This window comes from Natator depressus, chromosome 3, assembly GCF_965152275.1.
Source record: "Natator depressus isolate rNatDep1 chromosome 3, rNatDep2.hap1, whole genome shotgun sequence".
Lineage (NCBI taxonomy): Eukaryota > Metazoa > Chordata > Testudines > Cheloniidae > Natator > Natator depressus.
In genome coordinates, this window is record NC_134236.1 from 64,571,034 (window position 1) to 64,715,212 (window position 144,179).

Below are 144,179 nucleotides of genomic sequence, written 5' to 3' on the forward strand. Positions count from 1 at the left end.
TTGAGAGTCTTTTACATGTTCTACACAAACCCTCAGCATCAAAGACAACTCAGGGGATCATACTATTTACCTAACGTGATCTTGGTACCTTTCAGATGTTACCCCGTCTCTCTGGTGCTGCATAAGGCAACACAAAGGGAGAATCCCCGGCCCTATCAAAGGCAATAAAAAAACCTCAATTACGTCTCTGTGGCCAGCATTTCACCTGAAGTGTCTTATTAGAATTAAGACTAAGATTGAGGGCTGTCAGTTTATTGACTGATTTGTCAGGTGATACAAACACAAAATTAAACTTTTGATGATTTCTGATCCTGACTTCCTTGTGAGTTTTGCTTGATTAAGAAGCATAGAATTTGGCTGACAGAAAAACAGTTGTTATTCTGGGACAAAGGTGACAGCTATCTCAGAGGTGAATTTGCAATAATAAATGAAAAATTTCCAAAATGAAATGCACATACATATCCATACCCCACCCCCATCATTACTATCCCCTCTCTTCCCCACATACCCACACCTTTTTAATGGGGAAAAATAACACCTTTAAAATTTGCAAAATCATCTTTGCAGTGAACATTTTTGCAAAGCAAAGACTGATCATTTCACACCATTTTAATTACTGTACGTAGGATGAACTAAAGAGTTAAAGAAGAAAGAGGATATTTTACTAGGGATAAAGAGAAAGCAAAGTATTTATAGGAATACTTATAGAGAAAAAAGTGAATCCTCGTTACTCATGGGAAAGGGGTAAAGAGGACTACTGCATACACTGTTTCTTAGGGTATTTACCAGCATATGTACTCCTGTATGTCTAAATACTAGGGTTGAAGAACTGTATCCCCAAAGGGTTTGTCCACTCATCTCGGAACATCCACCAATATGAACAGAAAGTGGAAATGCAACTGTTTCCTCATATGTTGAAGCATGACATGGCTAAGGCCTGGTAAACACTGCGGGGGGAGGGGGCGAGCTAAGTTGATCTAAGTTATGCAACTTCAGCTACGAAAATAGCGTGCTGAAGTCAACGTACTTAGAGCTACTTACGGCAGTATCTTCACTGCGATAGGTCGACTGCAGGCACTCCCTACGCTTCTCACTCTGGTGGAGTACCAGAGTTGACAGGAGAGCACTTGGCGGTCGATTTATTGCGTCTTCACTAGACGCGATATATCGATCTCCACTGGATCGATCACTCCGGAGGTAAGTATAAACATGCCCTAAGTAGCATGCCCTCTAATCAAATCTTGTAAACCCAGGTGTAAGTTAAAGAGGACTTTGACAGTAGAAGGTAATAAACATCACATTTTTCCATATTCCTCTAGCACCATCAATTCCAGTAAGAGATCCATTATTCCATCTATTTAATGGTAAGAATGCAAGATGGTATTCAGAGGCACAAGCATATGTTAAATATCTGTTATGCCACAAAGACTGTGGATGAGCTGAAGCTAGCACAGAATCCATTCCAATGGATTATCTGGAAAAAAAACCTAAGCCACCCTTATACAATGGGCAGTTTTATTAGTTACTAGTAGGGCTGTTGATTAATCATAGTTAACTCACGCGATTAACTCAAAAAAATTAATCGCGATTAATCATAGTTTTAATCACACTGTTAAACCATAGAATAGCAATTGAAATTTATTAAATATTTTTGGATATTTTTCTACGTTTTCAAATATATTGATTTCAATTACACCACAGAATACAAAGTGTATAGTGCTCACTTTATATTATTTTTATTACAAATATTTGCACTGTAAAAATGATAAACAGAAATAGTATTTTTCAATTCACCTCATGCAAGTACTATAGTGCACCCTCTTTATCGTGAAAGTGCAATTTACAAATATAGATTTTTTTTTGTTATATAACTGCACAACAAAACAATATAAAACTTTAGAGCCTACAAGTCCACTCAGTCCCACTTCTTATTCAGCCAATTGCTAAGACAAACAAGTTTGTTTTCATTTACAGGAGATAATCTGCCTGCTCCTTATTTACAATGTCACGTGAAAGCGAGAACAGGCGTTCGCGTGGCAATTTTGTAGCTGGCATTGCAAGGTATTTATGTGCCAGATATGCTAAACATTCACATGCCCCTTCATGCTTCAGCCACCATTCCAGAGGACATGCTTCCATGCTGATGACACTCTTTAAAAAATAATGCATTAATTAAATTTGTGACTGAGCTCCTTGGGGGAGAATTGTGTGTCCTGCTCTGTTTTACCCGCATTCTGCCATATATTTCATATTATAGCAGTCTTGGATGATGACCCAGCACGTTGTTCGTTTTAAGAACACCTTCACCACGGATTTGAGAAAACACAAAGAAGGTACCAATGTGAGATTTCTAAAGATAGCTCCAACACTCAACCCAAGATTTAAAAAATCTGAAGTGCCTTCCAAAATCAGAGAGGGACGAGGTATGGCGCATGCTGCCATAAATATAAAGGGAAGGGTAGCCACCTTTCTGTATACAGTGCTATAAGATCCCTCCTGGCCAGAGGCAAAATCCTTTCACCTGTAAAGGGTGTGATGGGGCAAGGCCAGATGGCTATAGAAAAGTAGTGGGAGATATTAGCTCCAGGCTAAACAAATCCCTGGTACCAGGATAAGTGAAATGGCAGCTGCTCCAGGTCAATTAAGACACCTAGGGCCAATTAAGAACTTTCCAGAAGGCAGGGAGAATGCTAGGTTGATTGGGACACCTGAAGCCAAGCAGGGGTGGCTGAAACTAGTTAAAAGCCTCCCAGTTAGTCAGGTGGGTGTGCATGTCAGGAGCTGTGGGAGGAAGTTGTGCTGTTGGAGAGACTGAGTAGTACACACCATATCAGGCACAAGGAAGGAGGCCCTGAGGTAAGGGTGAAGTGGAGCTTGAGGAAGCCAGGGCTGCTGTTGGGGAAGTAGCCCAGGGAATTGTACATGTCATGTTTCTAAAAGGTCAGCTACCATAGCTGATACTATTAGGGTCTGTGGGCTGGAGCCCAGAGTAGAGGGTGGGCCCAGGCTCCCCCCCCACCTTTGCCCCTGATTAATCACTGAGACTGGGAGACAACAGAGACTGTGCAAGGAAGGATAACTTCTCCTCACCTCCCTTGCTGGCTTATGATAAAAATGGCTCAGTAGACTGTGACCCTTGTCTCTAAAGGGAGAAGGGTAACGTGGAAGGTCACAGTGAGCCTCTGAGGGTAGCGAAATCTGCCAGGAAATGCGGGACCCACAGAGGCAAGGACAGAGCTTTGTCACAAGGGTTAAGAAGCTAAGGTAATCCCACTGGCACCTGACCCAAAATGGCCAATGAGGGGACAAGATTCTTTCAAATCTGGAGGGGTGGGGGACAAAGGGTTTGGTCAGTCTGTGTGCTGCTTTTGCCAGGAACAGATCAGGAATGCAAGCTTTGCAACTCCTGTAAAGTTAGTAAGTAATCTAGCTAGAAAATGCATTCGATTTTCTTTTGTTTAATGGCTTGTAAAATAAGCTGCGCTGGAGGGAATGTATATTTCTGTTTTTGTGGTTTTTTGTAACTTAAGGTTTTGCCTAGAGGGATTCTCTATGTTTTGAATATGATTACCCTGTAAGGTATTTACCATCCTGATTTTACAGAGGTGATTCTATTACCTTTTCTTTAATTAAAATTCTTCTTTTAAGAACCTGATTGATTTTTCATTGTTCTTAAGATCCAAGGGTTTGGGTCTGTGTTCACCTGTACCAATTGGTGAGGATTATCATCAAGCCTTCCCCAGGAAAGGGGGTGTAGGGCTTGGGGTGGATATTTTGGGGGAAGGCATCTCCAAGTGGTCTCTTTCCCTGTTCTTTGTTTAAAACGCTTGGTGGTGGCAGCATACTGTTCAAGAACAAGGCAAAGTTTGTACCTTGGGGAAGTTTTTAACCTAATCTGGTAAGAATAAGCTTAGAGGGTCTTTCATGCAGGTCCCCATATCTGTACCCTAGAGTGGGGAAGGAACCTTGACACATGCTTTCAGAAGTCTTAAAAGAGCAATACTCCATTGCAGAAACTACAGAACCTGAACCACCAAAGAAGAAAATCAACCTTCTGCTGGTGGCATCTGACTCAGATGATGAAAATGAACATGCGTCGGTCCACAGTGCTTTGGATTGTTATCGATCAAAACCCATCATCAGCATGGATGTATATCGTCTGTAATGGTGGGTGAAGCATGAAGGGATATATGAATCTGTGGCACATCTGGCATGTAAATATCTTGTGACGCTGGCTACAACAGTGCCACGTGAACACCTGTTCTCGCTTTCAGGTGACATTGTTTACATTTGCAGGAGATAATGATGCCTGCTTCTTGTTTACAAACTTGTTTGTCTGAGTGATTTGCTGAACAAGAAGTAGGACTGAGTGGACTCATAGGCTCTAAAGTTTTCCATTGTTTTATTTTTGAATGCATTTATTTTTTGTACATAATTCTTCAGTTGTAAGTTAAACTTTCTAGACACAGATTGCAATACAGTACTTGTATTAGGTGAATTGAAAAATACTATTTCTTGTTTTTACCATGCAAATATTTATAATAAAAAAGAAATATAAAGTGAGCACTGTACACTTTGTATTCCGTGTTATAACTGAAATCAATATATTTGAAAATGTAGAAAATATCAAAAAATATTTAAATAAATGGCATTCTATTATTGTTTAACAGCGCGATTAATCGCGATTAATTTTTTTAATTGCTTGACAGCCCTAGTTACAAGGTAGTAAGCAGAGAAAATTAAAAAACAGGAGAAATGAGACACACGGTCACTCAAATTTGGTTAGAGACGTTTCTGACAGTGTTCATATTTTCTCATTAGCAGATGGCTTAAACACTGGTAAGGGAATATTACACTCAGCATGACATCACAGCAGTGTAGTTCAAGAGTTTAAAGATTGGCTTGCTCTAGCTTCAGGACTGGTGACTGGAGGGGAATAAAATAAAATGTTGGTCACACATGATTGGCAAGATAGAAAAACAGTTCTGAAAAAAAGCTTCATTAAAAAAAAAGATATGTCCTGGAAGGCTAGGGCTGAATGATTTGAGCAACTCAGGATATTTCTTGGCCAACATACAGGTGACAGATGTCTTCTGAATGGGTCAGCCAAACACAACAGAGGATAAGCTATTTGTGCATGAAGGAAAAAGGAAAAGAAGAAAAGAAAAGAAAAGAAAGAAGAAAATTATAGCTAGGCCCATCATCCACTCTGTGCCTTTCCCATGTTACTCTACTTAGAGGTGGGGCTTATCCTTTCTTACAGTCTTATACCAATGTTTGTCAGAAACAACATTAAGATGGAATCTGACAAGAAATTTTCCCTTGATTTCTTACTTAAACAACATATTTATACTGCTGCACAAATCAATGGTGCAGGTGTCCTGTTCTTCAGAACTTGTGCAACACAACAGATCATTTAGACCAAGCATACAGAAGACTTTGCTTATATCCTTCAAGACAACTATAAGGAACCCAGTTATTCTGGCTTTACTTAGTAGAATTCCTTCATTTGTTCACTGATGAACTAAAATATGTCTGGTGAGGACTCTAGATAATGTACAGATTTGATTACAAAAATCTGGCTCATTACTTTTGCTTATTCCTACTGTTGATACTAGCTGCACTAGAAGACAAAACACTTCGTGTGCTTGCTCTTTCCCTTCCATCTCTGGAGGACTCTGATAGCAGCATGCTGTACAGCCTGACACACACTTTGGGAAGTGCTTCCTCCTCTTTCCTGTTTAATTTTGGCAATACAATATATTCTACAGGTCACTGACGTTAAGGACAATTTACTCACTGATTCTTGTGTTTAGTGTAGTCCTCTCAGTCAAAACTAACAGACAAGCACCAGTCCACCCAGAGAGACTTGTAGGGCAAAGTGATGAATCAGAGGGAAAAAGAATTGCTGCCATGGTGGCTGGCTGGCTGGCAGGCAGGCAGAGAAGCCAAATCTCATTCTGGGAGAAGGAGCTGAGCCTCCAGCCCTACAGGAGGGCGGGGGGGGGAGGAGTTGATTCGGAGCATGTCTCAGCTGAGAGAAGCCTGAGAGGAAGGTAAGGTAACTAGGACAGAATTTCCCTGTGGCTCCAAGGAGGCTCATCTCCTGTCTCAGACACCCCCTTGTAGTTGCAAGCTGGAGATGTCCATAAAAGGAATTTTCCATGCTGTCTCTGCTCCTCCCCTCCTTTTTCATCGTCCATATTTCTTAGTCTCTCCTAACTGTTTTTTTTCTTCCCTCCTTCTTATGAAGAGGAGCTGGACAATAAAGAAGAGGTTGGAGAAAAGACAGAATTAGAGCCAACATCTGAGCTATGAATATCATTACATATTTCCAGTTCAGAGGGCAGAGATATCTAGAAAGGAAGTGGTGCTTATACACTAGCCTTGACTGACAGACCTTTTGCCTTCTTGAATCTGAGTAGGTGGGGTCATAATGTTGTAGAGCAGATGACAGAAGAAGGACAGACAATAAAGAACAGATGGCCAACTAGAAGCAAGTGCCAGAATATTGTTTGGAGTTAAAGAGCCTGCTCCTCCTCCTACATCAGACAGTGTAAGTGTTAATATCTCTAATACTAAATTTAGTTTTATTGTTAATGCCCAGCAGCAATTACAGCTGATGTAGGTAATTATGTATATGTAAAGCTCAGCACTTTGTTTTCTGAGATAACTGTTCTAACTCACACCGGGAACTTTAAAATAAAATGTTCTTGCTTTTCAGTTTAACAATTTAAAGTTAGTTGTAAGTGGAAAAAAAAATCAGCTCTTAAGAGAGCTGTTGTGTTTCCTCCAGAGTCTGAGAGGAGCATAGTTCCCTTTTAAAAATTATTCTTCATCTCTTCGGAGCTCTGAAATAGGCACCCTCACCATCTCTCTGCTCCACAATGAGACATGCACAGATTGGCATTGCAACAGCAGGATGAAAACAGGCGGTACGTGGAAATGTAGGTCATCCCCACCTCCACATGACATTACAGGCTAAAAGGACATTTGTTGGGGTATCTGAAATCCAGCCCTAATCATTTCAATTGAATTGCCTTCTCATAGATGAAGTAAATCTGGGATGAGTTAAAGCACAAAACGATAAGAGTGAGAGTATCATTCTGACATAAGGATTTGGTATTGAAATTTGATAGTACTGCTGCTAATTGACATGTGTCAAAGAAAATAATCTGCATGATATTAAAACATCATATGTCAGGAATTGACATGCCTTCAAGTGCAGAGATCTGTGGAACAGTATAAAGGTTCTCTTTCCCAAATGCTCAGTATCAAACATTTCTGTTACTCCTGAAAAGTCAAAAGCTAGTGACTGTCCTCTGCTGAAAATGAAATATATATATCAGTTGCATACTCATTTGGCTGCAGACCAGTAAAAAATTACTTGGAATGGGGAATGTACAGGTCATCTAACATATGTAATGTAATAACTGGGTTGATAAGAGCAAGCACTGATTTTTCAGATTCTAGAAAGAAGTCCTTGGGAAAGAATGCTGCTCGCTCTGTCACAGTAGGATATCTTGCTCACAGCTAATGGTTTATCTAGTCAAGGTTCTTCTTACGAAGCCTCCAGGCTCCTTACATCTATTCTCATGATGAAAAGAAGGCTTGATAAACCTGATTCTGATCTCATTTACACAGGTATAGCTCTATAGACTCTAGCAGTTATTCTTGATTAACACTAGTGAATCTGAGATCAGAATCAGGCCCAACTAAACTAAACTGTGTATTGAAATTCTGTTTTATCCACTTGGATAAAATGACCGGGAAATTCTATTCACAACTGAATGAGTCTTGGAGAGAAAATTATGACAAAATAATCAAGGTAACTTCAGTGCACCACAGCCCTAAGTGAAGAAACTTAATTGATAGTGCAAAATCTGATATGACATTAATGAAAGGCAGGAAATGACAAGTGTGCTCTACCAAATACAGAGTTTATCCACTGCAGAAGAACTTGATTGTTTTAGATGCAAGAGCACACTAATGTTTAAGGATTTCATGGAAGGATTGAAGGTGTTTTTTTTTAATGTTGGGTTTCATAAGTTATTGTCATCTTCCACAAAATGTTTTTCCAAGAGAAAAAAAAGTTCTCCCTTAAGTTAGAAGCAGCATGAGTTATGCAAAGAATAAGGATCCCTGCTTGGAAGTAATTCCTGCTCTATTTATAAGAATACCAGTGAATAAGGTAAGGTCTGAAAAAATATTCAGCGGCCTCAAACTTGCATTTTCAATGACCAAAAGGAATTCAAACCTCAATTTTTCAATTCTGTTCCAAATCTAGAAACAATGGCTCAGATGTTAAGCAGACAGCTGTCCGGGGCATCTGGGAGAGTCTGAGGGGGGAAGTGGATTAAATTTGGATCACTAGCTATGTACCCTAAAGGGCTTTATACCCACCGAGAATGGGCAGAGGAGGCCTGTGCTCGACACTGTGCCCACATGTCCTTTCCTCCATTCAACGTGCTCCCTCGATACCATGGGAAGCTGGCATCGGAGACAGCTCTGACACCTTTGTGCTAGGATGATTCTCATTTCCTTTTCACCTCTTGGGAAACACAGGGGCCAAAGTCAGAGGACAGAATCTGGCCCAGTGTTTTGAGTGGTTTCTAAATGCCTCAATTCTCCCAACCTTGCAGTTGATATTGCAGCTCTGAAATTGCTGGGAAGTCCAGCAAATATAATGCTGAAAGTCAGTACAAGACAATGGGCTAGATTCTGCTATTAAAGTTAATGGGATTACTTTGGATTTATGCCAGTGTAACAGGTAACAGAATTTGTCCCTACAATCAAATGTTCCACTCGAACCTGCAGAAGTCAGCTCCAGTTCTAACCTGCAGAAATAGCAGGGAAATGAGTATCAGGAGGTTAATATTGTTGAAATGGATTTGCCCTTTAAACAGCATGTTTGTTCTTATATATTTTGTGAATTATGAGCATCTTGGAAGTCTTCACAAAATAAAAACATTTCAACTTGTTAATTAACTCTGGATGTGTGACCTCTGCATACATTCTCGATCAGAATATCAATCTTAAAACATTAAAAAAACAAGCTGACTTTCTTATGAACTTGGTATAAGTGGAATTTATTACCAGGTCACCAGTGGAATGTATTTGCACAACTCATTTATCCTCTCCTAGGGGTAGCATGGCTAGACGTTGAAGCGTTATCTATTGTGCTTCTAAAATTACTTCCAGGATATTTTACCCTAGAAGGGGCAGACCTTAGTATTCTACAGAAAAACACTTATGTTTAACTTTGACTATTGGTAGTTTACTGTAAGGGTTATCGATATATAGACATTTCCATGGTAAAAGATATAGGTCGTGGAGATAATGACAGTGCACCTTTTGGTCTTACTTTGGTGAACACTTATTCACACAAGTAGTCCATTTACTCCAATGGTCTGAGGAAGGGTTACACAATTGGACTTTATGGAGTATTTTGCATATTCAATATGCTGTCTGAACACTCAGTAATTATACCTCACAGCACTCCTCTGTGGTAGGTAACTATTTCGCTCCTGGAGGAACTGATACACAGAGATTAAGTAACTTGCCCCAGATGATGCAGTAAGTAGATGGCACAGGTTAGAATTCAACTATTGTTTGCTTTCAGCCTGTGCTCAGTCCATTAGGTCATGTTATCTAGAGTGATAGTAATGGTGATTATATCTATCTGGAAGACGTGTCGGTATAATAATGGGAAACTTTCAGACATAGAGGAGTATTGCTTGCCATCTTGCCATATCGGCCTTTCCACCATTTAGGTTCAGTTGCTGACAACCTAGCTGAAGAAAGGACCTAGTGTCCACCTAATCCCTCAACCTTAATATCACTCTAGACTTTTCTTGTGTTGCCTGCCCACCATAAGACTCTCCAAACCCACCCTCCGGTGCTGGTTGCCCTTTGGAAGGGGCATCTCTGTTTCCTGCTCACTTGCCTGCATTGATCATTCTCAGTTCTCAAATGCATCTCAGAATCCTTTTTTCCTGACTTCAGCAGTGCTTCAAAGGAGGCACCACAAGAGCCATCATGACAGATTCTGAAGCACATCACATCACTCTATAGGACACAGCGAACATAGTTGAACCTGAATGTATGTAAAGTCTACATAAGGATTAACATATCTTCTCCATTGACTCTTTACCCAGTGGAGACGGTTAGGTATTGGATATCAATTTCTTGCACAAGACAGATCTGTTTCATGTAACCCAACTAACTGCATGAAAAATACCTTGTAAATATTTGTACATGTTTCTGCAAAAGACTAGGGAAATATATATTTCAGTTAAAGTAGATCAGAGAGTTTTTCCTATGCAGCTGTAGTGTTAAGGGGATAAGTCTCTAGCTTAGAAGATCAGAAAAAAATATTTATCGCATTTCATTGTACAGTACCTACCATATTATGAATTCACAGTCATGGCTCTTGGAGACCATCAATTACTACATAACACAAACATTACATCTAAACAATCCTGGTAGGACTTGTTGTTTAGGCCCCACAGTTCCCTCATAACATTAAGGCAGCTACTGATATCCTTACTTACTGTTAGTACCACCTTCCCCTACACGTTAGTCCCAGTGGATTCAATTATTCATGGAGTAAGGTGTTATTCAACACAGTAAGGGTGACAGAATCTGACCCCTAAAGCACAGTTCTGTGTTTGTTCTGAAATTCTAAGATTTCTAAAAAATATAATTATCTGATTAGTGGTAAGAAGAGGTGTATAATTTTCCAGTCCCGCTCACTTTACCTTCTTTTATTAAGCTAAATTGCTTGTGTGGTAAGGACATTAAAAATTAAGAAAGAGTGAGAAAGGATTTTGTGGTTCCCTGAGACAACCTGTTGATAAAAAGCTACAAATTGCAGTTTCATTATATGAGAAATGAATTACCATATGTGCTGACAGAGCACAGGCAGGAGTTACTGGGGTCTAACTACATAAAGTGAGAGAGCTTTTGTCTGGACTAATTGAAGTGAATTAGATTACAAGATATCTGTCTGTGGAATGTCTACAGCCAGAATTGCTAACAGAAATACTATTTAGAGAATAGCAGTTGTGTGGTACATACCACTGGCAAAGACATGAGATCCCTAGGGTGCTAGTTTGTGACGGCTGATTTTTAAAAAGATACACCTTATTTTGTTTCAGTGTGCATGTTGTCCAAGAATGTAGTGAATGAACAGTATACAAAAAACAAAAAAAAACAAAAAACAAGAAAACTGAGAGCTAAAATGTTTGTCTCCAGGCCCACAAAAAACCTGGGCCAAATTCTACTCTCTATCAGACTGACTTCATTGAATTTCGTGCAGTTTTTACATGCATCACCAACATCAGAATTTGCTCCCTTTAATAGCATCTACACCTGTCAAGATTCCTTCCCCACTCTGAACTCTAGGGTACAGATGTGGGGACCTGCATGAAAACCTCCTAAGCTTATCTTTACCAGCTTAGGTTAAAACTTCCCCAAGGTACAAATTAATTTTACCCTTTGCCCTTGGATTTCCACTGCCACCATCAAACTTTATCTGGGTTCCTGAAAAAACAGAGTTTGGACACGTCTTTCCCCCCAAAATCCTCCCAACCCTTGCACCCCACTTCCTGGGGAAGGTTTGGTAAAAATCCTCACCAATTTGCATAGGTGACCACAGACCCAAACCCTTCGATCTTAGAACAATGAAAAAGCATTCAGTTTTCTTACAAGAAGACTTTTAATAAAAATAGAAGTAATTAGAAATAAGAAATCCCCCCTGTAAAATCAGGATGGTAGATACCTTACAGGGTAATTAGATTCAAAACATAGAGAACCCCTCTAGGCAAAATCTTAAGTTACAAAAAAGACACACAGACAGGAATATTCATTCTATTCAGCACAGCTATTTTCTCAGCCATTTAAAGAAATCATAATCCAACACATACCTAGCTAGATTACTTACTAAGTTCTAAGACTCCATTCCTGTTCTGTCTCCGGCAAAAGCATCACACAGACAGACACAGACCCTTTGTTTTTCTCCCTCCTCCCAGCTTTTGAAAGTATCTTGTTTCCTCATTGGTCATTTTGGTCAGGTGCCAGCGAGGTTACCTTTAGCTTCTTACCCCTTTACAGGTGAGAGGATTTTTCCTCTGGCCAGGAGGGATTTTAAAGGGGTTCACCTTTCCCTTTATATTTATGACAACACCGCATAACAAAAGTGAACCCAAGAAGAATCTTTGCCAGTGGGGATGCTCAAATAGTGTAGCTTACAGTAAGTTTTAATAATAAAATTTTATAAAATCTTTTTAAAAGCCCAATATGAATAGGAATATTCTTTCTTAAAATTCAATACAAAAAGTATTTTGGGATTTAATCTCCACTTGCAGTCCGCATTGTGCTAGTGCACAAGAACTAAAGGGACGTTAAACAAATCAGACTAAATATATACCCAAACTTCATTTTTAATAGTGTTATTAGTATACTAATACCTTGCTGAATCTGGCCTATATTGTATCTAAGCACATGCCTAACTTTCAGCGCAGGAGTAGTCTTCAATTTAGGCACATGCTTAAATATCTTGCCAACCTGGCACCAGACTCTCCCTCACTCGTGATTTTCAGGTGGGTTTAAGAATGGTATTTGGGCAATCCCTACTCTGATGAAAAGTGCCTGGAGAACATTCCTGGCCTGGAACAGTTCTCAGGTTACTGGTGGGTGCTTCCTGGGCACTGCAAAACTCATTGGGCACCCCCACCTGCATGAACAGGTGTCTCAGATATACCAAATTAAGCTGAATAATCTGACTGCATTTGAATGGGATGGCACTCCTGGCTCCCACTCCCCAAGTCCTTTCAGTATAGTCCTATATTCCCTCACCCTGGGAGGGGTTAAGGCTAACGGTACTGACCACGAAATGGCTCACCTTCGAGCTTGCCAAAGCTATCCTGCCCAGCTGCTATACTGGAGTCTGTTGTCTTCTTCCAGGATCAGTGTGTGACCTTCTTGAGGGCAGCTGCCCTAAAGCTTTCTAGAGTCCCTCTTGGGAACAGTAGCGTTGCTCTCTGCTCTCTCCCACAACTGCCCAGCAACTGTCTGGACTGGAATTTCCTGTTTTTAAACTCTTGTTACATCCAACATGACTGACAGGGCCAGAGAGGTGGGCCCAGCCCTGCCCAGAGCAGCTCTTTCAGTCCTTTATCTCCGGTGCGGAATCTATATACCCTGTCACATGATCATTCAGAGATAATACATTATATTTTCAGGTCTCATCTGAAAGACACTTACCCAGTAACCTGCCTGGTACTCAGGCACTCCATTACTATGATGATGAGAACAGTATAAGACCTTTTAGAGTAAAGAATAGAATTAAGTACTCAAACTACCTTGGAAGCATAAAAGTGTCCCCCCCTCACTGAGATTTGAAGGAAGCCCATCAAGAAGGGGAGAAATTCTGGTTCCACTTAAATCAAATGGGAGTTTTAAGACTGACTTTAATGGGGCTGGGATTTCACCTTAGATTTTTCAGACCTGAAGCTTAAGGCTTGTCTATATGGAGACTTAGTGCAAACCAAACCGGGATGTGAATCTATAGAACACCAAGTAGCCCCGTAAACCTTGCTGCTGTGCACTAACAGTTCTGTAGTGAACCTTGATCTTCTACTTACAGCGTGTCAAAGCACATCTGGAAACCTTTTACTGCAGGGTCCACACAGCCACTTAGGCTACATCTACACTACATGCCAGTGGTGGTCGCAGCATGGAGTGTACATGTAGCTACATGCCGCAGTGAAAAGCCTGCTGCATCTGCAATGCGGTGTGTAGCTACAGGTGTCAGTGAAAGGCACTGGCAGAAGGGAGGCTTCTGCTCCTCCCCTCCCCCGCCCCACTGCAGGAGTCTTTCCTTGTGGATGGGAAGGTTCCGATAGCAGGGAGCAGCCAGAGCCTTTCCCTGCGACCAGTCTTTTCCTGCCTCAGGGAAAGGCTCCAGTAACGGGGAGACAGTGGGACACTACACTGCTAAAAATTGCAGGCGGGGAGGCAAGACTTGGGCAAGTAGAGAGCTGCATAGGGTAAACACTTGCAGATATATCCACACACTTCAGGAGCGTCTTTACTCACCTAAGTCATTCCCACCCCCTGCAATTTATACCCATGTTAGGGAGGCTACACGTATATGTACTTTACACACCACCAAAAGAAGCATGCAATGTAGATACACCCTCATGATGGTTGCATGCAGTGCATGCCTTAGCGTGCAGAAGCTTGTGTGCTGTGGATTCACACCCTGGCTTGCTGCACACTAAGTCTCCATGTAAATAAGTTTCATTATCCAAGCTGAATAAAGTACAAAAATTAAATAGCAAGTTTACCTGGAAATGGAGCAAAGTAAATTAAAAGTGGAAAGTTTAACAGATCTAAGCTACGTTATTTGTATCACAGGTAAGTTAAAGAATTTTTTTAATGGAATTTTTACCTTGACAGTGCCTTTTTCAGGATACTTAGCTCTGAGCACGTGGCAGTTGAATAACTGTGTTGATACTAGCCCTTTTATGCAAGGCTAATATTTGAGGGTTTTTTATTTTTTCATAAACCAGAAATTAATTACCCAGAGATAGGATAACATTACTAGTAACAAATGAAATACAGTTATTGCTGTGCTCATTCAGCAGAGTTGGTTTTGGAATGTTAATTTCAGCTAAAGCTTGAATAAATGTATTTTATCTATTTTTGGACTTGTTGTGCTACCAGCCAATTTTAAACCATGGTTTAGCCTAAACCATGCTTATGGAATCTTAGAACACTCCTCACTTGTGGGACAGGTTCACACATAATCAATCTATTCAGGGTCAGTGAGCTTAGAGCAGAATAGCTGTTTCATAAAACATTGGACTCTTAACAGAAATCTCAGTTGATGCTTCCTAGTAATTGTTATCAAAAGCTGAAATCAGTTGGGAAAAATAAATGATAAAATAAGATTAATCACTTATTTTTCACTATGATTCCTCACTGTCAGCCCAGGTGCAGTGGCTGTGACTAAGTTTAAGTGAGGCAGAATGGCTGGGTCAAAGGCCAAGATGCATTACTACCAGTCCAGTCCACAGCCAACATGCCTCCTCCCTACTGCAAGCAGGCATCTGCTTTCCAACTTCTTCCCCACTCTCTCTCAGGTGGGTGGCAGTGATGGAAGTTGGGGCTGCTGGGATGCAAAAGGATAGTGCTCACTGTTAGGTGAAGGACTCATGACTAAACTTTTCTTCCATGCTCACTGATCCTGGATCAGGGCTTAGAATCTCATGATGCTAGTAACATTTATTAACAGAACACAAAAAGTTTGTTAAGAAAGGGAAAAAAACAAAACAACAAACCTCTCAATCCTAGCTTTTGAATCCCAGTATTCCCCACACTGAAATCAAGTCTGAGGGCAGTGTACATCTTATAAGCCAGCAAAAAAGATATAACTGAGTAGCTGCAGGGCCAGCCTTAGGGGCGGGCGACCACCAGGGTGCCATGGTCAGGGGGGTGCTATGGTCAAGAGGCAAGCAGCGGGGCCTGGGGTGCAAGGCCATGAAAGGGAGCTTGGGGCAATGCGGTGGGAGGCAGCAGGGACCAGGGGCAACGGGGGGGAGGTGAGGCAGCGAGGGCCAGGAGCACCAAAATACAAGTTTGTCCAGGTCACCATTTTCCTTAAGGCCAGCCCTGAGAAGGTGAAGGGAATAGTAATGATCCCTAGTTCTTATTCCACAGGCCATATATGGACAGATAATAGGAGTTATGTATTTTTATTACTGTTGAGGTTTTTACCCACGAAAGCTTATGCTCAAATATATCTGTTAGTCTTTAAGGTGCCACCGGACTCCTTGTTGTTTCAGTGTCTAGAGACTATCTTGAGAGTAAGGGTGGTTTTCTGGTTATGGTTCAGGTACTGAACTGGGACTCTGGAAATTAAGGTTCATTTCCCAGCTCTGCCATGGATTTCTTGTGTGACCTTGGGCAACTCTTTCTCTCTCTGTCCCTCAGTTCCCCATATTGTAAAAAATGGAAATACTTAATTTTTCCCAACCTAATTGCTTTGTCTCATTTAGACTGTAGACTCTTTGGGACGGGGACTCTCTCTTACAATAAGTTTGTAGACAGCTTGGCCCAGTGGGGTTCTGATCATAGCCATGGGGCGCTGTTTTATAAATAAATAATCATTCATACTTAATGGACCACAAAGAAGCGCTAAGAAATGGCATAAAATGGAGAATGAAAAGCCTTCACCAGAGAAGAAAGTAGTCTAGAAGACATAAATAGATTGTGCTCCCTATTATATACTGCACATTAATTCCCTCAAAAAACTAGTGATAGAGAGACTTGGGTTCTGAAAACTCCAACACAGCATTGACAGTTAGACTGCCAGGAATAGCTCTTGTTATACAGGAATGTGTGCAAGTAGTAGGAATGTTCCATTGTCATTATTCTATTGTTTTCATTAACATTTATACTGTGGTAACACCCAGAGAGCCCAATCAGAATTGCGCCCTTTTGTAGCAGCTTCATGGCTATTTGGAAACTCCACAATTGTCTCTATGCTGCATGCCATAGCTATTTGGAACTTCATAGTGGCCATGGGGGTAGAACTCCCACTCTCCAGCTCCAAAAGCACTACTGCTTGAGCTAAAGATTTTATGTCAGATGTCAGCAGTATAGGGCCTATGTCACACAGTCTAGCCATTCTTATTCTAGCCAAAAGAGAGTGATTTGGTATAGATATTAAAGTTCAATAGAGTGTACACACACAAGCCCTACCTGAATGGTAGGGTGACTGTCAAATAATTGCAGCTGAGCTGTGAACAAGAGATGGAAAATGGCAGAAAAGTAATAACGGACCTTTATTAATTGCGGTAATTTGGGAAAGCTGGTCACCGCAGGGCGGGAATGACTGTTAAAATGTACCATATATATACACCTGAATTCAGCATCAGAATTGTGATGGAAACCTAATATTGCAGGATCCGCAATTTCCGCAGTATCGCAAATTAAGTAGGGCCTTACCCCTATGTATACACACACACACACACATCCCTGCCTAGAGAGAGTTATTCCTCAGAATGCGACAGTGATTTTTCCTCATTAATTTTAATAAATATAGATCCTCCTACGGCTCTTGAAATGAAACCATGAAGTACTGCAAGGGATTTTGCACAGCATATCAACACCTTTTCAAATGAAAAATAAGCATAAGTGTTTCATCCTCTACTGATTCAATATTTCTTTACTTCCAGCACTGTAAATCTCTTAAAGCACTTCTTTTGAGCCCAATCCCCTAACCTGTTTCTTATTTTGAACTGTTGGCCCAAATCCTGAAAATCTGCAGTCCCCACCGCATTTCAGTGGGAGTAGTTGGTACTCAGCACCTCTCAGGATTTTGCCCCTTGTCTGAATAGTCAAGTTTTTTATTATAGGCCACTTCACTCTTACTAACAGCCTGCGGTATGATTTAAATATTTCTGCAGAACTGAAATCCGGAGGATATTGCATCTGAAGTACATAGAATTACATCTGATTCAAGTTACACTTGTCTTTGTGCATAATTATTTTGGGTCATCCACAGAGATACAACTTTCTAACTTAGATATTTGAAAGAAGAGAGTCTGTCTCACTTATAAAGATGAAATTACTACCATTGGATTTTTCACATCCCAAATTCAAAGCTTGCAACTTTATCTCATGAATATGGAAACTTCATCATTGTTAAAAATGCAGGACCAGATTATGTGCCCACCTGGGTAGTGCAAAGGGTTTGAATTTTGGCCACAGCTGCCTGGTTGAGAATCCCTTGCTAGGGAGAAGGTCGACTGTTAGAGCCAACTCCTGTGCCAGATGCCCTCACCCACCCCAGCAAAATTCATAGAGTTTAGGGCCAGAAGGGACCACCAGGTCATCTAGTCTGACATTTTGAATATCACAGCCCACTGTCACCAACTAGCACCTGCACATTAAACCCAACAACCAAAATTAGACCAAAGCATTACTGCCCCCAAGAGACTAGACTATTATGTGCCACAGGCAAAGAATAGGAGGGACCGAGGTAAATAATGTTTAAGAGGAGGAAGGGGCATCGCTGGGGGGTGGGAAAGGGCACAACTCCACCAATTCACAGCTTACGTATGGCACTTTGGTGACCATATCCAACTGCTGTAATCAAAGAAAGCTGCTCTAACCTGACTCAAGGAAGCTTGAAAATCCAGGAATCATAATCAGCAGCCCTAGGGCCCCCCACCCCGTTCTGTACAAGATGGATCATGACACAGGACAGAATCTGTCCCACAGTGCCACTGTTTATTTCTGCTCACCATATACTGGACTTTGTTTCCCAGTGCTCCACGTTCTGACGAAGAACCACAAAAATGTGTTCCACAGAACACCCCAGGGATTAGAAGGGCTGTGCCTACCGCCCTATCCCTTCAGGGGTGCAGTATGCACTTCCCTTCAAAGCTGGCCTGTGCTGGAGCACCCATGGAAAAAAATTAGCAGGTACTTAGCACCCACCAACAGCCAAGCTCCCCTTCTTCCCCCCCACTTCTGCCCACCAGTGGCCCCTGCCAATCAACTCCTCCCCCTCCCTCCCTGCACTCCACGGAACAGGAGGAGCTGGGAGGGAGAGGAGGAGATGGGATGGGGCGCGCTCATGGAAAGGAGGCGGGAAGAGGTGGAGCCTGGGGCTGAGTGGGGGAAGCCAGCGCCTGTGCACTGTGTAGTCCCTATGTTTAGGAGAGTAGGGTGAGCGCCATTGTGATGGGGTAGGGCAGAAGGGAGGCTATTTTCACCATCCAGCATCCCACTCAGGGGCCCTCAACAACCCCACTGAATGCTTATACAAATTCCAATGATATATTTCTCTTTTCCTTTTTGTAGTTATGTTCCCTCTGAACACCTATCACCCAAGCAATATATACGATAATGAGCTATTTTAAATCTCTTTTAACATCCCAGTTTTATTCCTGTTCATGGGACTGGAAAGTGACTATTAAAAATGCCATCATCTTATTCAACAGATTTGCTTCCAGTGTGTATTTAAAAACAGAGCCAAATTATTTGTTCCAAATATTTTATATGACAAATTCAGCCCTTTTCCCCATTCATGAATAGTTTGCAGACCTATCTTGATTCGGTATTTAGTATTCACAAGCATTCACTAAATAGTTATGCCAATAAATTGCAGCCTAGGTAGTGTCATGAATTGTTCACTTTGACTATTTAGTACACAGCTATTCGTGGTTTCTGATTGGCCCCCGCTGTCACATGGTTTGTTTCTCCTCCCTGTTTGAATGACTGCAACTTTGCAAAGAAGAGAACAAATACTAAAAAGGATGAATTGCCAATAATGAATAGCAAATCCCCCTGTTCATGGATGAATACCCTTGGCCTTTTGTGAATATGGCTATTTGCAGAAAGACCAGCCATTCCCCAAACATCTGGGTGAACAAGAATCTATTATCATGAATGTTTGCAGATAGGAAATAATAAGGGGCATGAATGTGGTGGAACCAGATTACTGACTGGAACTGGCATGAATGTTTGAACACAGTTAGCCATATTTGCCCAGCTCTGCTTCAGTTATATCTGTTTAACATCTGTGGTAGATTTGTTTGTTTGTTTTCACACCTGCAAGGCCAAGACAACGGAGGGGGGGGGGAAATAGGACAGTATTTTGGCTGAAGCATCATTAATCAAAAATTGTTACCTAACCTCCAAATTATGCCTTCAGTTACACTCATACAACCCTAGTAGAGAGTCTCAGTTATACTTGTGCTATCTAACTGAACTCAGTGTGGTTGCACAGGTGAGCAGGGTATTGCCTGCAGAATCTTTATTACCGGTGATGATGAGTGAAAAGGAAAGCCAGCTTGACTTTCAGATCCCAGAGGGAGTTTGCAGGACTGAAGGAAAAAAACCCTCCCCCTCCCACACACACACTTTTAGCTTTTAAACTGTGTAAGTCTGAGCTAGAAATAACTGAGGTACAATGAAGATGGAACTCCAGGATGCTATTTGCACAGAATTTACAGAATACAACTACACTTTAATGCACAGATTTCATTTTAAAGTAAAGGACACAAAGTAGGTCACTGTAATTCTTCTGTCCACTATGCAGATAGAAATTCAATTTGTAACTGCAATGCAGCCACTACTACAGCCTGTGGGTGGGACCTTCTGCATCTCCTCCTACTGGAGGTTTTGAGCCAGTGGCACAGAGCCACTGACACAATCCATCATTTCTCTAGGCAGCCCAACCACCTCTTTGTGCACTGCTCCAGATCATGCATGATATTGATTGTCAAGTCCCTCTGTATGTCAGTCAGTAGCCTAGTCCCTCAGCGCCGCAAGAACACAATGGAGCCCTATGGCCCCTTTATACCAGACACACCTGTCTAAATGGGCTAAAGGACAATCATATGTTCCCTATCCTGGAGCATATCCCCTGTGCAGGAGGCATTTCTGCCACCTTCCCATCAAAAAGTGCACCGGGATCTGTGGCAGACCATAGGTAGAGTAGAGGCTGGAGGGATCATGGCCAGGGCAGAATTGCACACTGTGATTCTTCACCACAACAAAGCCCCACAGGGGCCACCAAAGCAGGGGTGAAACTTTAGGGTATTGCCAAGCATGCGCCCGGGGCCACGCTGGCGCCCATATCCTTTGTACAAGGGGAGAACAAGACACTTCCCTTTCATCTCTGCACTGGCACCTACACCATGATAGAGATTAACATGACTTAATATTTCTATTGTCTTTCTGGGCTTGCATGCCCTGTGAAACGGTCACAGTGCAGAATTGACTTGAAAGCATTTTCTCATTCTGATTTTGGATAGGATTTTTTTGAAAACCTTCAAATCATACAACCGTAGAACTGGAAGGGCTCCTGAGAGGTGATCTAGTCCAGTCCCCTGCACTCATGGCAGGACTAAGTATTATCTAGATCATCCCTGACAGGTGTTTGTCTGACCTGCTCTTTAAAATCTCCAGTGATTCCACAACCTCCCTAGGCAATTTATTCCAGTGCTTAACCAGCCTGACAGTTAGAAAGTTTTTCCTAATGTCCAACCTAAACCTCCCTTGCTGCAATTTAAGCCCATTGCTTCTTGTCCTATCCTCAGAGGTTAAGGAGAAAAATTTTCCCTCCCTCCTCCTTGTAACAACTTTTTACGTACTTGAAAATTGTTATCATGTCCTGTCTCAGTCTTCTCTTTTCCAGACTAAACAAACCCACGTTTCTTTTTCAATCGACCTTCATAGATCATGTTTTCTAAACCTTTAATCATGTTTGTTGCTCTTCTCTGGACTTTCTTCAATTTTTCCACCTCTTTCCTGAAATGCAGCGCCCAGAACTGTACACAATACTCCAGTTGAGGTCTAATCAATGTGGAGTAGAGCGAAAAAATTACTTGTGTTTTGCTTACAAACACTCCTGCTAATACATCCCAGAATGATGATTTCTTTTTTGCAACAGCATTACATTGTTGACTCATATTTAGCTTGTGATCCACTATGACCCCCAGATCCCTTTCCTTAGTACTCCTTCCTAGGCAGTCATTTCACATTTTATATGTGTGCAGCTGATTGTTCCTTCTTAGGTGGAGTACTTTGCATTTATCCTTATTGCATTTCATCCTATTTACTTCAGACCATTTCTCCCGTTTGCCCAGATCATTTTGAATTTTAATCCTATTCTCCAAAGCACTTGCAACCCCTCCCAACTTGGTCTTATCCTCAAACTTTGCAAGTGTACTCTTTACGACATTGTCTAAATCAGTCATAAAGATATTGAACAGAGCCAGATCTAAAAGTGATCCCTGTGGGATCCCACTTGATATGCCCTTCCAATTTAACAGTGAACCACTAATAATTACTCTCTGGGAATGGTTTGTGTTTTCTCTCTCTCTCTCTCTCTCACACACACACACACACACACACTCGCTCGCTCTCTGAATGTGCAACACATACAAAATGCTCTTTGGAGTGAATTAACCCTCTCCCGTCTCTCTTTTTGTGTCTTTTTCTGTGATCTACAACATGCTGGCAATTCATTCAGTTTCATTGTCAGGGTTCCCAAATACCTACCTTTACATATTTTTCTCATTCACATTGGAATTTTTAGAATTTAATGGACACAGTGGAAGAAACAAAACACAAAAAAAAACACAACACAGTGGAAGAAACAAAACAGAAAAAAGTCGTCGGAGGTTTAAAAGCTCACATGGAATTATCTGATTTAAGTTCTTCTGTACAATACGAGTACAAGTTCTGTACATATTACTTTTGGTATTCAAATATATTTACTGGCAAAGTATCTAGTATCTCCCACACCTAACAATGTTGCTGAACTCAAAGATTGTTAAAATATTCCTCTCCATTTTTTCTCTTTATGATACATATTCATTCAGGATTCTCTAGCTAGAAGAGAGAGAATTAAATAATGGATAAAAATGCTCTCGTGTTAGGAAACAGATGCCAGGCTAGTATGCATTTACTTGTTAATTTTCCTAATACAAAAAAACCCTGCCATACCTTCTGAAACTATGCTAAATATGGAGAGAAGTCTACAGCTGGATTTTAAATTGTGTGATCAGCACTGATACCTGAAAACAGAATGTAACATACCTTAGGGCCATAAGAATTTTCATGAGTAAGGAATAAAGATGATTAAGAACTTTAGGAGTTGGCTCTGCTTGAATAGGATAATTGTTTACGTATACTATTACAAAGTATGGTAAGCTGCATATTTGTCCCTTCTGTATTACGTTAATTTTGGTTACCTTTGATGACTGACAGTTGAGTTCAAAGCAATCATGCATTCAGATGAGTTAAGGCACTTTTTAAAGAGTATCATGTCCTTGTTTATAGCCTCTGTTAACTCACGAGCCCTATTAGTCCCTTTTATTCTCCCTTCTTTATATCCGGCTGTGACATACCGGGGCACAATCCAGACTACTGAGGGGCTGTGTCACCCCTACCCTGCAATCCTGGGTCCCTCAGAATGCCTTGCTGTAGTAGCTCCCAGCTAGGCCGCTCACAAACAGCCCAACAGAATGCAAGTCAGACCCTGGCTCTCACTAGCTTTGGCTATACTACTACTACAGCAAGGCATAGTAAGGCACCCAAAATTGCAGGGCAGGGATGACACAGTCATCCACTAGTCTGGACTGTGCCTTGGTATGTCACAGTGGAGCAGCAAGCCAGGGTTTATGCACAGGGTTCATCCTCATTCTTTTGAAGGAGGTTTACGCTTTGAGCCCTGGTATAGCAATTTTAAGTGAGCCTTAAGTGTGGTGGCTGGAAACAGTCAAAGAGGTTACAGTTTGGTGTTTTCTCTTTGCTTATTTCGGCTAAGGGAAATAGAAACAGGAAACAGAGTAACAGCCGTGTTAGTCTGTATTCGCAAAAAGAAAAGGAGTACTTGTGGCACCTTAGAGACTAACCAATTTATTTGAGCATGAGCTTTCGTGAGCTACAGCTCACTTCATCCGATGAAGTGAGCTGTAGCTCACGAAAGCTTATGCTCAAATAAATTGGTTAGTCTCTAAGGTGCCACAAGTCCTCCTTTTCTTTTTGAGAAACAGGAAAGTATAAATATGAGTGCCAGAGAAACAAATGCAAAGCTAGAACTGCCCAGAATGGAGAAAGAAGAAAGAGAAAAAGAACATGAACACCAAAAGTTGCAAGCAGAGATGAGAATCAAAGATCGGGAAGCTGCCCACCTATGAGCTATGGAGCTGAAGGGGGAAAAAACAGCTGCCCTCCAATGAGCCCTGGAAGTTGAGAAGTAGAAAGAGGAAAGAGAGAAGCAGCTACCCAGAAATGAGCCATGAAGCTGAAAGAGGCCCTAGAAAAGGAGAAGCAGAGGAAGTATAATTTGCATACGATGGCAAAACATGGACAGATCCCAGAGTCAGCAATCTCTCCCTCCATTTAAGGAACCCTCATCTTGGACAAACTGTGCCCTGCTCACAAGGAAAGACTTCACTGAAGAATACCTCACCACTTTTGAAAGGCTATAAGAGGTTCATAATATTCCTGAAGACAAGAAAGTCCCCATATTGATTGCAAAACACTCTGGTAAAGCTTTAAATGTATTTAATGAAATCCAGACCGAGGAAGCTTTGAAATATTCTGAATTTTAAAAAGCCGTTTTGCAAAGGTTTCAAATCACTCCTGAAGTGTATAGGTTGAAATTTAGAAATTTCAAGAAAAGTGCTGGCATAGCAAATATGCCTATAAAATGTGTGACCTAATGAGAAAATATGTAAAGGGGAAGGAGCCTGAGGATTTTAACCAACTTTTTGATCTCTTGCTCAAGAACATTTCCTAAGAGGTTAGAAGTATTTTATGGGATAAATCTTTAGATTTTGTGAAAGCAACGGCCACCCTAGCTGATTCCTTTGTGCAAGCCCAAATGTCTAATGAGTAGAGGCCACAAAAGAAGGGATTCAAAACCAGTGTAGAGGGGGCAATCCAATTTTACCCCACAGAAGGAGGGCAGTTGGGAGCCCAGGCACTCATCCCCCCCAAAGAATCATTCCCCTCCTGGAAATCCCCATTACAAACTTCCTGTGCAGGAAGAGGGTCCAAAAAGGTGCTTCCAATGTAACTCCACCCAGCACCTGAGAAATCAATGTCCTAAGCTCAAAGAAATAAGCCCTTTCCAACCCATATTAATGCAGCTGTCCTTAATGCAGAAGCTCCAGAGATACCTCCAGGTTAGCTGATGAGTTTTGTGAGGGCTGACCTTCAGGGGGTCAATGTGGAATTTATTAAAGTTGCTGGAGTAAATAACAAGGAGTATGTACAGTAGAGACACACTGGAGCCCAGATCTCTCTGGTCAAGGGAAGTGTGGTCCCAAAGACTGACATGTTACCTAACGAAGAAGCGGCACTTCTGTCAGTGGGAGGACATAAGATCCCTGTAGCTTTTGCCAAGGTGTATGTGGAATGGGATAGTTTAGAAGGTGACTTGACAGTAGGGGTGCTGGATAGTATCCCCATTGAAATGTTTACTGGGAATGATAGTTTGCATATGACTAAAGCTATTAAAGTGGTAACCTGTAGCAAAAGGGAATATTGTGCTGGGATCCTAGAGGGGAGTGGTAAAGTCCCAGAAATTGCTGAGAGTAAAGTCTCTATAACTCTTCTGCAGCAGAATAAAATTGTGTTTCCAGGTGTGGGAGGGGCTCAGGCTAGGTCCTCAATGGCAGAGAAAAGCAACATGTCCTTGGGGCCAGGGGGAAAGAGAGGACCGTTGTGACCGAAGAAGCTGTCCCAGATATCAACTGACAGCATTCTGAAGAGGAAAAAAAGATAGATCCCACTCTAGGAAGCATAACAGGGTGTGTCCTAGAGGGAGCCGGAGGAAGGGAAAATGGGAAGAAGTTTTTCGAAGAAGATGGGAGATTGTATAGGGAGGCTCCTATGGGGGGAAAAATGCCCTGGGCACCCCTATGAGCAGTTAGTTGTGCTTACCCAGCACTGGGGAATTAATATTGCTAGCACACGACTGTCCTTTTGCTGGTCACTTGGGGCCACAGAGAGCCTATGAGAGGTTAAAGAAAAATGTCTACTGGCCAGGAATACAGAATGATGTGAGGAACTATTACAGGTTTGTAAATGTTGAGAGAGAGAGAGAGAGAGAGAGAGAGAGATCTGCAGGACCCCATAAAGTTCCCCTAAACCCCTTGCCTGTAACATAAGAGGCATTTCAGATGGTAGCAATGGACATTGTAGCTCCTATGCCACATCCTATCCGAAGGGGGAAGAAATATATCTTGATGGTGGTGGATTTTGTCACTAACTATCCTGAAGCAGTAGCTCTGACTAACATTGAGGCAGAATCTGTGGCAAGATCCCTTTTTACTATCTTTAGCCAAGTGAGTTTCCCTGAAGATAATTTATCCGACCATAGGTCAAATTTCATGTCTCAGCTACTCAGTGAGTTATGGAAGTTCTGTGGGGTGAAACAAATAAATGCTACCCCATATCTTCCAGAGACAAATGCTTGGTGGAAAGATTCAATGGGAACCTAAAATCTGTGCTGAGAATGTATGCAAATAAGATGGTTCAAGACTGGCATGAGTTGCTGCCCTATTTGCTCTTTGCTTACATGGACGTACCCCAAGAATGAACCAGGTTCTCCCCATTTGATCTCCTACCCACAAGGAAAGTGAGGGGACTCCTAGATCTCAGACACTCCTGGGAAGGGACACTAAGGCAGAGGGAGAGACAGTAACTAAATATGTAAAAAAAAGGTTCAGAAAAGAGTTAAAAGACATGATGGGTATTGTTTAAGCTAACCTCAAAAGAGTCAGTCCAAACAAAAGGTGCCGTATGCTATACATACTTGTAAATGCTCTTTTGAAATAGAAAACTTGGTGTTGGTATTACACCTTGTGAAAAAAAATTCAGAATTCTTGGGAAGGACCGTTAGAGGTAAATGAAGCCTCATGGTAATGCTGTCCTGCAGCTCGTACATGTGAACAGACTTAAAACCTATCATAGTAGGGAAGCCATTGTAAATATGGTCTTCTGTAAAGGGGAAAACTTAGGCACACCACCTCATTGATTTAACAGCTGAATGCCAAACTGACTCATCTCTGGAAAGCATTGATATCTGCAGTGTGTTAACACTAGATGAAAGGGCAGGGGTGTTATCAGTATTGCAAAAATACAAAGAGGTGTTTTCTAACAAGCCAGGGAAAACACACTTGCTGACTCATCAGATTATTACAGAAGGCCCACAGCCACCTCTCAGCAAATCCTGGCAAGGTGCAGGAACAAATTTGAACATAAATGCAAAGTATGTTAGACCTGGGAGTAATTAAAGAGTCTGACAGGTCTTGGGCATCACCTGTGGTCTTGGTACCTAAGAAAGGGAACACTGCAAGGTTTTTTGTTGATTATAGAAAACTCAGTGCTTTCAAAGTACACATATGTATCCCATGCCTAGAACTGATGATATGTTGGACATTTTAAAGAGAGCTAAATATCTCAGCTTTTTTTAATTTAACAATAGGTTATTGGCAAATTCCTTTATGTAAGGATGTTCAGAAAAAAAGTCTGCTTTCATCACTGATTTAGGTCTCTAAGTTCAAAATGTTACCATTTTGGTTAATGGATGCAGGAGCCACTTTTCAGAGGTTGGTCAACCAAGTGTTAAATGGTTTGCAGAACTTTGCAAAGCCATATGTTCATAATATAATGGTGTTTAGCAACACGTGGGCTGATCACAAAACACACTTCAAAATTGTGATGTTATAGCTCAATGAGGAATACCTAACCATAAAAGCCTCTCAGTGTAAATTGGAGCAGCTTGTTTGGGACACTGGGTAGGAGCAGGTCATATAGCCCCTGATCCCTTGAAAGTTGAAGTAATTGTAAATTGGCCTGTACCCCAAACTAAAAAACAGGTCCAATCTTTCACAGGTCTGGTAAACTATTATATAAGGTCTAAAGAAAAAAGAAAAGAAGTACTTGTGGCACCTTAGAGACTAACCAGTTTATTTGAACATGAGCTTTCGTGAGCTACAGCTCACTTCATCGGATGCATAGCACATCGGATATGCTATGCATCCGATGAAATGAGCTGTAGCTCACGAAAGCTCATGCTCAAATAAACTGGTTAGTCTCTAAGGTGCCACAAGTACTTCTTTTCTTTTTTCTTTTTACGAATACAGACTAACACGGCTGTTACTCTGAAACCTATATAAGGTCTGTGTGTGAGTTCAGTGATGTAGTTGCAATCACCCATCTATGTAAAAAGATTACGCCTAACAAAATTGCATGGGCAAAGACATATCAAACCCTCTTGACAAGGTAAAGAAAAGTTTGAAAAGCCTGTTCTAGCCAGTCCAGATTTTGACAAAATGTTTGAACTGCATACAGATGAATCAGATACTGGATTAGGGGCTGTGCTGATACAAAAAGGGGAAAACAACAAGAACACATCATTGCTTTCCTTAGCAAGAAATTAACACCCACTGAACAGAATTATTCTGCCATAGAAAAAGAATGTTTTGCTATAAGGGCAGTCAAGCAATTAAGGCCTTATCTTTTTAATAGAAAGTTCAGGGTATTGACCAATCAAAAATAAAGGCTCAAATTCCAAGCTTCTGCTCTGGAGTCTTATACTCCAGGAATTTGACATGGAAATTGTGCATATGAAAGGAAAAGAAGGCACAGTGGCAGGTGCCCTGTTCAAGAAAGAGGACCCGGACCTACTGCCTCCAGGTCAGCCAGTGGCTAACCTTATTGTACCTTTGTAAGGGGGGAGGTGTGACAGAATATACCTGTGTTCAACTATTGCAATAATGTTTGTACAAACTATGCCTTGTGAGGTATCATTTAAAAACTCATAGCTTGGTGATCAGTAATATCATGGGAAAATGCACATAGCAACATTATATGTAAAGTTATGAACATAAACTGAAATCGTGACTGAAGTACGGTTCCCAGATAAGTCTAGGGAATGGCTAAATCAGTTCCTCAGAGACAAAGGGCACACTGATGCCTGAGTCAGGTGTCCACAAGGCTGATGGACCATTACCTGCTAAATGGCCATTCTTTGGCAAGGAAGGGGGCAGGGACAAAAATCTACTTTTGAGGGCTTGTCAACACTTACAGCGCTGCAGCAGTGCTGCTATAGCGCTTACTGCAGACTTTACGTAAGTCAACAGGAGAGCTTCTCCCATTAGTATAAATAATCCCCTCCCCAAGAGGCTGTAGCTATGTCAATGGGAGAAGCCCTCCTGTCGACATAGCACTGTCTACACTGGGAGTTCAGTCAGTATAATTATGTTGCTCAGGGGTGTGCATTTTCCACAGTCCTGGGCGACATCGTTATATTGAAATCAGTTTGTAGTGCAGACCAAGTCTTAGCAAACAAACAGCATGGAGTTTTCTTTCTTCACTAGGCTGCCTGTCACGTTGCTCCCAACTGCAAATACTTCTCAAAAGTGGGAAGCAGGATGATAAAAAGAAGGGGCAGACACCAAGACACCCCTCCTCTCTGTCCCTGACTGTCTCTGGCATCGCACCTAAGACAACAAAGGAAAATAGTCATTGGATTCTAGGGGCAGTAATCTGCTGGAGCACGTGGTGAGAAACTTTGCTTGAATCGAATATAGTCTGTTAATTTATACAATAGTAAGCATTTTATCTTCATTTATTGTGTAACCATTTCTAACTTTTAAGCCTCATTACTTGTACACACTTAAAATCTACCCCTTTGTAGTTAATAAACTTGTTTTACTGTTTTGTCTGATCCAGTGTGTTTAAATTGGAGTGTTTGGGTAACTATTTAAAATAATAAACTGACATCATACTCCCTTAAAGAAATAATGGACTTAATATATTGTACTGTCCTAGAGAGGGCTGGGCAGTACAGGACATACATTTCTGGGGGAAGATACGGGACTGGGGATGTGATGGGGCCACACCCTGCAGTATAAACAAGTCTGGTGAGAGCTAAGATGTAGCTGGCAGGCTTCATTTACAGACACTCAGGCTTGCATTTTGAAAGGCTGCTTGTGAGCAGCCCAGGTGGGAGCTCCGACTGCAAGGAATTGCTGCGAACAGCTGCAGCTGCGAACAGAAGAGAAGCAAACAGAGGTAGTTTGCCTGGGAATCGCCCGAGACGAGCTAAGGTGAGTGTTACACTGGGGGGCTGTGTTGTGAGCGTTGCATTAGGGGAGCTGTGTTGTGAGCTGGTGGGTGAATATCTGAGTGTCTGACTGCTGTGACCATTTGTTTGACTGATGCTAGTTGCAGGGACTGTTTGACCATGTGTTTGTTTGTTTGAAAGGTGTCCTGCTTGCCTGGAGCTAGAATTCAGGATGTGACAGAGTGTCTGCTGAGACTGATCAAGCCCTCGGACCGCTACCCCTTCCTACTTCTCCACATGGGCACCAATGATACTGCCAAGAATGACCTTGAGCAGGTCACTGCAAACTATGTGGCTCTGGGAAGAAGGATAAAGGAGTTTGAGGCACAGGTCCTGTTCTCATCCATCCTCACTGTTGAAGGAAAAGGCCATCGAATTGTGGAAGTAAATACATGGTTACGCAGGCGGTGTCAGAGAGAGGGCTTTGGATTCTTTGACCATGGGATGTTGTTCCAAGAAGAAGGATTGCTAGGAAGAGAAGGGATCCACCTAACGAAGAAAGGGAAGAGCATCTTCGCAGGCAGGCTTGCTAACCTAGTGAGGAGGGATTTAAACTAGGTTCACCGGAGGATGCAGATCAAGCCCTGAGGTAAGTGGGGAAGTGGGATACCAGAAGGAAACACAAGGAGGAGGGTGCAACAGGGCAGGCCTCCTGATTCATACTGAGAAAGTGGGCCAATTGGCTAGTTATCTTAGGTGCCTGCACATGAATGCAAGAAGCCTTGGAAACAAGCAGGAAGAACTGGAAGTCCTGGCACAGTCAAGGAACTATGATATGATTGAAATAACAGAGACTTGGTGGGATAACTCACATGATTAGAGCACTGTCATGGATGGGTATAAACTGTTCAGGAAGGTCAGGTGGGGGAGAAAAGGTGGAAGAGTTGCACTGTATGTAAGGGAGCAGTATGATTGCTCAGAGCTCCAGTATGAAACTAGAGAAAAGCCTGTTGAGTGTCTTTGGGTAAAGTTTAGAGGCAAGAGCAACAAGGGTGATGTCATATTGGGTGTCTGCTATAGACCACCAGACCAGGAAGATGAGGTAAACAAGGCTTTCTTCAGGCAACTAACAGAAGTTTCCAGATCACAGGCCCTGGTTCTTATGGGGGACTTCAGTCACCCTGACATCTGCTCGGAGAGCAATACAGCAGTGCACAGACAATCCAGGAAGTTTTTGGACAGTGTTACGGACAACTTCCCAGTGCAAGTGCTGAAGGAACCAACTAGGGGCCGTGCTCCTCTTGACCTGCTGCTCACAAACAGGGAAGAATTGGTAGGAGAAGTAGAAGTGGGTGGCAACCTGGGCAGCAGTAACCATGAGATGGTCGAATTCAGGATCCTGACAAAAGGAAAAAAGGAGAGCAGCAGAATACAGACCCTGGACTTCAGAAAAGCAGACTTTGACTCCCTCAGGCATAGGCACCGACTTCCCCTCTGCCCGGTGGGTGCTCGACCCCCACCCCTGTTCCTGTACCGCCCTCGCCCTGCCCCACCCCTTCTCCAAAAGTCCCTGCCCCTTCCCACCCCATTCCCTGCCACTTCTCCACCTCCTCCCCAGAGTGTGCCACTTCCCTGCTCCCTCCTGGAAAGTCCTAAGTGCCGCCAAACAGCTGTTAGGTGGTGGGGGGGGCATGAAGCGCTGGGAGGGCAATGAAAATGATTAGGGGCCTGGGGCACATGACTTATGAGGAGAGGCTGAGGGAACTGGGGTTATTTAGTCTGCAGAAGAGAAGAGTGAGGGGGGATTTGATAGCAGCCTTCAACTACCTGAAGGGGGTTCCAAAGAGGATGGAGCATGGCTGTTCTCAGTGGTGGCAGATGACAGAACAAGGAGCAATGGTCTCAAGTTGCAGCGCGGGGAGGTCTAGGTCAGATATTAGGAAACACTATTTCACTAGGAGGGTGGTGAAGCACTGGAATGGGTTACCTACGGAAGTGGTGGAATCTCCATCCTTAGAGGTTTTTAAGGCCCGGCTTGACAAAGCCCTGGCTAGGATGATTTAGTTGGTGTTGGCCCTGCTTTGAGCAGGGGGTTGGACTAGATTATGTCCTGAGGTCTCTTCCAACCCTAATCGTCTATGATTCTATTGTAAGACACCCAAGGTTGCAAGGTAAGGTGACAGCCCCCCACTAGTCTGGATTGTGCCCCTGTATGTCACACCCGTACCACTGCATTCTGCTTCTATGTTTTTATAGAGAGTAAAAACAGGAAAATGAAAAGTCTCAGAGGAACCAGTCTAAGGAATACAGCCACTTTTTGTAAATATTTATTTTTCTCATCTTGAGGCCTCAGGGTATGTTTGATTTACAGTATTGAAAGAGCAATCAGTCTATCCAGTAGCAAACTATTTTTCTGAACAAACAACTTCATGGATTAGAACCCTAAAAAGTATTCACATTGCATCACACCCTGTAGTAGTCAGAGACACTCCTCATTAACTAGTTCGGATAGTTTTTCATGTCATTTGAGGAATCTATGCTATTTTGTGAAATTTTCTCAGCAGCTACTTGTAAACAGATTTATTCAGAAAAAAAGCAATTGCAGTGAATTGTGAGAGAAGCTCTTGGAGGAAAAGCTGGGGACATATATTGTACTGCAAAAGTTGTGTGTTGATTCATTTTTATGCGAAACATACTTCTGCATATAGAAATGCAAACACAAAAAGCTGTTGAGCCACGTAAACATTTGGTTTGCACAGTGATTACACATGCAAATCCCTTTCTGAAGTACAAAGGGGATGCTCACACACTATAGGTACATGTGAAAACATTGGCGGTGCATGTTTGGAAGCATATTTGAAAATTTGATCCTGAGAGTCTTCAGCATATCTTCAATGCTGTAATGCCAAGAAGGAGGAGAAGCAGTGTCCGCAAATGTACAAAAGTATATGGCTGAGAACTGCAGAGCCGTCTGGAGGATCTAGCCACACAACCCAGTAATTAATAGGAGCTGTGTGGCTAAATTCCCCTAGTCAACTTTGAAAAACTCAACCATATGTTATTGAATGTGGGTATATTTCCATCTGAAGGGGGAGTGGCAAAGTGTAACTGTGGTAAAGGGCAACGTGTAGGGGCATGATGTTGAATTAACTGAATTTATTCTGACTGTATTATAAAGAAAAAGAGAAGAGAGATGAGAAACATGATCTGAAGAGGGACAGTCCATTGATGGAATTTTGGGTTGTGCTCTCCTGTATCTCAATGATACCAGCAAGTACTAAAACTAAGTAGTTAAGGCCCAGATCTCCCATGTGGCCAGATCTTTTTGCCGGTTTAGTTTCCTTTTGCCTAATAGGGTCTTATCCAGTTACTTTCACTTGTTCAGGCTCTTAAAACTGCACTGCAGGGAGACTCTACAGGAGCATATGGTTCCACCCAAACAGATCCCTTTGCAGGGTCAGGCCAAACAGAAAACAACAATATTGTTGGGTGCTTTATAACACTTTGTTAACATCACCTAAAGCTCTGGGAAATTTGCAATAAAATTTGAATATTGAAAATTTAGAACTTTTCACAATTTGGTCTAATTTTGGAAAAATATTCCAAAGGATGGAGGGCTTTGTACATCTTTCTCCTTCATGTGGGGTTTTTAAAAAATTCATAGACACAAGTGAAGAAACGGGACATTTCATAGTGACTGAGCCTGAAGGCAACTGGTATAGAAGATTCCCTGCCTGGCATAATCCCTTTGTAGCAAACTCCACCCATATGTCCCCACATTGGGGGCAGGATGCAGTGTGACCAAAACTGCTCTAACTTGAGCAAGGGACTAACCCAGCTCTCAGCGGCCCAGAGATTGGGGGAGTGGCAATGATAATTTAAAGCCACCTTTGTCCCAATCCTTCACCTCTGGAGCTCTGAATGGAGCTGAGGATCTGAACCAAATTCTCCATCCTCATTTTGATGTGACAGTAGTCACTGAACTAACATTTCACAAAAAGCTATCATATCTTGAGCCCCGGCATTGCAAATATTTTTTCATACAATTACACTTTTTTGGTACTTTCACACACCATTAATAAGACATTTTTATTACCCTTCTAACATATAATATTAACTTTAATGATATTACCACAGCATGGGTGTTACCACAGATGTTACCATACCATGGAAACAAAATTGAACTAGCAAATCACAAAAAACCATCAACTTGCAATACCCATCATTGTGCTCCCTGTGGCCATATAGTTTACAGCTGATGATGGTCTGATGATCTGGATATAAATTATTCTCTGTTTGACACTGCTGTGGTTAATTTACAGTGAAACAGTCAATTTACAAGATTAGACAAAGCAGAGTCAACAGGCTGCAGTTAACAGCTGCTGAACTACCTCTGTATCTCTGAAAGCTCTGACACATTATTGTCTGAGATATTACTACACACCTGATGTGAAATTCCTTACTTCCAAAAGCCAGTGGAAGTACTCCCTGAGTGAGCAAGCTGAGGCACTGGTCCATCTTAGGGCCTCACATTGCTCATCCCTTAAGGTAAGTCTATGGCTTTAGTACAAATTCCAGAAAAGGCCAATGGGTCTTGGAAGGAAATTGAATAGTGTTGCTGCCACCATTGCAATGTTATTCTGTGATCTTCTTGCTTTTCCTTTATCTTGCTTTTCTTAACAGAAACGGCCATTTTTCATGCTTTTTCACTGACTCCCACCCTTCTATGTAGCTGCTTTCTTAGGTGTTTCCCCTTTCCTCCATACAACCAGAAAAATGTAAATTTCTCCCTGCCTTCAATTGTCTCTGTATTGTGATCAGTGGAGCTAGAGTCAGAGTACCCATATTCTCTGGCAGGACTGTGATTGATGGCACACCAGCGGAACAGAGAGTGCAGGGAGTTAGGCTGGAAGCAACATGGACAGAGTGAGTAGTGCCGGGTGTAATCAACTTCTACTTGTTCCCCGTAAGCTCCAGTCAGCATCACTCTGAACAAAACAAGGTGGTAGCATCTGAGCTGAGAGTTGTCTGCAGTGCAGCAGCTGATAGCATGAGCCATGGATCTTTGTTTGAAGCCCCCAGAGGCCTAGATTTTGCTGACACAAACCTAGCCTAGCCCACCTAGATCTGGTGGATGGATGGTCACCCAGTGGTGCTGGAACAATTTATGTAGGGGGGTGCTAAGAGCCATTGAACCAAACTGTAAACCCTGTATATAATGGAAACTACTTCAAGCCAGCACCCCCAGCACCCCTAGTTCCATCACCTATGGAAGTGGCTGTTCCACAGAGGTGAGCTCATATTAGACAGGTGCTTAGATACAGGGCATGCAGCAGAATCTTCAAGAGAAAGGATGAAAGCCCAAGGAGACACAACACCCTCAGAAGTACATGCTGTGAGACAACAGCAAAGGAGAGCAGGTGGACAGGGTTCCATACTCATAGTAAAAAGAAAAGGAGTACTTGTGGCACCTTAGACAAATTTATTTGAGCATAAGCTTTTGTGAGCTACAGCTCACTTCATCGGATGCATGCAGTGGAAAATACAGTAGGGAGATTTATATACATAGAGAACATGAAACAATGGGTGTTACCATACACACTGTAACGAGAGTGATCACTTAAGGTGAGCTGTTACCAGCAGGAGAGCGGGGGCGGGGGGGGACTTTTGTAGTGATAATCAAGGTGAGCCATTTCCAACAGTTGAGAAAAACATCTGAGGAACAGTGGGGGGTGGGGGAGGGGGAATAAACATGGGGAAATAGTTTTACTTTGTGTAATGACCCATCCACTCCCAGTCTCTATTTAAGCCTAAGTTAATTGTATCCAGTTTGCAAATTAATTCCAATTCAGCAGTCTCTCATTGGAGTCTGTTTTTGAAGTTTTCCAGACATTAGAGAGACACTGGGAGGAGTGGATTCAACGAGTCATGAGGAGCAGTGGCGCCCAGGTCATATGAGGTGACTACATAAAAGGGATAAGAGATCCAATGGAACAGGAGGCACTTAGGATCCAGTAGACAACACCCAGAGAGGGCCCACAAAGATTATCACAGAATGGAGAAATCAGCCATAGCACAACGCCACAGGATGGGAGGAGACTTCACAGAGAATAGCTTGCTACACTGAGAGACAGGTGACAGGGACACAGAGACAGGTTACTCCTACTGTGGTGGTCCATTTAAAAGACCAAACTATCTCAAAGACTACGTAACCAGCTATGGTAAAGGTAAGACTCCAACTCAGCTATGTGCTAGCAGACCCCTGGCAAAAGGAAGATGGTATGGGGTTCTGGGAATTAATTTTTTGGTTTTAATGTTTATACTGAAATGTTTGTAAAATAGGGAAGATTTATCATGATCAGTGGCACTAGAGTCAGAGACCCCATTTCCCAGAGGAACTGTTATAGATGGGACACCAGTGAAACCTGGGATGATGGGGGAATTAGGCTGGAAGCAAAACAGCCACATGGACAGAGCAGTGCACAGGGTTTAATAAAGTTCCACTTGTTCAACTTAAACTTTCTTTCAGCTTCATTCTTTGCTAACACACTCTGCATATTTTAACTCTTTGGTTCCTTTGCCTCAGCAAAACAAAGGTAACTTTTAAGCAATATTTAAGTTTACCCTCACATGCTTATTTCCCAGTGCTTGCATACCCTTCTTCTATATGCTTCTGCTAACCATAGTGTGACAAGGGACACTCATTTATTGAGCGACTCCTTATGGATGTGCATGGTATTGCAGTCTGTTTCCTGCACCTGAAGCCTTGACAGTTTGTCTACCTCACTTAGTGGGTCTTCAGTGGCTCAGCCCCCCAGGTCACACAGTCAAAGTGAACCCCTTGCACGGTAGACAAGAGTCCAACAAATAAATGGTCTCTCTGCTCTGGGCCCTTTAAATTCAATCCCTCAATTGGGATTCCAAATGAGCCCTGTCCTCCTTTTTGGCATTTACACTCTTGGCTGTTGGGTGAACCCAGGCCCACCCACTACTCGGGGTTCCAGTCCAGGGACCTTATATACTCCAATCATGTACCCCTCAATTAAATTTGTTGCTACTGCTTCTCTGAGCCTCTTCTCATCCAGCCTGTTTATCTTCATGCTTAGCTCAGGGCCAAAGTCCTCAGGTCCCTCTCTCCCTACGAACCCAGCTATGCAACCGCAGCCAGAGAGAAACCCTGGCTAGTCCTCAGACTCCTTTGGCCAAAGAGGAACATGCTTCCCCGCTCCTCTGGCCTCAGCCAGGGACTGCCCTGTTAGGACCTGCAGCAACTTTTATCTGAGCCTGCTGGGCTCTAACTGGCTGTTACCATCTCTTCAAGGACCAGATCTCTGTAATTTCCAAGATGGCTGCCCCATTGAGGCCTCTCTAGGCAGTCCTGGAGGATTCACCTTCATTGGCATGGGGATCTGGGAAACTGCAATGTGGGAATTCCTCCCACCTTGCAGCTTCCTGGGGTAGGGTGTAGTAAGATCACAGGGTCTCCTGTAGGGAGCTGCAAAGGCCAGGTACACCCTGTCACGTGTAGGAACCTAGGAGTTGCCAAACTGGATCAACCCTGAGGTTCACCTCGTCCAATTTCCTGTCTCCAACAACTGTGGTCAGCACCTCATTCTGAGTGCTTCAGATCTTGTGACACAAATATTCAAATCAAGACAGGTATGTATTTTACCGTCTTTTTTCCCTTCCTGTTTTGACACGTTACTTCCTAAAATGATGGCTGATAAAAAAAATTGAACAAAAATCCCCACATTCCCACTGTCAAAATTGAAGTTTTCTGTGGGACGAGATTGATTTCCATTTACATTTCCATCAGGAAAATCTTAATGAAATAGATATTAATATTGATCAGAATAAAACTAAGTCTTTATGATCTGCCTTGGTGCCTCCTGGGAGTTCTAATTCCAGGTCTTTCATGCCCCCATTCACCCTGATGGGCCCATCTCTCTGAAGCCAAGCTACATATCCCATGATGCACAGCATTCTCTCCCTGTGTCTATGAACAAAAGGATTCATTTTTGACTATACAATTTCATTATTTTATTTACTTAGATACTAATATGGCCCTTATCACCCTAGTATCTGAGCGCTTCACAATCATTAATGGATCTTAACCTAGAGCAACACCATTGTGAAGTAGGGAAATGTTGCCCCCATTTTGCAGATGGGGAACTGAGGCACAGGACAGATTAACAGGAAGTCTGTGGTTGCGCCAGGAGGAATTGCACCCATATCTTTTATCCTTAAGACCCAGCCTACTTACCCTTCCTATGAATACTACAATGCCTATAACTAGAACCCTGATTTTCTGAACTCAAATAGTTACTTCCAGCAATGCCTGTCAGTAGTTGGATATTTTCCAGGAACCTTTTCACCATTTTTTTTAGGGGGGGAAAAAGACTGGACATATGCTAATATGCACAAAGAATTCACTTGAATTCTTTGAAGACTGTCATTTTGTTCTATTTTCCACACTAAGAAAACAAACCACGCAGGATTTTAAATATTGTTACAAGCAGTAAAAGCAAAACATGTCTGAAGATCCAGAAATGCCGGAAAACATGTCAAGTCCAGCAGCACTGGGCTCAAACGGTGGAAAACTTTAGCAATATAATTAGTTGCCCTTTAAACTGCTCAAATCTTTCGGTTTAGAGCAAATTTCAATGAGGCCTTATCTCTTAATTTTTTGACAAAAAAAGTTACCTAGAAACAGTGGTTAGAATTTTCAGACCAAGATTAGAAGCTTTGCAACATGTGAGAACAACTAAATATAGTTCCAATACTGCTTTGGCAAAACATTAACCAGGGAAACTAGATAGGGCATTTCTGAAAATTAAGCACAGATTGTTGGGTGATGCACAGCACAATCCTATATTGCTAAACAATGTACTCAGATCAGTAACAGTTGATGTTTTAACGATACAAGTGATATAGTTACTGGAGATACATGGTGCTGAAACAGCTTAGTTGGTGGTCCTTGTTTTTTCAGGCTATAGCTTTAATACAGTCAAACTGAAAAAATTCTAGTGATTTATTGTTGGGCTAGATTTCACTCTCTGGGCAAAACGCCATGAATTCAGGATGCAGGCTGAACTAAACATATCTTTTTCAAACCGAAAGGCACATCTGACTGCTAGTGTTTACACGCTATCTGTTAGACTTATTACTGGTCATACTCCTCCAATTTAATTTGTCTATCAAAAAGTTACAAGGAATGTATCCTGCCTTCAACCAACCCCTTACTGGCACTGAAAATCAGAACTTTGTGAGACGAAGCAGCAAACAAGTCTATGCTCATGGGATCAGGTTTAAAACAACATGTCTAGTTAGCATGTCACATCCCATCCACCTTGATCTCCCATGTGAACTACTCTCTTGGAATTTCACAACTTGCTCTTGAGGTATTCTCCCAAAGCAGACACAGACTTGACACACTATAAAGAGTTGCTTCCATAGATCTTGCTTTCAGAGCACAATAATGAGCCAACTGCAGCTCTTCATTCTTTCCTAAAGTTAGGCAAAAGTCAGCAACTTCCTTTGTGTGCGTGTGTGTCCCCATCAGAGTGAGAAAAGAGTACAAGAGGAAGATGTAAGTTCAGAAATGAACATCAGTTTACACTGCGAGTCTGTGAGTAAGAAAGAAACTGAAACTAATCTCCGTCAATAAGGAACAAATTAATAATCTTCAGAGCCAAAAAATCAAGTATCCTTGCATGCAAGAGTATTTCCTTGTTGCCCTCTCAATAATATCCATGGCAAGATTAGATAAAACAGCTAACCACATAACAAACAACTATTCATAGGCTATACCTCCTATGGCTGAGGAGGACTTTAATCTCTGGCCCCTAATAGCCACAAAGTTAGTTACGCAATCTGAGGTGTTTTGCCACTATCTTTCTTCAAGTATGGAACATGCTGCCTATGAGCTCTTCCAACCCTATGTCAGCCTAGAAGCAACAGAAGCAGGACTCAAACTCCCTTACCTATCTCTGCGGGGTATATATATTGGTATTTTAAGAGCACAGAGTACCTATATTTGTTTTTACACTGTGTGCTTTGCTGGAGGGAAGCAGTGGTCAGTTTATTAGTAATATTACATGGGAGTACAGTGTTTAACTTTTCCATTTTATTGAATGAAATACTGGCACTTTTACGCTCCTAATGGAGACTTCTCTCAGCACAAATGGAATTAAAACTCAAACTATGACTGTGCTGCTTAGGTCTCTTGAAAAAGTTAGGTTTGTCCTAAATGGTGAGCACGTCTAACCATGTCTGTGCAACCTATGTCTTGGGTTGCTTCCATCAATAGCTTTTCTCTAAAACTATAAAGAAAAAATCCTGTAATTTTACAAACTTGTAAGGGTACTGACAAGCATTTAAATATTGTAAATCTCATTTTCTGTACCCATGTGCCAATATTTAATTATCAAAGTAAATTCCACTGTTTGAGTAAGTTTGCAACACCAGAGATCAGAAGGTTTGAGAGTCAAAACATTACTGTGGAAATGTGGAGTAACAAGCCAGAATTTCTATTAATTCTCTGAACTTCACAAGACATGGAGGTAAACACAGGAATGACTGACTCTTATTTGTATACAAGATGCACAGTAGCCACAAATAGCTACGGTATGAAGCAGTTTAGGATACAATCTGATATTGCTGAGCCTAGTTTGTAACTGAACAACCAGTTTCTGACATGACACTTGCAGACAACAGAAAATCTTATGATGCACTTGCAGCAGAACCTAATACAAGAGATCTCTGAACACAAATACATGAAAAGATTTAAAATCTCTCTCTTCAACAGCACTGAGTTCACCAAGGAGCAAAAGCTGATAAATGATTTATCTGAACACAACAGTATTTTATCCCATATTATGCTATAAGATTTTACAAAGTAGTAAAATTCCACAGGAATGTCCATCTGAAGGCTAATCTTCATTCAAGAGAACCTTGCTTTGTAAAATAAATAAATAAAATAAATAGATAGAGTAGTGACATATGGTCTGAAAAACCTTCCCCTCCTCAGATATGCAAATCCCAAAAGTTAAGGAAAGATGAGATCCACATATAAAGTATATGTTGGGTCCCCGGTGGTGTGCCATGTCATTTTTAGTCAGGAATACAATTCTACTCTTGTATGCAAAATAACATCCTCTGTGAGGCATGATCTCACACCATGGGCACAGCCAGTTATGGGGCATGCAATGCATACACTGCAAACACAGATGGCACACCACCCTGTTTCCCCCTAACCTCTGTGTACTGGGGTGTATGTGTGCGCATGTGTGTGTCTTCACCTTGTGATTTCTTGGGGACAGGGGCTGTTCCTTCTTCTGTCTGCAAAGTGTCTAGCACATAATAGGTGGGTATCACAGGAACTGCCATACTGGATCAGACCAGATGTTTCAGAGGCAAGCACAAAGAGAAGAACAAAAGCAACCACCACTATACCCTCAACTCAGTGTGATAGGTAGGCATGGGATAGCCTGTCTCAGGAAAAGCTCTCTTCTAACCACTAATACCTAGAAACGAGCTTATGCTCTGAAGCATAAACCAATAAATGATAAAAAAGACATGAATTTCACAGCCATTATTACCCATAATGATCTGCTTATGCACAGAGTTGCCTGAGTTTGATTTATTATATTTGTAATTTTCAAACACATTTCTGAATTACCACGTCAAGTGTTTTGAAGATGGTTTAGAGAGACAGCCAACAGTTTTTCTGTCAAGTCTTGTGCAGAATTTAACTGCTAGACAAATAAATGCTTTTGCTGTGTCAAAGAGGAAAGATTTGATGGAGAGTCCAGCTGCTTTGTTCCCCTTGTCAAAAGTGTCACTTTTCCATTGTTACCAAATATCCATGGTATTCTCATCATGGATTCCAACTCTTGTGCAAACAACTTTTTAAGATATATTTTTCCTCACTCGCTGCCTTTTTTGTTTCAGACAATCTTTAATGGTATATCACTTTTACCTCACTTTAGCTGGAAAAGTGAGGAGAGGGAGTTAAAAATGCACTCAGTCACAAACATACCCAGACAGTTTCCCTTTCACCCCCTGTGTATTTAATCTTCAGTTTAAACACAACAGAGCATACCAAGACTATACAACAGTAGGAGACTTCTGCACTGCTTCTCTTTTCTCCCTAGCTTACCTCTGGAGTGCCCCCTGAATCCCAGATATATAGCTACCCAGTTACTGAACCAATTGTCTCATTAGCCCCCAGCAATTACCACCCACCTGTCAGTAAACCAACAGAAACTGGTTAATTGCTTCCAATTAATCCTGCAGATTGCAGCCTTCTCTCTGCTACAGCAACTTCAGTGACCAGGTGCTACAGCTAGCACTCTGTCACAGACTACATTGTGCAGCTGTATTATGATGCAGTCTTTAATCACTTGAACATGTACTTCCCACCCCCCATGGAGCCCTTCCTCCTCCACCCACCCAGTCCTGGCCTCATCCAGTGCACAGAATGGTGGTTGCTTACTTAGTAAGCAGCTATTCAATATTTTGTGTTATCCTCCTTGTTCAGTGGGTGGCCCAGACCTTAGCTACTGCACACTATTCAAACCCTGCACTGAAGACAGAATTGTTCATTTCTTCTTGGCCTTCTGTGGTGCTTATCACTACAGTGTCTGGGTGCTTCACAAACATCCATGACTTTATCTTCATAACACCCCTCGGAGATGACAGGGTGGTACTATCCTCATTTCACAGCTGGAGAGCATTAAGATAAAAAGTTATACCTAATTTTGGGCACCCGACTTGACAAACGCAGGGCCTGATTTTTTAAAGAGTATTAGGATTATATAGCACAGTATATATACAAGCACAGCTCCTATTGACTTCAGTTGCAGCTGTGAGTGCTCAGCATTTCTGTAAATCAGATACCAGGATATCCAGCTAGGCAACCAGAAAATGAGGGAAATGTCGTGAGTGATCACCTGTGAAATGTATGGTTGAAAGCAACTTAACTAACATCCCATAGGAACAATGTGGCCCAGGCAGGGATAGAGTCCAATTGTCGGGCAGCATTCAACTGCCTTAACCGTGAGACTGCCTCGTCTGTTTTTGCCATCCCCTGCCTCATTCACTACACACCTTCCAGTTTCTGCAACAATGAGGCAGGACTCCTACAGACAAGTCTCCTTTACTAAACAACCCTAATTCATCCATAGATGGGAGTCTTAATTCCGTCATTTCAGTGCTTGATTTTCCAACCCTAATAATGCTCTTCTAATGGATGGGAGGAGAGAGGGAGAGATTTCCTATGAGTTTAAAAAGCAAACTGAAAAAAACAGAAATTCTATCAGGTGGCTTGATATTGACACTCACATGGCTAATCAGAAGGGGTGTATCCCTTAGATCTACCATGGAGACCCCCAGCCACTTGATCTAAAAGAGTAACTGACAGCTATACTAGGCTGTCATCTTCTGTGTGCATCAGCACTAGAAGGGGATGGGATACTTTCCCAGACACTTGCTGACAGCAGAGAATGGTGAGATTCAGGAATCCTGGGTTCCATTCTAGGTTCCAAAGGGGAGTATACTCTAGAAGGTACAGAGTCTTCTGACTGATTTCCCTCCCCCACCCACCCAATTGTGACCTCTTCTGCCGTGTCCCCTCTAATCTGTCCCTGTCCCAATCCTGTCTCTTCCCCACACCATGCTCTTCATCTCAGTCTGACTCTCCTTACCCAGCCAGTCCTAGTTTCCCTCTCAGAGCTCACTGTGCAAGTTCCAATTGTCCTACACTACCAGTCTGTCCTCCTTCCAATGCTGAGTCTCAATTTGTTTGCCCAGCCAGTCCCAGTTACTCCTTGCTCATTCAATCTGTCTCTCCCTCACTGTCTCCCAGTCTGGGTCCCTCTCCCTGGGCTCCTCATCCAATCTCAGTCTTCCTCCCTTCTTTCTTTCTGTTGCCACCTTCCCAGGCTTCTTGTCCCAGTCTCAGGAATAGTAAAGGGCACATCCTTCACACAGAGGCCATTCCCCTTGCCAAATTTCACGTCCCTGCTCCAAAGCACTTTGACTCTAGACATTTTCAAAGAAGAGGTTGACAGAATTTTTTAACATGGGCAAAACAATGTATTTTTCCCAAGTCTTGTTCTTGGAAACGGTTTAACCATTTTATCTGGGAAAACAAAAGCCATAGGCAGACATTCAGTATGGAAAATTTAAACCCAAATGGTTAAAATTTTGCAAAGTTATAAGCAACTAGGAATTGGATCTTACAAAGGCAAGTGTCAGGAAACTTTAATAATAGGCAGCACTATCAGCTCTGTCTATAACTGTCAAAATGCAGCAATCTTTTAGGGTATTTGTTGTTGAGTGCAGTCTTCTGTACATTTACTTTCCTCGTGCACGTCTGAGAATTTTCAAATACATTCATATTCAAGGTGACAGGAAAATTTACTGAGCCCAGTCCACTTCTGCACATAACTAAATGTTAAAGAGAGAATTAGAAAATTAAGAAAACTACCAATCAGCCATCAGCGCTGACATTTTGACAGACACACATTTTGGTTTAGCACTAAAGACTCAACAAACTCTACATTCTAAATCAGACAACTATTTTTTCCAAGCCATGCCATTCATTACTTGCAAGCCTCTCCCAAATTATCTAATGCACTTAACAGAAAGAGAAATTCCATGGGCTTACTGATGTATTTCAGGATCTGTATTTAAACCAGCAATGTAGAAAGCAGATACTTTGGAAGGTGACTCTTGAGTTGGAAAAGGAAAACTGCCGGATGCTACAAGGAGAACAAAATAATAATAATCACAAGCATGTCACTACCAACCTCTATTTTCCTTTTCTTTCTTTGGCTTAACAGTCTTACTTGCTATTTCCCCAGTTTATCTATAAAGTATACTATAATGTCAAGGAGGGGTTGTTAGTCATAATCAAGTTGGGGGCAGCCAGGACAGAATATCATATTGCCTGCTTCATAATGGCTTGCTCTCTGTTGGATTTCTATAACCCAGATGTCAGGCATGCATTCTGTCCTGACTACAGTTTAGCCATGGTGTGAGCCAAATCATTCTGTGGCCATTTTTAGCAGTCTGGTTTATTGCAAGGACTCATCACATAGGTGTCTATTAGCATTTCTTCCTATTTATGTAACTGTCTGTCACATGGGAGGGCATGCCATATTAGAGTCCAGATACCTTATTTGTTACCATATAATGAAGAGGACTTAGCCAGCACATGTGGAACCCTGTCATAAATGCCCCAAGTGCAACCATCTTAGCTTCCAGTTGACTGATAATATCATTTCTGAATTGGAAACTGGAATAAAAGACCCACGGCATGGGCACAGCTTACCTACATCAGCTGACTCGGGCTTATGGGGCTAAAAATTGCTGTGTAGACGTTCAGGCTTGGGCTGGAGCCCGGGCTTCAGGACCCCATGAGGGAAGAGGGTCCCAGAGACCTAGGCTCCAGCCTGAGCATCTACACAGCAGTTAAACAGCCCAAGCCCCAGGAACCTGAGTCAGCTGACAAGAACCAACCATGGGAGTTTAATGGCTGTATAGACACATGCTTGGAGACCTAAATTTGGAAGTCTTACCAGCATGGAGCACTTCCAGCTAAAGAACACTCCAAGAGAGAGGAGGAGAGATAAACAAGGGGCCTGTGAGGATCACATATAACCCAGTCTGATCATTCCCTAGCTAGTAAGCAATATTGTTTTTTAAAACCCATGGAAAAACACTTGAATTTGTTTGACATTATGTCTGCATATCTTTCCTAATGCATGGCATTCGGCAGGCATATTTCTGAAATACTTTCGTTTTAAAAGTCCATTCATGCACTCTAATGCTAAATTGGCCCTAAAGGGAAAATGTGCTTTACTATTATGAACCTACATTTTCAGAGTGACTAGTAATTTGGGAAGTCTCAGTTTTTGGGTGCCCAACTTGAGACAATGTAAATGAGTCCGTTTTTAGAAAAGACCCACCATTTTAAAAATCAGGATAATTTATGATGCCCCAAGTTGGGTATCAAACACTGATACCTTACAATCACTAGTCACTTTTGAAAATGTAGGGCATTAATATTAATTCTTCGTATTATAGTAGCACCAGAGGCCCAAGCCAGGGTCAAAACCCTCAGTGTTCTAAGTGCCAAACAAACACAAAGGACGAATTCCTGGTCCTAGGAGCTTACACTCTAAAAAGAAAATTAACAAAGGGGGGGAGGGGGGAGCAGCCTTAACGTATATGCAAAGTGGTCAGGGTGACGAGAGGCACGTGTTGGTTCCTTTTTTTTTTTGGTGTCCTAGCACAAACAAGATGAAACCAGTGAACCTTGAAACCCAAACATCATTTGGACGTTCAAATGAGCTCTCTCAAGCTCTTATCTCCACTTTTAGGTTTCACAGGTTCACAGATTTTTTTTTTTAAATCTTCGAAGCATTTTACAAATATTACCTCATTAATCCTTGTGAGGTAGGCACAGTAAGTATTACCCCCATTTTATAGAGGAGAAAGCTGAAGCAAAAAGGACAACTTTGCAAGGTAACACAATGCACCCGTGCAAAAGACAAAGCAAAAAGGACAACTTTGCAAGGTAACACAATGCACCCGTGCAAAAGACAAAACAATACATTTGATATAGGAGAAAGGGACCTTAATTCCCCTTCCCAACTCTGCATGTTCCTGTTCTTCTCCCTCCCCTAAGAGGACAGGAAGCCTCAGGATTCCTGCCTACTTGCTCCCAGGTGCTGGTCTCATGTATATGCAAGAAGGTAGACCGGGAGACTGAAAAGAGGAGGTGAAGTCAGATACAGGGCATGGATGCCCCAACACTATAATGAGGCAAAAGAGCCTCCCTGTGGATGGTTCTTGCTTCTGGCAGTTTATATGAGTTCTACAAAGATCTCAGGAGATCCAGGGGCCTGGGGCTAAACCTGCTTGAACTTTGGGAGGGTCAAAGAGTCGATCATAACCCCTCCATTGCCAGAGAAGTGAAGAAGAAACCAAGAACTCAGAGTATTCTCTCCCAGGAGGGAATGACAGCCTTAGGGAGAACATCACCTTCACAGTGATTTTGCTTTAGATGGTGAGGGAACAGACTGGTCAGTAGTATGCAATATAATACAACATATGCAAGACACCACATAAGCAATATTGTAGTGCAACCTTTTTTTGTGCACTACACAAATCTTTTTCTAAGGCATTTCAGAGTCCCACTTTGCAGAGAATGCTGTTAAGGAGTATAAAAAATGGCGTTGGAGCATTTGTCTCCAGGGATTTTGCTGAAAGAGTTTTAAGGTGGAATTTCCAAAGAGACAGCCATGAGGAAATTCCAGACTCCTACATTTATATTTTGGGGGAGGAACAGAGGAGGATGATAGTGTTTTAACACACCACTTCATTTAACCCACCCCTAGTTTAGTGTACAAGATAACTATGATAAACAGTCAGCAAGCAGCTGTATCAGCAGCAGATCTAGACACTAACACTGGGCCAGGTCCATTAATTCTGCCAAAACATAGTACAATAAGTAGGGTCAGACTTCAGCAGTAATGACCAAGGAATTTCCAAGAGAACCTGCTGGGATTGGTTTATTTTCAACATTTGCAAACCAAATCTGCAGGATTCAGGTCACAAGCTGCATTGCAAACTGAAGAGTTCCGTGATTGTGCAGCCCTGCTGTAAATGTTCAGCAAAATTTCCTTCTTAGGCTGGGAGCCCATTACGACAAGCTGCTGTACTGTACTGGTGTACAGCAGCTTGTCGTAATGGGTTCCCAGCCTAAGAAGGAAATTTTAATTTTCTTTTGCCATACTCTTGCCAAGAGTAGATTAAAGCAAATATTACAAATATTTCTGCTCAGGCTGTTTCCCAGCCAAGAGAAATTATAGTGTTTTCACCCAGTCCACACACAAAAACATCTTTTCACAAACATGTCAGATGAAAAGGGTTGGTTTTTTTCCCCCCTAGGTCTAATATGTATAAAAAAACCCTCTACATATTTAAACTTATCAAGAGGAAGAGACTTGATCACTCTGACATAGGCCATTCACCTAAATGAGCTTGAGAGTGTGTGTCTACTGTGCAGAATACATGTTAAGCAACCTGGCATGGTATTGGCATAATAAATGACATCACCCTGAAGGAGTTATAAAGATGTGACTCTTACATAGCACTTTTTATACAAAGACCTCAATGCATTTTACATTATCCATCATTACAATTATTTTACAGATGGGAAAACTGAAGCATGGAAGGGTGAAGTGACTTCTCCAAGGTCATACACAAGTCTCTTATGTCCCAGTTCTTTGCCCTAGCCACTGGACCACACTGCCACCCTATAATAATTCTATCAAAATAAGAGATGCTCTGGATTTACACGAGTGTAAAGGAAACCAATAACACACCTTACATTAACAGGCCTACATTCTCAGTTATTACCATTGCGTCCGAGGAGCTGAATGTTTTCTCTAATTGTCCCATTGGAGGAATTCCATAATGATACCCTTTATTTTATTCGTCTGCTTTTTTTTTTGATCTTCGAGAAACTGTCGTTAATGTTTCATATTTTTGAATTCCCTGTTTATAACTCTAATTTCTCAGAACGTGAAGCAACAATATCCTTCTTATAGCAACTACTCATGAATTATGACTGCTACAAATTAGCAGAAATTTTCAGCATGTTGGGAGGTACACATTTCCCAGGTGACATCTGGAATGAATCCATCTAAATCAGAATACCCTCCCAAATGGAGGATGTTTAATAGATCTATAACGTTTTTGACGACCATAAATCTCTCCCTCAAGAAACAACAAATATAGTGCTTTAGAGCAAGCAGGTATAGATACTTTTAAGATATATACTTTTTGGAAGCAGGGTTAAAATACTAATATGAATATAAATAATTGCACCTCTAGCAATGGTTATCGTTCGGCATCTGTTTAATAGGTTTTTATAATGAAATACATTCATTTTACTGCACAATGATATTATAACACTTCTCTGTGGCCCTTCTGAGACAATTTCCCCACAGGGCTTGCTTCCTATGGATCAGGCTGCAGGACCCGCCCATGATCCCCGCTGATCTGCAGAAGAGCTGAACCATCCATGCAGAAGTATCCGATTCTTTTGTGCCAAGCTTGGAGCTCCAGTATGGTTCCCCCTATCATTCCCTGTGAATATACTCAAATGGAACTCGTTGCCTCCCACAGGCCCCTTTAACCCTGTGATTCCTGCAACTTCATGTTACTGCATGCCTGTCACTCATAATTGCTCCCTTCTAGAAGGCTATACTATGAGTGTGAGAATGTCATCACAGCACCAGCCAATCTGCATTCCCACCATTGCCAGGTTATACACAGAACTACAATTTCCAAATAAGAATTCATGTTCTGTTTCATGCTGATGCAGAATGAAAACAAGTTTCAAAAACTCAAACATTTTTACAAAACAGAATTCTTGTTCTCCAGCCAGCCCTACTCAGCAACTCACAAATCTACTTCTCTACCTCTTACTCTTGTATCCTAACTCACATACCCACTTTTCATACTCCTTTCCAGAGTATATACCAGCTTTGTGTTGAGCTTAATACAATGTAATTTTAGCGCCCTCGTGGCGAAGATGGAGTATGCTCTGCAGGCAGCTCCGGCCAGGAGACGGCGCGCGCAGGAATGTAGCAGGAAAAATCCCTTCCACCCCAGGGGCACCTGTTCCAAACCCCACAGAGTGAACACACACCCCCACAGGAAAAGTACAATGGATATAACAAAGGGAGATATTTATTTACAGAGGGATGAGAGGAGAAAAACAACAAGGGCAAATGTAGGGGGAGCAGTAGAACAGGGTTGCATCCAAACCAAGGCCCCACGGGCCCAGTGGTAGCACAGTCTGAAAGGGCAGACACTGAGCAATGTATCTGCACACAGAGTTCAGGAGGCCTGAGCAAAGTTCCAGTCCAGTGCTGAGTCTTGGGTGCTCCTGGTCGGCTTCGGCGGCAGTGAACTTTCCCCAAAAACCCCTCCGGTGCCCTCTTCTGCTGCCCTCTGCAAAGCTACACAAAGCAACAACCTCCCCACTTAACTAACTTGCAGCCTCCCTCCTTATTCCCAGTGTAGAGTCCCAAGCCTCAGTACTCACAGCCCCTTCTAGCTCTGGGCAGCAGTGACACTGGGTCCAGCTCCGGCCTGTCCTTCTCGGGCAATTCCTCCCTGGCACCGTGCTCCTCCTGGCTCCCGTCCTGGGGTGTCCCCGATCGGCCGCCCTGTCCTTCCCAAGCTTCAGGCAGGTTCTCTCTCCTTCACTTTGTCCAGGGCCTCCCTGCTGCAGCCCTTCTCTCCCCGGTCTCCAGAGCCACACCCCCAAGTTTCCCTCCTCTCTCTTACTGCTCCCCCTCCCCAGTAGGAAAAAGATTTAAAGGGGCCATGCTCTCTAAACCACAAGGGGTTACACTCTCCTCCACCCCCAAAATTAATAATCCTTGATGTCCCCATCAAGATGAGCAACTCTACACCATGGATCCCCAGCAGGACACCCAGGGCCCCCATTCATCAGGAGCATTCCCATTATCCGTTCCACAGGACCCCGAGGGGTGGAATAGGTTTCCCATGAGGCAATTCGCCCCTCGTGGCACCGTAGAGATCTGTAGGTCACTGGGTTCCCCTAAACAATCATACATCAGCACACACCTGGGCTTCCCTTCCCTAGAGTAACGTCTAGGCTGGCTGAGGTGACACCACCAACCATGGAGGCAAGATGATGGGTCCTTGAGGCACGAATTTGAGGGCATCTGGGTTTAAAGTGGCTGTTTGCAGTACAGCTTTCTCTTCCTGCACCAAACCTTCCTCATCATGTTCTTGGGAAGTCACCACAGCATCAGAGGGGCCTCGGAAGTGCTCAGTGTGGGTTCTTCCCCTTCATCATCTCTTTGTGCGACAACTAGAGGATCCATTAGGGTTGGGGCATTCCAAACTGGATGATTGCCAAACCCCATTTCATCCTCACGCTCCGAGGAGCTGTGCATTTGCAGAGGACAGGTATATTTCTGTCGTTGGGACTGTGTCTGACTCGCGGAGCCAAGAGGCTCAGAATCTGTGGAAACATCCTTATGGGGAAACAATATTTGTCCTATAGCTAACAGATGATTCCGGTGGAGAGTTATGGTGGGGCCATGACTGCCCTCAGGACAGATACAATACACTGTTAGATCCCCAAGTTTCTTCTCTATAATGTATGGGTGTGACTCCCAACAATCTGCAATTTTGTGTTTTTCCTGTAGTCCGAGATTTCAGGCCAAAACTGGGTCACCAACCTGAATCTCCTGTTGCCTCACTTGCTGATCACATCGGGTTTTATTCTTTTGATTCTGGTGACCAGCTGCTTGCTTTGCTATCCTATATGCCTCCTCCAGTTGATCTCTTAGGCGAGTCACATACCCCAAGTATGTTTCTGGGAGTGCCCCATCTGAAGACACTCCAAAACAGAGATCAACCAGCAACCGGGCTTCTCAACCGAACATTAGCATGTATGGTGTGAACCCAGTTGCATCGTGCCAAGTGGTTATACGCATGTACCAAATGCTCCATGTGCTGGCTCCAGTATTTTTTCCGCTGAGGCTCCAGAGTTCCCAGCATGTTCAGTAGTGTGCAGTTGAATCGTTCTGGCAGCGGATCCCCTAGTGGATGATAAAGGGTGGTGTGTGATTTCTTGATCCCCATGATCTTACCAAGTTCTTTTATTAACCGACTTTCAAAATCCCGTCCCTGATCAGAGTGTAGTCTGGCGGGCAACCCACAGTGCACAAAGAACTTTTCCCACAGGATTTTGGCAACCGTGGAAGCTTTTTGATCTTTGGTGGGATAAGCCTGGGCATAACGAGTAAAATGGTCAGTGACCACCAAGATATATGCAGTACCCCCGCGGTCAGGCTCGAATGATAAAAAGTCCATAAAGACAAGCTCCACTGGTGCAGAACTTGTGATGTTGACAAGAGGGGCCGCCTGCTTAGGTGGAGTCTTTCGTTGGATACATCTGGTGCAGGTGCGAACATGGTGGACGATGTCACGCCCCATCTGGGGCCAATAGAATCTTGCCTTAACTAGGGCCTCCAATTGCTTGACTCCTAAATGCCCCATTCGATCGTGGCAGGCCTCTAACATGCCTCGCCAGTACTTCTGTGGTACCCCAAGCAATTGGTGCTGAGGCCTCTGGGGATGCTTCTGCCCTCGATAAAGTCGTCCATCTGGAACCAATAGGCGGTCCCATTCTTTCAGCAAAAGGGCCTCCTCTGGGTGACTCAGTCAAATAGCCTTGGGGTCCTTTCCCCTTTCCAATGCATAAAGGATATCCTTCATCCGTGGATCAACTCGCTGGGCGTGCTCCACCTCTCAATCCTTTAGTCTGGGCAGCTGAGGGTCCTATATTCTAGTAAAACTTGAGTAGACTATGGGTATGGCTTCTGGTGGTGCACCCAGACAGTCAATTGTTCGTTCTCCATTGGCTGTGGCTTTTTCCTCCACAATGGATACCTGTTGGCATAAAGCTCTCAGTTCAGGAGTCCCCACATTTATCTAATCATTGGGTGATAAATCCTTAGAGTGAGGCCACCGAGACAAGGCATCTGCATCCATGTTTGTTCAACTGGGTCAATACTGCAGCATGAAATCATAGGCAGAAAGTACCGCTAACCACCGGTGCCCTGCTACGGATAATTTTGCTGTTGTCTTGATGTATGTCAAAGGATTATCGGTTTTTACAGTGAACTTGGCCCCATAGAGGTAGTCACGGAACCTTTCTGTGATGGCTCATTTCAATGCCAGGAACTCCACTTGATGAGCAGGGTAGTTTTTCTCAGGTGGTATGAGACCTCGACTTGCAAATGCTACTGGTTGGAGTTTGCCCTCACGCTCTTGATAAAGGGCAGCGCCTAAACCGGTGTAGCTTGCATCAACATGAAGTTCATATGGCTGGGTGGGATCAGCGTACACCAAAACTGGTGCTTGAGTGAGCTGTTGAATGATTTTACGGAACGCTTCTTCACACTCAGCAGTCCAACACTTTCCAAAAAGTGCACCCACATTAAAGTATTGATGCTGAGGTGGGTTCCCATTCTTATTTGTGGAGGGGTATCCCTTGGTGAGCTCTGTGAGTGAACGTACGATGTGCGAAAAATTCTTTATGAACCTGCGGTAATAGCCACAGAATCCCAGACACAACTGTAATTCCTTGAGAGTCGTGGGCCTCGGCCAGGTGGTTACCGCCTTCACCTTCTCTGGGTCTGTAGCTATACCATCTGCAGACACTATGTGTCCCACATACCGCACGGATGTCTGGCAGAAGATGCACTTGTCTAAGGATAACTTGAGGCCAGCCCGTTCCAAACGATCCAGGACTTTGCACAGCTGAGTCTCATGTTCTTCTAAAGTGCACCCAAACACTACAATATCATCCAAGTACACCAGACACTCTAACAGGTGCATGTCCCCTACCACCTGCTCCATGAGTCGTTGAAACGTGGCTGGGGCTCCAGATACTCCCTGCGGCATCCGATTAAATTGGTAAAACCCTAAGGGACAGATGAAAGCGGTCTTCTCCTGGTCCTCTGATGCCATGGGCACTTGATAATATCCACTGCGGAGGTCAAGGACAGAGAACCAGCAGCTACCACTCAGGCTATCCAAGGATTCATCCACCCGGGGCATTGTGTATTAGTCAGGGATCGTTCGCCGGTTCAGAGTGCGATAGTCAATGCACATGCGGACCTTTCCACTTTTCTTTCATACTACAACAATCGGCAACGCGTAGGGGCTCCTGGATTCCTCAATGATACTGGCTTGAACCAGTTCCTGTAGGTGCTGCCTCACATCTTCAATATCAGCGGGGGCTAATCGTCTTGACCTCTCCCGAAAAGGCCAACCATCCTGCATTTGGATATGGTGCTCCACATCATCTGCACACCCAACATCCCACTCGTGCATAGAGAAAACAGCCTTTTTCTTGGCTAACTTCTCACACAGGCAGTCCTTCCACTCAGCAGGAATGGGGGAATCCCCAAACTGGAAACTATCCCTCCCAAAAGGTCTAGCTTTGGTCTCCTCTTGGGATGGAGGACCCCTTGCTCGCTGGTATGCTGCTTTACATAAAGCGTGCATTGGCAGCTTCTGCAGATAGTTGTTCCCTGCCATTTCACGGCATTTCCACGCCAATCTTTGGAACAGATTTGCATTTGTCCCTAGGATTAAAGGTGCATACTCTCTTCCCTTTGGATCTGGACAGACCAGTGCCAATGTTTCTATTTCCTGGTTTACCCCCGCAACGTTCTTTGGAAACTGGACATTTAACACGATATATCCCAGATAGGGGCAGGAGTCACAGCAAATTCCCCAGACGGTCAGTCCAGACAGGGGATGCAAGGGTAAATGCTGCAGGTGTTCTCGGTAGTAAGATTCATAGAGTATGGTGACTTGTGATCCACTGTCCAGCAATGCCTCACACAGTCGTCCTTCTATACAAACAGGTACTATAGCCTGAGGGCCTACCAGCCCATCTGGGTAACCCATTTGTGTTTTTTTCTGGGGAGCCTTGGGATTTCAGGGTCTTGGGTTGCTCCTTCCCCAAGCCCCACTGGCGTTTCCCTGAAGCTCCCTAATGGTTTGCTGCAATCTGAGATACCCTTGCATGATCTGTCTTGTTTTGGCAGTCCAAGGCATAGTGACCATCTTTCCCACAGTTGTAACAGAAAGCTTCTCGCCGGCTATCAGCCCTCCTGCTACTCTCCCCTGTTGAGGATGGCACAGTAGGTCTCTGAGCCTTCATCATGGCCACTTCTTGGGACAAATCTCTCACTGCCACTGACGGGGCCTCTACCATCTCTCCAAGCACTGTGGTGGTGTGACTCCCTGCCTTTTTTGGCTGCACCACTGCATCCATTTGCAACAATCGCTCCTCCTCTTCACGTATCTCTCGAATGAGCTTGTGGAACGGGGCTGGGTTTGGGGCCCACTCCCTCAGCTGCAGTCACCACAACATCAACCCATCTTGTCAGGTACCCCAAAGGATCTGGTCCAACCTAGCAGAATCATTGCGCTTGGTGGGGATGCCCTCCTTCCGCAATACCTGTTGTAGCAAATCCTCCAGTCTCCTGATGAAATCCGACAATCGTTCGTGGGGCTCCTGATAGGTATGGCAGAAACGATAATACAGGTCTTCACTGCTATCAGTAGCATCGTAGACACTCTCAAGAGCGGTTAAATAGTCTTGCACTGTGGCAGCTGGTTGGGAGTCTTTCAGGGCTCGGACAATTCGCATGGCAGGTCCCCTCAGACTTTCAAGCACATGTTTCCGCTTCTCAGCATCAGAGCATTCCCACTCTTGGACAAGTGGCACCGTAAAATTCCACCAGGTCTCGTAATCATCCTCCCCCGAGGGTACAGGTGACACCTCCGAGAAAGAACGTAGCCGCTTCTATGGAGCACTTTCACATGCCGGCTTCAATGCATCTTTTAAAGCGTTTCCAGCCCTTTGGCCCATCCCCGCCAGGCTGGCTGCTGCGGGTGTTGGAGCCCCTCCTAATGCCAAAATTAATTCCTCTCTTGTCCGCTTCTCACCCACCATCAGAGCTTGCAATTTCTGCGCTAAAGAATCCACCTCAAGTGACACAGGCACACTAGTAGGGGACTGCTTTGCCCCCAGAATTGTCCAGGGGATACCTCCTACTTGCACCTCTTTGGGCACTTTATCAAGATCTGCTTCCTTGGAGTGAGTACATAGTGCTACCATGCCCTTCACTTCGCGCTTGTAAATACGGGTGTGGACCTTCACTCTCCCCAGTATTTCAGCTGCATCTAGGCTCTCTTCAATTTCATTTGGTTCCATCTCTTCTGGGAACCCCGCCACCAGCACAGCTTTGGTTACTGGGACTCGTGCCCCTTGGCACAGGTCTTCTAGTAATCCCCTCTCCATGTTTTTTTTTTTTAAACTAGGATGAAAGTCACTCAGGAGTCTCTTTGGTCTGTGAAGGAGAGCCCAGGGTGCGCAGCGTAGGTATATGTGTGTGCACGTGTTTGTACTGCAAAGTCCCCGTACGGGCCACCAAGTGTAACTTTAGCGCCCTCGTGGCCAAGATGGAGTCTGCTCTGCAGGCAGCTCTGGCCAAGAGACAGCACGCGCAGGAATGCAGCAGGAAAAATCCCTTACACCCTAAGGGCACCTGTTCCAAACCCCACAGAGCGAACACACACACGCACAGGAAAAGTACAATGGATATAACAAAGGGAGATATTTATTTACAGAGGGATGAGAGGAGAAAAACAACAAGGGCAAATGTAGGGGGAGCAGTAGAACAGGGTTGCATCCAAACCAAGGCCCCATGGGCCCAGTGGTAGCACAGTCTGAAAGGGCAGACACCGAGCAATCTGTCTGCACGCAGAGTTCAGGAGGCCTGAGCAAAGTTCCAGTCCAGTGCTGAGTCTTGGGTGCTCCCGGTCGGTTTCGGCGGCAGTGAACTTTCCCCCCAACCACCCCTCCGGTGCCCTCTTCTGCTGCCCTCTGCAAAGCCACACAGAGCGACAACCTCCCCACTTAACTAACTAGCAGCCTCCCTCCTTATTCCAAGTGCAGAGTCCCAAGCCCCAGTACTCGCAGCCCCATGCAGCTCTGGGCAGCAGTGATACTGGGTCCAGCTCCGGCCTGTCCTTCTCGGGCAATTCCTCCCTGGCTCCGTGCTCCTCCTGGCTCCCGTCCTGGGGTGTCCCCGATCCGACGCCCTGTCCTTCCCAGGCTTCAGGAAGGTTCTCTCTCCTTCCCTTTGTCCAGGGCCTCCCTGCTGCAGCCCTTCTCTCCCTGGGGCTCCAGAGCCACACCCCCGAGTTTCCCTTCTTTCTCTCACTGCTCCCCCTCCCCAATAGGAAAAATATTTAAAGGGGCCATGCTCTCTAAACCCCAAGGGGTTACAACAGCACTGGAGTGAAGATCCTCAGTTTTTTTAAATAAATATTTTCTTTTGTTTGGGTTGTTGTAGATGCAAGTTCCTTAGGCTCAGAATGATTTGTGCAATATCTACTGCCAAATCAGTGTGTATCATGGGAATCTATTATGCTGTTTTGTCATAGAAAGCTCAGGGACATTTCCTCCCTGCAGAATCAGTGCTGTCACAAGGCGTCCATTAGAGCTTTATTGGTTTTGTTTTGGCAGATGCTTTCTTGATATACATTTTGATAGTCTGTGTTTTATTTTTCTGTGAAGCCCATTATATTGTTTTAGATTTAGATAGATTTGTTTAGATTGTAAAAGACGGAAGACATCTTCTCAATATGCACATCCACCCATGCCAGCTGAGGGATGATAAATGAGACTTGATTTTTTATTTCTCAGCTTCTGTAAATCCAGCAGAATCAGACACCACATTCTTTGATTGTCAGGACTCAGATGAAGAGGTTAAACCTAACATAGTTAATCATCATGCGTGCTAAACTCATGGTTACAAACAACAACAGATCCCCCTTATCTCAACCTGATGCTGTTGGAGGTGTTCCTGTCTTGTTTACTTTGGTCAAGAATGACGTGGAATTAATATCAAAAATCAAATAAAAGTCTTTGCTACGTGGCTCATGGATACGGTAGCTATATTTGCTCCTAGGCTTATCAAAAGATGACAATAGGAGGGTCCCAATATATATGCAAACTGAAAAACAGAATAATCACAAAAAACAAGACCAGTCTATAAACACTGATTTGCAGTAAGTGTGCTGACAGCGCTGGACATGAGAGATTCCTCCCTGAAATGGAACACTATATGTGAGTTTGAAATGCATCTTTTATTGTCACACTGGCACTAAAACTAAGTTTCACCGTAACAAGGAAAAAAACCCTGTTATACTGGTCTAAGACTTGGTTTGAGTTTTGGGAGGCAGTTTGGCCAGCTCCTCCTACAGCTGAACTGGTTCACCAATCCCAAGAGATGATGGCTGTCACATACATTCCAAGCACAATACACGTACATTTTTGGTACAAAAAAAAGCTTATTTTGCCATTAGAAAAAACAAAACAACACCTTTTATGTTCACTGGTGTCTGTAATATTTTCATGTCAGGTTGGATCTATAAAGGTTAAATTTCTGCAAATTGGAGTGAAAAGCATTGGATTTATCCAAGGCTCTGTGCTCTGAAGCATTTGACATTTGTGAAATAAAGTGAATGTGACACCCTGAACACTTATTTGGCAGGTGCTGAGAGTTCCACAATAACTGGAAACTTGGTAATAAACACAAAACTTATATAAACATAATCAGACAGCTCAGTCTCTTTCTTCCTCTGTGACTGGTGGCATTCATAGAAGCGGTATCTTCTTTACTTTGAAAATTGCCAGATTAGTTCATGCTTTGTGTCATTTTTCCGAGACAGAAAGATGGGATTGTATGATGTGGTGGAAGGGGATTTTTCACATCTATGGCTTGAATTTACTTTTCTAGCCATCCTTACTTCTTTTAATTGAATCTTGAGACCACACTATGTTTGGAGCACTTCATTTTCCTGCAGTATAAGGCATTCCTCATAATACTCTTATTTTTGTAATGTCTATTGCACATTGGTAAGAAATAGCTGTGAGAACTCATGCCTTTTACACAATGTGAAGAAAAGACCCAGCTGACTTTAGCCTTTGCACAAGTAAAAAATGATCCCTACAAAATATTAGTGGTCCTCACTTGTCTAAAGAATCTACACAAAGTGACTTTTGCACCTTTTATCACCATCTTTCCTGCTGCCTTTAGAAATCTAGATAAAATGGATATGATAGATGATTTGCAATTCTTTTTCAAACTCCCAGTTGGGCAAGATCCATGCACAACCCTAACCTGCCACCACATTGAGCAAACCCACCCCCACCCCACTGTATTTTATGAAAGCACCTGTCAACATTTTACTCTCAGGATTATTCTCAGCCCTTTCACAGGAGAACTAGCACAACCTCAATCTCTCTTCCTGCTGAAAGACAACTAACTTCCCCATGCTGTTTTCTGGAGACCTAGTCAATCACAATTTCCTCCCTCTTCCACACAAACTTTCCCCAGTTTAGCATTTCCCAAATCTCTGGTTCACATTGGCAGCACTGCCTGATCCACATCCCACTCCCATCCTAGATCATCCTCATCACAGGGAAACAGCTTTGACTTCTCTTGTTAGCTAAACTTTGTCCATCCTCTTCATGGAAACAGATGTCTTCCTGATGTGCCACTTGTTTGAGGTAGTTGCCCGTTCCCCTTTATTAGAGCTTTAGCTTTAACTGTGAATCCAGACAATGGAAATATTAAGAAATACTAAGGGTTTCATATTTGGGATGACTAAGTGACTTTTGACTGACTTAATGTTGTTTTCCCTCTAATGTATGACACACAACAACTTGTTTATTCGTGATTTTATAAGACAAATTTTAGGGATCTCTTCTGGGATAAATTGTGTCATTGTCATTTTATGATATGTAGCTTCCCAGAGCTGTCAATAACTTTTAACAAGATATTTGTAAGCTTACTGATATGCAGTTAGCAACAATGGAGTGGGTATTTGAAAAAAGATCTTTTAATATCTGTATACTAAAACTTTTTGAAAAGAACATAGGCCATAACTGCTTCTGATCATTACATTTATGGCATTATTTAAAAGATAATAATGATATATATATAAAGATAAATAAAATGAGACAAACAATTCCACACACACCCTTACATCAATTAGTCTTTATGAACTTAGGCCCCAATCCTTCAAAGTACTTAAGCACATGCTTAACTTTAACCATGAGTAGTCTCACTGAAGTCAAAGGGAATAAATGTTTGTTTAAAAGTTGAGCAAAAGTGCTTTGCTGGATCAAGACTTCTACTTGCTTGCATTTCTACAATAATCTTTCCTATTATTTGAAGGATTTAGAAAATTTCCCACGATCTGAGACAGAACTGTGAAAATAACATAACTCAGACAAATCCTAAAGGAAGTTCAGCACTCAATTGATTCTTTAAACCAGCAATAGTAAATAGACTTGCATTAGAAGGAACAACATTAATTTTGACAGAAGGGAAGCTTCCTCATAATACACTCGAATTACAATTAGCAGAAAGTGAGATATCATAAACCATAAATGAAGAAGCAGACACCAGATATGGTTTCTAATACTGGAATTACTTGTTTACAATATCAAATTTATCTTTATCCTGAAACTTGCAGTTCTTCCTTATACTTAGAAAGGGAAATTTCACAAGAACTGTGGTAAGTTCAGCTACTGTCGGTGACAAATGCAGTTTTTAACACCATTCACTGTACTTCTTCATGAGTCAGTGATGAGTGTTAACTGTCTACAAGTTTCTCTCATGACGAAGACAGAACTGACTTTCTTATCCTCATTCACTCCCATCTATCTGGCTTGCATTATGCTTCTTCCAAGGCATGCACAAGGTTTCCAAAGATAAATAGGTTACATAGTGTAACCCTTCAGCCAGGTATTGTCAGCAGCAACATAAAGCTGGGTTCAAATAGTGAGGTGTCCCTCTTAAAACTAACAAACACCACCAGTTCAAGACTCTACCCAGAATTTCTAGGATCACCAAGTACTTTCTCTGAGCTCCATTAATAGGCAATACTTACCCATGTGCAAGCACTAAAAGTGTCTATTAAACAAGGAACACTCAATTGGAGGAAAATGGAACAAACAGCATCAATCTGTGACAACACAGCAACAATCTAGATATACGGATGATAAATAAACCCTCCTCCACAGTAACTTTGGCAGGAGTCTGTTAACTCTGTTTGCCATCTACCAGTGTGAACATCTGTAAATGCACAACCTTACCTTACCAAATGCACCCTGTCATGCCCAGACACAGCATTGCAGGGGACTTTGCCTCTTGTGCTCCCTCTGGTGGTCACTTCCTTGACCATGATGACCATTCCCAGTCAGTCCCTTCTCTGGACTGCCTTACTGGGTCCTCTGTGGCTCAGACCTCTGGCCAAGTCACATAACAGTTCAGTTCCCTTCAGGGGTTCATCTTTAAACAAAAAGGTCCTTCGCTGCTCCTGGGCTCAATTCTAAACAATAAGTCCTTCACTCCTCTTGGACTTCTACCTCATTCCCTGTTACTCATAGACCCTGGCTCAGGGCTCCTCTCTCTGCTCTAGGGGCCCACAACAGGAGTTAACCCTCCTCCTGTAGCTCTGCTTCCTGGCCATAGCCTGTCCCAAGACCACAGGTCTTCCTCCAGTCTCTTCCCATGAGACAGGAACTCTCCCTAGCTCTTCTTTCCTGCATCTCCCCCTCCAACTGAGTGCTCTCAGCTCCTTATACAGCCTAGCTCCTAGTCCTCTAGCCAGAAGGCAATCAGTTAATCACCTTCCAGGTACGAAGCATAATAATTAGGCTCTCTCCTGTGCCTTACAGATGATGGGGATTAAGCCCCATCACAACATCCAACAGGCAAATATTTTTTCACCATATTACTTCCCCCTTCCTCATCCACTAAACCCCACCCACTGTTTGGCATCAGTGAGCAACATAGTCCTAGAGTCCTGAGGTACCTTCTGGCAGTCCCTTGGGAAGTGCTACCTGGTCCTGTCCTGAGGATCCATCATCTAACCCACCTATAGTATTTCAACTTATTTAGTGAATGAGTAGGACAGGCCCCTCCAGAGTTCACCCAGTTCTGCTACTGTGCTTTATAGCTTCAATGAGAAACCTTTCTGCATTTCATTCCATCAAGGAGCCACATCTGCATCCTCTCCCAAAGAATACTCCCAACAGCATAGGATCCTAAGTGGAGTAAAAAAACAGTACTATTCAAAACCCCTGCCAAGAGGGAGCCTCTTCTTGCTACAAGGTACAAACCCTTCTCCTCTTTGTCCCCCTTCTAGTTCAATTCCACTACCCAATTCTGAAATTGTGTACAGTTATGGTGACTTCCAAAGTGTCACCAGATGAATTCTGGGTAGAAAGCACATGGAAATGAAGCTCTTTATAGCCATAGTTCCCCTGTTCACCAACAGATGGGAGCAGAGAACAATTTACCCTCAGGAACATCTATCTATGTGGAATACTGGGCTATTCAGATAAAACAGCTCTGTGGCTGTTCTTCCCCTGATCACCAACAGATGGGAGCAGAAAGCTCCTTACCCTCTAGAGCTTCCAAGGCACAGGGATCACCTTTTAACAAAATCCCTCCAATCTTTTGCAATAAACAAAGGCATCAGATGCCAGTTGTACAAACACAGCTATGACCATCCAAATTAAAAAACTCATCAAAATACAGGAAAGGTATGCAAGCAAGCAAAATTTCCAAAGAAACAGACAGCATGTTCATTTATTCAACAAATATTTCCTTAAAGAAAATAAGACGCTGACAAATGAAATATGTGGGCTGTTGATGCATGTAATAGGAAAATTGCTTAGTTACAAGGAAAAAAGCATTTCTTGAAGTACTCAGGTCTACAGATCTTACATTGGGTCTATCACTGTGATGATGACTGATATATCAGTATAAAAACCTAAGATGAACAGAATTGTAACTTTAGGGACAGAAGGAGACTTATGAGCTACTACACCAGCATGGGGTTAAGTCCTGCTCATGGAAAAGCCCAACCAGTGAAAAGCTGAAGTATACTTTATTTTTATTGTGGTCTGGCAGGGTTGGCCTCTGCAGCACCCCATTGTGGTCCATCTCTCTCAGCACACCCCACTGGGGCACTGAGAGTGAACAGTAGTCCCAAAGGAACCTAAAATCTTTCTGCCCTGCTCTCAAGTAGAGTGCTGACCCTTCAGACTTTCTCCCTGGAGAGCTGGTTCTGATCCTCAGGGTTTTATCCCTGGAGTCTTTTCCTCAGTCTGGCTCTCCGTCAACTGGATCCTAATTCCTAGGTGTACCTCCAGGCCGTTTGTCTGGGTTTTGCCTCCTCCTGTCCCGCCACCCTCCCTTTAAGGCCTGTCACAGGAGACAACCTCAATCCTAGTGCTTTTCTTCCCAACTGAGCTCTCCCAGCCCCTTATGCAAATAACCTGACTCCCTCGCAGGTAAGTCTGATAATTGACCCAAGACATCTCATCCCCAGACAGTCTGGATAGGTGGGGTTCGGGGTGCCATCACAAGCAAGGCTGAGTACAACTCCCCTTAAAGGGCTAGCCAAGCTATGACATATAGATTAATTATTGTAATAGAATAGGGATAAATGTTTTGGTTTATACAAAGACAAGGTGAGTTAGGTAATATCTTTTACTGGACCAACTTTTGTGAAATAGACAAGCTTTCAAGCTTACACAAAGCTCTTCTTCAGGTCTGGGAATACAATATCCTGCTTCAGATCTAAGAAACCTCAAGTTCTTATATCGTTACTGCAATTATATCTCCATTTTGACAGAGAGGACCAGATTTGTGGACCTGTCAACTAGAAGATAGATCATTTTCTGGTGAGTAAAGACATTTTAATAGTCAGCAGCATATGTAGGCCTACAGATCCTATAATGGAATTTTGTTAGTAGTGTCCCAAACAGAGATGGAGATTATGAATGGATTACACTTCAAAAAAAATAAAATCATTTTGTGAAGCAGTGCAATTATGAACAATTTGCTGTCTTACCAATGTATCTAGAAGATAGAACTATAGAAGTAATACTTGGCATTTTTCATCCTTAGTTGTCAAAGCACTTTACCAGGAGGATAAGTGTGATTTTCCTCATTTTAAAGAGAGGGAAACTGAGGCAGAGTGAAATGCTCTTTTCCATAGCAGGTCAATGAAAGAGGCAGAGGTAGAACCTAGATTGCCTGAACTGAATACAATCCTCTCTCTCTACTGGACCATGCAATCTCTCTCAGTCCATGAGGCTGTCATTTCTCTGAGTAAGTGAGCTCTGAAATAAGATGGTGAAGATAGATGTCCAGTTTACCGGATTTAGAAATACTGATGATCCTAGAGGGCAACCAAAATGTGCCACCATCATCATATGAAAGATCTTTCAAAAACAAATCATAGAACTATTTCTTGGAAGAAAGACTATGAATAAAACTGAGTTTATTTTGTGAATAATGAACATGTGGTTTGAGCCCAGTATCAGTTTGCATAAGTTGAACAGAAATGTTTCCCTTGCCACAGTCCTTAGTTTCAAGGTGTGTCTTGGTGAGGGCCACCAGGAATGTGACCTGATAAACAGTAGAGTGAAACTTTGGGGGAAAACCGGAGTGGATGTTATAAAAGGACTTTTAACCACAACCTGCACACCCCGTACTTAAATTCCTGAGTCAATATTTGTCTAGATTATATAAATATTTCTGCAAGCAGCCACCATGAACACCTTGACTGTGTCATAGAAGTGGCACAACCTAAGGTTGTCAAAATAGTCAAGGGTACTCCTGCAGCTTCACAAAAATGTGACAGATGTATTAATTTGTGTCAGTTTGGCAAGATCTGCATCACTTTGGAATTAGGCATGCAAGAAGTTGAGTAGAGAGGAGCTATAGGCGTTTTCTTGGCTATAGAGTAAGTAGTCACAAAAACTTTAAGATTTGATACAGTTGAACTGGCAACTTCTGTTGTTACTCCTGGAACCCATTTGAATAGGAGGAAAATTGTCCGTGGGCTCTCTGTAAACAAAGCCAAACACATCCACAGATATTGTCACTGGGGACTGCCACTGGGAAGATCTCTGCAGAGGAGATGGAAGGGTCGGTAGCTCACTGAGAGGTCAGGAGGGCTTGGGCCGTTGCGGGAGATTGAAGGCCTTGTCTCCTGAAGGACCTAGGAGGCATTTCGTGGTTTTTTAGGGAGGTGAATTAGATGTTTTTAACTCGGGGGATGTGGGAGGGTTTGTCACTGGGCACTTTCCTCTCTAGGTAGGGAGTGACCACATAAGTTCAATTACTCAAACTCACAAGGATCACTGTTTGTGTGTGTGACTGCACATTCAAATCAAGAGCTGCAGGGACTGTATCTGTATGCGGCAGAGTACACCAGACTCTTTAGGGTAGAAAATTTGGAAAATTTGGAATGCATTAATGGGGATGCAACTGAAAGGCTGCCCTTTCCAATGCAATCTCAAAATTAGGACAATAAGTCCCAAGCACAGGCTAGGGTCCCAAGCTCTGATCTCTCACTAGACTACAGAGCCAGTTCCCACAAAGTCACTCTTGAGAACTGAAAATAATAATCCCAGCCACTGGTAACAATTCTTTAAGCTTCTGCTAACACAAGCTCCTAAAATCTCTCCCACAGGATCTCACTTGGCACTGCACCAACATTTCTGGCAACTATACAGACCCTCTGAAGGTTTTTATTTTTTAGCATAACAATGATATTATAATAATAATTCACTAGCTGCGGAAAGGTTCAGCTTATGCTTGCTGATGGAACCATTTTTTTGTTCCTCTTACAGTGAGTTATCTAGATGAATATCAGTTTCATTTGTGCTCATGGTGTTGGGTGCTCCTATATTTGGAGATGCCCACACTTCCTGTACGTAGGTTAGAAGGAGCACTGTCGTCTCTGAAGCTGAGATATCACAACAAAGGAATAAACCCCAGCTACTTGTCACTGGAAATCCTCACTAATTCTTTGAAATGATCTTGTCAATGTTTAATGTACATGCAAAGCCACTGATAGCATCAGTTTTGAGGATTGCTTTTTTTTTCCCTTCAGGCTATTATTATTTTCTTAACCAAATAGTTTGAGCTTTTGGCCTCAGGCATCTTAACAAGGGAAACCTGTGCCAAAAAAAAAACAAACAAACCAGCTCAACGGTAAACGAGGAGGTGTCAGGGCAGTAAGGTAGAGACTTGTGTCATTCTGCATTGCTTCCCTCATGAGAGAGACAGAAGCACATGCTTTCTCCTGGCCAGCTAGACCACAATATATTATTTCCTCGGGTAATACTTTTATTTTCTCTTTCAGCTTCATTATGAAATCCTTGAGTTCTTTAATAATTGTTAGGTTGGACCTCAGGCTAAAAAGAGTAAGAGAGTAACACAGACTACATTTGAACTCAAAGCTTATTTATCCAGTCAGCTTTAATATATGATGTGCAGAATCAGGCTTGCTATTTTAAGCATTATTTTCATTTTGGTACAGGGCACTGAGTTACCATTTGAACTTAATCTGAACTTCTAAGATCATTTTACTATAGATGTACTAAAAGAATAGCTCAGGCATCAACTGATGATTACTGATCTCATACAAACCAAAAGCAGGGCCTAACCCTGTGCCCACTGAAATCAGTGGCAAAACTTGTAAAATACTTCTATGAGAGCAGGAGCAGTGTCATAAGTTCGATTTGGACCTGATCCAAAGAATCGAAGGACTCCCTCAGTGGGCTTTGTACCAGGCCGCAGGATTGCTCATTAGTGAGCTTTATAGGTAGTGAAAACCCTGCTGTGCGTCTCCTTACTCCCAAGAAATCACTGTAGCATGTCTTCACAGAATCATGGCCTTGATATAGATTTCTGTGAGACCACATTATTAATTATTATTATTACTACTACCACTAGTAGTAAGCACAAAACATGGACTTGATAATGCACAAGACACAGCTATCAATACAGTCTCTGTCCTGGGGAGTTTGTAATGTAGAAGGCAAAAATAAAAAGACTAGATGCAATAAGAAATCCCAAAGAAAGTTACCTTAGGTGATTTTCTTAGCTATCCCTCGATGTGTTGTTTGTCATTTTTAAAGGCATGTTTACCCATGAGACAAGGTTGGCTACGAATAACTTAAAGCAAAGGTTTTACCCTGTCGTTACTTCATCTCAAGATGACATTTTTCTCCTAACGGTGACATAAGATTGGCCCTAGGGGTCAGCTTTAAGAATTTTAATTTCCTGGCTTTTGTTGGTTTGCATCACACTTTACATATTTCTTAGTCCGTCAGTATTTTAAAAACAAAGTAGGAATAAGCAGACTTTCTGAGAGGTCTTCGATAAGCACTCTAACAATGTGAGTACAACAAAATACATATAGACATTTTTCTAAGTACATTTTACATGTGTATTAATGCTGAAAAATCTGAACGTTTAACTTATGTAGTTTCTAATATGTAAAATGCCTTACTATAAAAAGACAAGACAATTTTATATATCTTTTAAAAAGATCGGTACCCAATTTACAAAGTTATTTGCTTTGTCATGGTAACACTGGCATATATTTAACATAATAACACTATTACTGTTATTAAACCGAAGCAAAAAGCAGAGTTTTTTTAGTTAAATTTTTTTAAAAATAGTTACAGATCTTTCAGCAGTGAATAAATACAAGATACACATTAAAATATAATTTAAAAATGATATTTTGCCTATGGGTTCACATGCACAGCTTCTGTTGACTTCTAGGAGAGATGTCTTCACATATCCAAGGACAGAATTCAGAGACATTTAAGTACACAGAGGACAGTGATTTACATACAGTTGCTGTATCTTATTACATATCCGTATAACCTTCACTACATTTTCACCTCAAACACAGCAGAAACTGCACAGCCACTTATCACTTTCAAATAGCCTTCTCTGCAGGATCAGGGAGGCTAAATCTTCGATCCTACAATGAGGTCAGAGTAGGCAGACCTTTATTTCCGCTTGATCCTGGTGAAGGACTTGGACCTAAGGCTACTCACCAGCTGTTATGCAATAGACAATTGCTTCAAAATTTTGTTTCATAGTCTTTGTTCCACTTCTAATATAAATCACATACACAGACAATTAATTTATCTATTAGTAAATGTTCCCACTTTATATGTAATGCAATATATAGTAAGATTTTTTTTAATTAACCCTCTTTTACTCAATGATGAAATTATGCCAGAAAAATTACTCTGTTGACTTAGCTGCCCACATGATGCTTCATATTCCACTCCAAATTAACTTTATATACTGGAAAAAATGTAACTTTAAAAATGTATTTTAGCAATGTCTCTTCCTCTCATCCTACAACTCATCTGTCTCCCAGCTGTGCATTTCCACCTCCTCACCATTTTTAGCATTTGTTACTTTAGCTTTAAATCAAAAACATGCCCCCTTTGTTTGCTAGTATCTCCCCAGCATTCCGTCTCCTATCCATACAAGCCACTCAAACCTTCATTGTCAGAATTTAAAAAGGAAGAGAAACACTGAGATCCCCCCTCTCCTGAACAATATGATTGTCCTCTGAGCTGCTTATTCTCAAATTTGTTTGATTTCACAGTCAACACAAATTAGAAAACTACAACTCTGCAGGCTGAATGACACCTATGCAGTCTTAGATTCTCCACTGTGTCCAAACAGAGAGTGCTCATATTGCTTAGTCAAGCTGTACATAGGTTGCCCTTTTAATCTTTTCTCATAAATCAGTTCTTCAGACCACCTAATAATTTTTGTTGCTCTTCCCAGTAAGTCTACAGCTCTCTGGTACTAACACAGGGAAAGAAATTGCTCTGTGATGTGTTATCTCTGCAAATATACTCTAAAATTGCACGAGTCATTTTGATGCAAATCCTATTACAAACTCATACCTAAAAACTCAGGCATCCCAGCTCACTATTTGCCCTATTTTCTCCCTCTCATTGAACATGCAAAGGGCATCATGGGACTTGAGGCAGGAGGTCCTGCAATATGGCATTGTGGGTTTCCGTATTCACTGAGTCACTGATCTGCTTTTCAGATTTTCTCAGTATGGAAGTAAAAAAAAATTTTTTAACCTTCTTATTCATAACTTCCAACCCCACTAACTCACCCTGGGTTCTGACTGTCAGGTTGGGTTCTTTCCATTTCACACATCACTAGTAATAAGGGTTCTGCAACCTGAATGACACCTATGCAGTCTTAGCCCTGGTCTACACTACGAGTTTAGGTCGAATTTAGCAGCATTAGATCGATTTAACCCTGCACCCATCCACACAACAGACACTTTTGTCAACTTAAAGGGCTCTTAAAATAGATTTCTGTACTCCTCCCCGATGAGGGGATTAGTACTGAAATCAACCTCGCTGGGTTGAATTTGGGGTAGTGTGGACGCAATTTGATGGTATTGGCCTCCAGGAGCTATCCCAGAGTGCTCCATTGTGACTGCTCTGGACACCACTTTCAACTCAGATGCACTAGCCAGGTACACAGGAAAAGCCCCGGGAACTTTTGAATTTCATTTCCTGTGTGGCCAGCGTGGCGAGCTCATCAGCACAGGTGACCATGCAGTCCCAGAATCGCAAAAGAGCTCCAGCATGGACCGAATGGGAAGTACTGGATCTGATCGCTATATGGGGAGAGGAATCCATGCTATCAAAACTCCGTTCCAAAAAACGAAATACCAATATATTTGAAAAAAATGTCCCAGGGCATGATGGACAGAGGCTAAAACAGGGACCCGCAGCAGTGCCACATAGAAATTAAGGAGCTTAGGCAAGCCTACCAAAAAACCAAAGAGGCAAACGGCCGCTCCGGGTCAGAGCCCCAGACATGTCGCTTCTATGATGAGCTGCATGCAATTCTAGGGGGAGCCCCTACCACTACCCCACCCCTGTCCATGGACACCTGCAAGTGGGGAGTCTCACGCAACAGGGATGAGGATTTTGGGGATGAGGAGGAGGAGGATAGTGCACAACAGGCAAATGGAGAAACTGTTCTCCCCAACAGCCAGGAACGGTTTATTACCCTGGAGCCATTGCCCTCCCAAGCCTGCCCTCCCAAGCCCTCCCAAGCCTGCCCTCCCAAGGCAGGCTCCCGGACCACGAAGCCGGAAAAGGGACCTCTGGTAAGTGTACCTTTGTAAATATAATACATGGTTTAAAAGCAAGAGTGTTTAATGATTAATTTGCCCTGAGGAGTTCGGATGCATTCACAGCCAGTACAGCTACTGGAAAAGTCTATTAACGTGTCTGGGGATGGAGCAGAAATCCTCCAGGGACATTATTAAGGGACATTCAGAGGTGGCCGTTCCTGCTGGGCTGTTTGCCTATAGCTGAAAAGAAACCATCCCTGCTTTTAGCCACGTGGTGGGTGGGAGTTCACACTGAGCTGTTTGCGTTTGGCTGGCTGCGATCTTACCTGATACTGGTCACACAGTGGGAGGAGGGGTGAAATGATTATCCCAGAGAATTGGGTGTGTGGGGGGGTTAGTTGGGCTTGTGCTGCACGTTAACCCAAAAACCGCAGCCCCTCCTTTTAAATGGCCAACCAAATGGGTGCTTGGTATGGGAAAGGAGGGTGCTGTTGTTTGAAACCATTCCCACATGTTATGAAGGTTGAAGAAGCTGAAAGACTGTGGCTTACCATGGCTGCCTGCAAGCCGAATTCTGTTGCCCAGCCCTGCATGTGTGATCTCTCACAGCAAACCAGCAGACCCTCAATATAAGAGGCAAAATGCGACCTTGTACCGAAAGCACATGTGCTATGTAATGTTAACAGCTTGGCTCACCGTGAAAGAGAGTCTAACCATTGTTCTCTAAAATGTGCCTTTTTAAATACTACTCTCCCTTTCTTTCCTCCCACAGCTGCAAATGTTTCAACACTCCCCCTATCACCACCATCCCAGAGGCTAGCGCAGATAAGAAGGTGGAAAAAAATGCACTCGCAATTAAATGTTCTCTGAGCTCATGCAGTCCTCCCGCACTGAAAGAGCTCAGCAGAATGCATGGAGGCAAACAATGGCAGAGTCCAGGAAAGCAGAAAATGAACGTGAGGACAGGAGGGATGAGCAAGATGAGAGGTTGCAGGAGCAAGAGGAGAGGTGGCAACAGCATGATGAGAGGAGGCAGAATGCAATGCTGAGGCTACTGGGGGAATCAAACTGATATGCTCTGGCATCTGGTGGAGCTGCAGGAAAGGCAGCAGGAGCACAGACTATCACTGCAGCCCCAGTGTAACCATCCGCCCTCCTCTCCAAGTTCCATATCCTCCTCACCCAGATGCACAAGAACGTGGACGGGGCTGGGGGGGGGGGCCTCCGGGCACCCAGCCACTCCACCCCAGAGGACTGCACAAGCAACAGAATGCTGGCATTCAATAAGTTTTGAAGTGCAGTGTGGCCTTGTTCTTCCCTGCTCCCTTCATCCACCACCCCACCCGGTGCTTCCCTCCTTCCCTACCCCTCCTGGGCTACCTTGACAGTTATCCCCCTTTTTGTGTGATCAATTAATAAAGAATGCATAATTTTGAAACAACGACTTTATTGCCTCTGCAAGTGGTGATCGAAGCGGGGAGGGCGGCTGGCTTACAGGGAAGTAGAGTGGACCAAGGGGGCAGGTTTTCATCAAGGAGAAACAAGGAGAACTGTCACACCATAGCCTGGCCAGTCATGAAACTGGTTTTCAAAGCTTCTCAAATGTGCAGCGTGTCCTGCTGTGCTCTTCTAATCGCCCTGGTGTGTGGCTGCGCATAATCAGCGGCCAGACGATTTGCTTTAACCTCCAACCCCACCATAAACATCTCCCCCTTACTCTCACAGATATTGTGGAGCATACAGCAAGCAGCAATAACAATGGAAATATTGGTTTCGCCGAGGTCTAACCGAGTCAGTAAATTGCGCCAGCGCACTTTTAAATGTCCAAATGTACATTCTACCACCATTCTGCACTTGCTCAGCCTATAGTTGAACAGCTCCTTACTACTGTCCAGGGTGCCTGTGTATGGCTTCATGAGCCCTGGCATTAAGGGGTAGGCTGGGTCCCCAAGGATAACTATAGGCATTTCAACATCCCCAGCAGTTATTTTCTGGTCTGGGAGTAAGTCTCTTCCTACAGCTGTTCAAACAGACCAGAGTTCCTGAAGGTGCGAGCATAATGTACCTTTCCTGGCCATCCCACGTTGATGTTGGTGAAACATCTCTTGTGATCCACCAGTGCTTGCCGCACCATTGAAAAGTACCCCTTGCTCTTTTGTGTACTGGCTACCTTGGTGATCTGGTCGCAAGATAGGGATATGCGTTCCATCTAGCTCCCCATCACAGTTAGGGAATCCCATTGCAGCAAAGCCATCCACTAGGACCTGCACATTTCCCAGAGTCACTACCCTTGATAGCAGCAGCTCAGTGATTGCGTTGGCTACTTGGATCACAGCAGCCCCCACAGTAGATTTGCCCACTCCAAATTGATTCCCAACTGACTGGTAGCTGTCTGGCGTTGCAAGCTTCCAGAGGACTACTGTCACTCACTTGTGAACTGTGAGGGCTGCTCTCATCTTGGTATTCTTGTGCTTCAGGGCAGGGGAAAGCAAGTCACAAAGTTCCATGAAAGTGCCCTTATACATGCGAAAGTTTCACAGCCACTGGGAATCATCCCAGACCCGCAACAGTATGCAGCCCCACCAGTCTGTGCTTGTTTCCCGGGCCCAGAATCAGCATTCCACGGCATGAGCCTGCCCCATTGCCACCAGGATGTGCAAATTGCCACGGCCCGTACTTTGAGAGAAGTCTGTGTCCATGTCCTCATCACTCTTGTCACCGCACTGCCATTGCCTCCTCGCCTGCTTTTGCAGGTTCTGGTTCTGCATATATTGCAGGATAAATGCGCAAGGTGTTTACAATGATCATAACTGCCACGGTGATCTGAGCGGGCTCCATGCTTGCTGTGGTATGGCATCTGCAGGAGAGCAGAGTTGCAGCAGAAGCGGTGGCTGACGACAGATGCCACAGAATAGATATTTATAGAGAACAACAAGAGGACCTGCGAGGTGGATTCATGAGAGCAGGAGAGCAGAGTTGCAGCGGAAGCGATGGATGATGACAGTTAGCAGTCCTACTGCACTGTCTGCTAAAAGCAGTATGGCGTCCGCACGGAAAAAAGGCGCAAAACAATTGTCTGCCATTGCTTTCACAGAAGGAGGGGTGACTGATGACATGTACCCAAAACCATCTGCAACAATGTTTTTGACCCATCAGGCATTGGGAAGTTAACCCAGAATTCCAATGGGCAGCGGAGACTGCGGGAACTGTGGGATAGCTACCCACAGTGCACCGCTCCATAAGTTGATGCTAGCCACGGTAGTGAGGACACATTCCACAGACTTAATGCACGTAGTGTGGACATATGCAATCGACTGTATAAAATTGATTTATAAAAATCAACTTCTAAAATATCAATCTAATTTCATAGTGTAGACATACCCTTAGATTCTCCATTATGTCCAAACAGAGAGTGGCAGCCAGAGAGAGCCAGCTGCAGTCCCCTGGTTCTTGGCATTCCAGCCCTAGTGAAAGTTAGAGCATCAAGAATCCTACTCTTACTTTTGTCACTGGTGAGAAAGGTGGGTGAGGTAATATTTTTTATTGGACCACTTTCTGTTAGTGAGAGAGACAAGCTTCTGTCACTGGTGTAAGCTCCAGGATCAGTAGTAGAGGAACTTGGCTCTACCTCCCCCTGGTATTCCTCCAGCCTGCACTTGGCACACCGTCCCTTCCCCCTTACACCAGGATGTGGCTGCAGCTGGATTAGAAGGTGTCGAAGAGGGGAGAAGGCCAGTACGAGCAGGGTTTTCCTCATCTACAGGGCCTGTTGATGTAAAGAACTGCTATGCCTGCTGTAAAGGAGAGGCTGAGCAAGGCAAGAGCTACTCTAATAATAACTGATGAATCCTTGGCTGTTGAATCTTTGGTTGTTGAAGCCCCGAGATGTGTTGTCTTGTCTTATAAAAATTTACTATAAAAGAAAAAGGAGAAGGGAGCACATTGACCTCTTTTTACTTTACATTATTTTAAAGCTTCATCTGCAACATTGGTGCTTTAAACCAAAGTAGAGTAAATGGAGTTCAATGTGCTCCCTTAATTTCTATAGTAAATTTTAGTGTTGTTGAAAGATCCCAATTGACTTCCAAGTCAAGAGACCAAAAATAAGTCTTGCAATATGGAGTCAGAAGTTATATCAAAGGGGAAAGGGATAAAATACGGAATTGATAAAATGTAAAACTAATTTTCCCACCTTTCATCTGTTATTTGGCAACTGAACCCTTATTACTAGTGATGTGTGAAATGGAAAGAACCCAGCCTGACAGTCAGAACCCAGGGTAAGTTTGTTGAGCTGGAAGTTATGAATAAGAAGGTTAAAAAATATTTTTTTTTTTACTTCCATACTGAGAAAATCTGAAAAGCGGATCAGTGACTCAGTGAATATGGAAACCCACAATGCCATATTGCAGGACCTTCTGCCTCAAGTCCCATGATGCCCTTTGCATGTTCAACAAGAGGGAGAAAATAGGGACAGTGGTGAGCTGAGATCCCTGAGTTCTTTAGGTATGAGTTTGTAATAGGATTTGCATCAAAATGACTAGTGCAATTTTAAGGTACGTTTGCAGAGATAACATGTCACAGAGCAGTTTCTCTTCCTGTGTTAGTACCAGAGAGCTGTAGACTTACTGGAAAGAGCAACAAAAATTAGAACTCCCTCACAGTATGTTCTATTTGATTGCAGAATACTATCCCAGGAGAATCAATTCAAGTGACATCACTCAGGTCATTTAAAATTAGGCTGGATAAAAAGCATTAGAACAAAATGCTTGAACTGGCGTGGAGGATGAACAGATGACCTACTAGGTCTACTCTAGCTCTAATTTCTAGGATTCTGTGACCCATCCCATCTATCTGTTCCACCACACCACAAATGTTTACTACAACCCGATCTCTCACCTAGTATAGCTATCATTCGTCTATCACAGAGGTTCTCAAAATTTTCCATAGTAGGCAAGTCTTACCAGAGCGATGTTACGTAACACCTCCTCCTCCCCAAATCATACTCTGGTGCTCAAGCTGATAATGTCCCTCTAGCAGCTGTAGTAATTCCTTGAATGTACATAAAATCTTAATCTGTGTGCCTGGTGGAGAAGGAAATACTGGGGGCAAGACACAGGGAGTTGGGAAGAGTGGACTTGTTACACTGACGGACTTGTCTCTCCCTCCCACTACCAAACCAATTTTGTTTCAACCTGCCACTCTCTCATCCTAATCCATTTTCCAACCCCACAACCCACTCATGGCCCCTTTAACTTATCCAGATCCCTCTTCCTAGTCATACTCTTCCAAGCTTCCTTCCTCTCCTAGCTCTGTGCGGCTGTATGCAGGCCTTGGTCCCTCCTTCAACCAGCACTACATTCCCTGCCTCAGTTCCACAGCTACTTACATCCCTTGATGGCTGTCAGCCTGGATTCCTAAAGTACCTCCTTGGACTGGGTACAAGGCCTGGATCCCAGATATTTTCCCTCCAGCACTTGGTGGCTCCCTCTGACTGGTGTCCCTGGACCCTGCAGCTGACTGCAGTTAGGCCTACAAGTGCCAAGTCAGAAGGAAAAGGATCTTTTTATAGAACAGTGGTCTCTAGTCTTCCTTCTGTTGGCATCCAGCCTGCAGTGGAATCAAGGGGGTGGAGACAGCTGCTCAGCTGTGCACAGACTACATGCAAAGGCAGAGTGGATCACTATTCAACTGTGAATCATATTTTGGAAACTGCTGATTTATCACTGAAAGATCCTCTGTCTAGATGCTCTGTTGTTGGTACCTTTGTGACTGATACTGTAAGCTTACTGACCAAGTCTCCCAGGATGTCAGGAGGACCTCCATGTACAACCAAAACACTCCTGATTTAACAATGTTATCTGCCACATAAAAATAACAAAAAGCTTCCATTTATGTTAAAATAAAAAAATCAACTGCATTATCCACAATCATATGTGTTAGCCACTTACATGCATCAGTATAGGCCACAGAGCCAGGGAGGAACCCAAGTGATGGTCCAACCACTTTTGGTGGGCCAAACCTGAGTGGAACTGCAACCCAGGTCACAACACAATTCATTCATATTTGACCCAGTCATCACCACAAATCTCCCTGACATTAATTTGAAAACGTTGGTCAGTATGCCCATAAAGCTGTGCAGGCATTAGAGCTACGCATGCCTTTCTGAATGTGGTGAAAAACTTGCTGCTGACACATAGAAATGGGCACGAAGATAAAGAGGACCTGCCATTCTTGTGGAAGAGAGCAATCAAATGATCAGCCTGAATAGCAAGATAACATATGGCACTCTTAATGACTCAACGTATTTTGCAGTGCACTGCCGAAAATTCATAGATTCAGAGAGTTTAAGCCCAGAAGGAACTACAAGATCATTAAAACCATTACATTTCACCCAGTCACCCATGTATGAACCTAGTAATTTGTGTCTGGCTGTAGTATAATTTCCAGAAAGGCATCCAGTCTTGATTTAAAGACAACAGAAATGGAGAACCCACCTCTTCCCTTGGTGGTTTGTTCCAATGGTTAATCTCCCTCACCATTGAAAATATGTGCCTAATTTCTAACATGAATTTGTTTAGCATCTGGTTCCAATCATTATGCCTTTGTCCACTAGATAAGAGCCCTTTAGTACCTGGTATTTTCTCCCCATGAAGGTACTTATACACTGTAATCAAGTCACATCTCTATCTTCATTTTGAGAAGCTGAACAAACTGAGCTCTTTAAGTCTCTTACTGTAAGGCATTTTCTCCAGCCCCCAAATCATTTTAGTGGCTCTTCTCTGCACCCCTCCAATTTTTCAACATCCTTTTTTAAAATGAAAACACCAGAACTGTTCACAGTATTCCAGTATCAGTCTCAGCAATGCAGTATAAAAGAGGTAGCTTCACCTCCTTAGTGCTACTTACTACTCCCTGTTTATACATCTGTGATGGGGTATCCACCCCACACAAGGCCTGAAGGGGGTAGATTAGGCCAATTAACCTATAGGCTGCACCTGGAGGAAAGCCAGGACATGCAAAGACCTAATTGGCTGATGAAGTCCAGCTCGGGGAGGAGCTAGGCTGGGTTTATAAAGCCTGGAAGCTGAGACTAGAGAGGGGCTGCAGGCAAGTAGTCTGCAGTAACTTCCTAGGAGAAGGGAGGTGTATTTGAGGCCACAGGTTTCTGTAGTTACTTCCTGAGAGGTCAGAGTTTGAGCTTCTACACGCAGGGGGTGGGACCGGAAGCTGTAGGAAGGACTCCATGGAAGAAGCAACAGAGTGGGAGGAAAAGCAGACCACATTTGTCAGATATAGAGTCCCTGGATTGGAACTGGGAATAGTGGGTGGACCTGGCTTCCACCACTGGTCACTGGGGAAGTAGCACCATCAGGCAGTGCCTGAAAAGACTGCCTGAGACCATTTGTGTGGAAGGATTTTACTACCTGGGGAGTGACCTGGCTGTAGGGCAGAGTCACAGAGAAGAGGCAGCAGCTCCTAGAGTGGGAGAGGGGCTGCAGATGCCCTAAGAGACACTGTGGTGCAGAGTTCTAGCTCAGGAAGGGGTGTTGACCTGGTTGAGCTAATCCCCAGAACTGCCAGGAGGTGGCACTGTCCAGGGGTGAGTACAGCCCCTGGCATAACATCCAAGCATCACATTAGCCTTTTTTGCTACAGAGCTACACTGGGAACTCATGTTCAATTGCTTGTCCACTCTGATCCCTACATCCTTTCAGAGTCACTGCTTTCCAAGGCACAGTCCCCCATTCTGTAGATATGACCTGCATTGCTTCCTTAGATAGATAACTCTGCATTTGGCTGACTTAAACTACATTTTGTTCAAATGGGCTCAGCTTACTAAGTGATACAGCTTGTTCTGAATGACTGCCCCGTCTTCATCATTATTTACCACTCTACCAAACTTGGTCATCTACAGATTTTAGCAGCAGCAATTTTGTACTTGCTTCCAGATCATTGATGAAAATGTGCCATTATTTTACAAAGATATTTTGTAACAACAAACAGATACCTATACAGCACAACACTGGGACTGGTGTCAGGTAATTTAAGGTGTCCCTTAAATTAAAAGGTAGGGTAATTTCAAACCCTGCTAATCATGAGGAATATGGGCAAGGACAGTCATTTTCTATTTTGCTGGTAAACCAGATGGAAGCCTTTAAGTTGGATACCACAAATATGATTAAAATAATTTTGAGATCTTAGTAAAGTGTGAGAGACTGAATTTATGGACTGATGTGAATTCGTTCACTCAGACTGTTCAAATCAACCACCTTTGCCAATTTTATTTCTGGTTGCTTCTCTTTTCAGAAAAAAATATCCATATTTCCATTAAGCTTAAATCCACTCTTCAGGGAACATCTTTCTATAAACCATTTTCAGTTTCTTCTATTAATCCCAGGAAAACATTAAGCCATTGGTCTTTTCTTTTCACATAGATTTTAATAAGTATGAACTGACTTTTAGTAGACAGAGTCCCAGATTAAAACTCTTGAACTCAACACTCTCTAACTTCATTGATATTTGGAATCTGAACCAGAGTTGTGGCTAGTAGTTATCTTGTTAATGAATAAAGCCAAAAACTCCATATTTGAAATTTGGGTGGGGAAAGGTATTCAAAATCCAAAATTTAGCACATGTTTTAAGAGACTAAATATTTCTTTAAATTGACAATGCTTTGTGTTCTTTGCAAATATTCCCTACACCTACGGTCTCTCTAACAAGCAACTAAGTAACTTTAAGTTGTTGTAATTGCAAAACTCAAATATTGTTCATCTGTTCTCCAGGGAAAGTCTGTGTCTTTATAAAACATTTTCAGTTTTCCATATATACTATAGAAAATGCAAATTATTCAAGTATGATGGGAAAAAGTGCAAGCAGTGCAAAACAATGCCCTCTCCAAAGGTACAGGGAGCACTCTTATAAGACTGTAATCGGGTTGTCTAGGCACAGCCCCATTGTGGCCTATCAGGGCAGGACTCTGCTGCCTTAGATCCCTGACAGTTGAAGCATTGCCCCTCACTGAACTGTCCTACCCTGTCCAATAGAAAAATGAAAACCGTGAACTAAAAATCAGGATCATCCAAGGACTTGTCAGCAGGACTCTACCCTCCTGCTCCAGGCTTGTCTCCATGTTGTCCCTCTTCCTGGACCTAGTCATCCCATCCACCAAACGGCTCGTCCAGATAGCAAGCTGCCTTAGGCTCTTGGCTGGAACAAGACTTCCCTCATAAAGGGTGTAGCAAAGCTCGACTTTCCTTCCTGGTCAGTCCTCAGTTAGTCCAAGTCTCTTCCTTTTAATTCCCCTCTTCATGCCTGACATTGGCTGCTAGTGTAGCAGGGCAGGTTACTGGGTCCACAGGCTCTCCTTAACCCTCTTGCTGCCAGTGTGCCTATCTGCTTCATTACAAAGACACAATTTCCTTGTCTGTTGAAATAACATATTAAAATTAGAATGGGTAATAATTTAAAAATTCTAAATTTCCACAAAAATTTGTCACCAGTGATGTTCATTTTTTCCCAACCAGCTTTCATTAAGAGCTTTGGGAGTTTATAGACGCAATAGCAGCGTAATCTAAAGTTTTGTCTCATTTATTGCCCTCTCTGTTTTTCACACTGCAAAGTATTCTGGCCATGTAACATACATTATTTGTGCTTTTTCCTGAGGGTGAGAATGCTGAGCACTCATTATTATTCATGTCAATGAGAGAAGCAGATGCTCAGCACTTCTTAGACACAGGACGTTACTTTGTAAAGAAGGAATTCTTAGGGATAAAATGAGCACTGGAGTATATAGTATATGAACACATTTAAAAGCTATGGACTTGACCCTGCAGTCCTTACCCAGACAAAAAGTCCACTTCAGCCCCAGTGCCTCTGAAACAAACATTCAACAGTTGCAAAATTTCTGCAAGAAAGGAAGCAAAAGCAGCCCCTTTTCATTCATTTTTTTAACCTACGTTAATGAACACTGAACCCATTTTTCCTTTAAAAAAAAAAGTCAGTCCTATGCTACTGCCACGTTTGCATTGGCAGCATCACAGGGCGCAAATAGTGTCAAAATCCAATACGTTTCCTTAGAACACATAGCTCCACGCTGACCAGTTGGGCAAGTTGAGCTACATTTTTTCCCAAGGTTTTGGCCGCCAAACACTGGAGCACAAACCTGTTCTGGAGCTAAATGACAAGCAATGCATACACACAGTGACAAAGTTCCTCCTCTTGGTGGGTCCTGTGCTTACTGGCAGATTTGCTTGCCTCAGAGATTCACGGCAGCCCTGAGTTTGGCCACTTTTGCTAGTGGCTCAAACCTGCCATTCGCTCAGCTAACCTCATCACTGGCCAGCATGGGGAAAAGGAAGGAGAACAATCCCCACTGTCTCTGCTGGTCCACCTAATGGGTCAGGGGGCAGGCCAGGGACCGTCCCCTCTGGTGGGACCCACAGTCCAGGTCAACTCCTCCTGTATCCAACAGGGAGTTGGGGGAATGGAGGGAATTCGGGCCTGCCCTCTACTCCACGCTCCAGCCCAGGGCCCTGTGGATCACAGCTTCTCTATAGTGTTTTGTGTAACACCTGTGTGACAGCTACAACTCCCTGGGATACTTCCCCATGACCTCCTCCCAACACCTTCTGTATCCTCACCACAGGATCTTCCTCCTGATGCCAGATAGCGTTTGTACTCCTCAGTCCTCCAACAGCACGCCCTCTCACTCTCAGCTCCTTGCACACACTGCACTGACTGAAATGAGGTCCGGAAATGGACAGGACTACTCCGGTGCCTCTCCCTTCGAGGGAGAGCACTGGTGCTTAATCAACTAGTCCTGTCCATGCTCTGGTACCGGCTCAACACCCTGGTCCCGGCCCCGGGTTTCCTGGCCAACCTCTGGATATCGGTTCTGGAGTTCTTCTGGTCAGGACTGCACTGGGTCTCTGCAGGGGTTCTCCATCTACCCCTGGAGGAGGGAGGGCAGGGCCTGAAATGTCTGCACACTCAGGTCCATGTCTTCCACCTCCAGGCCCTGCAGAGGCTCCTTTATGGTGCAGGTAGTCCGGCGTGGAGCATACTGGCGCACGCCTTCCTTCGCTGCTTCCGAGGGCTCGATACGACCAGCAGCTCCTTTATCTCCAGCCGAGAGGTCTTCCAAGAGACCTCTCTGGGCTGCCAGTCTTCTACCAGGACCTCCTCCGGACCTGGAAACTGTTTTCAAAGACCAGGTCCGGGGCGGCCCGCGAGGGGGCAAATCTCCTCGCGGAGCCCCTGCTACACAACCCCCAGCTCTGCGTGCAGGTGGCGGAGTCCTGCTCGGTGCGCCAGAGGTTGGTCCAGGCAGAAGTCACAAGTGTCGGAGACCTCCTGGACTATGACCGGGGAGATTGGCTGGATCCCCTGACGCTCGCTCAGCGCATGGGGCTCTCCAGACCTCGTACTCTCCTGCGCGTACTTCAGGAAGTGAAGGCCGCTTTGCTGCCCGCTGCTTGGGTTTATCTCGACCGGGTCCTGCACAAGGGCGCGCCCCGCCCACCCTCTACCCCAGGCCCGCCAGACCTTTTCATTGGGCCCCTGCCCCGTGGACGCAACCGACCCCCTCAGCCCTTCACTGTGAGCTGGCTGAATGAGATGCAGCCAGTCTGCTTCCAAACTGCGCCAAGGAAACATCTATTCACGCTCGTGCTCCACACCCTTCACACCCTCACCCTCGTGTCCTGCCCTGATACAAAATGGCGGGACCTCCTGCCACCTTTGGAGGGTGAGGAGCCCCGGTGGGCCAGCCTATATTCCTCCTTGGTCCCAAGGCCCGCCAGGGATATCAGTTGGCGGCTCCTTCACGGAGCCGGGAGCACGGACGTGTTCTTGGCGCGGTTCACCTCCATCCCAGACACCTGCCCCTTTTGCAGCATGAGGGAAACCCTGGCACACATATATCTGGAGTGTGCCAGGCTGCAGCCCCTATTCCGGCTCCTCACAAATATTTTATTATGTTTTTGGTTCCACTTTTCCCCTCACCTTCTTATTTATGCACTCCCTATCCGTGGCCCCACAAAGTCACGGGATCTCCTGGTCAACCTCCTCCTGGCCCTGGCTAAAATGGCCATCTGTAAAACCAGAGTGAGGAGGTTGGCCGATGGAGTCTCCTGTGGCTGTGGGGCCTATTTCCAATCCTCGGTCCGTTCACGTATCCGGGCAGAGTTCCTCTGGGCAGCATCCACTGACTCCCTTGAAGCCTTTGAGGAGCAGTGGGCGCTGTCCGGGGTTCTCTGCTCGGTGTCCCCATCCAGTTCCCTTTGTTTGACCCTTTGACCACACTCCTGTCCCTGTTATTTCATTATTGTCCCCCGGATTTATTTGGTATCCAGGTCCTGTGGATCCCCCTCTTAGGCTGGGGGGATCCTTTAGCAGTGGATGGGCTTCGCCCGCCCACTTCCCGGATCCCAATAGGATCACTCTCCTGTAGCCCTCTGGCCTGGAGGGAGAAGGAGAGAGACGGCTGCTGCTCCTGCTCCTGCTGCTAGGCCCTGGGCTCTCGCTGCTGCTGTTGCTGTTCCAGTTGCTCCCCTGGCTAGGCCAGACACCACCCCTTCTCTCCTACCTGGTTGCTGGCCAGCTGCTGGACCCCCCCCACACCATCGGGTGCTGCTACTGCTCCAAATACAGCCCCTTGGGGGGGGGACTGCTGGCCCACTCCCCAGAGTGGGGGAGTGAGGGACCCCAGCCCTAGCCGTTGCTGCTGTAGACACCATCACCATCATCACCACCACCACCTGTGAGGGGTCCTTCCTACCTGGCCACCGGACTGCCGCCTGGAGCTGCTGCTGTGTGTGCTGCTGAGGAGCTGCTGGATCCCCAAGGAGGAGAAGAAGAGGACCATCTACCAGTGGGGGAGCGCCTAAAGACTTTGCAGACCACCGTGGGGGGGGCCATCATGGACTGAGTAACTTTCGAACTGTGCTCTTGTGGTGGGGGTCTTCACTGTGTTTGTGGGGACACGGGGGGTGTGGCGTGGAGCCTGCCCCCTGATCCATCTGTCCCCTCCCAACCCCCACCACCACCGCTGTCCCCTCCACTACCCCCACTGGCTGTTTACCATCTGCCTCAGCTCCTGCCTCTGGACTCAGCTGCTTGCTTGGCTTGCCATGCCCTGTTTCCACCATTTGGGCCAGAAGCAGCAGCCAGCTCACACTGACCCTTCTGTGCAAGTGCACGTGGGCACACGTGCCCTCCCTTGGACTGTCCACCCTACAGCTTTAGCCCTTGCTACCTGCCTCATTTGCCCCTTGCAGCCTTTTGACCCCCCTTTGCCCCAGCCCCCTTTACTAGTTTCAGTTTGTTTGCTTGCCCCACCCTTTTCCCCCTGCAGCCTTTGTTTGTCTGCCCGGCCCCAGCCTCTGAAGCTAGCCCCTTGGTTTCTCTGCCCCATTCCCAACCAGCTTGTCTCCCTCCCACTGCGGTTCCCGCCTTCCCTGATTAACCCCTTGCTCAGTGCATCCATGCCCCCTCCCATGCACTTGTGCCCCTCCCCATTTTAGTTTGACCCCTTTTCACTGCACCCCCCCATGTTGTTGTATTCCACCCTCTCCCTGTGCAGCTAGAGGAGCCGGACTTCCAACCCGTGTCAGTGACCAGCCCCTAGCCCTTGATTGCCCCCTGTCCAACCATCCCTTTTGGCCCCCTCCTCCCCTGCCTGTAGCCTAGCGGGGAGGAGTGGTCGACCTGCTTCCCCTTTCCCCTCCTCTTTCTGGTGTCTCCCCCTCCCTGCCTGCTCATTATGGCGGAGGACAAGGTGGGGCCCCTCCAGAAGACCCTGCCGCCCCGTTGCCCCCCCACCCCGAGCCTCTACTGCCGCTGCCGCAGCTGAACCACCTGCTACTGCCCCTCCTGGGGCATCTCCACTGCTGCCACGTCCCGTGCCCCTTCCGACGCTGGGGAAGCCCCCAAGCCGGCGGGAAGGGCCAGGGTAAGAAGAAGGGGAAGGGCCCCGCTAAAAGGACCAAGCCCTTCATGGCAGGGGCTGCCCCCACTGCCGCGGCCCCACCACCGGCCACGGCCTCCCTCCCCGCTGTTCCCTCCACCAGCTCTGCGGGTGCCCCTCCCCCAGCCCCCAGGGCGTACTCCCAGGTGGCGGCAGCCCCCCCCCACCTGCCGCTACGTCATCTCTCCCACCACCGCCGCCTCTACCATCTATAGCGGCCGGGGCCCCTTCCCCACCTTGACCAGGAAGCATGGCATCCGTTGCCTCCTGGTGCCCACCTCGCCCCATGTGGAGACCTACGTGTGGGTGTTGGCGAGGGTGGTGGGGCCCATGGCCATCGTGGCGGCCTCCAAAACGTATGGCAAGGTCGTCTTCTTCTTAGCATTGGAGGCCGCCCCACAGGAGGCGGTGGAGAAGGGCCTGGCGTGGGGGGGGGGGGTGTTCGTCCCCCTAGAGCCTCTATAGGACCTGGGCGGCTGACTAGTCCTGACCTCTGTCCCTCCCTTTCTTCCCAATGCCACCCTGTTACCCGCCCTCTCTACCCTGGGGAAACCCATCTCCGTTGTGAGCCCTCTCCCATTGGGCTGCAAAGACCCTGCCCTCCATCACGTCCTCTCGTTCCGCCGGCAGGTGCAGCTTCAACTACCGCCAGCGGCGCGTGGCAGAGAGGCGCTCGAGGGGTCATTCCTGGTCTTCTACCAGGGGGCCCATTACCGGGTGCATTATTTTACGGGGGAGGCCCAGTGCTACCTCTGCCCGGTGATGGGGCACATCCGGAGGGACTGCCCCTTGGCCTGGCAAGGAGGGGCATCCAGGACCCCCGAGCCCCGGCAGGGCACCCACCCCATCATCACCGGTGCCCCTAGCTTCCCGGACCCCGAAGCCACCCCTCCTCCTTCCCAGTCTACCACTGCTCCTGCTCGGGCCCAAGGGGCACCTCCCCCACTATGCCCAGATGAGCGGGAGAGCCCACCCCCGCTGCCTGCAATCTGGCAGGGTCTGTGGAGGAGGGTGAGGCAGGGACACCGCTGGGCATGGGAGAGGGCCCGCCCAGGGAGAATTTTCCCTCCCTCATGCTGCCCCACCATTACCCCCCCCAAGTCCCTGAGCCATCGCCTCTGCCCCCTGACACAATCCCTGCTAGCCAGCCCCCGGATGATGCCATGATGCATGATTTAATTGGGGATTGGTCCTGCTTTGAGCAGGGGGTTGGACTAGATGACCTCCTGAGGTCCCTTCCAACCCTGATATTCTATGATTCTATGGAGGGCTGGGCCCTAGTACAAGGGAAGCGGGGCAAGCGGAAGGCTTGAGCTCTGCTTCTCCCATCTGATGTGGAGGTCCCCCTGAAGACCAGGCAGGGGGGCACCAATGCCGAGCCTTCCGCTTTGCCCACAGTTGTATTCCATCCACCAGTGCCGGCTGGGGAAAATGTGGCAGCACCAGAAGCCAGTATCTCCTCTCCACAGGAATCCCTCCCCTCCAAGGCCCCCGAGGGAGCCCCTTCTGCCCTGGTACCATCTGAAGCCTCTATGAGCCCTGAGGCAACCGTCGTGTCAGGTGCCAGCGGGGAGAACCCCGGGGTGGTGGAAAGCGATCTCCCCTCCATATACGAGGAGATCGAGGCCCTAGGTCTGACCCCGGTCACCCAGGGGAGGACGACCCTGGTAAGTATCTGATACTGGTAAGTATCCGAGTGTGTGTGTGTGTGTGTTCGCTTGCTGAGGAAGTATCCGAGCGTGTGTTTGCTGGGAGGGCAGGGAGAGAGCCTGAGTGAGTGTCTGATTGGCTGCTAGTCTGCAGGGGGCGGGCATTAGGGTGTCTGTGTGTTTGCGTCAGGGAAGCCTGGCTGTTTAAAAATAGCCAGAGCCTCGCGAACCAGCTGAGCAGCGGGGACAGCAGAGCAGCTCACAGCAGGAGTTTGCCTGGGACTGGTAAGTATCCGAGTGTGTGTGTGTGTGTGTGTGTTCCCAGCGCAGCTCCCAGACTGCTGCGCTGGGCATCACAAAATGGGGAAGAGATGGCCACCCCTCTGTGGAGATAGAGGTGGTTAGGGACTATTTAGAAAAGCTGGACGTGCACAAGTCCATGGGGCCGGACGAGTTGCATCCGAGAGTGCTGAAGGAATTGGCGGCTGTGATTGCAGAGCCCTTGGCCATTATCTTTGAAAACTCGTGGCGAACGGGGGAAGTCCCGGATGACTGGAAAAAGGCTAATGTAGTGCCAATCTTTAAAAAAGGGAAGAAGGAGGATCCTGGGAACTACAGGCCAGTCAGCCTCACCTCAGTCCCTGGAAAAATCATGGAGCAGGTCCTCAAAGAATCAATCCTGAAGCACTTACATGAGAGGAAAGTGATCAGGAACAGTCAGCATGGATTCACCAAGGGAAGGTCATGCCTGACTAATCTAATCGCCTTTTATGATGAGATTACTGGTTCTGTGGATGAAGGGAAAGCAGTGGATGTATTGTTTCTTGACTTTAGCAAAGCTTTTGACACGGTCTCCCACAGTATTCTTGTCAGCAAGATAAGGAAGTATGGGCTGGATGAATGCACTATAAGGTGGGTAGAAAGCTGGCTAGATTGTCGGGCTCAACGGGTAGTGATCAATGGCTCCATGTCTAGTTGGCAGCCGGTGTCAAGTGGAGTGCCCCAGGGGTTGGTCCTGGGGCCGGTTTTGTTCAATATCTTCATAAATGATCTGGAGGATGGTGTGGATTGCACTCTCAGCAAATTTGCGGATGATACTAAACTGGGAGGAGTGGTAGATACGCTGGAGGGGAGGGATCGGATACAGAAGGACCTAGACAAATTGGAGGATTGGGCCAAAAGAAATCTGATGAGGTTCAATAAGGATAAGTGCAGGGTCCTACACTTAGGACAGAAGAATCCAATGCACCGCTACAGACTAGCGACTGAATGGCTAGGCAGCAGTTCTGCGGAAAAAGACCTAGGGGTGACAGTGGACGAGAAGCTGGATATGAGTCAGCAGTGTGCCCTTGTTGCCAAGAAGGCCAATGGCATTTTGGGATGTATAAGTAGGGGCATAGCGAGCAGATCGAGGGACGTGATCGTTCCCCTCTATTCGACACTGGTGAGGCCTCATCTGGAGTACTGTGTCCAGTTTTGGGCCCCACACTACAAGAAGGATGTGGATAAATTGGAGAGAGTCCAGCGAAGGGCAACAAAAATGATTAGGGGTCTAGAGCACATGACTTATGAAGAGAGGCTGAGGGAGCTGGGATTGTTTAGTCTGCAGAAGAGAAGAATGAGGGGGGATTTGATAGCTGCTTTCAACTACCTGAAAGGGGGTTCCAAAGAGGATGGCTCTAGACTGTTCTCAATGGTAGCAGATGACAGAACGAGGAGTAATGGTCTCAAGTTGCAATGGGGGAGGTTTAGATTGGATATTAGGAAAAACTTTTTCACTAAGAGGGTGGTGAAACACTGGAATGCGTTACCTAGGGAGGTGGTAGAATCTCCTTCCTTAGAGGTTTTTAAGGTCAGGCTTGACAAAGCCCTGGCTGGGATGATTTAACTGGGAATTGGTCCTGCTTCGAGCAGGGGGTTGGACTAGATGACCTTCTGGGGTCCCTTCCAACCCTGATATTCTATGATTCTATGATTCTATGACCCTATGCCAGCGGGCCTCGATCTGGGCGACCTCACTCCAGCCCCTCTTTTCCCATGCTCCTTCCCCCAACCGTTGCTTCTGCTCCCACCTCTGAGGAGCCCCTGGACTCCTCCATCAACCCGGCCCCAGAAGGCACCCCGCTGACGGCCACCGAGCCTGTTCAGGTGACAGCCAGTGCCACGCGGCCGGGACCCGAGCCAACAGGGACATCCCTCATTGGTGTGGAGCAATCGACTTCCTTCCCGGGGGGGGGCCCTACAGAAGATAGTCCATCTCCTGATCCCGTGGCTGCCAAACCCACCATAGAGCCTGCGCCCGGCATCGCTGAGAGCCCCCTTCCCATCCCCCGAACCCCTGAGCCTGACCGGGAGGTGCCACCGCCCAGTTGTTCAGCTTCTGGAACCCAAAATCTTGCTTCTGTCCCTGACCCTGGCCCTGCCCCTGATGCTGACTCTGTCCCTATTCCCTCCACCTCCCGCGATGTTATTGCCGCCCCTGGGGCTGTCTCCTTCCCTTTTCCAGCAGATGACCGCCAGGGAGCGGCCTTTGTGTTTCCCTGTCCCAACCCACTAGGGGCTGCTATCTTCCCTCCGCCACCCCGCATTGAGCCAAAATCTGAGGCGGGCCACATGGCGCTGGCCCATTGGGTCCCACGCCGGGGGGTCTGCCCCTTGCCTGCCCATCTTGGTGGGCCACGGGGCTGTGTCAGAGGTCCCTCTGGAGGATAGCCGGGGGCCAGTGACCCCGACCCCCCATACGCTGCAAGAAGAGCTGCAGAAGTTCCTTGAAGATGTCTGCTGCACCTCCACGTCCATATGGAGGGGCTTGTGGTCAACCTCATTAACGTCTATGCCCTGACATTGGGCCCAGAGCGGCTGCGATTCTATCAGCAGGCGTCCGCCTTCCTCGGCACCTTGGATCCTCGCGAGTGCCTGGTTCTGGGCGGGGACTTTAACACCACCCTAGAGGAGCGGGACCGCTTGGGGACCGAGCAGTGCCCGGCCGCCGCGGACGTCCTCCGGGAGATAGTCTAACATTACTCCCTAGCGGACATCTGGCGTGACCACCACCCGGACAACATCTCGATGTTCACCTTTGTCTGGGTGGAGGCCCACTGGTTACACAACTCCTGGTTAGCCTGCATTTATTTATCACCTTTCCACTTTTCACGGGCCCACTCCTCCAGCATCCGGCCAGCCCCGTTCTCTGATCATCATTTAGCCACTGTGACAGCCTCTCTCTGTGCGGAGAGGCTGGGGCCAGCCTATTGGCATTTCAACAACAGCTTGCTGGAGGATGTGGGCTTTGTGGTGTCCTTCCAGGAGTTCTGGCTGGCCTGGCGAGGGCAGCAGCATGCTTTTCCCTCAGCGCAGCGGTGGTGGGACCTGGGGAAGGTGCGCATCTGGCTCTTCTGCCGTGACTACACCTGGGGCACCAGCCAATGGAGGGATGTGGTGATAGAGCTGGAGAGGCGTCTGGCCACCAGGCCCGAGGATCCATCCCTCTGCGGAGCATGCTGGGAGAAGCGGGAGGAGCTCCGGGCCCTCAAAGACCATTGAGCCCGGGGCGCCTTTGTTCAATCCCGCATCTGTCTCCTTCGGGAGATGGATCGCAGCTTCTGCTTCTTCTATGCCCTGGAGAAAAGGAGGGGGGCTAAGAAGCACGTCACCTGCCTTCTGGCAGAGGACGGCACCCCCCTCATGGATCCGGCGGAGATGTGCGGGAGGGCTAGAGCCTTCTATGCAAGCCTTTTCTCCCTGGATCCCACCGATCCTAACGCTTGCAGAGTGCTCTGGGGCCAACTCCCTATGGTCAGCGTGGGCGACCGAGACCGGCTAGAGCTGCCTCTCACTCTGGCTGAGTTCTCAGAAGCCCTCCGCCGCATGCCCACCAATAAAACTCCGGGCATGGATGGGCTGACCGTGGAGTTCTACCGCGTGTTCTGGGACGTCCTTGGCTCAGACCTAGTGACCATCTGGGCTGAGTCTTTACAGAACGGGGTCCTCCCTCTTTCATGTAGGCGAGCCATGCTCCCCTTATTGCCGAAGAAGGGGGACCTCCGCGATTTACGAAATTGGCATCCCGTCTCGCTCCTCAGCATGGACTACAAAGTCATAGCGAAAGCCATCTCGCTGCGGCTAGGGTCCGTGCTGGTGGACGTGGTCCACCCAGACCAGACCTACACCGTCCCGGGCTGCACCATCTTTGACAACCTGTATCTGGTCCGGGACCTCTTGGAACTCGGGTGTAGGGATGGTCTGTCGTTCGCCCTCCTGTCCTTGTATCAGGAGAAGGCATTCGACAGGGTGGACCACAGGTATCTCCTGAGCACTCTGCAAGCATTTGGATTCGGACCCCAGTTTGTGGGTTTTCTCTGGGTGCTGTATGCCTCCATAGTGTCTGGTCAGGCTCAACTGGACCCTGACCGAACCAGTCAGCTTCGGGTAAGGAGTATGGCAGGGGTACCCCCTCTCCGGCCAGCTGTATGCTCTGGTGATTGAGCCCTTCCTTGTCTCCTCCGCAGGAGGTTGACGGGGTTGGTGCTGCGGGAGCCGGAGATGCAGCTGGTCCTGTTGGCATACGCTGACGATGTGCTCCTCGTGGTCCAGGACCTGGGCGACTTGGCGTGGGTGGAGGCCTGCCAGGCCATCTATTCAACAGCCTCCTCCATCCGGGTCAACTGGGTCAAGAGCTCTGGCCTGGAGGTCGGGGATGGGTGGAAGGCGAGCTCCCTCCCACTTGCCCTTCAGGCCATCCAGTGGAGCGCGGGTCCTCTGCTCTATCTCAGCGTTTACCTTTCTGCCACGCATCCATCTCCGCCAGAGTACTGGAATGATTTAGAGGGCGGGGTGATAGAGCGGCTCCGGAAATGGACAGGACTACTCCAGTGCCTCTCCCTTGGAGAGAGAGCGCTGGTGCTTAATCAACTAGTCCTGTCCATGCTCTGGTACCGGCTCAACAGCCTGGTCCTGGCCCCAGGTTTCCTAGCCAATCTCCAGACATCAATTCTGGAGTTCTTCTGGTCAGCACTGCACTGAGTCTCTGTGGGGGTTCTCCATCTACCCCTGGAGGAGGGAGGGCAGGGCCTGAAGTGTCTACACACTCAGCTCCATGTCTTCCGCCTCCAGGCCCTGCAGAGGCTCCTTTATGGTGCAGGTAGTCCGGCGTGGAGCATACTGGCGCACGCCTTCCTACGCTGCTTCTGAGGGCTCCAATATGACTAGCAGCTCCTTTATCTCCATCCAAGAGGTCTTCCGCGAGACCTCTCCGGGCTGCCGGTCTTCTATCAGGACCTCCTCCGGACCTGGAAACTGTTCTCAGCGACTAGGTCCATGGTGGCCACCGTGGGGGCAGATCTCCTGGTGGAGCCCCTGCTAGACAACCTCCAGCTCTGTGTGCAGGTGGCGGAGTCCCCCTCGGTGTGCCAGAGGTTGGTCCTAGCAGAAGTCATAAGAGTTGGAGACCTCCTGGACTACGATCGAGGAGACTGGCTGGATCCCCTGATGCTCGCTCAGTGCATGGGGCTCTCCAGGCCTCATATTCCCCGGAGCGTACTTCAGGAGGTGAGGGCCGCTTTGCTGCCCGCTGCTCGGGTTTACCTCGACCAGGTCCTGCATGAGGGCACGCCCCGCCCACCCTGCACCCCAGGCGCTCTGGACCTTTTCATCAGGACCCTGCCCCGTGGACCTGACCGACCCCCCCCTCCGCCCCTTCACTGTGAGCCGGCTGCACGATCTGCAGCTGGTCCGCTTTCAGACTGCGCCAAGGTAACATCTATACACACTCGTGCTCCACCCCCTTCACGTCCTCACCCTCGCGTCCTGCCCTGACACAAAGTGGTGGGACCTCCTGCCACCTCTAGAGAGTGAGGAGCCCCGGTGGGCCAGCCTATACTCCACCGTGGTCCTGAGGCCCGCCAGGGATATAAGTTGGCGGCTCCTTCACAGGGCCATTAGCAAGGGCGTGTACTTGGCGCAGTTTACCCCATCCTGGACACCTGCCTCTTTTGCTTAGAGCATGCCAGGCTGCAGCCCATATTACGGCTCCTATTAGACATTTCGCCCTTCACTGTGAGCTGGCTGAACAAGATGCAGCCAGTCTGCTTCCAAACTGCGCCAAGGAAACATCTATTCTCACTCGTCCTCCACACCCTTCACACCCTCACCCTCGTGTCCTGCCCTGATACAAAATGGCGGGACCTCCTGCCACCTTTGGAGGGTGAGGAGCCCCGGTGGGCCAGCCTATATTCCACCTTGGTCCTGAGGCCCACCGGGGATATCAGTTGGCGGCTTCTTCACGGAGCCGGGAGCACGGGCGTGTTCTTGGCACGGTTCATCTCCATCCCAGACGCCTGCCCCTTTTGCAGCGTGAGGGAAACCCTGGCACACATATATCTGGAGTGTGCCAGGCTGCAGCCCCTATTCCGGCTCCTCACAAATATTTTATTATGTTTTTGGTTCCACTTTTCCCCTCACCTCCTTATCTATGCACTCCCTACCCGTGGCCCCACAAAGTCACGGGACTTTGAACCCACCAGGGAGTCCTGGTGAACCTCCTCCTGGCCCTGGCTAAAATGGCCATCTATAAAACCAGGGTGAGGAGGCTGGCTGATGGAGTACCCTGTGATTGTGGGGCCTATTTCCGATCCTCCGTCCATTCACATATCCAGGCAGAGTTCCTCTGGGCAGTGTCCACTGACTCCCTTGACGCCTTCGAGGAGCAGTGGGCGGTGTCCGGGGCTCTCTGCTCGGTGTCCCCGTCTGTTTCCCTTCATTTGATTCTTTGACCACACTCCTGTCCCTGTTATTTCATTAGTTGTCCCCCGTAATCATTTGGCTTCCAGGTCCTGTGGATCCCCCTCTTCGGCTGGGGGGGGGGATCCTTTAGCAGTGGACCTCCTGGACCCCAATAGGATCACTCTCCTGTAGCCATCTGGCCTGACCCTGTCACAAGAAGTAGTTGTGCCTTTCATTCAAGGGCCTGAACCTGTCTTCATTGTCTTTGATGGCAAATCTCCCATTGACATCAATGGAAGCAACTTTGGCCCAAAATTTGTAATTAAGGGCCCCAGTCAATAGCAGTTTTATGCAAGTAAATATTGCTTTACCAGGTTCTATATCTGGTTTAACTGCATTCTTATGTAAGATTGGTATGAATATATGAAAAAATTGCTTTTGATTTCGTATCCCAGAATTCGTGTAACTAAAAACCATGATGAAGAACTGGGGAGGAAGGATCCTAAGCCTGTATGATGATTATACCTGTCATTGCAAAACTATTGGGCTATTGACATACCTTAAATATACTGCTCATCTACACTATAAACATTCATTTTACTTCCCTCCCACCTGCAGTCATTTACTTATTTTTGCAGTTCTGTAAAAAAGTGATGGATAAACAGTTGAGGTGCTGATGCTGAAATAAAGCGTTCTTCAAACATTTGATTTGCATTAAACAGACATAATAAAATCTGTTCCAGCATATCACATAAATCTTCCATTACTACTACAGGATAGCCAAATGAATTCTGCTCCTGCCTACTATTTTAATATGCAGAATGAGAATATATACCAATATCAAGTTCTATCCTTTCCCATATTGTTCAGTTGTGCTACAGACAATGAGATAGTAGGAAATTCCTAAGCTTTTCATTTATTATAATCAAGATGTGTATGCCTTACTGCTTAGCTGCTTGATATTATTGTAACCCTTGTCCTTCCTTTCCACTTACTCCTTCCAACTTTTTAAATGCTGACTATCACTAGTTCTGTCCTGTCAGATTTAGAATGTATGTTCCTTAGGGTAGGAACTACATCTGTATTTGTTTCTGAAAGGCATCTAGCTCAGTTTGAGGTACTTAGAAATTAAGCAATTAGCAGAAGGATTTTATCAAAAGTCAACCTTTCAGTCTGTGGGAAACATTAGGCTAATTTCACTTGTTTGTGTTCTTTCAGAGCTTGTGTTCCCCATACATCTTACTAGTCAAGTAACAGTTGATGTTGCATGAATTTCTTTGCATCAGTTTTCAAACATTTGGGCTTCAATGCTGTTGCCTTGCTTTTGCTAATACTTTAAAACAATATAAAAAATTAGAACATACAAAAATTAATGTATGAGGCATAATAATAGTGCTCATTTATGGATGCTGGGCTTTTGCTCTGTACCCTCAGAGTCTAATAACTACCCAAGTTTGGATTTATAGTCCAAAGCATATAACTCTGTCACTAAATAAGGCCAAAAAATGTGCTCCATATTTTCAGTAGAAATCTGGATGCAAGTAAATACATGGATGTCCTGAGAATAGTCACATAAATAGGCCAGTCCTACTATCCGTACTCAGGCATAGCTCCACTGAAGTCATGAGAAGAACAACTGTAGAATTTGGTCTAATGTTGTGCTTTTTATTACTCATGGTGGGAAAATATTGCCAGGTGCCTGATCTTTACATTTATAGAATATTTTTAATCATTCAGAAAAATGTATGTTGTCTTTTCTCTCATTATGCACATTACTCTGGATTGCACTGATGGCTGGTAATTGCATCAACTGGAAGTAAGCTATTGCAACATGTATTTTCTGGAAAATAACACCAAGTTGTTCAGTCTCTTAAAAGTTATTTTTAAAAAGTTAATAATGTGGACACTATATATCAGAATATCTTTAAAATTTACATGCAGAATACAACAGCCACACAACCAAGTGTCATTATCTAGTCAGATCTCACAAGCTAAGATGGGTCAGGCCTGATCTTACATAGACAGAAGACAACTAAGTAAGCATTCATAGAAAATGGTGGTAGTACAGTAGATGCCACTCTTCCTTCCGAAATACTACAGGCCCAGTGTACTAGCAGTGGTGTCAGACACCTTTTGAGAGGGTTGCTCTGCCAGCCCTAGTCTGTTGGGGAAAACCCAGCCTGAGATTTTAAATCCCATTTTAAATCCCTTTAATATGATATTTTTCACTTCCTGTCCTAAAAAGTTAGTATGCACGACTACACACCTGCCATGGTTCCACTGTGACATTGTTTTCTGGGTAATCTGGATTGATGAACAGCTGTGTCCCCTCAATTCTCCAACCTGGGATGCCTCTTGCATTGCTTTGCAACTACTCCTCATACAGCTCTCTCCTGGACATTCAAGTTCATAAAGTCTGTCATTTTATTAATAGAAAATGATATGCACAAATCCTCTTATCCCAAATGGAGTTTCCCAAAAACTCCAATCCAAGCACAGTAGTTTAGATAAAACAATAAAACAAGTTTATTGACTACAGAAGGATAGACTTTAAGTGACTACAAGTAATGAGGCATAAAATTCATAATTGGTTACAAGAAAATAAAGGTAAAACTCAATGAACGCCTAACTTAACAAGCTCCGTGAATTAAAAGCAAAGGTCTCTCTCACCACTAGCTGAATTTGTTTCAGTCAGGATCCTGACCCCAATCCAACGTTATGTCCTTTGTTCTTCAAGTGTTGTCGATGCCATGGGTAGAGAGAAAGAGCGAGATTATTTGGGGGTGTCTGCTCTCACTTCTTATAGTTTTCTCCCCTTTGCGAATCATCTCCAGCTGAGATTCAGGAGATAGTCTGTGTGGATGGGAATCCCAAGCTGTTTCTTTGTCAAGATGTAGATTTTTCACCCACACCCTCTTTCCTGCCTCAGAATGGCCACTTAACCAGGTGATGGTCCATTTCATTTCATTGATACCTGGCTGAGACGTCAGCTAGCCTTTGTCTCTGGGGAACTGGTTTATGACTGTTCCCCAGACTTTGAACATGTCTTAGTAATATCATTCAGTAGAATCTTATAACTTTACATACAATATTGCCAGGCACATTTTACTAGGACAATAATGGTCAGCAAATTATGAGTTTTCAAATGATACCTCATAAGGCATACTTTGTTCAAAATGTATCATACTGCTATGAAAGGGATGAACACAGGGATACAGACTGCCACGCCTACCCTCCAAGAGTTGGCTGTGCTTCCATGACAGGTGAAGCAATCCCTATATATACAAATAGATATGACGTTTTGGGCTCTCTGAAAATTAAAAGTTCTAGTCAATTGTAAAATGTTGTTTTTATTGCTATAAACACCCATCAGCTTTCCCCAAACTACTCAAACTTCAAACTGTGGCATATTGTTCATGACTAAAAATGCTTATGCATTTCCTAAAACTAATTTAAATGTGTGGAGGTTGAGGAGGAGGTGGTATGTATAATGAACTTCAATGGCTCCTTAATTACACATACGGCATTGTTTATGGTAAGATACTATATACATCAGTGGGCTTAAACATATAAAAATATTATGTCTACTTTTGTTTTATGGAACACAGTTTCACTTTAGTGAACTCTATGAAATGTCATTCACTTTTATGACTGAGGAACTCTTACCTTGGGGAAGAATGCTGTATCATTTCCCCACTAATTGTAGGGAAATATCCCGCACCAAAAAGTTAAACTTGGTAGAGGATGGGAGTGTAAGACCTAATATGTTTCACCCATTGTTCATCAATATTTGGCCTTATGGAACCCAGCTAAATGTGAATATCATGCTAATAACTATGATATCTCAGCACCTTATGGACTCAGGGTGGGATCTTCAGCACTGGCCTGACTATGCCCCCATTGGATTCAATGTTAACTCCTAAGGGAGCAGATTTAGCACAACACTGAGCACTTTTGAAAATCCCACTCTTAGAGTGAATGTAAAGCTCGCTCGCTCTCACTCTCACACACACACTTATGCCTGGTTAGTGGAAATTGTTTCGTTTGTTTACTTGTGTAGGTTTTGGTTATTATAGGTAAACTAGGTCAAAGAGGTGTGTTGCATTTTGTTATGACAGCGCGGAGGTTCCTGGGCATTCTGATCACATTCAAGGCTGAGTTCCAGATATGTGGGCTAGCTGATGAGAAAGTTCTGCCTCCTGACTCACAAGCCTCACTGCTGATGTTGACATTTTATTGTTCCAACAGAATACAGATGATGTGGAAAGTCATGACCACACAGAGTGAGCCAATTCCTCAGGTCACTTGGGACACTCCATTCTAGGGCTTTGAAGAGGAGTACGAAAAACTTCAGCTGAACTCGGTTTTCAACAGAGAGCCAAATATAGAGAGCAGGGCATTGGCATGATGTGCTCCTAGCAGCCTGTGCTGTTCAGCAGACAAGCTCCTGTGTTCTGAACCCAAGGTTGTAAGTTGTTGTAAGGTTAGCAGTCTCATTCCTAGACACAATGTGTTGTAGTAACCAAGCCTGGAGGTCCTAAATAGTGGGAGAATCCCTCCTCCCTTCACACATGATTTAGCAAATGGCTGCTGATAGAATTTTAAACTGTATATCATATACTCTGTTGCTTTTTCTCAAATACTGACTTGATTATAAAATTGTTTATGTAATTTGACAAGGTGGTCCAATCAATATTTGGACATCGTCTGCTGCTCAGTCTGCCCTTCTGGCTTCCAGAAAGATGTATGGTTACTGTCAGCCTGATGTACAGGTGTACAATGTAGTGTCTTACTTCACCCAGCTAAAGGAAATCTGATCATAATTGGTTTCCAATCCAGACATGAAAATTTGGACATTATGCTAGAGCAGAAAGCACCCTTCTCCTATTACCCACAACTGCAGAAGGTGATGAAGGATTAGTCAGAATGTTGCCATCTGACTCTACCCCACTGACCTTCCACACCATGGTTTCACTCAATCCTGAACTTCCTGATAGACTTTCCTATAGTGCTGGGGAAGCTAGACATTGACCTCAGGGCAGGGAGACCACAGACAGTGAACCAGTGGCAGTTCCTCTTTAGATTATATATCTACCAGGGAATTGTTGCAAAAATCAGGATGTAAGGACCAGACGATAAAACCCTACCTTTCCAGTTTGGAAAAAAAAGCGCCTAATAGATTAAAAGAACAGCCATACTTGGTGAGAACAAATGGTCCATCTAGCCCAGTATCCTGTCTTCCGACAGTGGCCAATGCCAGGTGCTTCAGAGGGAGAACATGCAAGCGTGTTTACAGAACTTGAGCTAAATCTAATTTTAGAATTTTCTTCCAGCATGTAACCCTCTGATTCTAGAGATTTGTCCAGTAAGGAGGCCCATCTGCCATAGAATAAGACCTGTGCTTACACAATGATTTCATGTTTCCTGGGGCCATTAGGTTATCCAGCACCAGATGAGGTGGGACGGGCACTGAGTGCACATGCCTGATATACACTTACCAAAACAACTGTTGTATGCCCAACTCACCAAAGGAGAAAGGAAATGGGGAGGCCAAAAGAAACACTTTAAAGACACCCTCAAGATAAACATCAAGAGACGTGGCATCGACACCACATACTGGGAGACAGCAGCCCAGGATAAGGATAAGTGGCTAAGACTTGTCAGAGAAGGAACATCTGCTTTTGAGGAAAATTGCCTCGCCCTAGTCACAGAAAAACACCACAAAAGAAAGGAAAGACAACTGTCATGCAGCAATCGTGGCCTAACGCTGTCTTCTACCACCACCTGCAACGTCTGCCAATGAGCCTGTGGCTCAAGAATTGGGCTCCTCAGTCACCAAAGGACCCATGGAAAATAAAACCTGTGAAAGAGATCATCCTTGACCCTGAGGGATCACCGACAAGGTTGTCATGTGAGCCAATTGTTTTGTAACCTAGGGGAGCCCCAGCTACAATGCAACTAACTAGCTTGGTCTGTGTTTATACTAGGTAGACAAGGTGGATGAGGTAATGTTTTATTGTACCAACTTCTGTTGGTGAAAGACAAGCTTCTGAGCTTACACAGAACTCTTCTTTATGTCTGGGTGCTTGTTGAACTGGGTGTTAAATAATGTTTCAAGTCATGTTAGCTAACTCCATTTTTAAAATCTTTTCTCCTAGTCCAGGACACTAGAAGGCTTTATTTACTGAAGCCCCAAATCAACTCTTGGTTCAAGGGATATTTGGTCTTCACCTGATCTTACCTTAAAATAATGCTACTTAAGTTTTCTAATATTCTCAACAGTTGACAAGAAGGGGTGAATACCAAGGGAGGAAATATTACTTTTGTAGTGCTAACGAGGCCAATGCAATCAAGGTGGCCCATTTCCAAAAGTTGACAAGAAGGTGTGAGTATCAGCAGATGGAAAATTACTTTTTGTAGTGACAATGTAGTATTCACCCCTTCTTGTCAACTGTTAAGAATAGGTCACTTCCACCTTAATTGAATTGGCTCATTAGCACTGACCCCTCACTTGATAAGACAACTCCCATCTTTTCATGTGCTATAATATATATTCTGCTTACTGTATTTTTCACTCCATGCATCTGATGAAGTGGGTTTTAGCCCATGAAAGCTTATGTGCAAATAAATTTGTTAGTCTCTAAGGTGCCACAAGGACTCCTCGTTGTTTTTGCTGATGTAGACAAACACGGCAACCACTCTGAAACCTGCCAAGGATTTGAATGTAGATCTCCCACATCTCAGGTAAATACCTTAACCACCAGGTCTCTCTCATTCTGATTTTGACCAGAAATTCTATTGTGGACATAAGAAACCATTCTTAACAACATTTCACTGAACCTGATACATTTCTGCAAAATTTCAGTTTCAAACAACAACAACAAAATTGTCCATATTCCCAACCCACCTCTACTAATGAATAGTCAACTGTCCAAGAACAACTGATCAGATGAAAATTGTTGTCCAACCTAGTGGGTGAATTCTTATAAAGGATTAATAAATTTTGTAGAAATAAGAATTGGTTGTTTTGTTGGATAATTTATTTGCAATATAAATTCAAATGGGGCTGCTCCAGAAAGCAAAATCACTAAATCTATTTCAAAATGTACATCCCTTATTTATATTTACATTCTAGTAATGAATACGGAGCTAGGTGAAGTTCAGATTTGATATTTTTATTCTGTAAATATTTGTGAAAATTTTTCTTTTGGTGAAATTTCATGAAAGTGAAAATGACAGGGTATGTACATACTTCCTAAGTCACTCGTGCTGCTCAGGGTGCAGCTTGGTTTGGATCCCAAGCCCACTGTATTAAGAACACCTCTGTGACAGTCAGTGCTTAAAGTGCCCTGAAAACGTAAGGGGGTCTCATCACTCCCATATCCGCCCATCCCCCAGTCCACAAATCAACTCTGTCCCCCCATCTGTTTGGTCCCCTCCAGCTTAACCTCTGCTTTCCCTGAGGCTCCTAACATCTTCACCCACCTGTTCCAGGCCTGGGGTGGCTGCCGTGGGATCCCTCTCCCCTTCCCTGGCTGGGCGTTGCCAGGTAGTGGGGAGGAGAGGTGCTATCCCATTACTCACTGGAGGGGAAGTGGAGGAGGAGAAGGGAGCTGAGCTGTCCTGAACAACTGGGCTCTTTCTTCTCCCTCTTTCTTCCTCCCCACCTTTGGGAATGGTGTGGGTCTCTCATGAGATGGGGAGAGATCTCTCTGCCTGCTTCCTGTAGCAGCTCTAACTGGCTGCTCTACCCTAGGAGCGGGGCAGCTGGGGAAAGCAACCTATCAATATTTTTCCTGCACATAGTACTAAAATGTGTGCCCCTCATTGACCCAGCTGCTGCTCTGAATTGTTATATCCTGGGTCTGCAACCTGGCATGATTTAAGCACCGTGACAGTTTGCACATCACCAAGATGAGCAGTCTGAATCCACAGATCCCACGTTGTCTTTGGTAGATCATAGGCATGCTGTCCCACACCATTTGTCCAGTCACTTGTCTGCTTGGGATAAATTGCAGTGTGAATCACTTAGATTTACCAACAACTAGAACTGCTCTCTCTAGTTTCAAGCAACTTTCTTTAAGCAAGCGTCTCCAGCAGCCTGCAGGCTGGACGAGTGCTGCAGTTACTAGGGGGTTCAGTCGGGTTGCCAGGCATCCAGTTTTTGACCAGAACGGCCAGTCAAAAAGGGACCCTGACAACTCTGGTCAGCACCACTGACTGGGCCATTAAAAGGCTGGCTGGCAGTGCAGAGGGGCTAAGGCAGGCTTCCTGCCTGCCCTGGCTCCACACAGCTCCTGGAAGCAGCCAGCATGTCCCTACAGCCCTAAGCCGGGGGGGGGGGAGGCAACTTTTTGGCCCGGGGGCCACATCTGGGTGGGGAAATTGTATGCAGGGCCATGAATGTAGGGCTAGGGGAGGGATTTGGGGTGTGGGAGGGGATGCGGTGTGCGGGAAGGGGCTCAGGACAGGAGGTTGGGGTGAAGAAGGGGTTCGGAGTGTGGGCTCCAGCCCGGTGACACTTACCTCAAGCAGCTCCAGGATGGCAGTGGCGTGCAGCAGGATGAAGGCAGGCTCCCTGCCTGCCCTGGCCCTGTGCCACTCCTGGAAGTGGCCAGTATGTCCAGCAGTGGCTCCTGGGGGTGGGGTGGGGGAGGCGGCTCCGCTGCACGCTGCCCTCACCTGCGGGCACCACTCCCAAAGCTCCCATTGGAACCATGGTTCCATGTTCCCAGTCAATGGGAGCTCCAGGGGGCGGAGCCCACAGGAGAGGGCAGTGCACGGAGCCCTCTGCCCCCCCCTTCCACAGGGGCCGCAGGAGCATGGTGCCGGCAGCTTCCGGGAGCTGTGTGGGGACAGGACAGGCCGGGAGCCTGCCTTAGCCCTGCTGCGCCCTGGGGCTGGCAATTCCATGGGCCGGATCCAGCCCACAGGCCATAGTTTGTCCTCCCGTGCCCTAAGCGCAGGGATGATCAGGAAAGCATTGCATGCTTCCCCTGCCCCCAGTGCTGGATCTGCAGCTCCCATTGGCTGGGAACCTGCAGGTGGAGACAGCATGCAGAGCCGCCTGGCCGTACCTCCGCCTAGGGGCTGGACAAGCTGGCCGCTTCCAGGAGCGGCACAGAGCCAGGGAAAGCAGGAAAACTGCCCTAGCCCCATTGCACCGCCAACCGGGAGCCACCTGAGGTAAGTGCTACCCAACCAGACCCCAAACCCCCACCCCAGGTCGGAACCCCCTCTTGCATTCTAACTCCCTCCCAGACCCCACCCCAACCCTCTGCTCCAGGTCAGAAATTTCTCCCACACCCTAACTCCCTCCCGGAGCCTGCATGCCTTCCTGCACTCCAATCCTCTACCCCAGCCCTGAACCCCCTTCCGCACCCAAACTCACTCCCAGACCTCATGCCCTGAGCCCCTGCTCACACTCCAAACCCCTTGGCCCCAGCTTGGAGCCACCTCCTGTACCCCAAACCCCTCATCCCCAACCCCACAACCGCAACCAGACCCCACACCCCCTCCTGCATCTCAACTCCCTGCCCCAGTCCAGAGCCCCCTCTTGCACCCTGAACCCCTCATTTCTGGCCCCACCATTGGAGGCTGCAGCCCCCAGCCAGAGTCCTCACTCCCTCCCGCACCCCAACCCCCTGCCCCAGCCAAGTGAAAGTGAGGGTGGGAGAGAGCAAGCAACTGAGGGTGGGGCCTTGGAGCAGGCGCCTCAGGGCAGGGGCGGGACCTCGGGGAACAGCAAGGGTGTTCGGTTTTCTGAAATTAGAATGTTGGTAATCCTATGGTTCACAACCTACAGAATGAAAACAGATCTGCTACCATCCAGTATCATTATTTGTCAAGCCCAACGCTGTGCAAGGTGCCTCACAGAAAGGGATGGAGTGAGAGCCTCAGCCTGCTCTGGCCCCTTTATGCTGGGTAAAAGGGCCAGAGCAACGTAAAGGGCTCTAATATCCAGAATCTGCCCCATGGAGGCAGCACAGGTATTACAGAGACATGTGGAAGGCTTTCTTCAGAAGACCCCCACAAGCCTCAGAGTAGGGGAAGAGCCAAGGGCAGGGCTAGGAGTGGAATGGAGTGCAGCAACATGACTAAGGGTTCCTGGTCAGTGCTCTGGCTCATTCAGCAGCCTGGGGAGGCTGCGCTAATTTAGGCCTCAGGGCTGTTTAAATTATACTGAGGCCCACCAGCCCCCAGCACAGCCTAGAATGAGGAGGGCACAAAGGTGTCTCAAAGCCATTTTAGCCCTCTGCTCCTCAGGTGTGAGTTCTATGCTATGCCTCTTTGCACTTAAAGGGGACATGAAAATCCCCCATGTTTTCTGGGTTTACTTTGTACTGGAAAAGTTTCACAGCACTACGGAATGCATTAACCTCCACTTTTTCCAGGTACATCAGGTTCTACTCCCATCCCATAGGGCGGATGTTTCAGTAGCCACCAGCAGTATATAAAATCAGAATAGTTCTGGTTATAGACTGAAAAGTTAGAAATCTGCAAAATCATTACTCTGTTTGGCAGGAAACAATGAAACAAGGCCACATTTATAAACAAAAATAAAAAATCAGGGTTAATGATTGCTGTGTGATTAGCTCCATAATCTGGCCATCCTGGTGAAACCAGACATGAAAACCTACAGCAATACCAGGCTTTCAAAAAATTCCACCAGCATTCAACTGAAGGATTTGTCAGAGCTGAGTAACAAGCTCTTATTTATTCCTCTTAGCTACACCTCATGGTCTTCCACCTTCTGCCTTTTCTTTCTTTCTTCCATTATTCTTCCTCTTCCTTTATTTTCTTTCTGAACATCCCTCTCCTTTGTAGTCACCCTCTGATCCATGTTCCCTGGACTAGATCAGACAGACAGTTTATAATATGCTAGGAGAGAGATTAATTTTTGTAGGCCAGTCAGAGCTAGTGGAGGAATCCAAGAGCAATTTTAATTGCTTCAAAAAACTTAAAAGGAACCCTTTCAGAATTGGCTGGGGGCAAAGAAGGGATGTCAACTGAAATGTAACATAAATCTTATAATATCTAATATTTTATTAGTTGCTGACTTTTCCAATAGTCCTGGCTTTAATTAGCTTGTGGTGAAAACTGGGAATCTGTCTTAAAATAATATGTTGAATGAAGACCATTTTTAAACTGTAGGGTTCTGCACTTAGATTAATGAACTCTCTGGATTTGAAATCCCCAAATGTTTGAGGGAGGGAAGGAGGAAAGAGGGAGAGTGAGTGTGTATGTGTATGTGTCTGTATGTTGTTTCTGAACCCAAACCTGGATCTAACTCCACATTTTACAGCTGACCTATATTGTCATAATGGGCTGGAGAGTCTCTGGATCTGAATCTCCCTGTATTTCAGAATGGATCTGAATTTCCCTGTATTTCAGGGAGTTCACAGTTCAAATCCATATTTGGATCTGGTTCCAGGGTTTGCAGCTCAGGCCCATCTCTACTAATAAAGAAAATGAGACTAGAGTGCTCGGGATGATTAGTAACAGGACACCAAACTTTCACTGCAGGAGTAAAACTGATCTAGAATGGAATGAGCTAAAGGTGTTACCATCCAGCAACTGCTTGGTGACCTAAGTGAAATTATGGAAAAAGTTTAACTAGTTATCAGGAGAAGCAATCTGAAGCAGAATGTTTCTGACAGCAATGTCTATGTGCTGTGGAATTGTCTGCCAAGGGAAGCGATGGAACATTTAAAACCAGGCTTGACACGGCACTAGTTGAATATACAATAGGGAACCATCCTAAATTTCATCAGCATTACATACATTTTAAAAACTCCCAAGGTACAAGAAATGAGCTGCCAGAGAAACCCGGATTTCATATATTCTCCAAATGTCCAATGCATCTGTAATCCGGTCATTTCAAGAAACCTGGGACCACAGGATACCTCCCGCCCAGCCAGCACGGCTCATGAAAACTTCTTAAATAAGAGGATTTAGAACAACACAATGTTGCCCATGAGTCTGTAGGCCATTCCTGATTCTGTTGTTCTGCAGCTCCTCTGCTAAACTGTCAATATGGCAACTGACCACAGGGGTATATGAAGCTCAGCTATGGGGCTGAAGCTGCAAGTGAAAGGAAGTGTGTTCTGCACAAAGCGCAGCCCAAGCAGGATGGAGCAGTGGGAGATTTTTCAGTTATTTTATGCTGGTAGCAGTACAGTGGATTTTGTGTACTGTAGAGGACTATAAGTTGTCCAGGAACCCTGCAAGGATGTACGGCGTGGTCAAACTTTAGTCTCGCCATATCTCGAGGAAACAGATATGAATGAAAAAAACTGACATAGATCCCTCTGTAATCCAAAAATAAGTATCTTATGTGATATAAGTGCCTTCTATAGAAATTGCAGGAGACTAAATCACAAAAAAAGGTAGCATACAGAGTCATGGCCTGAGCTACAGTGTGCTTTAGAGATGCAGAGTCTTAGGTCAATGATGTACTTTGCCACAATAGTTGTTCCTCTATATTGTTATGTATAGTGCAGCATTTAAAATGGCATTAAGGATGTTATATGGATTTTAAAGCATGTCTTATTAAGGCACTAACTTACTTTGTAATGTATAGGGTTTGGGTAGCATCCCTTTAGATTTTAGTGAGCTCCCTAGTGGCCCTGCTATCTTTTATGTTTCAGAAGCCACAAGAAACCTGCTTCAGTAGCAGTGTGTATATATAGTGAGGCCCTGCATATAGTTGGCAAACAGTTATTTGGACCCACTGTGCCCATGTGCTTCTTTCAGATTGCATATGTTGTGTAAAAAGCAAAAGGCACACTTTAACCAGCTTCTCTTCCCAGGCTAATTTGTAATCTAAAAAAATCCAGCAAAATGTTATTTTTTTAAAATAAAGAAATAAGTTATGTTCCCAGCATACACACAGAGAGTTAGAAACAACTACTCTTCCTGAAAGGTTGCAACATCATTTCTTAGAACCCAAAAATCTAACCGCCACATACAAAGAAAGACATAGCAAGCTGCTACTTAAGGCAAAGGCACAACTCAACCCACCTTGCTCCAGATTGGCTCTTTTGCCCGTTGACTGCTGAGGACCCACTTCAGATTCTTATGTGAGAGCTCCTTCCCTGCGAGCAGAACCAGGAAACCCTTCAGAATGTAAAGTGGTCGTGTGACACTAAGCCAGCGAGAGTTAAGCAACCAGCAGGCTAAGTGACCCCAAATCAGCTTTTAAGGACATATTAGAAAAGTATTGACATGGTAAACAGGGCCATTCCTTGTAGATGTTAAATTACTAGAGTTCTTGAAGTGTAAACCTGTACTGCTAGAGAATTAAAAGTAAATACTAATGGTATTTGTCTGTCTTTACCTATATCTTGCTAGAAGATTAACAATTAACTTGTAGATGCTAAACTTCATAGACTCATAGATATTAAGGTCAGAAGGGACCATTCTGATCATCTAGTCTGACCTCCTGCACAACTTCAGTTCCTGTCTTTAATTTACATTACTATAAAGTTTATTGATACAGAGATCAAAAGGGGATATTAACATTTAGATGAAACTTGTGATATAATAATATAATTATCTTTATTTCTCTTTGAAGTTTGTAGTAAACTACCTATTGTTGAATGGTTAATTGTCTTATACTAATGAAGGCAACTAGTTACCAGAGTGTGCCTAGGAAATAGGGATTTACTTCAAAGCAACAAGGTATATTACCTAGTCTTCATCCAAGGAATGCCTGCTGTGATCACTTGCTGTTAGAGAACTATACAGGAAGCTTCAGGTCTGATCTTGTTTTAATCTCAGATCTGCTTCAACTTTGTCAGGGGAAATTCAAGTAGCAAGACTGAGGTCTCCAGATCTACCCTGGGTTATCCCTGTAAATTCTCAGGAAAGATTTGAACAAACTCTATACATGAACTGCCTATTGAACTATAACCTACTGAACTGATTCTGGAAGGATTTTACAAATTAGCAGCCTCACCATCTCTACTATGAAACTGACCTAAGACTTTTATTCATATCCTTATGTATAATGATCTTTTAAGCACAGTAACTTTCTTTTCTTTTTTAAATAAATCTTACATTAGTGAATAAGAATTGGCTGCAAGTGTGTATTTGGGTAAGATCTGAAATATTCATGGACCTTGTGGGAATGTGTCCCATCTCTTGGGATTGGCAGAACTTTATACATGGTGAATAAGGCTTTAAATAACCCTCACCATGTAGACTTGACTGGGTGGGAGACAAAGGCTGGCTTGCTTAAAGGAGACTGTATTTTAGCTTATTAATAACAAGTAAGATATTATAGAAGCTGTTTTCTTACTGGCTTGGTGAATCTAATTATTAAAATGAACCACCAGTTTGGGGGATTGCCTGCCCTACTCTTTGCAGTTTGCCCTGATTGAGCATTCTCATCATAGCCGCTCCAGCGACACTGGAGCGACACTGTTCATTTTAACAGTTTTCAAAACACCCCACTAACCACCAGCAACTCCCTCCAGAGCCCTGCCGTTCCTTTAGTTATGTTCTCAGTTACAAATATAAACGAGACAGCACAAGCACTGATACTGACAGAGAGAGTCGGCCTTCACACCTAAGTGATGTAGGAGCAGAGTTTCATGTATACAAATCTTTCGCTCCAGGAATAAGACAAAAGGGGTCTTTATTCTTTCTCCCAGCCCATCCTTTTTCTCCAGCATGCCTCAGTCTTTTGGGTGCTTCTTTAGCTGCAGGCTTTCCCCAAGACTTCCAAATCTTTTCATTTACTGAGCGCCGGCAAGGAATTGTCTGTTTACTCATAAATGAAAGGCTAAACAACATTTTAAGAAAATCTTCTAAAACTGAAAGCCTGTCTTTATACAGCCTCGACAAATGAACCTAGAAAAGTCAGAATTTGTGATTTAATCTAGTCTATGGGCAAAAATTAGGCACCCAGGGTAAAAATGTCAAAAATGCCAAAGTGTATGTCTACACTGCAATTAAAAACACACGGTTGGCCCATGTCAGCTGACTCGGGCTCACGGGGCTCAGGCTAAGGGGCAGTGTAACTGCTGAGTTGACATTTGAGTTCAGGTTGGAGCCTGGACTCTGGGACCTTCCCCCTTTACAGAGTCCTAGAGCCCAGGCTCCAGCTGAGCCCAAACAGTTACACCAGTATTTCTCAAACTAGGGTCCGTGGAGCCCTCGGGGGCTTTGAGGCTACTCCAGGGGATCAGCGGGCCCCACCGATCAACTCCTCCCCTTCCCTCCCAGCACCTCCTGCACACTGGGGAACAGCTGTTCAGCTGCATGCAGGAGGTGCTGGGGGGGATGGGGAAGAGCAAGGATGGGGCACGCTTGGGGGTGGGGGTGGAATCACATCCAGGGCCGCCATCCCTGCTGATCAACTCTTCCCCCTCCCTCTCAGTGCCTCATGCATGCTGGGGAACAGCTTTCCCCGGCCTGCAGGAGACACTGGGAGGGAGGGGGAGGAGTGGGCACAGGCACACTCAGGGGAGGAGGTGGAAAGACGTGGGGAAAAAGAGGGGCAGGGGTGGGGCCTTAGGAGAAAAGGTGGAGTGGGGGTGGGACCTGGGGCTGAGCAGGGGCCTTGGGGGTCCACAAAATGTTTTAAATCAAAATGGGGGTCCTTGGGTTGCTAAAGTTTGAGAACAGCTGGTCTACACCACAATTAAAGCAGCCCCTTAGCCCGAGCCAGCTGGCACAGGCTAGTCACGGGTGCCTAATTGCAGTTTAGACATACCGTAAGTCCCATTGACTTAGGTGTGTCTGCAAATTTTACCCCCTAAACAGAGGGGACACGATTTGCATTGCTGAACAACTTCTTTTCCCAGTGATTTCAACCAACATCAGAAGCCTAACTAACCAGCCTAAGTTGGAAATGTTTCGCCTATATACCCACTTTCCCAAAGAATCATAGAATATCAGGGTTGGAAGGGACCTCAGGAGGTCATCTAGTCCAACCCCCTTGCTCAAAGCTAGACCAATCCCCAATTTTTGCCCCAGATCCCACAATGGCCCCCTCAAGGATTGAACTCACAACCCTGGGTTTAGCAGGCCAATGCTCAAACCACTGAGCTATCCCTCCCCCCAGAGAAGCATTTTACTCATGAAAAACTAAACAGGTAAGAGTCCAAAGAACAGCTAAGCACGTCTGTGAATTAGTGTGTCAGCCCAAGACCGCAGAACAACCTAATAAAAGAAAATGATAGACATTAAGGGGTCTCAGTAGATCACCTAGATCATCTGCATGTGTAAGAAGGATTGTTCCTTACAATGTGTTCTTCATTGCTTTGTCCTGTCTAGTTTTAAATGTCTTAACAGATAGGACTTTCATCACTTCCCTCATGAGACTATTCCCCACTCTAATTTAACAGGAAGAGACATATTATTATTAAATTACGATATTATGTACAGTATCTCATGCTTCATGGGACAAAAAAGAAAATGTGAAGGACACTATTTTCGGCCGAAGAAAGAATGTATACATTGTGTACTGTACTTTCTATAAAAACCGATAAAAAGACAACTGCACTACTGAGACTTAAAAATGTGACACTGATAAGCATCCTGCCCCAACATTCCTTCACCCCTGTTTTTGTTTCAGCTAGAACAGTTTGTTTTCTCTTGCTCTTGTAATGTTCATTTGACCTATGTGTTTGAACAGAGTCCAGCATGGCAACCATTATCACTGTGTGAGGCACTGTAACTTCTAGTTCCATGGGCCCTGCCTGGACTGGTTTGCAATAAGACTAGAAAGCACTGAAGAAGGAAAGTTTTTTTGTTTCTTTTATTTTTTTGGCAATGACTATGTTTAAACATTATGACTCAGAGCACCGGGGGATCAATAAAAACACATTTATCTCTCCAGTTCCTTAAAATGAACTCTAAGCCTAGTTTCTAAAACTTCCTGCTTGTGAGAGAGTGGGAAGAAATTCCCAAGCAGTGGTGAAAAAGCCCACAGGGTTTAAAGTAATTAATTAATTCCAAATTGGAGACCAAAATTAAGTTTAGTTTTTCTGCCTGTTTAAAATAATGACCAATTATTTTCAGAAAACTATTATGTATTACCCAGAATATGTGAAATGTTTGTGAGAACGTGCTCTAAATAACAAAAACATTTCTGTAAAAGAAAAAAACATTGATCCAATTAATAAATTGTTCAGAAAAATACATAAACTAGTTGATGAAAACCACTGGCCTTTTCTATCCTTCCCCAGCTTTCAGAATAAGAAATAAGGGTTGCTTCAAGAAAAGCTTGGGATCCCTATGAAGTCATTCATTTGGGGACCACTTATAGTGAGAATCAAGTGGCTACTGTACCCTAAGTAATTCTCTGCTACCGTACTTAAGTAATTCATTCTGCATTAGAGCAATAACAACCATCATTGGGTTTTTGACACTTGCAGCTGATGGAGCAATCCCTAAAAGTTACATACTGGAAGTATTAGTACTGAGCCTCTCGTTGCATATAACCAAAGCAAGGGCCAACCTGAAGTGAAGGTTTCAATATTCACCCTTTTGGGGTGAGTGAGTATCAAACAACCAACTATTGTTCTATCAAAATTAATATTTTGTTACCTTGCTAATGTTGACATTAACTTTGACACATTAACCCCAAGGGTTGATGTCAGCACCACATGTATTTGGATCTCAACCATTCCCCTGACCTAGAAGGTGGCTTACTACTAGAGCTGTTTCCATTCTGTGGGAAATGCCAACATTCTGAAATTTGTTTTCATTGTGAATTGGAAGGAAAAGAGACTAAATTTCCTGCAAAAAGGTAAATTCTGAAAAATTTGGACTTGGTACCATCAGAACATTTTGGTTTTATAATGTTACATCCTTTCAATGATGTCAAAACATAATACAATAAAATACTGATAATATTAAATAATTTAAATTGTATTAATATAATGTAATATTTAGTATATAAGAAAAACTTTCAACATTACGGAACTGAAACAAAGTCAAAATGATTTAGACATTTCACTGTAGAATGCTGTCAAAACCAACATATTCCTGCAAAACATTTTGATTTGGATGAAAATTCATTTTCTGAAAACAAAAAGAGGGCCTTTGGACATGGACCTTATCTCTAGCCTGAGACACAACCCACAGATGTCATGATCTCTGCTCCATCAACCTAACTCAGCAGTAAAACAGGTCTCATCTTGACATCCAGGATATACGTGCAAGCTCAACTCTCCACAAGCCAGGAGCCCGCAGGGGATAGCACAGCAGATATCTACTTTGATCTGAGCCTCATCTCCAGCCCTTTAGAGCCAGGCAGGTGGAATAGCCTCTACCGTAACTCCGGAACAGAATTCCATTCTATTATCATGGTCAATTCCAGCAGCACTGCCTTGAACTGATCATTTCTTTGGAAGCCTGTCAACTGTTAACAAAAAGAACAGGAGTACTTGTGGCACCTTAGAAACTAACCAATTTATTTGTGCATAAGCTTTCATGAGCTACAGCTCACTTCATCGGATGCATTCAGTGGAAAATACAGTGAGGAGATTTGTATACACACAGAACATGAAAAAATGGGTGTTATCATACACTTAACAGTGCATGTAGAACGCCTTCCTCCTTTTACTCATCCTCCATATGGTGAACTCATTCCTACAGGGCATGGGTCCACAATTATACTTACAAACCTGGCCTTCCCCCCCCCCCTCCACATACTTTTCATCTCCCACCAACTCAGAGGTCCCCATAACTGCAGGCTTTTGTAAAATAATCCTGAGTAAAAAATATAGAACATTACTTTTCAGAAATGTGTGCGTTTAAAACATTGTATAAAATATTCAATTTGCAAATACCTAGAGGATGAAGGGGTAATCAGTAGCAGCCAGCATGGATTCACCAAGAACAAATCATGCCAAAACAGCTTGATTTCCTTCTTTGTCAGGGTATCTGATTTGGTGGATAGGGGGAATGCAGTGGACATACCTGGACTTCAGCAGGGCTTTTGACACAGTCCCACATGACATTCTGATTAGTAAACTGGAGAAATGCAAGTTAGACAGAGCTACCATTAAGTGGATGCATAATTGGTAAAACAACCGCAAACAAAGAGTAATTATTAATGGAATGTCTTTGGATTGGAGGGAGGTGTCAAGTGGGGCTCTACAGGGGTCTGCTCTGGGCCTGGTCTGTTTAACATCTTTATTAATGACCTGGTGTCAGTATAGAGAGCATACTGCTCAAATCTGCAGCTGCCCCAAAGCTGGGGGGGTTGCCAATACTTTGGAGGAGAGAGCTGAAATTCAGAGGGATCTTGACAAATTGGAAAACTGGGCTTTAGACAACAAAAAGACAAATGCAAGGTGCTACACTTAGGGAAGAAAAACCAAATGCACAAATACAGACTGGGGGAAAACTGGCTTGGCAGCAGGACTGCTGAGAAGGATTTGGGAGTTGTGGTGGATCACAGCCTCCACATGAGTCAGCAATGCAACGCTGTTGCAAAACGAGCAAAAGCAATTTTCAGTTGTATTAACAGAGGCATAGCATGCAAGTCACAGGAGGGGATAGCACCACTCTACTCGGCACTGGTTAGGCCTCAGCTAGAGTACTGTGTCCAATTTTGGTCATCAATGTATAGAAAGGATGTAGAGAAACTAGAAAGCATCCAGAGGCGAGTGACAAAGATGATCAACGGGATGGAATACAAGCTATAGGAGCAAAGGCTGAAGGAACTGGGTGTGTTTAGTTTGGAAAAGAAAAGATTAAGGGAGGATACGATAGCAGTCTTCAGATAATTGAAAGGCTGCCACAAGAAAGATGTAGAAAAATGTCTCTTGCCACAGAGGACAGGACAAGAGGCAATGGTTCAAACTACAGCATATGAGCTTCAGATTAAGTCTCAGGGAAAACTTCCTAACTGTAAGAACAGTAGGACAATAGAACAGACTGCTGAGGGAGATTGTGCAAGGTTTTCAAAAGGAGGCTGGATAGCCATCTGTCTTTGTTGTGTCTAAACCATCAAAGCCTGCATCTTGGCAGGGGGTTAGACTAGATAACCCTGGCAGTCCCTTCTAACCCTATGATTCTAAACAACATAATCCCAACTCAATCACTGGGGATAAAGTTGAACAAATTTTCTCCTCATGGAATAACCACAAAATGATGGATCCTTACTAGAGCTGTCAAGCATTAAAAAAAGTAATCGTGATTAATCGCATGGTTAAAAAAAATAAGCATGATTAATCGTGCTGTTAAACAATAATAGAATACTATTTATATAAATATTTTTGGATGTTTTCCACATTTTCAAATATATTGATCTCAATTACAACACAGAATACAAAGTGTACAGTGCTCACTTTATATTTATTTTTATTATAAATATTGCACTGTAAAAATAAGAGAAATTGTCTTTTTCAATTCACTTAATACAAGTACTGTAGTGCAATCTCGTTATCATGAAAGTTGAACTTACAAATGTAGAATTATGTACAAAAAATAACTGCATTCAAAAATAAAACAATGGAAAACTTTAGAGCCTACAAGTCCACTCAGTTCTACTTCTTGTTCAGCCAATCACTCAGACAAACAAGTCTGTTTTCATTTGCAGGAGATAATGCTGCCCGCTTCTTGTTTACAATGTCACCTGAAAGTGAGAACAGGTGTTCGTATGACACTGTTGTAGTCAGTGTTGCAAGATGTTTACATGCCAGATGCGCCTAAGATTCATATGTCATGCTTCAATCACCATTCCAGAGGACATGCATCCATGCTGATGACAGGTTCTGCTCGATAATGATCCAAGCAGTGCAGACCAACACATGTTCATTTTCATCGTCTGAGTCAGATGCCACGAGCCGAAGATTGATTTTCTTTTTTGGTGGTTCGGGTTCTGTAGTTTTCGCATTAGAGTGTTGCTCTTCTAAGACATCTGAAAGCATGCTCCACCCCCCGTCCTGATCAGATTTTGGAAGACACTTCAGATTCTTAAACCTTGGGTCGAGTGCTGTAGCTATCTTTAGAAATCTCACATTGGTACCTTCTTTGCTTTTTGTCAAACCTTCAGTGAAAGTGTTCTTAAAATGAACAACATGCTGGGTCATCATCTGAGACTGCTATAACATGAAATATATGGCAGAATGCAGGTAAGACACAGAACAGGAGACACGCAATTCTCCCCCAAGGAGTTCAGTCACAAATTTAATTAACACATTTTTTTTAATGAGCATCATCAGCATGGAAGCATATCCTCTGGAATGGTGGCCAAAGCATGAAGGGGCATATGAATGGTTAGCGTATTTGGCACATAAATACCGTGCAATGCCGGTTACAAAAATGCCATGCAAACATCTGTTCTCACTTTCAGGTGACGTGAATAAGAAGTGGGCAGTATTATCTCCCATAAATGTAAACAAACTTGTTTGTCTTAATGATTGGTTGAACAAGAAGTAGGACTGAGTGGACTTGTTGTCTCTAAATTTTTACATTGTTTTGTTCTTGAGTGCAGTTATCTAAAAAAAAAAAAACCCTACATTTACAAGTCGCACTTTCATGACAAAGATTGCACTACAGTACTTGTATGAGGTGAACTGAAAAATACTTTTTATTTTATCATTTTTATGGTGCCAAATGTTTTGCTTTGTAGTCGGTGTTGTAATTAAAATCAATATATTTGAAAATGTAAAAACATCCACAATATTTAATAAATTTCAATTGATAGTCTATTGCTTAACAGTGCGATTAAAACTGCAATTAATCACAATTAATCTTTTTAATCGTGATAAATTTTTTAAATTAATCGTGTGAGTTAACTGCAATTAATTGACAGCCCTAACCCTTACCCAGATCTATTTTTCCAAAAAAAAATTATTAAATTTTGTGCAAGTGTTTAACAATGAATTGATCACCAAGGGTTTTCTGTGAGTATTCAATATTTGGCAGTCAAGATGTTTTGGTTAGCTGAGATTAAGTCAGGTGGTATTGTTATTTGACTGACTGACACTAGCCGCACACACATACTCACATATGCTAATATAAAAATAGTTAACAACATTCATTTCCTTAAAACATTGGCTTCTTTAAGTCTCAACTGCACAAACGCTTGTGGAGAGTAAACACAAAATGGGTGGGAAAGCACATTCACTTAAATATTTGAACAAATATTCGCAGTAATGCTTTTGTGCCATTTACCCAGTTCTAACTGGGAAGGAGCCAAAACAAACTTGTCTTCTAAAGTGCCCTGCATGCAGTTAAGAAGAATAAAAGTACCCAAATCCATCCAAGAGACTAAGGGTATGTCAGCAATCTACACAGCAAAAGCAGATCCGCAGCAGCAAGTCTCAGGATATATCTACACTGCAATTTAAAGCCCGCAGATGGCCCATGCCAAACTCTTGGTGCTCAGGCTGAGGGGTTGTAAATGCAGTGTGGACATCTGGGTTTGGGCTTGAGCCTGGGCTCTAGGTCCTGCAAGGTGGGAGGCTCCCAGAGCTTGGGTTGCAGCCCAAGCCAGAACATCTACACCACAATTAAACAGCCCCACAAGCCTGAGTCAGTTGGCATGGGCCAGCTGCAGGTGTCTAACTGCAGCGTAGACACGCCTCAGAGCCTGGGTCAACTGACTCAGGCTTGTGGGTCTCACTCTGTGGGGCTAAAAATATTTGCCTAGACATACAGACTCATGCTGGAGCCAAACTCCAAAACCCAGAAATGGGGGAGGGTCTCAGAGCCCAGGCTGCAGCCCAAATGTCAACATTTGCACTGCTGGTTTTAGCCCCACGGTGCAAGCCCTTGGAGCCTGAGTCAGTTGACCCAGGCTCTGAGACTCGCTGTTGCAGGGATTTGTTTGCTGGGTAGACATACCTTCAGCTGCAAACACGTAAGAATTAGCCACATCAGTTTCCCACTGCTGTCATTCCAAAGCACCACAGGCAGCAGAGAAAAGTGCAAGATAGGAACAGGAGCTATGGCATTTCATGGAAGAAAAAAAAGAGTACTGTAAGGAAGATGCAGTCACAACAGTTCGACATTAGCAACAGTCCCAGCCAAGGCAACTGAGAAATCCCCCTAAACTATAGGAAGGCAGAATTAGGCCTAAGATCCCGAAAGGAAAGTTGGGAGAGAACATATTCTGAATTTAGTAGAATTACTCTGAATTTACTCTATTGTAACTGAAAACAGAATAAGGCCCAGAAGCTCATGGAGGGCAGCCAAAGGAATTGTTGGCTTCATGAGTTAAAGCTGTACGTGGTAACAGGAAAATTAAGGTCAAATAAAGAGACCCTCATCTGGCCATGATTCTATCAGCTAATACAGCCCACCAAGTAAATGGCAGTAGGATTACAAGATTTAAAGGGCTGTTCTTCACTGGAGCTCAAGACTCTGTCAAACAGTGTTACAATTCTAGCATATCAGGTTTTTCAAATAATGACATTTAAACTATTTTTATTAATGTGCCAAACTATAGAATTAAAAGGGGTGTTCCCATCATAAATGCAGTTCTCTGTCATTCCCACTGCATCATATTAGATTACTGGGTGAGAGATGAAGGAGTAGTGTTTATTTAAATTACATCTTCTCCATAGTTTGTTTGCAGTCTATAGTTGACTAGAGAAGGGAGGTGCTGAGGTTCTGTGGTTGGGTGGGTTGCGGGCACTGGTAGCACATAGCAGCATCATGGGAGATGCGTCAACAGTACAATTCGGGGAAGTGAGTCCAGAGACAGCAGAATTTATGCCATGTGGTTCCTATTCCACAGGCTCCCACAGTAGGTCTTTGCAAGCCTTGATCTTCACTACATAAAAGAGGCGTTTGAAACTCGAATTAACTAACTCAAAGTAAAATTTTAGCGAAGACAAGGGTTTGTAGTTTTCCCACAAATTAGCAGCTCACGTAAAAGTCCAGACTTGCTCATAAATCTTTAACGCAACATGCTAACTCATGTGAAAACTACAAACCCTTGTCTTCACTAGGATTTTACCTCAAGTTAGCGAACTTGAGTTAAGAACACATTTTTTTTTCTTTTTGGTGTGTGTGTGTTTTGTAGTGTAGATAAGGTCCAAGGGTCAACAGAACTGCCAATGGAATCACACACACAAACTGAAATAGATAGTGTTAAACATTAGGGTGGCCAGATATAAAACTGTTGAGATTCACAGTGTTTTCATGGACTAACTTATTGAATAATAAGAGTATAGCAGTAGGAACATACTACTGACCATCTGACCAGGATGGTGATGGTGACAGAAATGCTTAGGGACATTACAGAGGCTACAGAAAACTCAATAACAATGGAGGATTTCAGCTATCCCCATATTAACTGAGTGCATGTCACCTCCGGATGTGATGCAGCGATAAAATTTCTAGACCCCAAAAATGACTGCTTCTTGGAGCAGTTAGTCCTGGAACCCACAAGGAGAGAGGCAATGCTTGATTTAGTCCTAAGTGGAGCACAAGATCTGGTCCAAGAGGTGAATATAGCTGAACCACTCAGTAATAGCAACCTTAATATAATTAAATTTAACATCCTTGTGGGGGGGAAAAATACCAAAGAAGCCCACCACAGTAGCATTTAACTTCTAAAGGGGGAACTACACAAAAATGGGGAAGCTAGTTAAACAGAAATTAAAAGGAACAGTCACAAGAGTGAAATGCCTACAAGCACATGGAAAATTTTTAATCACACCATAATGGAGGCTCAAACTAAATGTACAATCCCAAATTTAAAAAAAACAGTAAAAACACCCCCAAAATGCCACCATGGCTAACCAGAGAGAAAGAGGTGGTTAGGCACAAAAATACATCCTTTAAAAATTGGAAGCCAAATTCTACTCAGGAAAACAGAAAGGAGCATAAACTCTGGCAAGTCAAGTGTAAAAGTATAATTAAGCAGGCCAAAAAAGAATTTGAAGAGCAACTAGCAAAAGACACAAAAACTAACAGCAATGTTTTTTTTTTAAGTACATCAGAAGCAGGAAGCCTGCCAAACAATCAGTGAGGTCACTAGATGATCCACATGTTAAAAGAATACGCAAGGAACACAAGGCCAGTGTGGAGAAGCTAAATGAATTTTTTGCACCAGTCTTCACTGCAGAGGATGTGAGGGAGATTCCCACACCTGAGCCATTCTATTTAGATGACAAATCTGAGGAACTGTCCCAGATTAAAGTGTCAATAGAGGAGGTTTTTGGCACAACTGATAAATTAAGCAGTAATAAGTTACCAGGACCAGACGGTATTCACCGAAGAGTTCGGAGGGAACTCAGGTATGACAGTACACAACTACTAACTGGTATGTAGCTTATCACGTAAATCACCCTCTGTACCAGATGACTAGAGGATTGCTAATGTAATGCCATTTTTTTTTAAAAAGGCTCCAGAGGCGATCTTGGCTATTACAGGCCAGTAAGCCTAACTTCACTATCAGGCAAATTGGTTGAAACTATAGTAGAGAACAGAATTATCAGATACATAAATGAACACAATATGTTAAGGAAGCATCAACAAGGCTTTTTTGCAATGGGAAGTCATGCCTCACAAATCTACTAGAATTCTTTGAGGGGGTCAACAAATGACTACAAGGGTGATCCAATGGATATAGCGTACCTGGACTTTCAGAAAGCATTTGACAAGGTCCCTCCCTGAAGGCTCTTAAGAAAAGTAAGCAGTCATGGGATAAGAGAGAAGGTCCTCTCACAGATCACTAACTGGTTAAAAGATAGGAAACAAAGGGTAGGAATAAATGGTCAGTTTTCACAGTGGAGGGAGGTAAATAGGGGATCCCCCAAGGATCTGTACTGGGACCTATGCTGTTCAACATATTCATATATAATCTGGAAAAAGGGGTATACAGCAAAGTTTGCAGACAATACAAAATTACTCAAGATAGTTAAGTCTAAAGCAGACTGCGAAGAATTACAAAGAGATTGGGTGACTAAGCAACAAAATGGCAGATGAAATTCAGTGTTGATAAATGCAAAGCAATGCAGATTGGAAAACATAATCTAACTATACATACAGAATGATAGGGTCTAAATTAGCTATTACTACTCAAGAAAGATCTAGGTGTCATTATGAATAGTTCTCTGAAAAAATATATGCTCAGAGTGCAGTGGCAGTCAAAAAAAGCTAACAGAATGTTAGGCAAGGGATAGATAATACTACAGAAAATATCATAATGGCACTATATAAATCCACAGGACACTCACACCTTGAATACTGCATATAATTCTAGTTGCCTCATCTCAAAAAAAATATATTAGAAATGGAAAAAGTAGAGATTAGGCAACAAAAATGATTAGGGGTATGGAACAACTTCCATATGAGAAGAGATTAAAAACACTGGAACTTTTCATTTTAGGAAAGCAAAGACTAAGGGGAGATATGATAGAGATCTATAAAATCATGAATGATGTGGAGAAAGTAAATAGGGAAGCATTATTTACCTCTTAACATAACAGAAGAATTAGTGGTCACCCCATAAAATTAATAGGCAGCAGGTTTAAAACAAATTAAACATAAGGAAGTACTTCTCTGAATGCAGAGGTAACCTGTGGAACTCATTGCTAAGGGATGTTGTAATGGTCAAAAGTATAAGCGGGTTCAAAAAATAATTCAATAAGTTCATGGAGGATAGGTCCATCAAGGGCTATTAGCCAAGATGGTCATGGATATAATCCCATGCTCTGGGTGTCCCTAAATCTCTGACTGCCAGACTGGGACTAGACAATAGGGAATCGATCACTTGATAATTACCTTGTTCTGTTCATTCACTCTGAAGCGTCTGGTGCTGGCCACTGTCAGAAGAAAGAAAAGGAGGACTTGTGGCACCTTAGAGACTAACAAATTTATTTGAGCATAAGCTTTCATGAGCTACAGCTCACTTCATCGGATGCATTCAGTGGAAAATACAGTGGGGAGATTTATATACAAAGAGAACATGAAACAATAGGTGTTACCATACACACTGTAACGAGAGCGATCTCTTAAGATGAGCTGTTACCAGCAGGAGAGCGGGGGGGAAAAACCTTTTGTAGCGATAATCAAGATGGGCCATTTCCAGCAGTTGACAAGAATGTCTGAGGAACAGTGGGGGATGGAGGGGGGAAATAAACAAGGGGAAATAGTTTTACTTTGTGTAATGACCCATCCACTCCCAGTCTCTATTCAAGCCTAAATTAATTGTATCCAGTTTGTAAATTAATTCCAAATCAGCAGTCTCTCATTGGAATCTGTTTTTGAAGTTTTTTTTGTTGAAGAATTGCAACTTTTAGGTCTGTAATCGAATGACCAACATGTTTGGTACGCAGCCCTCTATCTGGCATTCATCCAAATAGCTGTTACTTTCAGGAAGACCCTTGCCTAAGAATGCTATTGGAATACTACCCAATTTAGGACTTTGGACCAAGGACCCTCAGCTGAGAGAACTCCTTTCTTGAAATCCTGAGAATCAATAATCTATAGAATACTAACTCCCTGATGAGGGCTCTTGGTTGGCAAAGATATTTGGACCCCATGGCATCTAAAGACCTCACCCAGGTTAACTACAGACAGGGCATATGACGAGGATTGTTTGATTTTATCTTTGGGGCACATTTTAATCTGAGCAGGTTAGGATGACCCTTGGACTCTGACCAGAGCCTCTTCAGGTTCAATTTGAGGTTAGTCTGACTCCAATTCTACCCAATATAAATTCTAGCATCCATCTCTTTTTACCATGTCAGAATGTAAGGCATTATTGATATGACTGAGTGTCTCTGGAAAGGAGGAATTAAAATGACAGTGCTGTCTATTAAATTATAAATCTTGCAATAATTCCATTTCTTTGGCTATTGAAATTAATGCCATTTCCATCTGCCCCAACAATCCTCTTAAATATTTATCTTTATTCAGTTCTTTCTGGTTAAAACATCATCTCTATCTCCATATACTTTTCTACAATACAATGTAGAGATCATTTTAATGGAATATTACTCTGTGACATGTTAATTTTCTCCCTTCACTAGAAGATAAAGCACAAAAAGGTTCACCCCATATAGCAGCAAACCTTGGCTATTTGTTTGCTAAGCAGGTGACATTTTTATTATGGAATCATTCTACTCCAGTGACTTTATTTCTCTTATATGAAATTACTACGGATGTAGATGTTGACATTCTTTATGATGGATGCTGTTTGATGAAGCTATTCATTCTACCATCATGTAAAAGCTCACTCTGTCTGTCACGCTGTTTTCATAGAATGATGGGGTGTATAGGCCCACACAGGGGAACCCAGGGTATGGGCCCAGAAGGCCCTGCCTAGCCACACCTGCTGGGTATGCCCACAATAGAGCAGAGCTCAAAAGGGAGCAGCCCAGCTTAGGCACGGTGGACAGGACAAGGGAGCAGTCCTGTGCTGGTAGCTCCTGCAGAGGGATGCAAGAGCTCCACACTGCCTGGACCAGACCCTGCTGCAGAGCCACCAAAGGCCCCTGTGGAGATTGGGAATAGGGGGCTGGGATTGAAAGAGAAGAGCCTCCAAATCACTGTCGATGGGAATCCCCTTCCCCACCATGACACTGGAGGGGCCTGAGAACACATTAGGAAGTGACCCAGGGAGCAGGCTTGGTGGCATCCGCCTTCCAGGCTGCATATCTGACCGGCCAGTCATGGGGCCCTGGGATGTAATCCAATGGAACAGGGAGGGCCTGGGTTCCCCTACCGCCAGCTGTAGACAATTGCCACTAGGCAACACTGCTGGGGCTCAGACATTGAACTCCCTCACAAATTCATAGATTCTCACTGCTGGGCAGCGTAGCCACAGACTCTTGCTGCTGAGCGGCACTGCTGAGCTCAGCCATCAAACCTGCCAACAACTGGTGGAGAGCACAGGCAGAGACCCAGTCCCATTCGGAGGACAGCAGGCGTACCGGCAAACTGACCCAAGGGACACCACGGATGCAGAAAACCTGCTTAAACTGACGGTAAAGAGCCAACAGCAGCAGGTGGCTCAGCAACAGGGTCAGCTACTGCAATAGACAGCTGCCCAGCAGCTACTTCGAGAGCCAGCAGCACAGCACCAGAAGCAACATGAACAGCTAATCCAGCACTTAGTGACATTCCTGCAGCCCCAGAGGACATCTAATGCCTTGGCACCAGAATCCTCAGGTAACATATCCCACCCCCCACACTTGGCCTGCCCATCAGGCATGAGAAAATGGGTCCTGGGGTTGACGCAGAAGCCTTCTCGCACACTTTGAGCGGGTGGCGAACACAGTGTGCTGGCTGCCGGAACACTGGCCACCCTCACCATTCCATATTTAACGGGACTCACCTAAGCTGCCTACAGGGGCCTAGATCCCATAGAGGCACTGGAGTATGTTAAAGTAAAAACCAGCCTTTTGGGGCTACATGGACCTCAACCCCAAGACACTCTGCCAATGATTCAGGAAGCAAAAGTATCCATGAGGAGCCCAGCCTTTGGTGGTGGTACAATGCCTGAAAGAACAGTGTTGCCACTGGCTAGACCCCGAGAAGCAGCCCGGAGTTTAAGTAGCAGAGGTTGCTGTGCTGGAGCAGTTCATCCAGATTCTCCTGGCTGGAGCAAGAGAATGGGTGAAGCACCATCAACTGGCAGAGACCATAACCCTGATGGAGAATTTTGTGGCAGCAGAGGGCCCAGTCTCTCTGACACCTACGATCGGGGCACCCAAACTCCAGACACCAATCTTTAGTAGAGGCCAGGCTAGTAGGAGAGGCCAAGCATTGCTGAACCAGTCACTCCTCTTCACGTCACCCCCACCCAAGGGCTGGAGCTCAGCCAACAAGGTGGAGCAGAGAAAGTGCGAGGTCCCCAAGAAGGAAGGTGTGTGCCGCCAGGAACTCCCACAGAGGAGGAACAACCAACTATGACCCCGAGGGGGAATGGTTTTGAGTGTGGACAGAAAGAACACTTTAGGCAGGAGTGCCTTTTTGTGGACTGCAGCTACGGACAGGCATGGATGGCCTGCTCCAGTGCTTGCAGATAAAGACAGCCAAGATGCTAATCCCAGTAGGGGGTCAACGAATCAGAGGTCACAGGCCTGGTAAACTCCAGATGCAGCCAAACAACCACACAAGAAAATGTAGTAGAGTCTCCCAACACATCAGGCACTCCCCTCTACCTCCAGTTCATATGCGAGGGATGTATGACCCTACCCCATGACAGAACTTCCACTGAGGGTAAGGGACCACATTGAGACTTGCCAGGTAGGGTTATTAGCCATCCTGACCTATGCTGTGATGTTAGGGCAAGACCGGAAATATTTTGGGGAGGTCCTGAAATGGTGGAGCAGAGATTCCCCCCCACCCACCAGTGGAAATCAGCCTAATCCCAAAAGCAAGGGGGCAGATCCCTCTGACAGCCACGTCCCAGGAAAAGATGGCCTTCCTTATCCCATTTGGACTATACCAATTTGTGACTATGCCATTCAGCCTCCACAGAATGGCAACCACCTTTCAGCAGCTGATGGATCCTTGAGAAGGCAAGACTTACAGCAAACCTGGTCACATGCCTCCCAGGACAGAGAGAAGTGATATATCTCTTCTGCACTGTGGGGTAGGGCTGGCTGCACCTCCTGGTGGACAAAGTCTAGATGCTGACAGACTGCCCAATACCATCAACCAAAAAGCAGGTACAACATTTCCTAGGCTTGGCCAGCTATTACAGGCAGTTCATGCCCAACTTCACCACAATAGCTATCCCCCTTACCAACCTGGTGAAAGGCTCCAGTCCCAAGGAAGTGCAGTGGATAGAGGCCTGCAGCAGGGCCTTCAAAACCTTTAAGGACTGGCCAACCCAGGGCCCAGTTCTCCTCCACCCAACTTTAGAAAGCAATTCATTCTGCAAACAGAAGCCTAAGAAGCGGAACTTGGGTCTGTGCTGGCCAAAGAGCTCGCGGGCAAAGAACATCCGATCCTATATATAAATAGAAATCTGTTTCCTCGGGAGGTGAACTACTCAGCAATAGAGAAGGATCCCCTGGTAGTGAAATGGGCCATAGAGGCACTTTGGTATTATCTCCTAGGGAACTCCTTCCTACTCATCACAGACCACACTCCCTTCTGGAGGCTAGGTTTCAGAGTAACAGCCGTGTTAGTCTGTATTCGCAAAAAGAAAAGGAGTACTTGTGGCACCTTAGAGACTAACCAATTTATTTGAGCATAAGCTTTCTGGAGGCTAAACTCCACAAAAGACACTAATGCCTGGATCATGAGATGGTACCTTTCCCTACAACCCTATGGACTTCCAGGTATTCCACCTCCCAGGAAAGGCACACAAGAATGATCATTTCTTTTCTGGGGATCATAGAATCATAGGACTGGAAGGGACCTGGAGACATCACCTAGTCCAGTCCCCAGCACTCATGGCAGGACTAAGTATTATCTACACCATCCCTGGCAGGTGTTTGTCTAACTGGCTCTTAAAAATCTCCAACGATGGAGATCCCACAACCTCCCTAGGCAATTTATGCCAGTGCTTAACCACTCTGACAGTTAGGAAGCTTTTCCTAATGTCCAACCTAAACTGCCCTTGCTGCAATTTAAGCCCATTGATTCTTGTCCTATCCTCAGAGGTTAAGGAGAATAATTCTTTTCCCTCCTCCTTGTAACAACCTTTTATGTACTTGAAAACTATCATCATGTCCCCTCTCCGCTTCACTTCTCTAGGTCAAACAAACCCTATTTTTTCAATCTTCTCTCATAGGTCATGTTTTCTAGAGCTTTAATCATTTTTGTTGCTCTTCTCTGGACTTCCTCCAATTTGTCCACATCTTTCCTGAAAAGTGGCACCCAGAACTGGACACAATACTCTAGTTAAGGCCTAATCAGAATGGAGTACAGCAGAAGAATTACTTCTTGTGTCTTGCTTACAACACTCCTGCTAATACATATAAGAATGATGTTTGCTGTTTTTGCAAGTGTTATATGGTTGACTCATTTTTAGCTTGTGATCCACTATGACCCCCAGGCCCAGATCACTTTCTGCAGTACTCCTTCCTAGGCAGTCATTTCTCATTTTGTATGTGTGCAACTGATTTGCATTTGTCCTTATTGAATTTCATCCTATGGATGGAGAAGAGAGGCAGAAAGAAGACCTGTCCCTGGGTCTTAGCCTGAGGGGGAGGTTGTGGGATGGAGTGTACAGGTCCCATACCGGGGAACCAAGGGTTAACAAACAGCTCTGGACTCAGAAGGCCCTGCTCAGCTGCACCTGCTGGGCATGCTCACAATGGACACAGAGCTCAAAAGGGAATTGCCTAGCTCAGTCAGGACAGATAGCACAAGGAAGCAGTCCTGTACTGGTAGCTCCTGCAGAAAGGCTGCAGGAGCTCCATACTGCCTGGATCAGACCTTGCTGCAGAGCCACTGAAGACCCACGTGGAGAGGAGGGTCATGACTGAAGGAGAAGAGCTTCTGGATCACTGCCAGTAAGAACCCATCCACGCCCCATGAATTCATACCCTACCCCTGTTGTGACTTTGGAGGGGGCTGAGAATGTGATAGGAAGTGATTCAGGGAGCAGACTTGGTGGTGTCCACCCCCAAGGCTTCATATCTGACCAGCCAGTCGCAGGGCCCTGGATTGGAACCCAGTGGAGCAGGGAGGGCTCAGGTTCCCCTGCCAACTGTAGACTCTTGCCACTAGATAATGCTGCTTGGCTCAGACATTGGCTCAAACCCCTCAACACGCAGATAAGTATCTATATCACAAAACCCACCATCACAATTGTCTTTCTTACATTAAGAACTCACTACTCACAGACACGTAAGAGAACTTTCAAAGAGATATGATTGAGAAGATTATGGTGGCTTATTGAAACAGGATTGGGGGATCATTCCTGGCATAAGTGACTGCATGGAAAAGGTACAAAGAAAATAAATATGGCATCGAGGCTGACATTTAGCACATGACAACTGACACTAACAGATACTTTTGTGTCTGGACAGGTTACTGACTGAAGTACATAGGTGGTATAAGGAAGGCTGCATTGATGCTGCCTAGGCTATACGTACTCAGCACATGAATAGACACTTTCAGAACTATTAATTCAGTTTAAAAAATAAATACAATATTTTAATTACAGGTGCAACATACTGATTTGTGGAGATCTATGTCTTTTTAAAAAACATTTATCAGTAAATGAAAGTAATCTGTCTGGCAATATAAATCAGTTGACAATGACATAATTAGGTCAAATTCAATCCTGTTGTCTACAACTGAACTTGTGTCTAAAGCATTTTTTGTCAGTCTGATTCTTTAGCAAGTGACCAGTGAGTCAGTATAGTTTCCGAGTCCTTGCCTTCCAAATGGGGAAAAGATTCTCTTCTATGAAATCTGCAGAATTATTTCATATGATTACCAAGTTTCGCTCTAATCTAACTATGCAGTCTAAATCCAGGAAAGATTGGATTCTGAGCTTGAATGAACTCTTAGCATTCTCCTTTGAAAGATAAATACGCACTCCATAAATTTCTCATTGGTCTAAACAACAGAAACATCTGTTTAGGCTCAGGGACAGCTTTTTGGCTGAGTTTACCAATAGGGAGGCTTAGTTAGTATGTACATCAGTTCTCTCCATGTTGCAAGCAACCAAAATTACTGCTGCAGTCAATATGATGCACTATAGAGAGTAACAAGCGAGAGAAAAAGTAAATCATAAACACTCAAGCAATAAGACCCTTAAAATAATATAGTTTTCATATTATTCTGCTATTATTCTAGTCCCACAGTTTTCCATATAGATGAATTTCTGCAGTTTTACTCAATTACTCAGAAAAAAAAAAGAGCAAAGTTTGTGGATAAAATCAGATCTTATGGGCCGATAGGTTTTGAGTCATCCATTTGTGTCAAGTTAATTCATTTTCCTACACTAGAAAAATGCTTTCCTTTAAAAAAAAAAGAAAGAAAGACCCAACAACAATAGCCTAATATATATGTCCCCTTTCCTAGCTCTATTTTTGTTGTGCTATTAGTATAAGGTATTCACCAAATCTTTCAATCAATAGGTCACAGTTAAGGGTCAAAAGAAGAAATCTTTAGCCTTTCCCAGGCAAAACTCCCACTTGAAGAGGAAAAGTGAATTCAAGACCCAAAGAGTCCTTCTTAAGAACACTTTATCCAATGCCCTTTCTCTTGAAGGAATTAATTTCAACAAAAAAATTGCCTAAATTCTTTAGAACAAAGCCTTTAAAGTGCTTGTGTAATTAAACATGAAGAGTGGGCTTTATTTTATTAATATTATTATTCGTATTACCGTAGCATCTAGAAGTCCTAGTTATGGATCAAGACCCCATTGCACTAGGTGTGCACAATTACAGAACAAAAAGATGGTCCCTGCCCCAAGGAGCTTATCAGCTAAATATGGGACAACAGATGGATACAGACACGATGGTGGAGTACAAGTAAACAATGAAACAACACTGATCATCATGATACTCAGTAGTATCAGCACACCAGCAGCCCAATCACTGTCAATTTTTAAGTAGCAATTGTCGCAAAGGAGAGTTGAAGGTGGATAATGAGGTAGCCTTGCCAATGTTTATGGTGTAAGGGGCAGCATGGGAGAAAGCACGAAGGTGCTTATTTGAAAGTTTAACAAGTGGATGATGGAGGCTGGCTTTGTGAGGCAATCAGAGGTGAGCATCCACTGCTTGATAGCAACTGAAAGAAGATAGCTAGGGTCGGAATTGTCTGTGAAGGGCCTTAAAAGTGAAAGCAAGCAGCATATTTATTTGATGCAGAAGAGACATGGAAGCCAGTGGAAGGATCCAAAGAGAGGGTGGTTGACAAGGTCAAAGTGACAGGCTAGAAACATGATCTTTACAGCAGCATTCTGAATGGATATGAGGAGGGAAAGATTGCATTTGTCAATGCCAAAGAGAAGGACATTGAGGTAATCAAGAAGCTAGAGCATGGACGAGAGTTTTAGCTGTGTGGATGGATAGGAAAGCTTGTATCTTAGAGATGTTATTCAGAAAGAATCAGCAGGATTTAGATATAGCCCAGACACAAGAACCTTGGGAAGTCCAAACGTAGCTGAGGCCAAGTTAATGGCCTGAGTGACAGACAAGATGATGGTGTTGTCTACAGTGATCAGGAAAGGCGTCAGCAGGGAAGGCTTGGATGGAAGGGAGGTTAGGAGCTCTGTTTTGCCATGTGGATCTTGAGCTGACAGCTGGACATACAAGAGGAGACGTCAGAGAGACAGGACAAGATTTTAGTATGGACAGAAGGAGACAGGTCTGGAGTCAAGAGGTAGATCTATGAGCTGTCAGCATAGAGAGGGTAGCTGAATTTGTATTTGTGGATGAGATTACACAGAGATAAGGTGCAGGAGGCAGAGAGAAGGGGACAAAAGGCAAAACCCTAGGGAAGTCCCACAGAAAGTTGGAAAGCACATGAGGTGGATCTTCTGAAGGACACACTGAAGGAGCAATTAGAGAGGTAAAAGGAGAAGTGAGATAGGACAAAATTTCAAGAAGAACATAGTCAACTACATCAAAGGCAGCTGATAGATCAACAAGGATGAGGATGGAGTACTGGTTGTAAGCTTTGGCTAGGAAGAGGCTGTTAGAGACTTTGGCAAGAGCGGTTTCAGTTGAGTGCAAGGGGCAGAAGTCAGACTGGAGAGGAACTACAGACCGAGATTGTAGACTTAGAAGCACAAGGCCCATTTTCACTGTATGCAGAATAAGAACATTTTCAAATTCAGGTGGGATAAGGCAAAAGGAAAAATACAGAGCTAAATATTAATAAAAATCCCAAGAAAATAAAATATATGGTATACTTACAGCACATTTAATATTTAAACAAGGTAATGAAAACTGAAAACAATAACTTTTATTTTGTTAATGACTCATTGACTGATATGGTATGCAAGAGCCAATTTAGATTACATGTTTTCACAGTGATTTTGTAAGTACAGAATGGAAAACAATGGGACAGAAAGAAACATGTTTGATATGATCTTCATAATTTTGTCAAGCAATTCCATCAGCTCCCATAATTCTCTCCTGACCTTGGATAAGCCCAGTTTCTGATAGGGGTGTGCATTTTTAATATATAACATCTTTAAAGGTCTGTCCCAGTGAGGTGTTAAGCATCTGCTGGGAGGTAATGGATGCCCTTAACTCCCACAGATTTTATTGGGAGTTAAGGGACTGGTCAGCATTTTGCAGCATCTGGTTCTAAATGTATAAATCAAAAGTGCAAATTTAAGTAGCCTGAAGAAATACTAGTTTTTCTACATTGGGCATATCAATAGGATATAGATATAAAAATAAATAAGAAAATCAATAAGAAAGCATTTACAATGTATTCATTAAGATCCACACTCTCTCCTTGGATGTGCATTTTTGCTTTCCATTGATGAGAGTCCCACAGGCATAGTATTTTATCCTGAAAATATCACCTAAAGAAGGGGTGGCCAACCTGTGGCTCCAGAGCCACATGTGGCTCCTTGTATAGGCACCGACTCCAGGGCTGGAGCTACAGGTGCCAGCTTTCCAATATGCCGTGGAGCGCGCACTGCTCAACTCCTGGCTCTGCCACAGGCCCTGACCCCACTCCACCTCTTCCTGCCCCCTCCCCTGAGCCTGCCATGCCCTCGCTCCTCCCCCCCACCCCGAGCCTCCTGCACATCATGAAGCAGCTGATGGGGAGGTGCCAATCGGCAGGGCTGCCGGTGGGCAGGAGGTGCTGGGAGCGGAGGGCTGCTGATGTATTACTGTGGCAATTACACTGGTAAATTCTGGCTCCTTCTCAGGCTCAGGTTGGCCACCCCGACATAAGGTCAATATTTAACTGATGGAAGAAATTATATTTTCTAGCCTGATGACCACAATGAAGAATGAGGGCCAAGATATCAGACGGTGGGCACCAAACCAGTGTACACTGGTGTGTTGCTTCATCGCACATTTTCTAACTGCATATTTTTCATTTTGGGAAAGCTAATGCTGTGGTTCATATATTTAAACCAAATCCTGCCACGACAGTTGAAAGCACCAGAGACACATGAGATTGATCTTCCTGCTTCCCACCACTGTGGGAGAGGAAGTTCTGGAATTCACTCCGCTCCACCCATTCAACATTTAGATAGAAAGTGCATAAATTTGTCAACTTCCAGCTAGGGGGGGACTAACTGAAAGGGGTTCTAACAATAATCAAAATAAAAATTATAATTATGGATTCTGGGTTAAGCAAAAAGTGTGGGCCTTTAGACAGGGTAGCCTGGGCTGAGGTTTTGTTGCCATGCTAACTGGCTGGTGTGTGAACTTTTCTGACTGAGGAAAATTTATATTGTTTTTTTTATTCTAATTGTTCTCAGATACAACTTATGTATCGACTTTATTTTACATTTTGTCATAAAAGAATACATATTTTTTTAGAAACACCCCCCCTCACACACACCTTTTTTAAAGGGATTAGCATTCTTCTTTGTTTCTTTAAACCAGGTTGTTGATCTTTTGTGTACAGCACAGGAGCATGCAGTGAAGTATGACACATCACTGTTCAGAAAACACGGTCAAGTAGTGCAAGAACACTGGCACTGCCATGCTGCCATTTTGTCCAGTTAAGTCAGAATGGAGGAGCCCATAGCACCACTTAGCCTACAAGCAACATTAAGAAACTGGCATAGTGAAGGAAAAATCAGGTGTGACCACACATAAACGCCATCCAATTTTACGCTCCCCTACTGGTCTCACTTGTCTGACTCCACACACCTTTAATCACTGTGCTATTTTCACTGACTTCATAAGAACCGCTACATCTTTTGAGTCTTGTTGTCACTAATGGAAATCCTAAAGTAATGGAAAACCTAAAAGTGTTACTGTACCTTTAACTTTTCTCCTTGGAGCTGGCTTGGTTCTCTTACTGCCATTAGTCCACATCATCAGTGCAGCTTTCCAATCACTACAACAAGCAAAACTATGTAATGCAGATGAATTGCCTCTGCAGGTCATTGAAAATAGAGAAGTGCCAAACCGTCTTCCCTTCACTCAGTCTTTTGTGCCTGAAATATGAAATTGGATATTCAATTAGTTAAGTACCCTGGACTTTTTTGTTTAGGTTATATTTTGTGATAAAGTAACACATTAATTAAATGAACCACCTGCACCAGTTTCTGAACAGACTTACTTGTCCTGTGTGTGTGTGTGTATACACACACCCATCCATCCAAAGCCTTGTTAAGGAACTGATTCTGCCACCCCATTGTCATGTTAAGTGCTACCATACATGTAGTTTCATTACTTCAATGTGTTTATTCCCATAATAAGATACTAGTCACCATTAGCAGGTGTGACAAATTGGGTCTCACTTTGGGACGCAAAGCTTAGTCTGCTTTCAAAAATTCTGCCACCAGTGTATACTTTAAAGCACTAACCTTACAATGAACAGTGATTTCTCCATTTAATTTGATAGTCATCTTAAATCTACCATACAAGATGCAGCATTTACATTAAAATACAGAATTCTCAAACTTCCAGTTATCTGGACAGTTAATCCTCTTGGAATCTTTATGTCCACAAGGAGAGAAGTCAGATAAGCACGTGTTAGCTTTAATAGGCAGTTATTTCTTCCACATCCAGAATCCTCTCTTCCAAAAGTAATCTCTTGGGAGACTGAATGAGATCTGGCTCAAACACTTCTGATTCTACAACTCCAATTTGCCTTTCATCCTGATTTAATGACAGCCTCATAGACATCAGGCCCACTTTGTCATATTCACCACACCCGACTGGTGCTTAAATTAGAGTTGGGTAAATACTTGGTAACAAATTTGTGAAAGAAGTTTAATGAACTCTTTGTGAAGTGAACATGGGATTACTAGTTTTTTTGAGTTTATCCAGTATCATTGCCAAATAATTCCTAGTCTTGTTTGTGAAGAAAACCTTGCAACTATTTGACCTGCTCTCATTGGAAAGATAGGTCACATGGTATGTTCGCATGCTCCCTCAAGTCAGGGAGCATGTAGTCTTAGTTTCCCACTCTGAATTCTCAATCACAGATTCAGCATTTAATTTCTAAAACTGCAATATTTATATCAATTTATTGCATCTGTGAACGTTCCTGCCAGTAAATTTGCTTTTGGCAAATACTCTGGCAGAAAAACACGAGAGGAGAAAACAAAGTAAATTTGTTTTAAAACGTGAGGAAATATTCATGAATATTTTTTCTTTTACCCTGTCCTCCCACCTCTGTTTTTAACCACCTGATAAAAAAATCCTTTTTCCTGCTTTTTCACATCTGACTCTGAATTATTCAGATATGGTAATACAATGTCTGCTTGGTATCGTGCCATTTAATACAATGGAGACTGCCAGATCATTTTTTGTGCCTCAGAAAGCTTGAGAAGGAAGAATAGTTTTTTCTTCCCATGTGTGTCATATAGTTAAATCAGCAAGTTATCTCCTATAGAGAGGTCGTCTTTCTCTCTGCTCCCCAGAGCTGCAGCTGCGAATGGCAAGGCCTACCGAAGAGTGTACATAGCAGAGAACTTTCAGCTGTAGAATTTCCTCTTACTGTGGCAGATGGAGGCAAAATTAAGGTTATCTTCATTGTATAACATAACTTGAATAATTCAGTTTTAACAAGCTTTCAGTATTCAAGTGTGCTCTGAACCCACGGAAGTCTCATTTGTCATTCCTTTTGGATCCATTTGTTTCTGCCATGTACCCTGTGATGATGTAAAAACTATTAAATGAAAGGTTTTTGTTAAGAAGATGAAAGAATTATAACTTTATTCACTGCAGCCATCCTATGACATACAGTTGTAACAGCATTGTCCACTAAATGGCGTTACAATGATGAGTCAAAGTATATTCAGAATTTCATGTTGCCCTAACTTTCTTCTTTTACTTTAAATGAGCCCAATCAAAGATCTGCTGCCATTCTTCTGAGTTCCAAAATCGATTAGAATTCATTTGGGCCAAGAAGCTATTTCAAGTGCTCTGCTTATGTCCAGTTACACAGCCATTGGGAAAGCTGTCCTCACAGTGCCTTTATCAATACTAAGAATGCAGTTTGACCTCATCTTTCTATATACGTTCTGTTGGACATTCTGGGAGGTTACAGATTAATCCAGCATTCTTATGAGCAAGAAGACAACAACAACTTCAGGAGAGAAAAAAAAGCAAATCCTGCAGCATTTCAGATATTTTCTGTTTCAGACCTATATCAAAGTTCTTCCAACTTCCAAGGAACTGAGGACCATACCATTTACACAAGGCTGCTTAGAACAGAAAGACTTTCTGCTATATGGGTTGCCCCAATGGGATACCATCATGCTACCAAATGAGGGACAACTTCAATATCTGAACTCATTTCCTGTGCTCTTGAATGGGAAAGAGTACTATATTACTAGTTAGTGATCCTGACTGTTGATTCAAGAGTAGCATTAACAGACTGGAAGAGCTATCAGCCCAATATTGGTGGACCTGGCTGGATACTGGGACTTGGACTTAGCAAAAATAGTGGAACTTCATATGGCTCTGAGAAGGTGCATGCGACCTGGGGCATGAGAAATACCATCAGTTAAGCATAGAACTGGCATCAGAATAACCAGAAATAGAATAAGAAAAGCCCTATTAGGCCAGGCAGTCAATGCCAAGCCACTGAAAGTTTTCTCCCAAAGATGCACTTGCTAATGCTTTGTCCCATCTAGTTGTGTGTGTCTACAGAGATAGGGATTTCACCACTTCTATTAGCAGACAATTCCACACTTCCATATAGTAGAATTTACTGTCAGGAAGGTTTTCCTAATGTTTCATCTATATTTTCCCTTTCCTAATCTTAGCCTATTGCTCCTAGTTCTGTTCCACAGTAATGGACCAATACCCTCCTTCGTTTGTACATGCTTCAAATGCTTGTAGAAGTTTATCTTGCCCACCTTTGTCACTCAAATTCACAAAGCCTTACATATTCAGCTTTCTTAATTCTTCCTCACAAATCAATCCCTCAGTTTCGTTGTTCCTCTCAGAACTCTCTCCAGTTTGCATACATCTTTTTGGCAATGAGGGGCACAGAACTGAAGTCAGTATCCCAGGATCATCACTTCCCTATTCTGAGATGCGGTAACTCTGTTTATACAGTCTCTAATCACATTGGCTTCTTTACAGCTAGATCACATTGCAAATTCATATCCAATGTGCTGTCCTCTAAACCCCTGGGTCTCTTTTGGCATTACTGCTTTCCAGGTTTCTCCTTCACACTGTATATCTGTTTAAGTTAATTTTCCCCTGGAGCATTCCGACTGCATTTTTCCAAATTGAATCTAATTTTGTTATTTCCTGCTCATATTTCTAACCTCTCCATGTTCCTTATTATTTCTCTGGCCCCACTGTTGTCCAGTCACAGCACCTCCCAGTTTATTATTATCTGGGGATGCCAATAACATGTTTTTTACCCATTCTTCTTCCAGCTCACTAATGAAAATAATAACTAAGAAGAGACCTCCAGATACTTTCCCAACACAACACATTGCTGTTTATCACTCACCTTTCTTTACAGCTTGTTTTCAATCCATGTGACTGAGCTCACATCCAGGCCAACTTGATTCCATTATGTAAGTAAGATTTCATAGAATCACAGAATATCGGGGTTGGAAGGGAGATCATCTAGTCCAACCCCCTTCTCAAAGCAGGACCAATCCCCAATTTTTGCCCCAGATCCCAAAACAGCCCCCTTAAGGATTGAGCTCACAACCCTGGGTTTAGCAGGCCAATGCTCAAACCACGGAGCCATCCCTCCCCCAAGACTTGGTTCTCAAATCAAAATATATGCCATCCCCTGTACTTCCTGCATCTTTACATAGGCTTCTTCCCAGTCCCTGATTAAACTTTCAACTGTTCAAATATCTCTTATTGAAAAATAATAAATAATCATTGATGAGCAGCAAAAAAGATACTTGGCATTGTACAGAACACCAGTATAAAGACAGTCCCAACCTTTGGTAAATCATCATCCAAAAGATAGACACAGATAAGGAAACCCACATTCTAGGAAACTCACAAAAAGCAATTGTATAGAGTTTGTAGCAGGGTGCTACTGCAAAAGCACTTAATTAGCCCCTGCTCAGCCAGCTCCAATCAAGACAAATAGATTGGGGCTGGTGTAATAGGCATGATGCCTGGCCTGGGGATTGGCTCCACCTGTGGGCCTGACAAGCCAGCAGTTATAAGGGCTAGGAGCCAGTATGAAGGGGGGGCTGCCAGGAGAATAGGCAGTCTCCTGGCTGACTGCTAGTCAAAGAGGGAACTAACCCTGTAAGCCTTGTAAATAGCTCAACACTGGTGGTGGGAGAACTGTGTGTGTAAATAAAGCTATGGGTGCTGTATAACAGGAAGCCTCTCTGAGTTTTACTGGGGCAGTCAGCGGGCCCCAGGAAGAGGGGCGGGCAGAGGACCCTGTTACAGAGTTCTTTGGTTTTAGTTCTCTAATCTTACTTTCTCCTCTGATAATATAACATTGGGATACACAAGACATTTGATGTGGGTTAATGTTCGTGAGCACTACAGAAGAAACAAGTCTTTTAGAAAGGATCTGAGCAATGAGAGGGAAGGAACCTGGCATGTGATGGGAAATCCATTCCATGCAGTGTGAAAAGTATGAACTTGAGAGAGCTGAAGTTACATGTGGAGCAAAAGTCGTATGGTAAGAAATTGAATGTGAGATGAGGACTGGCACAGGGCTGTGCAACACCTTTGAGAGGAGGATGAGAAATTTAAACTTGATGCAGTGAGCAAGGGAAAAGCAGTGAAGGGATTCAAAGAGGCGTGGCACTGTCTGATAAGCAGGCAAGGGAGATGCTTTTAGCAGCTATATTTTGGATGAAGTGGAAGGAAGCAGTGTGGTGTCAGGGATCCCAGAGAAGGAGGTGATAGCAGCAAGATGGGAGATGACTAAGCCAGGGAGAAAAGGCTGGTTTTCAAAATGAAAGGGAGGAAGCAGCAGCAAGTTTTGGAGACAGCCTTCATGTCCAGAGGGAAGGGTAGTAGAGTTGAAGGTGACCCAGTGGCTGCGAGCCTGCATGACAGTGAGGATGGTGGTGTTGCCAAAGGCCGTACAGACGGGAGGAGATGCAAGTGGAACTCTAGCAGTTGAGTCATGTCTCAGTTTAGCTTGAGCTGGTGGTGGAGCCATTGAAGGCAAGCTGTTAGATATTCAGCATGAGAAACATGAAGAAAATTGGTGTGTGTGTTATAAAAAAAAAAAAAAGGTGATATCTGAAGATGTGAAAGGGACAAGGTGTAGAGGGGGAAGAGACGAGATAAAGGACAGAGTCCTGTCAGACTTGCAGAGAGTTGAGGTGAGAAGTGGAAAAGGGCCATCAAAGGACACACTAAAAAAGCCAAGACAGGAGAATTCAGAAGGGAGATGAAAGTCCATGGAGGACAAGAATACAAGGGGGTGAGAGTGATCAACAATATCAAAGGATGGAGAAGTAAAGGAGGAGGAAGGCAGAGTAGAAGCCCAATGTTTTGCCACATACAAGTTTCTGACGCTTAGTTTGTGTATTTTCAGTGGAGTGGAGTGATCAGAAGTCAGACCTGAGTGGATCCAGGAGTGGGAGAGGAGAGAAACTCAAATGGCCCACTCCTAGATTTCAGATCTATTCACATTCCTGAACAGAAATTGTTGCAAAATTCATGGAGTAACTTGTAACTTTATCCTATTCGAATAACTATTATATGCATTTCTTCCCATCTCATGAAGGAAGAAGACATGTAGAGAAGCAGTTAGGGCCAGGTTGTCCTTCACCCCTTCCAGTGTGCTCAGTAGGGGTCAATGAGAGGTACCAATTTTCTTTCCACCCTTTTCATGGCCCTGGTAAGGGACAAAAACTATTACAGTCCCATCCTCAGGGTAGCACAGAAAGGAATTGTTTCCTCCATATTCTCCTAGGACATACATTGCCACAAGGGGAGATAGGGATGTGTTGGGGTCCTGCACAAAGTCATAGGTTGTGACTTAACATTCACAGGAAGTGGACAGGGATTATGCTGAATCCAAAAAAAGGGAGTAGCAGCGGGTCACAATTGATTCCTTATGTACAAAGCTCTCAAGCAGGCATTCCAGCTCACTGGATGCTTCCCCTAGGCAGTGTAGCTTCGCCCCAACCCAAATGTAAGGCTGTGCCCGAAAAGCACAAGTAAATCTCTAGTGTTTGGACTAGGGATGGAGAAGTTATCACCTCTGTCATTTGGGTCACAGTTAAGAGTTGCTTATATTTAAGTAAAATACTTTTTGTTAATTTACTCAACTGCTTACCTTCAAAAGAAACAGAATCAGAGGAAATATAGGAAGGTCCGAGAAGTTTATCACAGTATCTCCTGTTATTCTTACAGATATATTTTACTTTAGATAATTCAGGGATTGGGGTGGTAGTCACTACATCACAGTTGCAATAAATGAGAAAACTGGCAGTTAGTATTCAAGTCGCAGATACACGGCATTTGTATGTGAAATATGAGAGGAAGAACATTATCTCAAAGGGAAAACATTTGCCAATAGGGTCTGCTTACCACTGCTAAGAGTATAGGTTGAGCTGAAAGGAAGAAATGGAGAAAAAACAAAAGTCACAGGAAACTGTTAGCGATATCCAGGGCAGGAATAGGAGGTAGAACAGGAAGCATTATGTATAAAAAGGGAGACTTGTAAAAAGGCCAGGACATTGATTATGGGATTTCAATTATGTTGACGTTTACTTGAACACAAATGACAAAAGTATGTTCTCAACACACACACAAGACTCTTGCCATACAGAGTTTCCTGTTAGGGCAACGTAAACCCCTTAAAAATGACAGGGTCCTAGATACTGCAGTAACTGGCACATTAGAAATGCCATAGGTGTATGGACTGATGGCTTTAGTGTACATGAATCTGAAAACTGAGCGTGGTTATCATATTGAACAATAGGACAAATTACTCAGCAGCACCTAGGAGTCCCTTTTCAACATACTACTTTGGATATTCTGCACACAATAGTTCTACCTGTAATAAAATAAAATAAATAAATAATAGTGGTAAGTCATGTTTAGTGCCCCCACAAACCCAGACTCTCTGTGGTGCCAGGAAGCCACACCATCCAACCCCAGTAATGGGGTCGTGGCTGGATATAACCTGAGGAGCAAGCTTGCCAAATAGATTGCTCACAGTTCTTCTGTAATACTGCATGAAAGGGCAGTCGTACAGTTCATATTGCTTTCCAATACTGTGTAAGGGACAATCCTCGATTGGCAGACAGACTGACAGATACATCTGTGGTTCTGTGGCATGTCAGTATAACCAGACAAACCACTGGCTATTAAGCACTTTCCTCGTTATTAATTTTGCCAGTGTGTTATTTAAATTAGCTTAGATCACAGGGCCAGGTACTCAGGTGATGTAAACTGGCATAGCTCCACTTAAGTCAATGGAGCAGTTCACCCCAGCTAGGATCTGCCTCATAATTCCATCTGAATTCAATACTGGCCAAAAGAGAATAAACAGCAGTGTATCAATGTTCCTTTGGGGAGGAACGTAGAAGGGTATTGTGACACTGGCAGACCAAGTGCCAGCTCATGCCAAGGCCCCTAGGCCTCCCTGAACACTGACAAATGCACAGCTGGAAACGAGTCTGGCTCACCTGTGTGTTGTTATTAAAATAGGTATTAGATTTATAAAAATGTGTGTAGTGATTAGACTTTAGGAAATACTTTCAGGAGTATTATTAATCTCACTTAACACCTGTACTCCAGGTAGGGTGACCAGATGTCCCAATATTATTGGGACCATCCTGATATTAGCGGCTTTGTCTTATATAGGCAAATATTAACCCACCCACACCCGCAAAAAAAAGTCCCAGTTTTTCACGCTTGCTATCTCGTCACCCTAACCCCATGTTATAAGGTTATATTAAGTTTGCATTGTAAACCTCTGTATCTGTTTAACTCATCAAACAGTAAAAAAAAAAAAAAGTAGTAAATAATATAAAATAGCTTACTACAGAAAGTGTTAGGTCTTCAACACAAAAAAGTCCCATCGAAACCAAATGAGCAACTGTGAAACATGAAAGGACAAAGACTCCTGTTGATTGCTCTCCCCATACCCATGAAGAGGAGACGTTCACAAGGACTCAGCCCATCAGGTTGAACTCTGTGGGAAGGGAATAAAAATCCCTGACCAGAAGGAATTGGGATGCTCTGTGCTGCTTGAACTCTCAAGGGTGAAGATTTCTAAGTATAAGCAGGAGTTCCCCAAGGTTTGGCCAGGGTTAGCCCTAAAGGACATATAGAGCCTGCACGTTATGGCAACTGCTATTGCTTTTTGAAACCTAAGACTGTGATTCATTTGTGTGTGTATGTTTATCTGCTTTAACCTTGTAAATAACTCATTTCTTTTCCTTAGTTAATGAATCTTTGGTTAGTTTATTATAGTATTGGCTGCAAGTGTTGTCTTTGGATTGAGATCTGATGTGCAATTGACCTGGGGCAAGTGACTGGTCCTTTGGGATTGGCAGTTATCTGAACATTGGTGTCATTCTTGGTGTAAGGGACCATCTATCACCAAGGCAAGCTTGCCTATGTGGCAAGATAGACTGGAGTACCCAAAGGGACTGTCTGTGACTCCATGTTAAGGCTCATGTAGTGCCTGAGGACTTCACACTTGTACCTTGGTTGGTGAAATCTAAGTATAGAATTCACAACCAGTTTGGGGTTTGTGCCCGGGTTTGTAACAGTTTACCCTGAGGTTGGTACTCATGTTCGTGAGCCACACCAGACAGTTTGATAGATACCACAGTGAATGGTGGTAGCTCTTTGGTCAGTTTAATTTGTAGCAGCAACTCACAGTCATCCATAATGACAATGAAAAGTCATTGAGACAAGCGAATGAGAGTGAGAGTGACTGTATAGCCTGGCGATTAGAGCACTCACATAAGGTGTGGGAGACAAGTTCAAGTCCCTGCTCCAGTGACTCATCATTTATAAACAGGAGAGATTGAGAGAGACCTGTCCCAGAATACCCCATAGTCCAGTAGTCAAGGCACTGGTCTTTAGTGTGGAAGACCCAAATTCAAACCCCTTCTCCACATCCGGCAGGGGCAGGAATTGCATACGGGTCTCCTACATCTAGGGTAAGTGGAGGTTCTCAGGGAGGCCTCCTGTTGACCCAAACCATTGATATTTTTGGTGAATAAACTATTTGTCCAAATAGTTTGTCCAAATTCCATCCACCTCTATTCTGTAGTGATCTGGGAGTAGACAGCTGTTAAATGAAATGCACAGGTGATACCAATTAGGGGGCGTTACAAAGAGCAAGTAGGACAAAAATATGTAAGGGATTAGAAATATGGGTGAAATAAAAGGAGATTCATTTTGGAATAATGCAAACTAATACCATCTGGGGAGGAACGAAGATACACAGCGTAAAGGAGAAACTAGGGAAGCAGCAATACTGAGAGAGCCCTAGCAGTGACAATCAGTGAGAGATGGCAGTCAAAACTGTTAATGTAATTTCTGACTGCATACAAAGGCATCATATGTCACAGAACAAGGAGATAACATGTCCACCTCTATAGGCCTGGTGCAACACCATTGAAGTCAATTGAAAGACTTCTACGAACTTCAATGGGCATTGATTTTTGAGTCGTAGATAGGCTTTGGGGCAACTACCGCTACAATATGGTATGGAATTCTGGGCATCTCATTACCAAAAAGATATTGGCTAACTGGGGAGAAGTTTAGAGAAAAGCAACCAAACTGACAATAGAGATGAAGGGGTCCTTTTATGTGAAGAAAAGTTAATACATTATTTGGCTGAAAGATGACTAAGGAGGGATCATGATAACTGCCTACAAATGTTCAAAAGATGGAAACTCCAAGGATGGAGGGAAACTTGGATGGGATAAAATTAAGGGACTCATCAACTCCTAATGCTGGAAAACTCATAGGAGAGGTGTTGGAGGAGGAAAAGTTGATGAGAGGGGAGATTCTCCTTATGGATCTTTTCCAGAGAGAGAGAGAATGCACAGAAAAGAGAAGTTGTCTACTATGCAACCCTGGTGCCCCAACCCTGTGGCTCATGCAAGATCTATAGGGTAAGGGAAGATGAAAATAGTGAAGGCCAGGGCCATCTACATGGACATTCCATTCCTCTGTCCTGAGTTTGAGGCCCTCTGTAACTTTTCCCCACTCCGTGGCTAAAACCACACTGCCAGAGTTTTCTTCTGCTGACCACTGTCCAAAATACCCCCTTCTCCCATAAAGGAGGGTTCTAGCGTAAGTTTGGAACCTTGGAAAAGGAGAGCACCAGGGGCTATATGACTTTCTTGGCCTATCTATCTCTGAGTATCAGGGGAAAGCATGCCCTTTTACCTCTCCCATCTGTCTGTGGAAGGTCACAGAGTTCTGCACCTGCATATCTTTGAAAACATAACTCCAGTCTGTTTATCCATTTGCATTGTGTTGATTAGTTACATAAAGTATCCATTCAAGAAACAGAAGTGATGTCCTATGACAACCAACACAGTGCAAATTTTGATGTTTGAATATTTGCAACAAACCTTGGCATGCTATTCATATTGGGGGGAAAATAAGAAATTAATGAATAACTTTAATGCATTAATTAGAGCATTTTGTGATCTGCTTATGAAATAGAAAAAGAGTAAAAATTCAACAAGTAAGTTATGAATTATTCCCTCAGCTTCATTCACAATCTATTACTCACTCTGTTAACAGTGCTCAATAATGCCAATCAGAGGGCATCCGCAAAGAGAACACACATCTTGTGTGACATGCAACAGAAAAAAACAACCTCCTTCTCATTATTATTATTTATATACATGCAAAAGTGCTGTTCATTTAAGAGTTTCAACAGGCCACTCCAGATAATGCTCATTTCTATGGGGGCAGAGGGTGGGAAGAGGCTGTATACATTACTTCATTATATTAAGATCTGTCTGTGTTCTTATATCGCTCCATTTCATCATGGTATCTGAGCACCTGAAATGCTGGATTCCTTTTCCCTTTCATAGAATACTCCCCTCAGTACTCTGTTCTACAGATCACAGCTTACCTTTTCTTTGCAGCAAGTAGCTCCCCTCCTGTCACCTGAGCTCCCAATAAAAAAAGAGCCTGAGAACTTGTTGAAAGCAATCCTGTGTTAATTTAAAATGCAGTGCTTGCATCTAGGGAATGTGCACTGCCCAATCCTGTAGTCCCGATAGAACTCCTTCCTAATTTGCCTCAGATCCCGTTACATTATAACACCTGTTTGTCTTTTACAGAAGGGATTGCAGAATTAACTGCATCAGCCTGCTACCTATGGCAGAGCAAATGAAACTGGTTGGTGCGAACAGGCATTGTGCAAAAAAAGCAGGCGCATATGAGTTATGGATTCAGAATTGTATTCGCAGACATACTGTGAAACTCCAGATACTTAAATTTGTTCCTTGTACTTTTGTCACGTGATTACTTTGCAGGGCTGATTCTGCTGCTTTTGGTAACTAATACATTCCAGTCACTTTTCAGTGATAAATAAAATAATTTCCAATGTGTCATTAAAAATGCCTTTCCATAATCTTATCATCTCAAAGATCAAGCTTCCTCATTAGCATTAGAAATGGTACCTTTGCCAGTTTTATTTTACCCTCAGGACTCAAGATTATTTCATACTAAAAAATTTGATTTCACGTCCTCTATAACTTTACCATTGTCAAGTTAAAAAGCCAGTAGTGTTGAAGGCTCTCAAACAATTAGTAAATTAAAATATACTCTCACTGCTCTAAACAGACAAGCTTTAGCTTTTTGTGTCTCTCTCCAAATACAGATTGACTTTTAGCTTGTTGATTTACTATCTCTTGCATACAGGCCTCATCATTTCTCTCTTACAGGCCTACTGCCACATGACTCAGAACCTTGATGATGGTGCAGTTTATCCCACCTACAGTGTGTTCTCACTTCATTGAAAGAATCACTCATTATTTCCATAACATCTGTTTATAGGTCAGGGCTTGCTAATTTTAAAATGAGACTGAAAAGGAAAATCCTTGATTGTGAGCACAGGTGCTGCTTAGAACTCTCTAATATAGGTTGCTCATTGCTAGTTTGTGGTGTCATTTGTGCTGAAAGATTGCTCATGTTTTGCTAAATGATGTATACCTTGAATAAAAAGAGATTTTTTTATAGGTTAAACATCCCTATGAATTTCTTTTAGTTCTGGGGTGGGTGAGGGAAGAGGGTTTTTTCAGTCTTTGTTTTATAATATGATTTAACTACAGAATGCCAAAATCTTACAACTGTTTTTGTCTTCCTTTCCACAAATTCTGAACTTACCAGCAAACACCAGGTCAGTTTTTGCACTTTCCTTCTTTCTTGTTTTTTCCTGTTTATACATTCAGCTGTATGATCTATCTGTAAGTTCTCTTTTCCTTGATTTGGGGTGTCGATATAAATCAGGAAAAATGGTAATTGGAAGTAACTCTTCCTTTTAAGGAACAGCTGGTAGACAAGCAAATGGGTGGATTGAAAGTATCTGCAGAGGGGCTATTTTCTCAGGTCTACTGACCAGGGTCTGATTCGGAGCCCATCAAATTCAATGGAAGTCGTTTCAGTTACCTCAGTGGATTTTGGATCAGGCCCCAGAGCAGGCAGGAAATACTTCCTCCAATTTATGAGTCACATTGGTTGGGAAGTCAGGTAAATACTGGACTCCCAGACCAGGGCCCAGCTTCTGGTTCTCAGTTACACACATTTCAACAAAGTTATTCCACATTTACACCACTGTAACTGAGAGAAGAATTGGAATCCTACACGCAAGAGATGAGTAAAAGTTAACTAGCAAGTGCAGGGTGCTTACTGTATTTACACAAGCCAGTCCTTTCCCTCCTTTGCATACAGATTTTTTTCTTGTGTATGGGAAGCTTTCTAAAGAAACAAACACACCTTTGTCACCATATATTTAAATTTTGATCATCATTTTAGATCCTCTAACCAGCATACTGGGAATTTTCTTGCTTCTTGAGCAATAAAAGGCACTGGCTTCTCATTAATTTCTGGGTGTAATTTAAGATGTTCGTTTTGACTTACAGAATCCTAAATGGCTCAGGAGCTGCCTACCCAAGAAGCTGTTTCTCTCCCCTTGTGCTGTCACGACAGTTGCGATCAGTGGATGTATTCATACTGACTGTAAACTGGCTTTACATGCACAGGGCTGGTAGCACGTTGTTTTCCATGAGGCATCCTCTTCTCTGGAACACACTTCTGTTGTTCCAATTGAGCCTGGATTTGCTGACTTACAGGATATAATGAAAACCTCATCTATTTTCATGGGCCTTTTGCAAAGAGTGGGATGAGGGATATAGAATAGTCTGAGAAGAGAGGCTGTTATTAATGGTGGGTTGATTAAATGAAAACAATTGTAATTTAAGAAATTGGGTTGGCTTTGAGGCGTATGAGCAAGTTTCTGCACTATCTGTTCATTTTGTTTAATTTCCATGTTTATAAAGAGCCTAGAGCTCGTATAGACACTTTTTGGGAAAAAATCAAAACAAACAAAATACAGAGCAATATATATAATGAATACTAATACAATTGTAAATGAAGTCAAGGGGGTCTCTTTTGGGGTAATGCAAACTCAGACCCAAAAGCCATCTGACCGTAGTTAGCTTTCACTTGAAAAGCTAATTCTAATTTCATGTCCCAACCTCAATTATCTTGATACCCAGATTGGGAGGGATTCCATTGTTTTTCCACTATGCTCCTGGCTTTCAAGTTTGATCAAATATATAGTTTTCTATTGTGTCTTTGGTGCATTCCACCACTGCACCCTGCATTAATTACTGTCAGCCTCTAACATTTTTCGCTCAGGTACAGTAGTAAACTTTTCCCACTTCCATTCATATTTCCCCAGGTATTTGGTCCTTTGATAATGTTTAAGAAAATATAAGAGACCTTCTGGAATGGAAGGACTTGGTACAAGTAAATTAATTCCTAAAAAGGTAGTCCCATCATATTAAAGGGTTTCACTATAATATTAACAAAGTACATGGAAAATTTGCCATTATTATTCTGTTGACTGGCATCCTGGAAAAACTGTCACGATCTGCACTGTGAGATGAGACTCCTGAGTTTGATTCATGACTTGAACTGATTTGGTTAGACTGCTGTGCAAGAAGCAGAGTCAGCCACGGGATGAGATATGTAGTCTGTAAACAATAGATACCACCATTACCTGAACTGATTATTGGTGTCCAAGTATCACTGCAAAATAGATTCAACTCCTCAAACTCTCTTATCTTAACTAGACATGTCACGTTGCTGAAGATGTGGTATTGGCCAAAGAATAGAAGAGGATTTCCAGCTGGAGCTATGGAAGACTTCCTATTCATCAGGGAGTGTAGTATGGTTCATGTCAAATAAAGGGTTTAAACAAACTAGCAAAGCACTGTAGCTGACTTGTAATAATAAGGTGAGGAACATTAGCTAGACATGTTACTCAGACTTCCCAGTACAACTCCCTGCTTCCCATTCCAATTGTCTAAATACATCATACCAGGTATTCATAGAATAAAAAAGAGTAAACGGGCTCCAACAAACCA

General features: G+C 44.0%; 1 long non-coding RNA gene across 1 annotated transcript; it reads left to right on the forward strand.

The window, feature by feature from the left end:
* The first annotated feature begins 6,274 nt into the window (after nt 1-6,274).
* LOC141983878 (uncharacterized) lies at nt 6,275-98,337 on the forward strand. The gene is made up of 3 exons (XR_012638553.1): nt 6,275-6,556; nt 62,987-63,035; nt 95,879-98,337. It is a non-coding gene; the product is annotated as an uncharacterized LOC141983878 (long non-coding RNA).
* Nucleotides 98,338-144,179: the final 45,842 nt, after the last annotated feature.